At 51.0% G+C, this 133,767-nt stretch overlaps 13 protein-coding genes and 1 long non-coding RNA gene across 24 annotated transcripts in view; 8 read left to right on the forward strand and 6 right to left on the reverse strand.

Annotated features, from left to right (window-relative positions):
- The first annotated feature begins 6,333 nt into the window (after positions 1-6,333).
- Positions 6,334-8,172, forward strand: UPK2 (uroplakin 2). Its single transcript, XM_032427758.1, has 5 exons — positions 6,334-6,409; positions 6,883-7,014; positions 7,202-7,340; positions 7,595-7,665; positions 8,036-8,172. Exons 1-5 carry the CDS (start codon positions 6,334-6,336, stop codon positions 8,170-8,172), a joined length of 555 nt encoding a protein of 184 aa, XP_032283649.1.
- An 8,524-nt stretch (positions 8,173-16,696) lies between these two features.
- On the forward strand, positions 16,697-25,994 carry FOXR1 (forkhead box R1). Its single transcript, XM_032428112.1, has 6 exons — positions 16,697-16,772; positions 23,342-23,416; positions 23,524-23,786; positions 24,002-24,228; positions 25,277-25,515; positions 25,966-25,994. Exons 1-6 carry the CDS (start codon positions 16,712-16,714, stop codon positions 25,992-25,994), a joined length of 894 nt encoding a protein of 297 aa, XP_032284003.1. The 5' UTR covers positions 16,697-16,711.
- LOC116647006 lies at positions 24,371-25,369 on the reverse strand. The gene is made up of 3 exons (XR_004302244.1): positions 25,099-25,369; positions 24,678-25,008; positions 24,371-24,445 (listed from the first exon to the last, which is right to left on the reverse strand). It is a non-coding gene; the product is annotated as an uncharacterized LOC116647006 (long non-coding RNA).
- A 6,680-nt stretch (positions 25,995-32,674) lies between the features above and the next one.
- Positions 32,675-39,358, forward strand: CCDC84 (coiled-coil domain containing 84). 2 transcript variants are annotated; one of them, XM_032428082.1, is made up of 11 exons: positions 32,675-32,856; positions 32,972-33,135; positions 33,540-33,638; positions 35,686-35,752; positions 35,824-35,886; positions 36,212-36,276; positions 36,423-36,528; positions 37,479-37,509; positions 38,880-38,969; positions 39,049-39,181; positions 39,266-39,358. In XM_032428082.1, the coding sequence occupies exons 1-11, from the start codon at positions 32,737-32,739 to the stop codon at positions 39,336-39,338; spliced, it is 1,011 nt and encodes a 336-aa protein (XP_032283973.1). In that variant the 5' UTR covers positions 32,675-32,736; the 3' UTR covers positions 39,339-39,358. The 2 variants fall into 2 exon arrangements, with proteins under 2 accessions (XP_032283973.1, XP_032283972.1); XM_032428081.1 differs by having other exon boundaries at positions 39,049-39,358.
- Positions 39,359-39,399: 41 nt separating this feature from the next.
- RPS25 (ribosomal protein S25) lies at positions 39,400-41,833 on the reverse strand. Its single transcript, XM_032428083.1, has 5 exons — positions 41,723-41,833; positions 41,411-41,506; positions 40,695-40,878; positions 39,581-39,680; positions 39,400-39,485 (listed from the first exon to the last, which is right to left on the reverse strand). The coding sequence occupies exons 1-4, from the start codon at positions 41,723-41,725 to the stop codon at positions 39,586-39,588; spliced, it is 378 nt and encodes a 125-aa protein (XP_032283974.1). The 5' UTR covers positions 41,726-41,833; the 3' UTR covers positions 39,400-39,485; positions 39,581-39,585.
- Positions 41,834-42,166: 333 nt separating this feature from the next.
- Positions 42,167-45,116, forward strand: TRAPPC4 (trafficking protein particle complex 4). Its single transcript, XM_032428076.1, has 5 exons — positions 42,167-42,394; positions 42,570-42,744; positions 43,358-43,461; positions 44,102-44,228; positions 44,713-45,116. Exons 1-5 carry the CDS (start codon positions 42,220-42,222, stop codon positions 44,789-44,791), a joined length of 660 nt encoding a protein of 219 aa, XP_032283967.1. The 5' UTR covers positions 42,167-42,219; the 3' UTR covers positions 44,792-45,116.
- Positions 45,117-45,716: 600 nt separating this feature from the next.
- SLC37A4 (solute carrier family 37 member 4) lies at positions 45,717-52,147 on the reverse strand. Of its 3 annotated transcripts, XM_032428078.1 has the most exons (11): positions 52,070-52,120; positions 51,334-51,440; positions 50,519-50,861; positions 49,453-49,685; positions 48,902-49,145; positions 48,255-48,413; positions 47,920-48,005; positions 47,294-47,407; positions 47,013-47,078; positions 46,535-46,673; positions 45,783-46,404 (listed from the first exon to the last, which is right to left on the reverse strand). In XM_032428078.1, the coding sequence occupies exons 3-11, from the start codon at positions 50,664-50,666 to the stop codon at positions 46,238-46,240; spliced, it is 1,356 nt and encodes a 451-aa protein (XP_032283969.1). In that variant the 5' UTR covers positions 50,667-50,861; positions 51,334-51,440; positions 52,070-52,120; the 3' UTR covers positions 45,783-46,237. The 3 variants fall into 3 exon arrangements, with proteins under 3 accessions (XP_032283971.1, XP_032283969.1, XP_032283968.1); XM_032428077.1 differs by lacking the exon at positions 51,334-51,440 and having other exon boundaries at positions 52,070-52,141; XM_032428080.1 differs by lacking the exons at positions 47,013-47,078; positions 51,334-51,440 and having other exon boundaries at positions 45,717-46,404; positions 52,070-52,147.
- Positions 52,148-58,998: 6,851 nt separating this feature from the next.
- HYOU1 (hypoxia up-regulated 1) lies at positions 58,999-76,256 on the reverse strand. Of its 6 annotated transcripts, none has more exons than XM_032428043.1 (26): positions 76,143-76,256; positions 69,302-69,397; positions 68,979-69,072; positions 68,723-68,801; positions 68,424-68,578; positions 68,251-68,327; positions 67,775-67,956; positions 67,459-67,574; positions 66,186-66,378; positions 65,839-65,973; positions 65,598-65,680; positions 65,343-65,475; positions 64,984-65,171; positions 64,647-64,785; positions 64,049-64,109; positions 63,822-63,901; positions 63,238-63,423; positions 62,920-63,092; positions 62,689-62,776; positions 62,451-62,573; positions 62,141-62,274; positions 61,924-62,008; positions 61,060-61,294; positions 60,920-60,967; positions 60,577-60,627; positions 58,999-60,449 (listed from the first exon to the last, which is right to left on the reverse strand). In XM_032428043.1, the coding sequence occupies exons 1-26, from the start codon at positions 76,180-76,182 to the stop codon at positions 60,385-60,387; spliced, it is 3,039 nt and encodes a 1,012-aa protein (XP_032283934.1). In that variant the 5' UTR covers positions 76,183-76,256; the 3' UTR covers positions 58,999-60,384. The 6 variants fall into 6 exon arrangements, with proteins under 6 accessions (XP_032283934.1, XP_032283937.1, XP_032283935.1 ...); XM_032428046.1 differs by lacking the exon at positions 76,143-76,256 and adding an exon at positions 73,525-73,598; XM_032428044.1 differs by lacking the exon at positions 76,143-76,256 and adding an exon at positions 70,267-70,406.
- Positions 76,257-78,609: 2,353 nt separating this feature from the next.
- VPS11 (VPS11 core subunit of CORVET and HOPS complexes) lies at positions 78,610-88,662 on the forward strand. Its single transcript, XM_032428097.1, has 16 exons — positions 78,610-78,808; positions 79,601-79,749; positions 80,049-80,184; positions 80,510-80,673; positions 81,483-81,730; positions 82,422-82,623; positions 83,022-83,173; positions 84,123-84,309; positions 84,947-85,093; positions 85,206-85,394; positions 85,495-85,656; positions 85,874-86,013; positions 86,099-86,301; positions 86,416-86,587; positions 87,727-87,949; positions 88,063-88,662. Exons 1-16 carry the CDS (start codon positions 78,622-78,624, stop codon positions 88,225-88,227), a joined length of 2,826 nt encoding a protein of 941 aa, XP_032283988.1. The 5' UTR covers positions 78,610-78,621; the 3' UTR covers positions 88,228-88,662.
- A 1,740-nt stretch (positions 88,663-90,402) lies between these two features.
- On the forward strand, positions 90,403-98,395 carry HMBS (hydroxymethylbilane synthase). The gene is made up of 14 exons (XM_032427930.1): positions 90,403-90,570; positions 92,806-92,859; positions 93,208-93,280; positions 93,864-93,913; positions 94,442-94,497; positions 94,851-94,928; positions 95,116-95,193; positions 95,307-95,382; positions 96,429-96,542; positions 96,778-96,816; positions 97,062-97,181; positions 97,421-97,474; positions 97,617-97,703; positions 97,801-98,395. Exons 1-14 carry the CDS (start codon positions 90,538-90,540, stop codon positions 97,972-97,974), a joined length of 1,086 nt encoding a protein of 361 aa, XP_032283821.1. The 5' UTR covers positions 90,403-90,537; the 3' UTR covers positions 97,975-98,395.
- Positions 98,396-99,256: 861 nt separating this feature from the next.
- Positions 99,257-99,920, reverse strand: LOC116646932 (histone H2AX). Its single transcript, XM_032427993.1, has one exon. It carries the CDS (start codon positions 99,830-99,832, stop codon positions 99,401-99,403), a length of 432 nt encoding a protein of 143 aa, XP_032283884.1. The 5' UTR covers positions 99,833-99,920; the 3' UTR covers positions 99,257-99,400.
- A 492-nt stretch (positions 99,921-100,412) lies between these two features.
- Positions 100,413-105,543, reverse strand: DPAGT1 (dolichyl-phosphate N-acetylglucosaminephosphotransferase 1). 2 transcript variants are annotated; one of them, XM_032428145.1, is made up of 9 exons: positions 104,866-105,543; positions 104,416-104,536; positions 104,036-104,249; positions 103,639-103,785; positions 102,518-102,602; positions 101,970-102,158; positions 101,569-101,656; positions 101,254-101,409; positions 100,413-101,171 (listed from the first exon to the last, which is right to left on the reverse strand). In XM_032428145.1, exons 1-9 carry the CDS (start codon positions 105,024-105,026, stop codon positions 101,106-101,108), a joined length of 1,227 nt encoding a protein of 408 aa, XP_032284036.1. In that variant the 5' UTR covers positions 105,027-105,543; the 3' UTR covers positions 100,413-101,105. The 2 variants fall into 2 exon arrangements, with proteins under 2 accessions (XP_032284036.1, XP_032284037.1); XM_032428146.1 differs by lacking the exon at positions 100,413-101,171 and having other exon boundaries at positions 101,334-101,409; positions 101,550-101,656.
- Positions 105,544-111,242: 5,699 nt separating this feature from the next.
- On the forward strand, positions 111,243-120,504 carry C2CD2L (C2CD2 like). 2 transcript variants are annotated; one of them, XM_032428094.1, is made up of 14 exons: positions 111,243-112,005; positions 113,987-114,082; positions 114,450-114,569; positions 114,738-114,848; positions 114,938-115,054; positions 115,149-115,260; positions 115,403-115,511; positions 116,345-116,409; positions 116,500-116,627; positions 116,719-116,893; positions 117,617-117,718; positions 117,842-117,978; positions 118,066-118,351; positions 119,407-120,504. In XM_032428094.1, exons 1-14 carry the CDS (start codon positions 111,652-111,654, stop codon positions 119,616-119,618), a joined length of 2,124 nt encoding a protein of 707 aa, XP_032283985.1. In that variant the 5' UTR covers positions 111,243-111,651; the 3' UTR covers positions 119,619-120,504. The 2 variants fall into 2 exon arrangements, with proteins under 2 accessions (XP_032283985.1, XP_032283986.1); XM_032428095.1 differs by having other exon boundaries at positions 117,845-117,978.
- Positions 120,505-123,921: 3,417 nt separating this feature from the next.
- The window catches only part of HINFP (histone H4 transcription factor), an 11,909-nt gene continuing 2,063 nt past the window's right edge, over positions 123,922-133,767 (forward strand). The window contains exons 1-8 of the mRNA XM_032428109.1: positions 123,922-123,981; positions 129,719-129,903; positions 131,968-132,197; positions 132,453-132,564; positions 132,739-132,891; positions 133,385-133,462; positions 133,550-133,670; positions 133,757-133,767. The exon at positions 133,757-133,767 is cut by the window's right edge and continues 128 nt beyond it. Of these exons, the coding sequence (XP_032284000.1) occupies positions 123,935-123,981; positions 129,719-129,903; positions 131,968-132,197; positions 132,453-132,564; positions 132,739-132,891; positions 133,385-133,462; positions 133,550-133,670; positions 133,757-133,767 (937 nt within the window). The 5' untranslated portion in view covers positions 123,922-123,934. The remainder of the gene's footprint in view (positions 123,982-129,718; positions 129,904-131,967; positions 132,198-132,452; positions 132,565-132,738; positions 132,892-133,384; positions 133,463-133,549; positions 133,671-133,756) is intronic.

The raw sequence follows: 133,767 nt of genomic DNA on the forward strand, positions 1-133,767 counted from the left end.
TCTTTTCTCTCTGCTGAGAGAGAGAGAGAGAATCATTCCTATGGCTAAAGGCTGATGCCTCCACTTCTGATCTGAACCCCATTTTTTCCCCTCCTCCAGAAGCCTCTACATCAGTCACAACCCTCCCTCTCCTGCATCTTTACCTTTAAAAACACAACAGGTGGGGCATCTGGGTGACCCCATCAGTTAAGCATCCCGACTCTTGGTTTCTAGTTTCTGCTCAGGTCATGATCTCAGGATCTCAGGATTGTGGGATCGAGCCCCGTGTCCAGCTCTGTGCTCAGTGCAGTCTGCTTGAGATTCTCTCTCCCTTTCCCTCTGTCCCTCCCACTCATGCTCTCTCTCTCTCAAATAAATAAATAAATCTTAAAAAAAAGAACCACACTGGGGTGCCTGGGTGGCTCAGTCGTTAAGCGTCTGCCTTCAGCTCAGGTCATGATCCCAGGGTCCTGGGATCGAGCCCCCATTGGGCTCCCTGCTCAGCAGGGAGCCTGCTTCTCCCTCTCCCACTTCCCCTGCTTGTGTTCCCTCTCTCGCTGTGTCTCCCTCTGTCAAAGAAATAAATAAAATCTTAAAAAAAAAAAAAACTCAAACCAAACCAAACCAAAACAAAACAAAACACAGCAAGTGAGCCTTTCCCCAGTTCCCCCAAATTCCCCTCCAGTTCCCTGTCTCCTTCCCTTCCCAGCCAAGCTTCTTCAAGGAGCAGACTGCACAGTTCCATCCCCACTTTCTCCCCAGCCAGTCATCTCTGGACTCCCACATCTGCCTTCCTCACCTGCAGGAAGCTGCTCCTAAGGATGTGTGACCCCCAAGATGCCAAGCCCAGTGAACATTTCTCAGTCCTTACCTTCAGTTCTGACCTTCATACATTCGACACCTCCTTTTTGAAATTCCCCGTCTGCTCCCTTGTAGTTTTCCTCCTCGTTCCCATTCCTCCTTCATCAGCTCCCTTCTGTCTGTCTGTCCTTCAGAAGCTGCGTGTCCTAATATCCTGTCCTCTTCTGTCTTCTCCTTCCCTCCTACTCATCTCTCCAAGAACTGTTCCCCACATCACGATTTTAACCATTGCCCACCTTCCCTCTCTTTATCCCACCCCTCTGTTCTGTGCCCCAAACTCATACACCCAACTATGAAAATGTCATTTTCATCTGAATTTCCCAAGATATCTGTATGAGTTGTCTATCAGCAGCTTGTAAAAACAAATATTATTCTGAGAATCGGGAATCTGGAAGAGACTTAGCTGGGCAGTTCTGGCTCTGAGTATCTTGTGAACTTGCAGTAAAAGATGTCGGCCTGGGCCACAGTCATCTGAAGGCTCAACTGGGGCTGGAGGATCTGCTTCCAGGCTTGCTCATTCTCATGGCTATTGTCTGGAAGCCTCAGTTCCGTGCTGGATGTGGGCAGGAGGCCTCAATCCTTTGCCACGTGGACCTCCCCGTAGCGGTGCTCCCACGTCCTCCAGAGTGAGCCATCCAGGAGAGAGCAAGGAGGAAGGTGTAAGTCCTTCTCTGATCTAGCCTCAGAAGTGACCATTGCTTCTGCTGGGTTCTGGTGGCCACACAGACTAACCCTGACCCAAGGTGCCAATCCATTACCCTCTGCCAATCACTTCCCACACTGTTTCCAAAATGTTCTTTCCACAATTAAAACTCTTCAAAGGCTCTCTATTTTCTTCAGGGTAAAAATCAAGCTCCTTAGCATAGGATACAAAACCACTGGTGACCCAGCTGGGGGCTGGAGGTCTTGTCCTGCTCATCTTTGCATGCCTCTTTCTAGAAGATGTATTTGTTCCCAGTTCCCAGAAGGTGTCAGGATAATTCACTTCTCTGAGCCTTTTCATATGCTGTTCCCTTTCTGGAATATCCCCTTCTGCTTATTTCAACCGGTTCATTCTCCAAAACTCAGCAACTTGATAGCGGGAGTGGTTTCTTGCCCCCTTGCACCCACTGCAGAGGAGTTGTTCAACAAATGTCTACTGAATGGAAACACGAGTGGGCAGGCAATTTCTGTGTGCGTGGGGCCCTGGTGGCATGCTTGGCATACAAGTTACAGCTGGCCCACATCTTGTCACTTCCCCCTCAGACTACCTTTCCTGCCCAACCATTGCCCTCTATCAATGACAGAGTTGAGAAACCAAATTCTGATTTGTGGTTTTTGTTTTTTAAGGTTTTATTTATTTATTTGAACGAGAGAGAGAGAGAGAGAGAGCACAAGGGGTGGGACAGAGGGAGAGGAAGAAGCAGACTTCCTGCTCAGCAGGGAGCCCAATGCGGGGCTCAATCCTACAACCCTGAGACCATGACCTGAGCCCAAGGCAGACACCTAACTGACTGAGCCCCTGATTTCTGTTCTTTTTAAATTAATAACTTTAGGGCGCCTGGGTGGCTCAGTTGGTTAAGCGACTGCCTTCGGCTCAGGTCATGATCCTGGAGTCCCTGGATCGAGTCCCGCATCGGGCTCCCTGCTCAGCAGGGAGTCTGCTTCTCCCTCTGACCCTCCCCCCTCTCATGTGCTCTCTCTCGCTCTCTCATTCTCTCTCTCAAATAAATAAATAAAATCTTTAAAATAAATAAATAAATTAATTAATTAATAACTTTATTTATTTTAAGTAGGCTCCACACACAATGTGGGGCTTAAACTCATGACCCTGAGATCAAGAGTTGCATGCTCTACTAACTAAGCCAGCCAGGTCCCCCCAAATTCTAATTTCTATCCCACCTCATTAGCTACTAGCTCTGTAACCTCAGGAAACTCATTTATTTCCTCTGAGCCTCTAGTTTTCATCTGCAGTAAGGGTTAAAGGAGAGGATAAGATGAATTACTTAAATTAATATTTATTGAACCAGATATCGTGCTATGCACTCTTAAATAAATTAGCTTGAGTGATGGTCATAATATCTCAGTGAGACAGATTTTATACCCTTTCTACAGAAGAGGAAACTGCAGCTCAGAATACTCAGGTAGGTAACATGGCCAAGGCCACAAAGCTGGAAGAAGATTTGGGGTAAGTGGTTGCATCATAGGGAGAATTAGAAAAAAATAAAGGAGCATCCAGGTCTCTTCCAACCCTACATGACACAGATTTTTTTCTCTCAGCCTTTTCCTCAGATCTCAAGGATAGAGGCTCTGCCATTTCCCATCAGACCAATATTTGGTGAGCCCTGCATCTTACTTCTTAGTTCAAGTCCCCAGGGTTCTCCCAGTCTGCTCCTGCTAGTTATGACAATGATCTCCAGCATTCCTTCCACCCCTTTATTTTAAAGCATTTTGACACCTGTCACATCTCGCTAGATGACTGAAAAGGAACGAGTCTTCCCATTTTATAGGTGAGAAAACTGAGGTTCAAAATGACTTGCCTAAAGTCAGATGATATCGCTTATCAACAGGAGGACAATAGTCCCCATCAGAGGCTCACGTGCCCGTGGGGTCAAGTGGACATGGTTCTTTTTTTTTTAAAGATTGTATTTATTTATTTTGAGTTAGAGAGAGAGAGAGAGAAAATGAGTGAGGGGGAGGGGTAGAGGGAGAGGAAGAAGCAAATTCCCCACTGAGCAGGGAGCCCAACGAGGGGCTTGATCCCAGGATCCTGGGATCATGACCTGAGCCGAAGGCAGACGCTTAGCTGACTGAGCCACCCAGGTGCCCCAGTGGACATGTTTCTAACTGACTGGCAAGCAGAAGAGCCGCATTATAGAACAAGAACCCCTGGTATACCAGACAGACCTGGGTTCTGATCTGAGAGCCTCTGGCTACAAACCTACCACAGTTCAGGAACTACAAGTACTGTAGTTCAGAAAGAGTAGGTCAGTTTTAGGAGCTAATCTTTCAGTCCAGGCAGAATAGAGAGATTAAGAACTCCCTGGAGGCAGAAACTTACTTTGCCTCTGTAGACCTGATGCTTAGCACAGATCGGGTGCTTCATAAATGTTTGTTGACTTGGGGATGGGACGGGGAAGGAAGGGGGCAGAAGAGGAAACTTGAGTGAGTTTAGAATCAAGACTCCGAGGGGAAGACAGCCTAGAAAGTGTGGGTCCAAGAGAGCGACTCCAGGCATGTGTGGCCCTGGTTCCCTTACTCCAAGCTGGGAGGACATCCTCCAGAGGCACAGGGTGCTGTGGCTTTAAATGACTTCAGCGTGTCAATGAATCTGCTCTGCTAAAAGAGTTATCCTCTTGCTTCTGCGCTTGGCCTCCCCCTCCTCGCAGCTCCCCAAACCCTCCTCGCCGCTGTGATGGGATAATTAGATGCGAGAGCTCAGCACAGATGATGCTCCAGTTGCTTAGCAACTAATGGTTTCCATGGAGACCACAAAGCACAGCCTCCCAAGCAGCCAGTGAGCAGCTCGGCAGGGCAGGGAGAAGACGCAACTCTCAGTTCCTCCAGAAACCTGGGGAGGGCCGGGGTGGGGAAGGGGGGCTGGAGGGAAAAGGGAGGGCTTAAAGGCACAGGGCCCTGTTATCCCTACCCTACTCTGTCCCACTCATAATTTCAGATGGGATGTGGGCTGAGGCGTGGACCCAACACAACCCAGCCCGCAATAAACCCCGCCTCTTCTTTCTGCTTCCTGGTTTGTGACTGAAATGGGAAGAGATACCTCCCAAGCCCAAGCGTACACATCCTGCCAGGTTAGTGGTGGGATTTGACGAGCACCAGGAAGATCTCCTCACCCCCAGGATGCCAGCTCCTAGTGTGTTCCCTCTCTCCAAAGTTCTCCTCAATGTGCAAACGGTCCTCTTTCAGTTTGTAGAATGATGGTAGGATCCCACCAGAAAGGGGACAAAAACCAAGGCATAGGAAAAACAGAATTCAATTCTTCACCTCAAGGCAGCCTGTCCTGGGAACCTGGGGGAAAAACACCTGCCCCTGATCTCCACCAAAGAGGATCCAGAGTGTGTGTGTGGGGGGGGGGGGGGAGCGGGGTGCAGCACAGAGCATGTGGCAACTCAAAGTCTGGGCCTCTCAGACTAGCATCAGTCCTTGTTACCTGAAAGCTTGATAGAAATGTAGACTTTCAGGCTTCACCTCAGACCCACTGAATCAGAAACTGCCTCTCAGCAAGATCCTTAGTGATTCAGAGGCACAGTAAATGTGGACAAGTGCTGGTCTAAGACCCACCAGCCCCTGTTTGGGTCCATGAGTTCTATCCTCACCGTCACCCCATGCTTGCACTCCAGCTTTGAACTCCCCCTCTCACCGTGGGGGTAAGAACATGCCCCCCCCTTCTTTACAGGACCCTGGCCCTTCTCTGGAACTGGGGAAGATAGAAGGGTTCATGGCACGGAGACATCCCTCAGGGCTCCCCGTGTAGCTCTCGGCCTCTCCGAGCAGTCTCCCTCGGAGTCTGCTCCCGCATCTACAAAAGGGAGCCGGTGTTGTGGGCAGCCCATGGTGGCCGTAAGGATAGGTATGTTGGCACATGCCCTGTGCCCAGAGTGGGTACTTTCTCCTCATCGCTCCTCGCTTTCCACAAAAACTCGTCCCTCACTTCTGTCTGATTGAGCACAGGGGTGGGGGATGCAGTCAGAGGGGTTGTGTCTCTTTTTATTTTCTCCTACCAGGTCTCTCTCTCCTTCATTCTCAATCAGTTCAACAATGGTTGCTGACCAAGGCTGGCGGCCCATCCCTGCTGGACTGGGCTGGTGCCCACCTCTCCTGTCTCTCTGAAAGTCTTCCCTAGCATCCCTTTGCCCCTCTCTCCAGAGGAATCGGACTCCCACACGCTCCCTGGCGCCAACACCACTCTGCCTCTCCCAGAGCAGCACTGTCTGGGCCTCACTGGACAAAGTGAACTGGAACCCTTGGCTCTGCTGCCCCCATTCCCTACTACCAGCCTCAGTTTCCCTCCCATCCTTGCCCGGCCAAGGCCCTATCTGGAGCCCCTTGGTGTTCCTCTCCTCTTCGTGCACACCAGGACAATCTCAGAACTTGCTACCCTTCTGGAAGATTCCCACCATCTGTGGGGAGCGGTCCTCAACAGGCCACACTCCAGATGCACGTGCAGGCAGGAATACTCAGGCGCTAACATGTGGGAGTGCCAGGGGAAGGGGTGATTTCCACCCCCACCTTAGTTACCCTGCCCCTCTGCAGCTGACTAAGCCATCAAGATCCAGCCAGGGCATCCCTACTTCTGGCCTGAGAGCCAGTTCCCCGTCTTGAAAAACCTGTCTGGGGGGCCTGCCCTGAGGCTGTAGGGCCCGAAGGGCAGGTTGGACAGGATTCCCCTCCAGCCACTCCCACCCCAAGACAAAATCAGCCACCCCAGGGGCCTGGCCTCACTTGCCTCCGGAGGCCCACAGCCTGCCAGCACCCGTTCTAGCTCCCAGCCCAGCTATGGCATCCCCGCTGCCCGTCCGGACCTTGCCCTTGATCCTGATTCTGCTGACTGTCCTGGCCCTGGGGGCTTCAGGTCTCTGCCATCCCTGCTGGGGTGGGGCTAGGGACTCTGAGGCCCACGGAGGAGGCACTATGCCCTCCAAGGCCCTCAAAGAGGAGCTGGTCTGGCCAGTTGGGGTTGGGGGGCTGGTGACGGCAGTGACCACGCATCAGTCACTGAGCCCAGGGCACACTCCTGGTCCTCTTCCAAACCCGGGAGGCAGAGAGGTGTGGGGAAGGGCCCCCGGCTAGGAACTGGGGTAAGGTTGGTCGCTGCCCCCTGCTTGCACCCAGGGTCTGGCCGCTTGGTGGGCAGCCCAGCTTCTGCAGCCCAAGCCTGCCACCTGGTGGTCAGACCAGCAACGGCCTGTGTCCTGCCAACCCGAGGTAGAGCAGACCTGGAGGGGGCTTCATCCTTAGAAATGGCCCCCAGGGGTCAGGGCCAGATCTGATGGTGGGGAAGGGGATGGTTACCCCACCCGGAACTCCCTCTTGGCCCCCCAGCAGACTTCAACATCTCGAGCGTGTCTGGTCTGCTGTCTCCGGCGTTAACAGAGAGCCTGCTTGTTGCCTTGCCCCCCTGTCACCTCACAGGGGGCAATGCCACACTGATGGTCCGGAGAGCCAATGACAGCCAAGGTTTGCTATTCCCTCCCAAGATGGCCCCCTGGTCCCCAGAGACCCCTACCCAGGACACCACCCGCACCCCTTCCCCTGCTCCTGCCTTCCTATCGACCCTTCTCCTGGGCCACCCGTATTCTGCTGCCCTTTCTCCTTGGGGCCTCCAGAAACACACCCCTGACTTCACCCCCGATTTCCTGCCCAGTGGTGAAATCTAGCTTCGTGGTGCCTCCGTGCCGTGGGCGCAGGGAGCTGGTGAATGTGGTGGACAGTGGGGCCAGCTTCACGGTCACCCGGCTCCGTGCGTACCAGGTGACAGACCTCGTGCCAGGAACCAAATACTAGTAGGTACCAGATCCAGGCCACCTGTTGGAGGGGGTGCAGGGAGAGAAGATGGGTCCTGACATTTGCTGGTGGGGAGGGATCTGGTCAGCTTGGGGTAAGAAAGTGAGGATACAGCCGAAGGGGTCAAGAACGGGCCTCTCCTGGAGGAGGGCACGGCTGTGAAGGGGGAGGCCTGGGCTCCCTCCCTCTTTTCCCAAGTCCCAGATAATCACTGAGGAGTCTCTCCTCTCTCTCCCAAACCCCACCACAAAAGCATTTCCTACCTAGTGACGAAGGGGACATCCACTGAGTCCAGTAGAGAGATCCCAATGTCCACACTTCCTCGTAAGTAAATCAATGCTCCCAGATCTTCCCTGGCCTTTCCACCCCATCCCTCCCAGCTACCCCTCCCTGGGCTCCCTTAGCTTCTTCACGTACCTGTATCCCAGCCCTGAGCCCTTGGCCTTTTAACTGCCTGTTGACTCATCTCATAAACTAAAGCTTCCATGTGGGTAGGGATTGTGTTCAATTAATTTCTGTGTCCTCAGTGACCAACACAGGAGATGCTTCATAAATGTTTAGGCGATGGATGTGTGGATCAGTTGATTGGTTGGATGAATAAATGGATGAAGGACAGCTGGATGAGCCAGAGAGCTCGGGTCAGGACAGGGGCTCCTCCTGCCCACCAAGGCCTCCCCCCTCTCTCTTCCGACAGGAAGGAAGGTGGAATCCATTGGGCTGGGAATGGCCCGGACGGGGGGCATGGTGGTCATCACAGTGCTCCTCTCTGTTGCCATGTTCCTGCTGGTTCTGGGCTTCATCATCGCACTGGCCCTGGGCACCCGGAAGTGAGGAGGCTAGTGCCAGGCAGCAGGCCTCCAGGAGGTCCAGGATGCTGTCCGTTTCCCCAGGCCACGGCTTTGCCCTGTGTGCCTGCCTCCTCTCCTGAAAAGACTGCCTGCTCCCAGGCCTCAAGCATGGCTTCCTCGGGGCCTTCACCTCTCCTCGCCGCCCCCTCTCACCGGAGCCCTTTCCTCCCTCTGCCCTCCCCTAGGTCCCCGGTGCCTCATCTCCCAACACTCCCTATAATCCCCTCAGCCCACTCTTGTCAGCATTGACGCTCCTCCCACTTCACCTCTTTAATCACCCCCCCCCCAACAATTCACTCTTCCCTCAGTGACAGAAATCCCCTCAATAAAGTCTGATGCCCCATCTGCCCTGTTTCCCTTCTATGGGCTCCACCTGGGTGGGAACAGACTCCACGTCAGGCAGCAGGCGCTCCAGTCCCCTCCCTGCCCCACAACCCAGAGCTGCTTCTCTCAGGAGGCAGGAAGGGGCTGGATGAGATCAGAAGTCAGGAGTCAAGAGCTCTCAGACTACCTGGCCTATGGGTTTTGCACCCCTCCGCAGCAGGCCACCCAGCCAGGGCGTGGTGCGCTATGTGGGCAGGGCTGGAGGCCGGAGGGTCTTGGGGTGTTGGCGGAGCAAAGGGAAATGCTGGGGAAAGGAGTACAGCTCTGACTGCGGACAAAGAGGACCACCAGGGTGAGACCCTGGACAGCAGGCTGGGGGGTGGGAGAAGTGGAGAATAGGCTAAGGGGGCCTAGGAGGAGGGAGCAGAAATGGAAGAATGCTGGGTGGAGGAGGACAAGAGTGGTAGAGTCTGGTAACTGAGGGAAAAGAGCAGGAGTGGTCCGCTTTCCGGTACACATCCCTTATAAGGATCAGTGACCTTTGCATTAATCTTAGGGGAAATACCAGGATCTTTAAGGCGACCTTCAAGACTAGCCCTGGTCTTTCTCCTAACGGCCCCTCTGTTCTCACTGTGTTCCCTCCAATATCCTGTGTTCCCTCTTGCCTCGGGGCCTTTGCACAGACTATTCCATATGCCTGGCTTGCTCTTTTGACTGCTCCCATCCCCACCCCACTCCTATTTGCACAGGTAACCCACCTTCTCCAGGGAAGCCTCTGACCGTCATCCCCTCACTAGGTTCCCCTATCCTGTCTTTCATAGTATTACTATGGTTTATAATTATATGTGTATATGATTATTCAGTTGTCTCCCCCAGTAGACTGTATGTTCCCTAAGAGCAGTCATTTCGTTCCCAAGGGCCTACGGTACCTGGGCTCCACAGTGCCTGGGGCATAGTAGGTACCCAGTAAATGCTTGTTGAATAAGTGAACAAATGAACGAACGAATGAATGAATGAATGAACAAGCCCCTGAAGAGAAGGTGGGGACTGGGAAGGCGCCAAAAACTGTGAAAACAATAAAAAACAACAAACATAGAAGATGCTGGAACAATGGTCTTAACGACCCCTTTCTAGAGCAACCCAAGAGCCTGGGAGAGGGAGGCAATGGAAGAGAAGAACAACAGTATTTATTCATTCCACAAACATTAACTGAGCATTTATTACATGCCAGGTGCTACTAGAAGTGCTAGGAATAAAATGTGGAAAGACGTTTTTCCTCCTTCATGGAGTTTATGTGGAACTTAATGCAAGAGACAGATCCCCAAAATGCGAACAAGTAAATAAATTAAATAAAAAATGTGATCAGTGTGGGGCACCTGGGTGGCTCAGTCAGTTAAACGTCTGCCTTCAGCTCAGGTCATGATCTCAAGGTCCTGGGATCGAGCCCCACATCAGTGGGGAATCTGCTTCTTCCTCTTCCCTCTGCCCCTCCTCACACCCCACTTGTGCTTTCTCTCTCTCTCTCAAATAAATAAAATCTTGTAAAAATGTGGTAAGTGCTATGAAAAATGAGGGAGGAGGTGAACACTGGGACCTTCTTTGTTTGGGTCGGCCTAACAGAGCTGAGGCCTGAAGTCAGGAGAGACGGGCAGGGAGGATGTGCCCTGCAGAGAGAATGGTCTGACCTGTGCCCCCCACCCTAACTGCACCAGCCAAGGGAGGTTTGGGGGCCCAACCTTACGCTGGGGGAAGAGCACCGGACTGGGAGCCAAACTCCACTGCACACTGGATTCATCTAAGGGGCTTTAAAAAAGCCCCAACACCTAGGTCATACCCTATACTAGAATCAGAATGACAGGGGTGGCAGCCTGACATTAGTATTTTTTCAAGATCAGGAGGTTCCAATGCTCAACAAAGTTTGGAACTTACGGATACAAACATTTTTTAAATTATGGTGAAATATACATAACCTGAAATTTACTATTTTAACCATTTCTGTTAAGTTCAGTAGCATTAAATACATTGACCTTGCCGGGCAACCGCCACCACTATCCATCTCCAGAACTTTTTCAGTACCCCAAAGAGAAATTCTGTACCCATTCCCTCCTCCCCACAACCCTCATCAACCACCATTCTACTTTCTGTCTCTATGAATTTGGCTCTTCTAGGTATCTCATTAAAGTGGAATCACAATTTGTCCTTTTGTGTCTGGTTTATTTCACTTAGCATAATATTTCCAAGGTTCATCCGTGTTGTAGCCTGTGTCCGAGCTTTGTTCTTTTTTTTTTTTTTTTTAAGATTTTATTTATTTATTTGACAGAGAGAGAGAGTTAGCGAGAGAAGGAACACAAGCAGGGGGAGTGGGAGAGGGAGAAGCAGACTCCCCACTGAGCAGGGAGCCCGATGCGGGGCTCGATCCCAGGACCCCGGGATCATGACCTGAGCCGAAGGCAGACACTTAAAGACCGAGCCACCCAGGCACACCGAGTTTTATTCATTTTTAAGGCTAAATAATATGCCATTATATGTAGAGACCACATTTTGTTTATGCATTCACCTGCTGATGGACATTTGGGTTGTTTCCACATTTTAGTTATTGGGAATAGTGTTGCTCCGTGGGTGCACAAATACGTTTAGGTCTGTGCTCTCAGTTTTTTGGGGTGTATACCTAGACATGGAATGGCTGGATCATATGATAATTCTTTTTTTTTTTTTTTAAGATTTTATTTATTTATTTGACATAGAGAGTGAGTGAGCAAGAGAGAGAAAGAGAGCACAAGCAGGGGCAGAGGGAGGGGGAGAAGCAGACTCCCCGCTGAGCAGGGAGCCTGCCATGGGGCTCGATCCCTGGGCCCTGGGATCAAGACCTGAGCCGAAGGCAGACGTTTAAACGACTGAACCACCCAGGCGCTCCTGGATCATATGGTAATTCTATGTTTAATTTTTTTTTTAAGATTTTATTTATTTACTTGACAGAGAGAGAGAGAACAAGCACACAAGCAGGGGGAGCAGCAGAGGGAGAGGAAGAAGCAGGTTCCCCTCTGAGCAGGGAGCCCGAAGCCAGGTTCAATCCCAGGACCCTGGGATCATGCGAAGGCAGACGCCTAACCCACTGAGCCACCAAGACGCCCTTATGTTTAATTTTTTGAGGAGCCCCTGTACTTTTTTCCATGGGGACTGCACCATTTCACATTCTCACAGGCACTGCACAAGGGTTCTAACTTCTCCATATCCTCATCAACACTTGTTACTTCCTGTGTTTTGTTTGTTTTTATAATAGCCATCCCAATGGATGTGAAGTATTTTTATGGTTTTCATTTGCATTTCCCTAATGATTGGTGATGTTGAGAATCTTTTCGTGTGGCTATTGGACCTTTGTATATCTTCTTTGGAGAAATGTCTATTCAATGTCTTTGCCCATTTTTAAATCGTGTGTGTGTGTGAGTTGTAGTTCTTTATATATTCTCAATAGTAATCCCTTATCAGATATATTACTTGTATGATAGAAACATTCTTAAATGGTAGACTAATTTGAAAAGGCCTATTAAAGAGTAGATGCATTACAATAACTTTTTTTAAACAAAACAAAAATGAAACACCCATATGGAGAAATTTTGGAAGCATATACATCAAAATGTAATCAATTATTATCTCTGAGTCGATACAAAGAATGAGTTTGGCTTTATTGTTTTTCCTTTTGTGTTTTCTATATTTCCACATTTTCTGCACTGAACATGTATTATTTTTTCAATTTAAAAAATTTTTTTAATTTTTTAGAAGATTTTATTCATTTATGAGAGCGACACAGAGCACGTGTGCACGTCTGCCCGCAAGCTGGGGGAGGGGCAGGGGGAGAGGGACAAGCAGACTCCCCGCTGAGGAGGGAGCCCAGCATGGGGCTCAATCCCAGGACCTGAGGTCACGACCTAAGCTGATGGCAGACGCTTAACTGACTGAGCCACCCAGGTGCCCCCCCTTATTTTATTTTTTTAAGTAATCTCCAGGGGCACCTGGGTGGCTCAGTCGTTAAGCGTCTGCCTTCAGCTCAGGTCACCATCCCAGGGTCCTTGGATCGAGCCCTGCATTGGGCTCCCTGCTCAGCAGGGAGCCTGCTTCTCCCTCTCCCACTCCCCCTGCTTGTGTTCCCTCTCTCACTGTCTCTTTCTGTCAAATAAATAAAATCTTTAAAATAAATAAATAAATAAGTAACCTCCACACCCAAGGTGAGGCTCAAACTCACAACCCCAAGATCAAGAGTTTCATGCTCTACCCACTGAGCCAGCCAGGCACCCTGAACATAAATTATTATTATTATTATTATTTTTAAAGATTTTATTTATTTATTTGAGAGAGAGAATGAGATACAGAGAGCATGAGAGGGGGGAGGGTCAGAAGGAGAAGCAGACTCCCCGCTGAGCAGGGAGCCCGATGCGGGACTCGATCCCGGGACTCCAGGATCATGACCTGAGCCGAAGGCAGACGCTTAACCAACCGAGCCACCCAGGCGCCCAAATTCATATATTTTTAATAGGAACCGGTGTCTGACTTCAGGTGGGAGCGGGTGGGTTACTGGATTATTTGGATTACGGGATTATTTCACTGTGCCTTCTAATGTAGTCTTGTCAGAGTATCGTATTGTATGATGAATTATTTTCTCTTATACTACGGGTGGGAGATTTCATTTATCTATATTAAGCATGTGGCAGGGAGCCCGATGCGGGACTCGATCCCGGGACTCCAGGATCATGACCTGAGCCGAAGGCAGTCGCTTAACCAACTGAGCCACCCAGGCGCCCCCATAAATTATTTTTATAATTAGAGAAATAAGCATTAAAATTACTATTATTGGTATTAAAGGTAGGGAAGCTGTTGTTTTCACAGTAGTTAAAACATTTATTGAGGGCCTCCTATTTGCTAGGGACTCTCAAAGTTTCTGGGCTCTTAGACAAGCCACAGGCAGCTCAGTGTAGGCTTTGATAGGGAACCCAGGATGCACAGAGCAACCAAAGGGGGCTAGTTCACCCACTGGCCAAATCTGGGACAATTTTAGAATTATAGAATTTTATAATAATTATAAGTTGTTATAATTAATAATTATAAATAATCCACTCTAAGAATCCTTTGGGTCCATACTGACCATAAACAAACAAATATGAGATAAGGGGTGCCTGGCTGGCTCAGGCGCTGGAGCATTGAACTCTTGACCTCAAGGTTGTAAGTTCGAGCCCCACGTTGGGTATAAAAGTTACTTTAAAATCTCTACCTCTTGGAGTTAAAAAATAAATAGGGGGGCCTGGGTGGCTCAGCCCGTTAAGCGTCTGCCTCCAGCTCAGGTCATGATCTTGGGGTCCTGGGATGGAGCCCCGTGCCAGCTGGCTCCCTGCTCAGCAGGGAGTCTGCTTCTCCTTCTCCCTCTACCCCTCCCCCCAACTCGTGCTCTCCCTCTCTCTCAAATAAATAAAATCTTAAAAATAAATAAATAAATAATAGAATAAAATAAAATCTTTTTTAAAAATAGGGGCACCTGAGTGGTGCAGGCAGTTAAGCCTCCGACTCTTGGTTTCAGCTCAGGTCATGATCTTATGGTCCTAGAATCAGGCTCTACATCAAGCTCCTCGCTCAGCAGGGAGTCTGCTTAGGATCCTCTCTCCTTCTCCTTCTGCCCCTCCCACTTGTGATCGCTCTCTCTCTCTCTCAAAATAAATAAATAAATCTTAAAAAATATATATGAGATACAGAAAAAGCTCTTCTTTACAATAGAATGTCAATTAAATAAATGGAAAAGGAATGATAGATTTAGAGAGATCATCATTTTACACCCATCCTAGTAATGATTGATTCAGGCAAGAATCATAAATGGATACTAGAATTAATGGGCCTAAACTTGATGAAGAATAGGATTTTTTTTTTAATTTAAAATTTTTTTTCAGGAACAGAATTTTATTTTTACTTTTTTAAAAATTTTATTTATTTATTTGACAGAGAGAGTGAGAGAGCACAAGCAGGCGGAGTGGGAGAGGGAGAAGCAGTCTCCTCGCTGAGCAGGGTCCCAGGACCCTGGGACCATGACCTGAGCCGAAGGCAGACGCCCAACCATCTGAGTCACCCAGGTACCCTTATTTATTTTTTTAAATAAAGTTTTATTTATTTAAGTAATCCCTACATCCAAGGTGGGGCTCGATCTCACAACCCTGAGATCAAGAGTCACATACTCCACTGACTGAGCCAGCCAGGTGCCCTGAGGAACGGGATTCTAGATCAAAGTATCTCCTCACAAATTACTTACTAATTACAAAAGAGAAAGAGAGAGGAAAAAAGGTAACTACCCTTGAGAAACCTGGTGGATACCACTAAACCAAGTGATTGAAATTAACATCACTAATAATGAGACACGCTGACATCGTGTGCCTCTTGATGTGAGTTACTGAGAAGGAAGCAACATCACTCATATGATATTCTTGCCCAGAATGCACAGCCTAATTATGAGGAAACATGAGACAAAGCTAAACTAAGGGACATTCTACAAAATAAATGGCCTGTACTCTTCCCAAAATGTCAATGGTATGAAAGATTAAAAAGGCTGAGAAACTGCTTGGGATGAAAGGAGAGCAAAAGACTTGAAGATGAAATGCACTGCGTGAGCCTGACCTGAATCCTAGACCAGAGAGCAAATTTATATAAAGGACGTCATTGGGACAATTAGTGAAATTTTAATAGGATCTGTATGTTAAATATAGTATTGAGTCAATGTTAAATTTTCTGGTTTTGATAATGGTCTCATTTCTGGTTTTCTGGTTATATATGCCAATATCCCTGTTTTTAGGAAATACCCAGTGAAGTATCTATGGGTAAAGGGCATTACGTCTGCAAATTACTCTTAGATAGTTCAGAAAAATACAATAAATGTCTTATATACAGAGAGAAAAATTAAAATGTGATAAAATGTTAATACTTGGTGTCATTGGTGAATTATAGGATTCAGGTATACAGGAATTTTTATACTATTCTTGGGATTTTTCTGTAAATTTGAAATGATTAAAAACTAAATTTTAGGGCACCTGGGTGGCTCAGCTGGTTAAGCGTCTGCCTTCCGCTTAAGTCATGATCCCAGGGCCCTGGGATGGAGTCCTGCGTTGGGCTCCCTGCTCAGCAGGGAGTCCGCTTCTCCCTCTGCCCCTCCCCCCACACCCTGTGTGCACTCTCTCTCTCGCTCTCCTTCTCTCTCTCAAATGAATAAAATCTTTAAAAACCAAATTAAAAAACAAAACACTCTCCTGGGACTCCTGGGTGGCTCAGTAGGTTAAGCGTCTGCCTTTGGCTCAGGTCATGATCCAAGAATCTTAGGATCGAGTCCCATATCCGGCTCCTTGCTCAGCGGGGAGCTTGCTTCTTCCTCCGCCTGCAGCTACCCCTGCTTGTGCTCTCTCTTTCTCTCTCTGACAAATAAATAAATACGATCTTTATTTTTTATTTATTTTTTAAGATCGTATTTATTTATTTGAGAGAGAGAGAGTGCGCGAGCACGAATTGGGGGGAGAAGCAGAGGAAGAAGTAGACTCCTGGCTGACCAAGGAGCCGTGATCCCAGGACCCGGGATCATGCCCGCCGCCGAAGGCAGACGCTTAACCATCTGAGCCACCCAGGCGCCCCTAAAAAAAAATCTTAAAAAAAACCGCCCCCCAATCCTGTCTTCACCAAGTACTATGGGTAAGATCTTGGATAAGCCATGAAATCTATCAGAACCTCTAGAAAGTAGCTATTAATTCTATCATGGGATCATTCATTCATCAGTGGTGTTGGTAGAGAAACTTAACTAAACACAGGCAGAGCTTTGTGCAAATACAGAGGGGGAAGAGGGCCTGGGATCCCTCCCTTCGGGACCCTCAGGTGCCCCAAGCCCCAAAATCAAAGTGTAAGGGGTTGAGGAGAGAGGTCGCAGAGAGTAGCCGGTGGAGGCCAGAGGCGATTAAAGGCGTCAAATTGGGGACTCTTCACACCTGAGCTGGCGCCAACTAACCGGATCCGAGCCCGAGCCCGGGGCTTTGAGGAAGTGGTGCGAGGCCTCAGCCTCAGTGTCTCCGAGTCTCCCACCCCCTGCCGGGCGACCTCTCCTCTCCCTGAAGGTGGACCTGAAACTCCAACACCTCGACCTCTGGGCCAGCCTCCATGGCCAGGTCCCGGGCTTGCTGGACTGGGACATGGGCAACGAGTCCTTTCTGGCCTTCACCACGGCGCACCTGCCCCTGGCCGAGCAGAACCGTGAGTGGCCGGCGCTGTGGGGGAGGGGCGTGGCGGGCGGCGGTGGGGTCCTCGCGGGGCGCTGGGGCGCTCGCCCCCCCCCCCCGGGCCCCCCCCCCCCCCCCGGGGGGGCGCGGCGGGCGGGGGGGGGGCCCCCGGGGGGCGGGGGGGCCCCCCCCCCCCCCCCGGGCCCCAGCCCCCACCCTCGGGTCCCGCCGGCGAGCCTGGAGCCGGCTGCGGTTTCGGGGCCGGCACCCCTCCGCCGGGCCGGCGCCCCCTCCCCGCCCCCTCCCCGCCCCCACCCTGCTCCCACCCAGCCGGGGGCAAGGCAGGCCTCCACCGAGAGCCCCCTGAGGGCAGCGGGTCCGGCCCCAGCATCCGTCCGCCTGCTGCCTGCCACCTCCGCCCCACTGCCCGCTGAGTCCCAGAACCTTCTAGGCCTCGCCGTGGCCCTTTTCCATGGCGCTTACCGCCATTTGGCACAACACACATTTCACTCGTTCAGTTTTTTAAAAAAGTTATCAGTTTTGTTCGAGGCTGTAGCCCCCTCTTAGTACGCTGGCTGACACCTAGAGGTGCTCAATATTTGCTGAAGGGATGGGTGGCCGTCGTGATCTTTAAAAAGAGGACTTTTTCTTGGGACCTCAAGGGCGGAGAGTGGAGGTGATCACCTCCTAGTTCGTGGTACATTATTGCCATCTGTTCCCGCAAGGTGCTTGGATTAACCTATTGTCCCCCTTCAATGCACCCCCCCACACCACCTTCCTTCACCTCCCACACTCCCTTGTATCTACCCTAATTGTTTTAATGTCTTTAGATAGGTGTATCTTTGAGAACTATTTAACGTTATTTTATGTTTATAGGTGACCTTAATTTACTAAATGATCATTGCTTTTTTTTGCCTACTTGCATTGTTTTTTTGTGTGTTTTTTTTAAGATTTTATTTATTTATTTGAGAGAGAGAGAGCATGAGGGGGAGGAGAGTCAGAGGGAGAAGCAGACTCCCCTGCTGAGCAGGGAGCGGGATGTGGGACTTGATCCCTGGACTCCAGGATCATGACCTGAGCTGAAGGCAGTCCCTTAACCAAGCCACCCAGGCGCCCCTGCCTACTCGCATTGTTTTTGAGAGCTACTCTGGTTGCTGAATGAAGATCTGGTTCATTATTTCTGATGGCTGGGTGGTATTCTATCATCTGCATATACTACCTTTTGCATTTTAGTTCTCCTTACTAATGGAGACCTACATTGTCTCCAACTCTCTGCCACCATAAGTAATGCTAACGAATTCCAATATCTTTGTTGATTAAGAAATATTTATTGAGCACCTCCAATTTGCCAGGCGATGTTCTAGACCCTGGTAATACATAATGAACGAAACAGACAAGTCTAAATGGAACTTACATTCCACTGGGGGCAGACAGTCCACATAAAAAATAAATAGTATGTTATAAGGTGACAACTAAGATGGGGAAAAAGGACACAGTAAGAGGGTTCAGGAATGGTGGTGGTTGTGGGTTGAGGTGGTGGCAGCCACAGTTTTAAATAGGGTTATCAGGTTGGGCTTCCTTGGGAACATAATATTGGAGCAAAGAGTTGAAGGGGGTGAGACAGTGAGCCAAGAGGATATTTAGAGGAAAAGTTTCTCAGGCAGAAGAAATAGGGTAAAATTCCTAAGGAGGGAATATGCCTGGGGTGTTTGAGGCACGGGAAAGAGGCCAGCAAAGCTGGATCAGAGTTAAATACAGAGGGAAGTTCACAGGGTGTGGAGCAGAGATCCGGAAAAGCCCATGTGCCACTTTAAGGACCTTGGGGTTGACTTTCAGTAAGATATGGCATGGTTGAAAGGTTTTGAGCAGAGGAGCGACGTGATTCAGGCTTCCCAAGGGTGTGAGCCGTGTGGTTGCATAGGGGGCTGGTACTTGGTTCGATGTTCTGCTATCACTGTCTTGAGATTTTTAATTTTTTTTTAAACATTTTTTTAAAGATTTTATTTATTTGACAGAGAGACGGCGAGAGAGGGAACACAAGCAGGGGGAGTGGGAGAGGGAGAAGCAGGCTTCCCGCCGAGCAGGGAGCCCGATGCGGGGCTCGATCCCAGGACCCTGGGACCATGACTTGAGCCGAAGGCAGACACTTAATGACTGAGCCACCCAGGCGCCCCAGAGATTTTTAATTTTTGAACAAGGAACCCTTCATTTTCATTTTGCACTGGGCCCTGCAAATTATGTAACTAATCCTGCATGATCTATATTCTGAAAAGATCACTGTGGCTGCTGTGTTGAAAGTACGTTGTAAACGTGGAGCTAAGAAGCCGGTAGACTAAGCTACTACTGTAATCCAGACAAGAGATGGTGGTAGGCTAGAGGGTCAGGGTGGTGGCCAAGAAGGCAGAACCATCCGGGTTCGTTGATGGATTTGGATGTATAGTGTAAGAAAGAGAGATTAGAACATGATTCCTCCAAAGTTTTGGCTGATTAAGTAAAAGGATGGAGTGGCCTCATGCTGAGACAGGGGAAGCTTCTGGTAGGACAGATTTAGGGAGGAAGATCAGGAATTCTGTTTGGGACATGCTGAGTTTGGCATACTTTTTAGATCTCCAAGTAAAAATGTTGAGTAAGCAGGTGGATATATAAATCTGGAGTACTGGAGGGAGGTGTATTTTGAGAGTCTTTGGTATGTGGGTAGCATTTAAGGAGTGAGAAGAAAAGAGAGAAGAACCAAGCATGAGCCCTGGGGACATTCCATTGTAAAGATACTGGAGAGAAGAGAGATAACCAGCCAAAATCAAGGAAATGACCACTGAGAATCAAAACCAAGAGATCGTGGTCTCCTAGAAGCAAGTGAAGAAAATGTGTCAAGGAAGGAGTGGTCAGATGAGAGGACTATCCCCTGTGAGGTCAGGTGTGACGTAGACTGACCATTGGATTTAGTACAGCAGACATCATTGGCGACCATGATGATGGTGGTTTGGGTGGGGTGGTAGAGATGAAAGCCTGATTGGCAAGGGTTCAAGGGTGGAAGGAGGGGAAGTGGAGATAGAAAGAATAGGGGGTTCTTTCTAGGAGTTCTGCCTCAAAGGAAAGCAAAAACATGGTGCAGTGGCCTGGCACAGAAAATGGGGACAAAAGAAGGTCTTTTCAATAAGATGAGAGAATTAACATTATACTTGAATGCTGATGAGAATGATCCAACAGAAACACACACAAATAACGGTAAATAGAGGAGTGGTTGGTTGAACCAACATTGTCCTTGAGAAGACATGAGAGCATCAGTGCCAGGGAGGGAGGGAGGGAGACCGACAGCAGCACTATCCTTTGACCCGCCTGAGATCACCAACCTGTTGACCCTGTTACTTTCACTGTTCTCCATCCCTGGATAGTCTCCCCTCTTTAACCTGGAATCCCATGGTCAAACGTATTCTCTCTTGCAAACACTATCAATTCCTTTGACCCTCGCTGGCTTTGGAGCACTTGCTTGGCCAAACCACAACCCTGAATAAATCCAGCTCTACCAAAGCGTACTCCAAAGCCGTGGATCAATGGATTGGTGATATCATGGTATCCAAGGCTAGTTGGGAGGGAGTTAGTTGGAACGATGGGTGAAGTATTGTTTTTAAGTTTGTTTCTTTGTTTGTTGAATCAATCAATCTCTACACCTAACTGATCCTAACAAGGAAGATTAGCATAAAAGTTCCTGTATTGACTTGAATAGACATACCCAGGAGTAGACTGTCAGGTGTAGTGATCAGTCCTTCAGTATGGAAGCACCAGTGGCTGTTCAGATCTGTAATGTGAGGAAGGATTCTATTTCCCTGCATCTTTGCCAACACTTGGTATTATCTGCTTTTATAATTCTTGTCAGTTTGATATAAAGTGTTATCTCATTATTTTATTGTGTTCTTATTACTGGTGAGGCTGAGAGCATCTTGTTAGTAATTCAGATATCCCTTCCTTGTGAATACTGATTCATATCTTTTGCCCATTTATAGGTTTGTTAGCTCCTACAACATCAATAACTGAAAGGTTGTCTATCTACAAGAGAGCTAAGAACTTTATGAGTTGAAAATTTCTTTTTTGGCTTATTTTATTGTCTAGCGATGTTTTTTGTTTTTCGTGGTTTTACTATGCAGAACATTTTAATTTTTAGGTATTATGATATCTGCATAAAAATGTATGGATTAATTTGAGGGCAGTTGGGGTCTTTATAATATGTATCATGTCTTCATTTATTCAGAATTTTTTTTAAATTTAATTAATTAATTTATTTATTTATTAGAGAGTGAGCAGGAGAGAAACAGCATGAGAGGGGAGAGGGTCAGAGGGAGAAGCAGGCTCCCCGCTGAGCCGGGAGCCCGATGTGGGACTCGATCCTGGGACTCCAGGATCATGACCTGAGCTGAAGGCAGTTGCTTAACCAACTGAGCCACCCAGGCGCCCTATTCAGAACTTTTATGTCCTTAAATGGTGATTGCATCTTTTTCCCATGAAGGTCTAGTTCATTCTTTGATGGGTTAACTCCTAGATAATTTATAATTTTGATTGCTACTGTAACCAAATAACATAATTTTTATTGTTTATTATTATTATTAATTATTAGTATATTTTCTTCATGCTACTGTGGAGGAACAGTGTTTATTAGTATGTTGTTCTTATATCTAGCAAACTTGCTGGGCCCTTATTGGTTCTAATAATTTGTATATTGATTTTGTATGGTTTCTATCTTAACATTCTTTTTTTCTATAAATAATGGTAGTTGTGTCTTTTTCTTTCCAACTTTATATCTCTTTCTACTTCTTCCACTTTTCAGGGTGCCTGGGTGGCTCAGTCGGTTAAGTGTCTGCCTTTGGCTCATGTCATGATCCCAGGGTCCTGGGATCAAGTCCCACATCAGGCTCCCTGCTCAGTGGGGGGCCTGCTCCTCCCTCTGCCTGCTGCTCCCCCTGCTTGTGCTCACTCTTTCTCTCTCTCTCTCGCAAATGAATAACTAAAATCTTAAAAAAAAAAAAAAAAATACCTGTACTTTTTCTTCTTTTCAAATACTATGTTGAACATTATTAGTAATGTGATAGGCATCCTTTCTAACTACTGAGTTCTCCAAAAAGTGTATCATCATTTTCCAGATAAAAACCTAGATTCAACTGCCATATGATGACACTCATGGGGCCCATGGAGGGGGTGGAAATAGTTCCCCCTAATCCCAAGGAGCCAGCATAGTGCCGAGCAGATAGCTCTAATACACACTTGAAATACTCTTAGCCCGCTATGAATTCATTCATCCAGTTAAACTGAGCTCCTCCCATGTGCCAGGCATCTTAAAAAAAAAAAAAAAAAGATTTTATTTATTTATTTGACAGAGAGGGACACAGTGAGAGAGGGAGCACAAGCAGGGGAAGTGGGAGAGGGAGAAGCAGGCTTCCCACAGAGCAGAGAGCCCGATATGGGGCTCGATCCCAGGACCCTGGGATCATGACCTGAGCCGAAGGCAGACGCTTAACGACTGAGCCACCCAGGCGCCCCTATAAATAAAACCTTAAAAAAAAAAAAATGAACAGAGACATGATGGGGGCACCTGGGTGGCTCAGTCGGTTGAGCATCCAACTTGTGATTTTGGCTCAGATCATGATCTCATGGGTCGAGGGATTGAGCCCCACATCAGGCTCGGTGCTCAGCGGGGAGTCTGCTTGAGATTCTCTTTCCTTCTCCCTCTGCCCCTCCCCCCACTCACTCACACTCCCTCTCTCTCGAATAAATAAATCTTTAAAAAAACCAGAAATGTGATGGGTGCCTAGCAATTAACTAGGGCAGCAGGAAAAGGGAACAGTGTTTCTGGCAAAGACAACGGCTTGTGGGAAGGCCTGGGATCTAGAGTGTGGTGTGTTGGAGATGTCGAGAGAGCCTGGGAGGAATGACAACACTGATGAGGAGCCAGGGCCTTGTAGACTATCTCAAGGAACTTCAGTGTGGCCCTCATGGAAAGCCATCAAAAAGTTTTTAAGCAGAAGAGTGACAAGATTGGATTGATATTTTGGGAAGATGCTCCCACTGCAACAGGATTAAGTTAGAGAAAAGCAGATAAACGCCGTACGGGTTATGGCTGGACTTGGGGATTGACTGGGTGTAGCTAGACTGGAAAGAGAAGAGTTAAGAAGTCAAGAACATTTGCATGTTTCTGGCCTGAAGGACTGGCTAGGTGGTGGTGCCACTTGCCGAAGCAAGGAATACAGGAGGTAGAGCAGGAAGATGGAGTTTAGTTTTAGAAATGTTGAGTTCGAAGTGCCTACATAGTAGAGACCTCCCATAGGCAGTTCTATTTACGGGCAAGCAGAGAAGTCTGGGCTAGAGGGAAAGATTTGGAAGCCCTGAGTTGATAGATGGTGGCTGAAGTCACAGTCACAGGCATTCATGAGATCGCTCAGGGGACAGTGTGTGTGGAGTGAGGAGAATGAGAAGGTCAGAGAGGTCAAATATGGTGTCCTAACGCCCTGGGGCGGGCCCACAGCCATCTCTCAGAGAAACTTCCAGGCCCAGGATCCTGGGGCCACAGTGGAAATCCTAGGACGTTTGACCCTCTTCTACCTTTCTTTTTGTCAGTTGCCAGATATAGACTCCGAATAGTTGAGCCACCAAAAGTACCCGTGGAGAAAACAGCCAGCCCTGATAATGATGGTGATGGTGAGTAGGGGGGAGTGGGTTCTCCGGCATGGCCGTGCGGCCCAGCCCCCCCCCCCCCCCGCCCCGAGCTATGGCGCACAACCTCCTTTCTCTCCACACAGGCCCAGCCCTTGAGCCCAACCTGTGGATGTGGGTAAACCCCAACATCGTGTTTCCCCCTGGAAAGCTGGAGGTCCCAGAACCTCGTAAGTGGGAGGATCTGCCAAGCACGCTCCCCTCCCCTCAGCTGCCCCCACAAGAGGAAGACTTCGCCAGCTGCTCCTCGGAGGCCGCAGCGCCGGGGTCAGGGTCGCTGCCTTCCTCCAGCGAGCAGTCTCCCCCTCGGAAGCGGAAGCCGTTTGCCTCTTCCCCCAGCCCCTGGGAGGTAGGAATTTCTGGGCCCGTGGACTGGACTTGGGCTGTAGGCAGGGCTGTTTGCTTAGGGCTAACCAAGGGTGAATGGGTTCAGCAATTAGCCGTGTGCCCTTGGGTTGGGGAGAAGCCCAGGCGGTGGCCCAAACCACCCCCCGTCCCTGCCACCGCACCCCATGGAGTAGAGGCGGTGGAGTCAGGACCAGTTCCTACTCTGTGCTCCTCTAGCTCACAGAAGACGAGGAGGCTGAGGACCAGGATGACAGCTCCTCTGTGGCTCTCCCGTCCCCTCACAAAAGGGCCCCCCTCCAGAGTCGGAGGCTCCGGCCAGCCAACAGCCAGGAGGGGAGGCTCTGGTCCCGGCCCCCCCTCAATTACTTCCACCTAATTGCACTGGCATTAAGAAACAGTTCCCCCTGTGGCCTCAACGTGCAACAGATCTACAGTTTCACTCGGTATGTGCCACCGGGGGGCCCTGTGAGGAGGGGGAGGGGAGGGGGCCAGGGCCAGTCTGCCCGTGGCCCTGGGCTGCTGCCTTGGTTTACCATGTGCGTCTGAAAGGATAAGTGTGTTCCAGGCCTCCTTTCCCAGGCGCTGCTTCCGGGGTGTCCCCAAATGTGTGTCCACGTATCCTGTGTGCCGGAAGATATCCGCGTCCACTCCCTTCCACATCTAAAAGAATCCAACCGTTTTAAGATTTTATTTATTTATTTGAGAGAGAAAGAGAGCACAAGCAGGGGGAGCAGCAGAGGGAGAGGGAGAAGCAGGCTTCCCGCCGAGCATGGGACCTGATGCGAGGCTCCATCCCAGGACCCTGGGATCGTGACCTGAGCCGAAGGCAGACGCTTAATGACTGAGCCACCCAGGCGCCCCTGTATCTTAGTTCTTTAAAACATAAATTCACCTGGGTCAGAAATTCTCCCATCGTCCCTGTCAGGATTTTCCAGTAGAAAGTCTGGTTTCCCCAGCAGTTTCTCACATGCTTTCCCTTTGGGCTGGACTGCCGGCCACAGCTCCCGGCACCCCCAGGGGCCAGGGGTGCCCAGTTGAGAAGGGATTTACATTTAGCTCTGAGAGTCATGTGCACATGGGTGTGAGGAGCTTCTCCGACCTTTTCCCTCTAGCAGGAGAGTCTCAGAATGTTGATCCACAAGTGGTGTCCTTCCTTGACCAGGATTCCTCTTGCAGGAGTTGGTTAGCCTGATTCTGCTCTGTTCGCGTCGCAAGTCACAGTCCTGAGCCCTCAGAGGGAAGGAGGAAAATGAGCCTGGGAATGGGAACAATAAACTGGGTTTAAAAGATGAGGGTTTGCACAAGCAACGCACCAGGCGGGGTTTTGCCACGGGTTCCACGAGCAAAGAGCCGTTCTTCTGGGCCAGCTTGCCATTCCCCACCGTGAGAGAGGGGCCGGGGCTCCTGGGCCCTGGGGGAGAACAAGAGCGTCAAGATAGGGCCTCCCCCAAAGAAACTGTGCCTTTCCTGACCATTCCTCCCTGTCCACAGACAACATTTCCCCTTTTTCCGGACGGCCCCGGAAGGCTGGAAGAATACTGTCCGTCACAATCTCTGTTTCCGAGACAGCTTTGAGAAAGTGCCGGTCAGCATGCAGGTTGGGGCCAGCGTGCGGCCCCGCTCCTGCCTCTGGAAGTTGACCGAGGAGGGACACCGCCGCTTTGCAGAGGAGGCCCGCGCGCTGGCCTCCACGCGTCTGCAAAGTATCCAGCAGTGCATGAGCCAGCCAGGTGAGAGGCCCTGTCACGCGAGGGGCCCAGGGGAGGGGACCCGGCCATCCTGACTCGAGGCTGAGTGTGCAGGGAGGGAGGCTGGGTCACGCCGTGGGGGGGGGGGGGGGGGGCGGAGCATGGCAGTGGCCTGAGACCCTGGCGTGGTGCCTGCCTGAGGTGGGACCCCACCCACACAGGCATGGCCTTGAGGTCCAGGGGGTGGATGGAAAAACCACTGAGGTGCAGTTGGCCTCACAGCCCGCAGCCTGGGGAAGTGGTGGCCACGCTGCGAGAGAAGCATGGTATGAGCGGTCATGTGCAAAGGAGGCTTTTCCTTTTTCTGGAGACCTGGTGGCACTTGGGCCTTGAGGGAGAAGAAGTAGATCATCTGCTGTGAGATGGGTCCGGGCTGAGGGAACAGCAGCTGCAGAGGGCAGATAGATTCCGTTGACTCTTTTTTTCTTACAGATGTGATGCCCTTCCTCTTTGACCTTTAAATCCAAGAAGCAGGAGTCAGCCCATCCCTTATTAAAGTTACCTGCAGCAGCCTGGTGTGTGTGTGTGTGTGTGTATGTGTGTGTGTGTGTGGTCTCTGAGGATGGGGATGGGGCGGGGGGCGGGGGTCAGCTCTGAGGCTGGAAATGGACACCATTGGCCTGGTGTGCAGCAAAGGGAGCCCATGCTCTTCTTTCCTCAAAGGAAGAAAATACTCCACTCCCTTCAGGATCCTGGAGCCACTCCCATTTTTCTGGATTATGAGGATAATCTTGGGAGATGCTAGCTCATAGCAGCCCGCCACTCACAGGAGGGGATGTAATCAACTGGTAACAGTGGGAAGCAGCCTAAGGAAAGACATCAATTGTGGGGCAGTTGAAGGAGAGAGAGACCCTCCGAGCAGGCCAAGAAGGAGCAGTGAGAAGGGCAAGAGGAAAGAGCTATTTTGGAAAAGGGGATAGTCAGGTTCGAGCCTCATTCTCCTCTCCATGTAACCATTTTGAGCAAAGGGTGGGAACTTAGAGCCAAGATGCGGACACATCCCCCTTGCTGTTTGTCTCCACCACGCCCTCGGGAGAAGCCAGAGCACCAGCGGATTCAGAGTTCTCAGAGGCTTCAGATCCCAGCCGGATTGCTGGGGCTTTCCTGGTGGCAGGAGCTGGTATCCAGGGCAGGGCCAGGTGCCAGCCTCAAATCCGAGGGGAATATGGAGAAGCCCCGTGGGCTGAGGGAGAAAGAACAAGGTTTAAAGCTGCATCCAGATGCCCCAGGCATTCAGACAGTGCTTGAAGACAATACTGAATTTCCCATTAGCCTCTCATTCCCTCTCCTGCTCTCCCCCTCGCCCACCCCCCCAGCCCAGTCCTGCCTGGAAACACAGCTCCACCCTCAGAACCCAGGGCTTCGGATATCCTCCATGCTGAAGGCAGCCTTTGACCTTGAAGAACTGACCCTTATACCTGGGGCCGTAGACAAGGAGTTCAGCCAGGAACCTAACTTGGTATTACACCTAAGCAGAAAGTATTTGTTGCATCATTTTAAGATATACTGAACTTTTCAGGAATGCAACTGTTCTGTAAAATGAAGAATAATTGTGCTTTTTTTTTTTTTTTTTTTGGTTAGGAAGTTTACCAAGAGTTGTTTGCCACTTCAGAAAATCACTTCACTGACAGCAAAGCTGATCTAATTTTTAAGTCAGCGACACCACACGGCTGTATGAGTCTGTGTTTGTATCTGTTGTTCTCTCGGGGATGCTACACGGACAAATAGTTATATCAGGACAGCCAATATAAAGAAAAAGTATTTTCAATAGTCATTTGAATATCCTCTCTTAAATCTAAGCTCTTCTCACCATAGGTATGTGCAAATTTCCAACCATCTCATATTCTCAAGTCTAGTTTATCCACTGAAATACACTATTTCATAAATTTCTCTCCCTTTATTTTTCTGTTATATTACAGTTAAAGTGTTATATCGACCTTTTTAAAATTACATGTGTTGGTAAATTATTTTATCAGTAAGATTCAAGATGGTAAAGACAGTCTTTTTTAAAGATTTATGTATTTATTTGAGAGACAGAGAGAGTGTGTGTGTGGAGGGGAGGGGTAGAGAGAGAGAGGGAGAGAGAATCTCAAGCAGACTCCATGTTGAGCACAGGGCCTGTCATGGGCTGAATCCCACGAACCCGAGACCACGACCTGAGCTGAAACCGAGTCAGACACTCAACCGACTGCGTCACCCAGGCGCCCCAAGATGGTAAAGACAGTCTTACAAATCGTTTGCTCTATTCCTAGGGCATTAAGGCTGGTGGGGCAGAGAACCACTGAACTAAGCACAGATAAAATATAGCCCCTGCCCAGAGGGGCTCACCCACAGCGACATCAGCAACCAGTGAGGACAATGCACATTTATGTCCAGCCCCACAAAGCCTAGCGTGGGGCTTTTTAGGTAGTAAGAACGCACTGTTTGCTATGATTTGTCACTAGTAACTTCTCTAAGAGGCACATTCCATATTCTCTGGAAGCACAGAGAAGAGAACAATCAGCTCTGTCTGGAGGAGCTAGGGAAGGCTTCTCACAGGAGGAGTTAGCACTGGGTCTTTTTCCCAGGTCTAGAAAAGAACAGCCACTACTTGTCCGGAAGCGCCCAAAGCCAGCCGGGCTCTGTGGGGTGCTGCTGATGCTCCGAGGAGGCGCAGGGGCAGGCTGGGGAGCAGCGAGGGGATGGGAAGAAAAAGGGACCAGTTCCAAGGAAAAGACAGCACAGACACGTGCAGGTGCCCAGTTGGAGCAAGACGAGAGTGGCCTTTCCCTAATCCACTTGCAGGTGCTTTGTGATTCTCTCCTCCCAGACCCTCTGGATGCTAATCTCTATGTGATATGGGGGAGTGGGTAGAGGGACCAGGTCGTTCATGTCCTTCCCTCTGGGCCCACCCAGCACTGTGCAGCCAGAGCCCCCCCCCCCCCCCCCCCCCCCCCGCCTCCACCACCACTCGGGTCTAGCTAGCTCCCAGGAAGAAGGACAGGGTCCCAAGTCCTCAGCTCTAGTTCCATCTGGTCTGGCCTCAATTTGTCCACCTCCTCTGCACATCCTTATCCCTGCCTACATTCCTGTCCATGTCTGGTCTGAGTTGCAAGTGGATCCCAAAGGTAACAGGTCAGAAGTAAAGAACAAAACAATACAGCCTTTGTGGAAAAAGCAGCCCTGAGAGAAACCTGCCTTTGCCTCTTTTGCCCTCTAATAGCATATTCTACTCCTACCCTCGGCTCCTTTTTTTTTCACTTATGCAACCATTATTTGTTTTGTGTTTTTAGATTTTTTAATTTATTTAATTGACAGAGAGAGAGACAGAGAGGGAACACAAGCAGGGGGAGTGGGAGAGGGAGAAGCAGGCTCCCTGCTAAGCAGGGAGTCCGACCTGGGGCTTGATCCCAGGACCCCGGGACCATGACCCGAGCCGAAGGCAGACACTTAACGACTGAGCCACCCAGGCGTCCCAGAGAAGTCCTAAGAGATTTTAGCTGAGACCTGGATAATGAGTATCCAGGCTGCAGAATGGGGAGTAAAAGTGTTTTGTAGAGGGAACAAAGTGGACAAAGCCTGGGAGGGAGGGACCTCCTCACCTGGGCCTATTGAGGGAATGGGGATAAGGCCACAGAGGACAGAATATAGTAAGCTAGGGGAGAAAGACCTAAGGTGAGATTGGGGAGGGAGGTAGGGACCAGGCCATGTGGGCCTTTCTAGGTTATGATAAGGGATTTACATTTTTTTCTCAAGTATAGTGAAAGTAACAGAACCTGATTTTATTTATTTTTAAGTTTTATTTAAGTAATCCCTACACCCAACATGGGGCTCGAACTTACGACCCCGAGATCAAGCTGTCTCATGCTCTTCAGACTGAGCTAGCCAGGTGCCCTTATTTTTTAAATTCTGCTTAGCCACTCATTGGCAGCGGCTGCTAGGAGGGCACACATGGGAGCAACAGGACTTGTTAGGAGGTGATGCAGTAGTCCAGGTGGACTAGGGCAGCAGCCAGAGAACTAGAGAGAAGCAGGCTGATTTGAGATGTAGATTGGAGGCAGCACCAATAAGTCAACAGGACTGATTGGACGCAGGTGAAGTGAGGCTGAGATTTTTTGTTTGTTTGTTTGAGCAATTGGGGAGAATGGTGAGGTGGGGAAGCCTGTGGGAGGAGCATGTTTGAGCAGTTCTGATTAGAATCTGTGAGACGCCTGAGTGGCTCAGTGCGTTCAGCACCTGCCTTTGGCTCAGGTCATGATCCCAGGGTCCTGGGATTGAGTCCCTCATCAGGCTCTTTGCTCAGTGGGGAGCCTGCTTCTCCCTCTGCCTGCCACTTCCCCTGCTTGTGCTCTCTCTCTCTGATAAATAAATAAAATATTTAGAATCTGTGAGACATCAGGGCAGTTATAACAGATAACTGTTATAAGTCTGGGGTTCAGAAGACAAGTCTGAGCTGAAGATGTAAATACATCTGAGAGTCATCGGGATATAGATAGTATTTCTGTTCTATGTGCTAACATAGATACCCACAACACATTCTGAGGAGAAAAAAACCCCCAGCAAAATAATATGTTGGATAGGACTACAAATGTGACAGAAATTATGTTCATATATATAAATGTGATGTCTAAGCATAGAAAACCTTTTAGTTTTTTTTTTTAAAGATTTTATTATTTTAAGTACAATCTACACACATGGTGCTTGAACTCATGACCCCAAGATCAAGAGTCTGGGGCACCTGGGTGGCACAGTCTGTTAAGTGACCCAGTCTTGTTTTCGGCTCAGGTCATGATCTCAGGGTCATGGGATCCAGCCCCCGTGTCAAGCCTCAAGTTAGGCTCTGCTCAGTGAGGAGTCTGGAGGATAAATGGAGCTGACATAGACCACACACTTGGAAACCAGTTAGAAAAATTTTACGTGAATCTAAGCAAAAGACCAAGGGAATTGAGGCAAGGTTTGCTCTAGGAGTATAAAGAGTATAGAACAGACCTTAAACATCTCAGAAATCCAGTAAGACAACTTGAACAGGGTGGATATGGGGACTGAGTAAAAGCAGGTGTCAAAGATAACTCTCCCCAAAACTCCATGCTTTAGCTTGGTGGTATTCCCTGGGAGGATGAAAATAGGGGATATTCTCAAGTGGAAGATGTTGAGTTCCATTTCACACAAGTCAAGTTCAGTTGCAACTGAATGAACGCTCCGTGGTGGAGAACTTTAGGGAAACAGTTTCAAAAGCAAAATTGCAGAGGGCTAAGAAGTTAGTAGAAGTGGAAGCAGTGTAGACTACTCTAAGCAGCTTGGGAACAAATGAGGGAAACAGATGGCTGTGTTGATCTGCATTTGGGGTTTGATAAAATGAGAGGTCTGGGAAGGTCAAGTGAAGTGTAGGTTGCCATGAGAGTGTAGTGGGAACGATGTTGGGATCCAGCGAAGCCAAGAGGACCTAAGACCTAGACCACTAATTTTCAAACTTGATTGAGCATTAGAATCACCTGAAGGGCTCATTAAACCATAGATTGCTGGGCCCCACTCTAGAGTTTCTGATTCAGTAGGTCTGTGGTGGGGCCCAAGAATTTGCATTTCTAACAAGCTTCCAGACGCTGATGCTGCTGACCTGGAGGTCACGCTTTGAGAACCTAGAACAAAGCAGCTGGTAGATGCTGAATAGTTTTCTGAGTGAATGGGTAAGAGTACTCATCTTCAAGACTGGAGGTCTTCCTGCAGTTAAAGGCAAGATGGAAACTAAGGCCACATGGGAGGATGGAAGATGGTGGTCAGAATACAACTTCAGAGTTTGAATTTAGAGAAGGAGCAATTTTGGGCAGACAAGGTCTAGGATTGACCCTGCCAGGGAAATGATGGGAGGTCAAGGAATTGAGTGTTGGGGGATCTTCAAAATGAGTCACATCTGACAGAGGCCTGAGTCTACTGCGAAGCTCCAAGAGGAGGTCAAGATCTGAAGGGAGTCTGGCTACTTTCTGGGCCTGAATTATGTATAGTTGACTGTATGTACACCCACAGACATTGTAGCCCATCCAGGTTAATGCACCAGTACTGGTAACAAATCTAAGCGAAATCTGTGACTCTGTGTGAGTTCTGTCAGGCACATCCTATAAGTAAGGTCTGGGCTGGGCCCCGGGCTTTTTTGGGGTGCTCTAGGGTAGAGATCACAGCCTGGGGATTTCAGCTGTGTAAGGGAGCAATTTACCTTAGGCCCTAAGGCTTAGGGGAGCAGGATAGACAGAAGGCTGTTCATTCTAGCAAAAGTAGCTTGTAAAGAATGAAAATTCCATGGGGCACCTGGGTGGCTCAGTCCTTAAGCGTCTGCCTTCCGCTCAGGTCATGATTGTGGGGATCGAGCCCCACATCGGGCTCCCTGCTCGGCGGGGAGCCCGCTTCTCCATCTCCCTCTGCTTGTGTTCCTGCTCTTGCTCTCTCTCTCTCTGAAATGGATAAATAAAATCTTAAAAAAAAAAAAAAATGAAAATTCCACTGGATGAGCAAGTTTACAGAATAAAAATGTCTATTAACCCCCAGCAATGACTCTGCACCCTTTTTACAGCTTCCCCTTCACAGCTTCGCAGTAACCACTGCTCAGAACATCCCCTGGGAGTATGGCTGTGATTCGGTCTCAGATGAAGGCCGCCTGCAGCATGCGTTCCTTACCGCCAGCCGGAACTGAAGAGCACCAGAGGTGCTGCCTGCGATGCTTCACGCCTGTGCAAACTTCCACACGGTTACTGCCTCCCCGTGCCTCAGTTTCCCCATCTGTAAAATACCGGCAATAATAGTACGCCACGTAGGGCTATTGTGAGGATTAAGTGAGGCAGTCAATGTGAAGCTCTCTCTAGACACACAGTGAGCACCCTACAATACTATTACAATCTGTTCCACTGCCTGATGCGGGTCCATGTCAATGCCCCGACATGCGTGCGGCTTGTGGTCCTGCAGCGGCACCTAACTGTGGCGCGCGCTCTTTCCCGCGCATGCGCACAGCGGTGCTGCCACTTTGGGTAGACAGCATCTGGGAAGAGCGGTGACGGCTGTCTGCGCACGTCTGCAGAGAGCCCGGAGGGACTCGCGCAGCCGCAGATGGGTCTGCAGTGGCTCCTGCCCGCCGCTGGGGGCCGCGGGGACCGCTGGGTTCGCCCCGCCCCCGAGGGGTCAGGGGTCACCGGATGGCGAAAGAGCCGCTGCGCGTCGCGGACACCCAGTCCTGGGCCCATGGCGCCGGCGCAGCGTTGCCCCCTGTGCCGCCAGACCTTCTTCTGTGGTCGCGGACACGTCTACAGTCGCAAGCACCAGCGGCAGCTGAAGGCGGCTTTGGAGCGGCTTCTGCCCCAGGTGCGGCCGGAGGCGGGAAGGGGTCGCGGACGGCCTGGGGTGGGGGATGCCGGCAGTGCAGGGAGGGCGCGAGGGTGGGACGTGGGGGTTCCAGCGGGTACCCTCTCCGCCGCAGGTAGAGGCCGCCCGCAAGGCCACCCGCGCCGCTCAGGTGGAGCGCTACGTGCCCGAGCACGAGCGGCGCTGCTGGTGCCCGTGCTGCGGCTGTGAGGTGCGGAAACACCTGAGCCACGGAGACCTGACCGTGCTGCACGGGGGGCTGCTGGAGCATCTGGCCAGGTGAGATCCGGCCTGGGAGCCTCATCCCCACTTTCGCATACTGGTGCGTGGGAGGGGCGGTGAGTGAGAGGAGGAACGCTTTTGTGGTTTGGGTGGGTGGGTTGAGTCAGCTTACAGGCATGGCATCCTTGAGGGGAGGAGGCCTTAGGGCTGCCATGGTCCGGGTGGTAGTGGTGGGAAAGCCAGCTGGGCAGCTGGCTCACGGTTACCTCCCATCATCTGCTCTCAGATTATCCCGTTTTTATTGGAAGAGGGAGACTGGACATCTGGAAGACTAGTAACAGTATTCGCTCAGCCTTGCCCAGAGGCAGAAACCCAGATGTCAGTGTGCATTACTTACCTAATGCCTAGATTTCTGAGGAATATTCTGTAATCTATCATTGAGATTATCCGTTCATTCTCAGCCCAGAGCACAAGAAAGCAACCAACAGATTCTGGTGGGAGAACAAGGCTGAGTTCCAAATGAAAGAGAAGTTTCTGATCTCCCCCCAGGACTATGCACGGTAAGTCACTGATTATGAGAGATGAAATAACAGAATGGGGCTTCTCTGGGTCTGTGTCAGGTACTGGAGCTTTCGCTACTAATTGGAAAGTTCAGTAGGGCCTTCTTAAGTATCTTGTCTTCATAGCACTCATTATTCTAGGCACTATACTGGACACAAAAGAACTATGACAGAGTCCTTTAAAGGTTTGTATCTAGTTGGGGGATGGGATTTACAATGCATTTAGCAAATAGAGAACTGTATATAATAAAAGTTGTCTATAATCGATTATTTAAATGTGTGGTACAGAGAACATTAAGGTCCTTTAGGAGTAAAAGAGGCTTTTTATAGTGTGTGCAAGCAACTGGTACTCACCCAGTGCCCACTTTGAATAGTTTTAGACTCTATTTTAACTAGCCTCTAGAGGACCCTGAGAAACTGGAGTGCAGTAAGCTGGTCAGCACAGAGTGGGCGTGAGTGCTGACTGCTTCAGGAAAAGGACACAGACAGCCTCACACTACTTTTATTGGGACAATATTGAGATTATGGGGAATGGAACCCAAGGGGATCCCGGAACCAAAATTACAGAAAAACTCATGACATCTATTATTGTTTCCTACTCAGTGTGGAGAATAATGAGGGAATGCTGAGAAATGCCTAAATCCTACTACCTTGTCTTCAAATCTGTGGTTCAGACTGGGTGGGAAATGGGGAACTGAGGCCAAAAAGCACTCACTCCTTACACCCTGGCCCAGCTCCAAATGGTGTGTGGTGGGAATAAAGAATAGTTTAGCAGAAAAAGTCATAATTGAGAATTATGAGGATGGACTCTTTGAGCTTTTTATTAGTTTTTTTTTTTTAAGATTTTATTTATATATATAGAGAGAAAGCTAGCATGAGCAGGGGGAGTGGCAGAGGGAGAGGGAGAAGCAGACTCCCTGCTGAGCAGGGAGCCTGACACCAGGCTCGATCCTAGCATGTGCTGGGATCATGACCTGAGCCGAAGGCACTTAACCAACTGAGCCACCCAGGTGCCCCAGTTTTGACTTTTGAACCTTATAAATTTAAAGCTCACACGCACAAGGCAAAGCCAAGTCTGACTGATTTGGTAAAGATACCACAAGCCACTTTTAGATTTAGACAGGTTATTACATAGCAAAGAAAATAAATCTGAAGTGCCAGCTTCCCAGGTCCTTGTCCCACCCACCAAAAAGGACCCCTCTGAAACAAAAAGGGCTAGCTAACTGCAATGTGACACCCTGCTGCTGGGGAGCCCCTTGTGGCCTGCAGCTCTAATCTGAGAGCGGTGGGCAGAAAGCTGCATACTACATTGGAACCTGGGAGGTGATAAGAAACTCTCATGACAGCCTGGGGGTGTGTGGGAGGAGACAAGGAGGCAAGTGGGAGATGGCCCCACAGCAGCTCCTTTCAGCTTCCTTCAGCTCCTTTCCTCTTGTGTTCCAGGAGCATCACACAGGTGCTCAGCCAAGATTCTGATGCTGGGGTTCTAGGCTTTGGCCAAATAGGTGCAAGGCTGCCAGGGCACTGTGGTAGAGCCATTCCCCTACGTGTGTTTTACCAGGAAAAAAATCCTAAAACTGATTGCAAACAATGACAAATTATCGTAGCTATATATCAAATTGGTAACAATCACAAAAGAATTCAAGTAACTTGAACACAAAATTCTGACTGTATACCCTTAGGATATTTTCCAAGGACTAAAGTACTGCGGAGGAATCCTGAGCTTTGCTTAGTAGTTTTATTGTCGATGGTAGTATTAGTATTTTTCTGATACCTTTCTGTGTGTATTGTAGGATAAAACAAGTGTAAGTCTCATGATGTTCTAAAGCCCATTTTTGATTTGGCAAAAAGGAAATGTGTGCATAGTAGAGAAGTGGAGCCAGTATGGCAGAACGTTAACAGTGAATCTGGGTGAAAGGTACATGGGTGTTTATTGTTCTATTTTGATTTTGAAATTATCCAAAATTTGAAGAAAAAATGATCTTTTGAAGATGCTTTCATAACTGGCAGGGACTGGGGTTCTTGGCTGAGTTGCCCTTCTTTTTAGATTCAAGAAATCCATGGTGAAAGGTTTGGATACTTATGAGGAAAAGGAAGATGAGGTGATCAAAGAGGTGAGTTAAAAGGCCACTGAAGGACCCAGCCCCATGACCTTGTGCATAGCTGAGCAGCCTCTCCCCCACAGATGGCAGCTCAGATCCGTGAGGTGGAGCAAAGCCGGCAGGAGCTGGTTCGGTCCGTCTTAGAGGTTGGTGTCCCTCGGAGGAGCCAGAGCAGTATCCAAATCCACTTGATCCCTGGTTCTCCCAGGTCCAGCATTTCACCTACCAGCTCTTCTAAAAGAACTCATGGACTCCATGCTTCATCTGCTCGGCTTGAATTCCCTTACCTGTCCGCCAGGGGGCAGGCCTTGTCAGTGGCGATGTGGGCAGAGCTGGGAGGGAGGGAAGTTTGCAAGATGGGCAGTACCATAGGCCAGTATACCAATTTGTTTCCTACTGGAGGGTGGGAGCATGGCCTAGGCAGACTCTTAAGCATCCAAGACACATTTATTTTTCCTGAATCAAACTCAGCCTCAGGCAGTGCCAGACCCAGAAGAAGGCTCTTCAGCACTTGGAAGCTGGAAAGGGACTAACAGGTAAAATTGCTAAGGAATCTCTTGAGAGTTTGGCCTGTTAGAGCATTCTGTAACTTTTTGGCTGGAAAATGGGAAAAGTTCATCTCTGCTATCCTCATGGTTCAAGGACCTCATCTGCCAGCCTGGCTCCTGCTTGTCTTTTTCAGTCTAGTGGCTTCCACCTCACAGCAGCCTTCGTACTTGGACCTGCCACCCGCCCCAGCACTTGACTGGATGGAGACAGGACAACCTTTCACATTCATTGGCCATCAGGTACAATGGATAAGCCATTTAGGAAGGGCCAGTGCCCCCTCAATTCCCAGGACACCCATCTCTCCTGGGTTTTGTACCTATTCTGGCCATTGGGCTCTTGTGTCTTGCTGCGCCGCTCCATAGTGTTTTCTCAGACCTCTTTCCTCACCCTCCAGTGATCACATCTGCCCCTGTTGCCCCCACTGCCACTAAGGAGTGCCAACTCCTACAGCTCATCCTCTGCAGAACCCCCAGTTCCTGCTCAATTTAGGACATTTGTAAATATCCCACAGGCACCTGAGGCTAACCCCTACCATCCCTAGATTTCCCCAACTGTGGAGTTACTTCCTCCTCTTTCATCTCCTACATCCTGTCGATGAGTAGGCCTATTTTACCTCCTGGCTAGATGTCCTCCATCACTTTTCTGGAAGTTTCTATCCCCCTGCAATCCTGTCCTGAACACAGAAAGTGACTGCCTCACCTGATGTCCTGTATACTCCAGCCATACTGTCTTGTGTTTTTTGCACGTCATTGCCATTGCCTTAAATAATAGGCCTACCTTTCTTCAGCCTAGCTCAAAGGTCAACTTTTCATGGAAGGCTTATGTGAACAGGTCGCCTGTTGTAAATGTACATGGGACCATGTAAAAAGCTCTAAATGTAATCTGTGTAAATTTATGCTTAAATCTCTTCCCCCACGATACATACTGCCCTGTGAGGAAAGGGTTTTGCTTACGTGGCACCTAGTAGGCACTCTGTTTTTGAACATCTTCATTACTGAGACCATGAGTCTTTTGAGGGACAGGACTCTTTCACTTATCTGTGCTCTTAAAATTTAACACCAGCCAAGGCACAGAACACCACTGTGGTGCTTCCACCCCCTCCTGTGGCTTGTCCTTTTTCTAGCTAGGAACATAGTGTCATCAGTTTCTTATCTGGGATTTCTCCCCCCTCCCCCATTTCCAACTACAGGATACACCAGGAATTGGTAACATCCACTCAGGTAAGGCCCAGGGCAGTGTTTCTCAGATGGTAAGAGGTAATTATTTTAAGTATTGATTTTAGGGGCACCTGGGTGGCACAGTCAGTTCAGTGTTCAACTCTTGGTTTCAGCTCAGGTCTGATCTGGGGGTCGTGAGATTGAGCCCCACGACAGGCTCCATGCTCAGCACGGAGTCTGCTTAAGATTCTCTCTCCCTGGGGCGCCTGGGTGGCTCAGCCGGTTAAGCGGCTGCCTTCGGCTCAGGTCATGATCCCAGGGTCCTGGGATCGAGCCCCGCATCGGGCTCCCTGCTCAGAGGGGAGCCTGCTTCTCCCTCTCCCTGTGCCTCTCTGCCTACTTGTTCTCGGTCTCTCTGTCAGATAAATAAATAAAATCTTTAAAAAAAAAAAAAAGATTCTCTCTCCCTCTTCTTTTGCCCCCCTCCCCCTGCTCTGAAATAAATCTCTTAAAGACGGACATTGAACTGACTATGCCCCTCAGGCGCCCCAATTACTTTTTTTAAAGAATAAAGTTGATTATGATAAAGTGCTATCTGATCAAGGACCTGTATCTTGAATATATAAAGAACTCTCAAAACTCAGTAGAGGCATATAAAAAGATGTTCATCAGAGTGGCTAAAATTAAAGACTGTGTACGTAAAGAAACATTCATAAACTGCTGGTGGGAATGTAAAATGGCAGAACCAATTGGAGAAACAGTTCAGGGATTTAGGAAGCTAAACACACACCCACCATTATGATCCAGACACTGCAGGAGAAAAGCAAACATGTCTGCACAAAGGCTTGCACACCAGATGGTCACAGCTTTAGTTGCAGTACCCTCAAACTGAAACTGAAAACAATCCAAATATGCCTCAGCGAAGGAACAGAGCAGTGCTCAACAAAGAAGGAACTACTGTTAAGTGCAGCATAGATAAATCTCAACTATTAGAAGCCAGACCTAAAAAAGTACATACCAGCAAATGCAAATTAGATTAACAGAAGCATATCCATGGTTGCCTGGGGCTGGGAAAAGGTACAGAGAGGTGCAGGAAGTACTTTAAAGGGGCAGAACGATACATAGTGGTGATGTTTACTATCTTGTGATGGTTTCACTCAAAAGCTTTTCAAGTTATACGCTTTACATGTGTGCAGTTGCAGGTCAGTTATGCGTCAACAAAGCTGTTAAATACCAGTACAGCATATCACACGTAAGATAATGTTGCTTTAAATTAGCCCAGGGCCCTCAACTTCCCATGGTCCAGAATTCCTGGGTTTTGCTTTTGAACATTCCAGTTGTCAATTAGGTCAGAGTTTATAGCTAGGGCATGTTTCACAGTAGCCTGAAACTTGGAAGAGTGCCTTCATTCCTGCTTAATGGGTCTTTTCCAGGTGCTACACCTCCCTGGATGGTCCAGGATGAGGAACACAGCTCTGTAAACCAACAAATAGGACCATCCTATGAAGAATTTATTAAAGAAAGTAAGTAAACAAATTCAAGAATGGATTCTCTAAAATTTTCCTACTCAAAACCGTTTAAAAACAGTTTACTTCTTTGTAGAGGAAAAACAGAAACTGAAGAAACTCCCCCCAGACAGAGTTGGGGCCAACTTTGATCACAGCTCCAGCACCAGTGTAGGCTGGCTGCCCTCTTTTGGCCGGGTCTGGAATAATGGACGCCGCTGGCAATCCAGGTATGCATACAGTGCCAGGACTCCAAACCACTACCCCTTTGGAGATGTCAGCCTTCATCCTGCTAACCCTTCATTTCCTTTCAGGCATCAATTCAAAACGGAAGCTGCAGCAAGGAACAAACAGTCACATAAAGAAAAAAAGCCAACTGTTTCCTGATAACTTTTCCAACCACCATAAGGCATAACGCCAAGTCAACAAACCCATACCTATTATTTTCTGTTAACTACTTTTCCTAGGAAAGAGACATACCCGCTTATTTGATTTAATAAAGTTTTATTTTCCAAAATGTACAGTTGGTGGGATCTGCAAAAAATAAAAATAAAAGAATCAGAATTGCAGAGCCTTATGTAAGTGGGATGTATACTTTCTACTCTGTGGGCCCCTGGGTTCTTGTTTACCTTTTTCATGCATCTTCACCAGCAGCTGGGGCATCTCCACCCTTGGTGTTTCTGGTGTAAATTACTTGAGCTCTGTGCTTTGAAACCAGTTTAATAAGTCCTAGAGAGAAAAAATAAGGTTTTCACACAGTACTATGAAATACTTCATAGACGCTAGAAATACTGAATTTGAGCATGAGAGTTTAATAACAAAGGGAAACATCCCTACATTTCTTTTTCTTTTTTAAGATTTTATTTATTTGACAGAGACAGCGAGAGAGGGAACACAAGCAGGGGGAGTGGGAGAGGGAGAAGCAGGCTTCCCGCTGAGCAGGGAGCCCGATGCGGGTGGGGCTCGATCCCAGGACCCTGGGATCATGACCCGAGCCGAAGGCAGACGCTTAACGACTGAGCCACCCAGGCGCCCCACATCCCTACATTTCTTGGTGATAATCTAATTTTATTTATTCTTTCTAAATGAGGGGCCCACTACCTGCTGTTGGGATGGTTACCCTCATAGCGCTTTAACTTAAAAATCACTATTTCCACATTAGACGCTACAGGAAGCTTAAAATATTTACACTCATGTATACTCATATGAAATTATGGTAACTAGATCCACCACAAAATTTTAAAAATACTTAAGTAAAAAATGCTTTACTATTTTCATAGCCACATTTCAACATCATTGGGTTTCTTCCATAATTCTTTAAAATGAAATTATTTGAAAACAAGGGATCCCGAGGCTTCACTGATGACATAGGGGTCCATGGGACAAAAATGGCCAAGAACCCTGCTTTGGGGTCTACTCTAGGATGTTAGAATATTACAACCAGTGGTCAGCCTGTGGCTATTCTAGGAAATTCCAGTAAAAATATTTAAGATGGGGGCGCCTGGGTGGCTCAGTCAGGTCTTGGGATCTAGGTCCCCCTCACCCCCCCCCCGCTAGGAGGGAGGCCTGCTACTCCCTCCCACTCCCCCTGCTTATGTTCCTTCCCTGTCTCGCTGTCTCTGTCAAATAAATAAGTAAATAATCTTAAAAAAAAAAAAAAGACAAAAAACCATTTAGAATGGCTAATACGGGCAGGCCAATTTAACGTGTAAAAACCACACCAGTACAACACACTCCTCTCACCTTTACTAAGGAGCTCCTGAAGGGCTGCCCTGGCCAGGGAACCTCGAATCTTCAGTCTCTCAGAGACAACAGCTGGAGTTATAAGCTTATAGTTGGGAACTTCCTTACAGAGTTTGTCATATGTCGCTTTGTCAAACAAGACCAGATTATTGAGCTTGTCCCGAACTTTGCCTTTGGACCACTTCTGCTCACCAAAAGGAAAAGGAAAGTCAGTGCTCCTGGAAGAAATCACTCCCTCCCTCCCCAAACACCCTGTGTCAGAGAACTCTCTTCCACAGCCGTGGTGCTACACTGCAAGGGTGGCTGTTCCATGGAATTCATAATTTACAGAAACTCTACAAACTAAGATTCAAGTAATTTGAAACGAGGACACAAAATAGAAGGACGCGTAGTTACCATTAACGGCGTCAAAGATGCGTTAGACGGGGGGAAAAAAGTCTATGCGAATTTCGGATATAGGCTGAACCCCACGACACCAATTAAAATATCATGTGCTAAACATCAGAATATACACTCTTGTTCAACTTCTAAGTAGTGCGTACCACCCTATTCTTCCCAAAAAAAACGCAACAGTGATGAGACCACAAGCTCTAACAATCGGACTCTAGACCGCACAACCTTAAAAGCCATTTGCTCTACAGGTCACTTATTACCACAACCACATGGGTCCCGCGTCCCCAGTACTCCCCACTCCTGGAGGGGCGGCTCACTCCTACCTTCTTTTTGGCCTTGCCCCCAGATTTGTTCACTGGGTCTTTGTCTTTCTTGGCCGACTTTCCGGCATCTTTCTTCTTCTTGTCATCCTTGGGCGGCTATAGAGAAAAAGGCGGAACGCAGCCAGGTCACAGGGCAGCCCCGCACCGCCCCAACCCCACCACCGCAGCACATGGATGAAGCCATCTCCCCGCCCGCCCGCCTGAAGAAGCGGCCCGGCGGGTCGGGGGCCCTCCGTCCGGTGCCGCCTCAACTCCGCCCCAGCACCGCCCGGCTCTCAGGACCGCACCGGCTTCCCCCCCCCGAGAGCTCACCATAGCGAAGCTGGGAGAGCAGCGTCCACCCCTGCAGCCTCGCTAAGATGTCGGACAGAAAGGAAGCACCGCTCCCCGACCGGCCCAGAAACCTCCACCCGCAGCGAGCGCTTCCGGGGCAAGGGGCGGAGCCCGCGGAGGAAGGCCGGAGGCCCGGCCCCCTCGTACCGCGGGGAGGGGGGCGCAGCGACGGGGCAGTCGTTCCCGAGCCGCGCACCCCAGACCCTGCCTGCGACTTATTGGGCTTTGCGGCTAGTTGTGAGGCAGCCACACGTTGTATTCCCTGGCCCTGGAAACGGGAGACAGAAAACAATCAGCCAGGCCCCGCAACGACCCCGGCGACCCCGCTACGCGTGGTGCTTCAAGTGCGCAGGCGCCGCAACCAGCGCGCTCGGGGCTGGGAGGAGGGGGCGGGGGGCGGGTCCCGCGGCTGCGGTTCCGGGGCGGGGCCGTCAGGAACAAGCCCAATCCGCGTCTTCGGAGCCGCGGCGGCCGCAATGGCGATTTTTAGTGTGTATGTGGTGAACAAAGCTGGCGGCCTCATCTACCAGTTGGACAGCTACGCGCCCCGGGCCGAGGCTGAGAAAACTTTCAGTTACCCCCTTGATCTGCTGCTGAAGCTGCACGACGAGCGTGTGCTGGTCGCCTTCGGCCAGCGCGACGGCATCCGGGGTGGGCTAGGCTTGCGTCCGAGGGGCGGGCCCGGTGCTGCGGCGTGGGCTGGTGTCTCTGCGGGGCTGGGGAGGGCGCGGAGGGAGAAGGGAGAGGTGGGTGAGGCCGGGTCGCCAGTCCCTTCGGCGGAATCCCCACGCTGGGGCTTCGTTGACCCTTAGCCTCACCTCTGCAGTGGGACACGCAGTGCTGGCCATCAATGGCGTGGACGTGAACGGCAAGTACACGGCCGATGGGAAAGAGGTGCTGGAGTACTTGGGCAACCCTGCCAATTACCCGGTGTCCATTCGATTCGGCCGACCCCGCCTCACCTCCAATGAGAAGCTCATGCTGGCCTCCATGTTCCACTCGTAAGTCCCCCAGCCCTTCCTAGGGCCTGTGGGCCTGCACTTGGCCCTTGGGCCGGCTGGATTAGTGTGGTTCTGCGGGAAGTCTCCTGAGCGGCCGTGCTTACCTTTCTTCGCCTCCTTTTAAATTGTCAGTTCTTGTAGTTGTGAAAGAAAAAGAACTAACCCAGATGACTAGGTTTTAGGTAATACCGGCAGTGGTGTGGCCTTGCACAAGTCAACTTCTCTTCCCTGTTTGTTTCTAAATAAAGTAAGGTAACTGAATTAAATGATCCTTAAGACCTTTTCTCATTCTCAACGATAGTAGAAGGTGTGCTGGGTAATCACAGCTGTGGGGTAGGTAACCATGGCACGCATTCCCAGTGGTAATTTTACCCAAAGTTTTCAATGTAAAATGTTTTACGGCAAAGTGTGAGTGTAAAATCCATGCAGAGCTCAAATGAATTTTAAAGAAATTTCGGTGCTGTTGCTGCTGGGCAACTGACACGGCCTGTTCTGACCTCTCAGGGTGTAATGTGAACTCAGCAGAGAGGGTCGCTTCAGTGGAAAAGTTAGAGAAGCACTCCTCCCTCAAAACAGCGGGGTGCATTCCCAACCTTACCTCCTTTGCAAATAGGCTGTTCGCAATCGGTTCCCAGCTGTCTCCAGAACAGGGCAGCTCAGGCATTGAGATGCTGGAGACCGACACGTTCAAACTGCACTGCTTCCAGACACTGACAGGTAGGCGTCTCCAGATAGGCCAAAGGGCTGCAGCGGGGCAGGTTGGGGGAAGGGACTGACCAAAGACAACTTTGGTAAGCAAGGGGGTGGTGGTTAACTTTTCCTGGGACAATTGCACAGACACATACGTCTATTTGTTTTGTGAATCCAAAGCCAATATTTAATCTGATGCCAATTTTGTCCACACCACCCAGAATGCTCAGCCCTGGGTATCCTGTGTGCAGATAAAACTCACCGTAATGGTATCTCATGTTGCACACGTTTCGGAAGGTGTGTTTCAGAATGAAACCTGAATGCCAAATGGGAATGACCTTTGGATCGTGTGATTGCCTCACTCCCTTAATGGGGATAATTGAAAACTGCCTGAGTCTGCCCGCTGCCTGGCACTTGCTGCTGAGGGACCACAGACTAGGAATTAAGTGACAGAGCTAGATGTCAAAGCGTGGTCTCAATCAGTTGGGTGATGTGATAAAGTCACTTCTCTGGTCTGGTCTTAGAGATTCACAATCTTGCCTTTCCTGCTTTATGGAGCAATAAGGATAAAAATAAAAATGGGCTTATGAAAATGCCATATGCACACAGGATGATGTTATTGGCTGCATTCTGTACCCTCTTGTAACCATTCTTGGTCCTTCTCCAGGGATCAAGTTTGTGGTGCTGGCAGATCCTAGGCAAGCTGGAATAGATTCTCTTCTACGAAAGATTTATGAGATCTACTCAGACTTTGCCCTCAAGAATCCATTCTATTCCCTGGAAATGCCCATCAGGTAGGCGGTCCCCCTCCCCAGATACTGGTCAAAGCGTCCTTACCCCTCCCTTTGTGCTCTTCCCTGAGTTCATTTTTCAAAAGGATAAGAAGAGTTACTTTTTTTTAAATTTTTTTAAGATTTTATTTATTTGTGAGAGAATGAGAGACAGAGAGCATGAGAGGGAGGAGGGTCAGAGGGAGAAGCAGACTCCCTGCTGAGCAGGGAGCCCGATGTGGGACTCGATCCCGGGACTCCAGGATCATGACCTGAGCCGAAGGCAGTCGCTTAACCAACTGAGCCACCCAGGCGCCCGAAGAGTTACTTTTAAATAAAACAAAAGTGAGCTAGTCTTTTCTTGCTATTTTGAGAAACCAAAGACTTTTCTTGTCATTCATGTCCTTCAAGCAAGTTTCCCCTGGCTCTACCTCGGCACCCAAGGATGGGGAGGAGAGTCTGAGACCTCACACTTTGTCCTCATTTGTGCCTCTTGGGTCTGGCCTAGGTGTGAGCTGTTTGACCAGAACCTGAAGTTAGCCCTGGAGGTGGCAGAGAAGGCTGGAACTTTTGGACCTGGGTCATAGGCTGAGCCCACAATGGATCCCCCAAATTTGAGAGATCCTACAGCAGGGATCCTGCTGTATCCACTCCAATGGAGATCCCCGCAGCCTCGTTAGTGTACTTGAAAATGGGAGGGTGCTGAGCCTGATGACACGTACCGATCCCCGAGCCTTAATGCCATGCTCTCTGCCCTCCTGTATCTACCGTGAGCCTACTTCCCAACTCTGTACAGGTTTATTTATGGAGGGAGTAGGCCCATAAATGCTTAATAAACATTCCTTTGATCTGTGTTCGCTATCCTCATTAATGGTTTGGGGGGAAAAGGCTCTGGTGGGGAGACAGGAATGATAAGGGAATTCTGGGAAGATGAGATACGTTCTAGTAGAAAACAAGTAATTGTTCACTGAGGAATGAGCATGGGGCTTTGAGTCAGGAGCCTTGGGTCTAGTTCCAGAATTGCTGACTTCTAAGGTGGTGGTGGCAGTGGTGATGATGGTGGGGTATTTATCAGGTGTTTACAGCCAGGCTTTACTGCTTTATTTAACTTAACCCTCACCCTAACCTTGGGATGCATTCTGTTACGGACAATAGATTTACCAAAGTACAGACTCTCTGCCTCAGAGTCTCAAAGCTAGTTACTAAGCACCTGAGTTTGAAGCCAGGCTCTCTGACTACACTATCCGGGAGCCACTGTTACACTGCCTTCCTCCATCGAATGGTTTCATCTGCCTGAAACCCAGTGCTTCATCTGTAAAATGATCATTGAATTAATGAAAATGAAGGCAAAGGAGCCATAAACTTGAAGGAGTCCATGTCAGGTTTCCCACCCCAAGGAGATGAAGTTTGCCCCTTTTGGGGTGGAAAAAGCAGGTCTCAAGAGAATATTTTCCAAAGAAAGCAGTCTCTGGCTTGTAGTACCCCTTTGGAAAGAATGACTCACTGATAGTATTTAGTATCAAATCTAGTTTTAATCTGTGTCAAGTCCTCCCCCCTCCCACCCACACCCCACGCCCCCCGCCGTCCCCACAGGGTACTGGTGAGCGTGATGGCCTCCTCTCCCCTTGGAATCGAAGGTATTGGCAATAGCCGCTGCCAGTGCTAAGAGGCCCTGGGGCAGCAGTCATGGGTCACTGGTACCCTGCAGCTGCAAGAGGAGCCTCACTCTACTGGGGATGGCGTGGGAGGGCCTGACTGCAGGGGTTTCCTGTTTGAAGGCAGGAAATAGGAGCTAATGGAGTCCAAGAACAAAAGTTGCCTTTTAAATAGAACACAGGATGGGGAGCTGGGACCTCATTAGCCACTGGTAACTTCCAGCACCACCTGGGCGAGGGGAAAGGCGCACAAGAGGAAATCAAAGGTTCAATGCTAGCCGGAGCAGCCCCCCTTTCTTTCTCTCTGCCCCCCTCTCCCCCCAGCCCCGTGCAGGGGAAGGCCACAGGTGGGAGAGGATGCACTGGAGCCTGTACTCTTCACTCAGCCTTCTTGGGCACTCGGCCCATCTTGGTGCGGATGTTTCGTAGGAGAAAGAAGGCAGCGGTGCTGACCGCACAGATCACTTCAGCCACCCAGAAGGCTGTGCTCCAGGTATAGTGCTTGGCAATGGTGCTGAAGGGCAGCCCAGCCAGAAAGCCGCCCACTGCCAAGGAGGAGGGGAGAGCCCAGGTCACTTGGGAGGCTAGAGTCAGTGGGGCTGGCCCCAGCCTCTAGCTAGCCTATGTGCAAGGCACAGTGGGGGAGAGGTAGACACTCTAGAGGGCACCACTTACCGTTGGCCATGAGTCCCACAATGGCGTGGGAGGTGCCGCACAAGTTGGGAGGGGCACACTCATTGGCTATAACTCCGAACAAGGCAATGGGACCGTAAGAAGAGAAACCAAACACAGCTCCCAACACCAGGATCCAGAGCTGCAAGGACGTGCAGGGTAGCATTTAGAGTCTGAGAAAGCCTACCTACCTACCACTGCCAGAGGGGAGGAAAATGCTTGGCCCTGGGAACAGATGATTGTAGTAAGGAGATAGTAAGTGACCACCCTCATCCCGCTTCCTGATAAAACTGACAAGGCCAAGCTAGAGGAGTGGGGCCACACTGAGCCAGCCAACCTGAGGGCCTGGGTGGGTAGGTGAAGGAGCGACAGAAGCCATCCCTCCCAGTTAGATGCGCTCTCTCAGAATTGATGCTAGGGCAAGGCAGACAGAGTAGGACAAGGGGGAGACAAACCAGGAGGAAAACCACAGATAAGGCACCTCATGCTCCGTAAAGCCTGTGAGCTCAGCGAGTGGGTGAAGAGCTGAAGTCCAGAAAGCAACATCCTAGAGGAGCACAGGGAAGAGAAGAAAACCGGGCCCCAGGTCCAGGAGGAGCACCAAAGTACAGAGGACACGAGGTAAACCAGAACTAGAAAGGGAAATCTGAGAGGCAGAGAAAGGCCTGGGCCAGGGTGGAGCCAGGGACAGGGAGCCTGACAGTCAGTGGCCCTTGCTCTCTCATCCTTGTGCCGGCGGCGGGCCAGGCCCGCCTCATTTACCTTGGGGGAGTCACTGCTCACAGTTACCCGGAAGAGGTACATGGACATGGTCATGCCAGCCATCATGAACAGCAACAGGCCGTGGCGAGGGTTCCCATAGATGGACAGCCTTGCCTGTGGATACAGGCCCAGCAATGTCAGGCCCTAAAAGCAGCAGAGAACCTCCGCCTCTGGACTCTGACACGGCAGGGCTTCTGCTGACAGGTCTTTGGCAATCCCACCACAGTTCTTGGCCCCGGGGCAGCTCTGGGAGGCCCTGGGACCTGCTCATTATATTCTGAGGCCAAACTCCACCACGTCCCCTCCTCCACCGTGGGGACATATGCTGGCAAGCTGCACCTAGCCTCTCCTCAACCCCAGTTGCCCTGGGGCTGTAGAGAAGCCCACTGCCAGGCTGAGAGAAATTCTAGCTCTCCTTGACATCCGTTCAAACTCTCTCCCCAGGAGCCTTACCTTGCCTCCACACCCTCAGCAAGTGAGAGTAGCCTGGAATCATTCCAACCTCCCCCCACCCATATGCCAACCTGCCCGTTGCCCCAGGGCTCCCGCCTCTCTGGTGCCTGTCCCAGTCATGCTGGGGAGGTTTAAAGGGACCCTCCTCCTTCCTGTCCCTTCTGCGCGCTCACCTTTGCCATGGCCCGGTCTGACAGGTAGCCAGCTGCAATGCTGCCTACAAGGCCCCCAACCTCCAGCGCACTCATGTAGGAGCTACCTGGCATAGGGAGTTGTGGTGGGAAGAGGGAAAGGAGGGGTGGAAGGGTGTTAAACACACTAGGGTTGTCCCAGACCAGCTGTAACCCAGAGAGGTACAGGGTCCCCAGGGTGACCGGCCACAGCTGTCTGGGTGGTGCCTGGCCTCAGGGAAGGAAGAAAGGGATAAAGAGAAGCTGGGCCTCAATTTCCCATCCCTTTCATTGATTCCTGCTCCCTAGGCCCCGCCCTGCTCCAACACTCATCTTACCCACGAGGACTGACTGTCCTTTCTCCTGGATGAGGAAGAACTGGCCCCAGTCGGTACAGCAGGTCTTTACTCCAAATACCACGAGGTAGCCAATGGAGAGCACCCACAGGTAGGGGGACAGCAGCAGCTCCCGCAAGGTACTCTCCTCCTTCAAGGAGCCTGGGGGCAGGAGGAGGCCAGGCCTCAGGCTCTGCTCTTGCTGTTCTGCCCCGACTGAGCCCCCACCACTCATTAACCAGCCACAGGGCCAGAGTCCATCCACATAGCCAGGGACCAGCAGGAAGGTACCCCTTCAGCCACCGCTCTGCCCTGTCCGCTCCACCGCAAGTCTCAGCAAATGAGAGAAAAACTAAGCAGCCAAGCCACTTAAGCTTAGGATGCTGTCCAGGAGCGGGAAGTCTGGCTCTGCCGTGAGGAAGGACCAGGATATAACGTGAGTCACAGCATTTGTTGCCTCTGCCACTTGTCTGGTACTTATGTGTCTCTTGGAAGGGAGTTTTATTTACTCCCCGCCAACTCGCCATCACCGCCCCTCCCCCTACAGCCATTGGCTAGCCCAGGGCCAGGCATCCAGCCAGTCCTCAGTGAGTCTGCCTGATGAACGATGAATGAATCAGGCCCCATGATCAGCTTGGGTGGGGGCTCACCCTTCTTGCCCTTGGCGGGGGTGGGGTCCAAGTTTCGGAGTCCGACGTCGGCAGGCTCGTTGTGGATGAGCAGGAGGCAGAGGAAGGAGACAAGCACACCAAGGGCCCCGGACAGGGCCAGCGTGCCGCGCCAGTGGTAGCTCTGGGCCAGGGTGGTCGCCAGGATGGGGCCCAGTGCTCCGGCCAGGTTCATGCTTGTGGACAGAACGGCCCACCAAGTGCCAAACTGAGATGGCTCGAACCACTGTAGGGCAGAGGGGGACAGAGTAGGTCCCCACGTTAAACACGCTGAAGGTGAGGGTCAGGTGGGGCAGCCCTAGGAGCTCACGTTACAGGGGTGAGGAAGAGGGCGCTTCTACTTGGCAGGGCCTATGCCCTCATCTGCCACCTGATCCCACCATGTTTAGCTCCTAAAATATCTTGACAAGCAATAGGAGCCGGACTGGAGCTCCCAAGGAAGCTGCTCTGGGGTGGGGGTGCTGGTACTCCCACATGCTCCTTAGGCATCCTCTGTGCTAGTCTAAAGCAGCTCCCCGGAAGCAGACACTCACCTTCCGCAGGATCTTCCCACACGGAGGCCAGCCCAGCCCCTGTGCCAGGCCATTGAGGAACCACAGAGCAGCAAAGACGGGTACCATTGAGCTCCAGGAAAACGCTATATTGACCACGCCAACCAGGAACAGCCCCAAAGAGAAGAGCCAGCGAGCACTCATCTGGTCGGACAGCACCCCGCTCACAAACTTGCTGATGGCATAGGCTGCCGACTGGCTGCTGGTGATGAGCCCTGCAGGGGTGGGGAGAGAGAGCAGGAAGCAGGACACCTGGGGAGTTAGGGGCCGGGGCAAAGGCACAGGAGGCATGGAGGAAGGCATGGGGTCATGTGTGTAGGGGTGCCCGGCAGGGTGAGATAGGTTCCCTCCCAGACAGCTAGGAAGAGCCTGTGCTGGAATCACGGGGCCCCGCTCCTCCTCACCACCAGCGCTAGCCCCAGGCTGACCCATGACTTTTCAGCCTCCTGGAGAGGTCCATCTGCAGCTGTCAGGAGGCAAGAAGGGAGAACAGGGCAGCCCCCCTCCCTGGGATTTACAAAGGCCTGATGACATTTCCCCCTCACACTGGATGCCAACCCAGGGCTTCTGGAAGTTCTGTTGCCCCACCTCTGAACATGGGGTGAAGAGCTTAGAAGTGGAGTCAAGGGCCTTCTTCCTCCTAAAATGTCACCTGGTGGGCCACATGAAGTTATTTTGCCAACTCCCCAGTTCCCGTGGCTCCCAACGTCAGTGGCCGTCACGCACCCCGCGGGCTTAGCATGCCCCCAAGCAGTGTGGAAACTGTGCTCAGAGTGCCCCTAAGCACACTCAGAATAAGCCATGCCTCTGGGGGCACTCGTGGGTCACAGGCCCACAAAGACACATCAGATGAGCAGCGCTCCTCAGGCACACAGAGCGCACGCCTAGTTCTTCGCCCATCCACAGGTACACGGTCAGTCCCTTCAGGCGGCACCTGCAGGCCGCTCCCTGTCCTCTGCTGTGCACACACCCTCCACACTGCCAGACACCCAACTTGTCCTACTCGTCCTGGGTCCCAGGGCCCACGCCCCTGCCTTCCAGGGCTCACCCAAGTCATCCTTGTCCAGAGGGATCTCCTCCACCAACGACGGCATGACAAAGGAGAAGGTCTTGCGGTTGAAGTAGTACAGGCTGTAGCCTCCAAACATGGCTGCGAAGATCACAGCGCGGTAGAAGCCGTAGCCTTGGGCCGCCATGGTGGAAGGGAGCAGGCCCCACTGGTGGGGACACGGAGCCTCCGGCCACAGCTCCTGCCGGTGGCTCTCTCAGTGCCCCGATCTGCTGAGTTAGGCTTTTTCTGCTCCCTCCTCCACCCAGCCTCCCAGGCTCCCTTTATAGCCACCTTCTGGACAATCATTAAGCCTGGGGCGGCTTGTAGGGAACCCAGTGTCCTGAGGGAGACAAGAAAACAGCCGATTACTGAGGGGGAAGCGGTGGGGGCTGGAGGGGGTCCCGGAGGGAGGCACTGCCCGTGACCCAGCACCGGCCAGCATGCTGTGTCCCCAGAACTTCTGCTTTTCTCCGCTTTTCCTTGTCTGCCCGCCTGTGAAACCAGCTGTGATTAAAGGCTCAACCTAATTACTTTTGTCTGCAGAGCCCAGGGGAGGCAGGGGTGGGATAAGCAGAGATGCCCTCTCTAGCCCTGCTCCCTCAGTCACCTGCCTTCTCATTCATTCAGCCACGAAGTTTAGGGAGGGCTTACTGGGTGCCAAGCATGGCACTAGGTGCTGGGTTAGTTCCCACACACACACTCAATTAGACACATACCCCCAACAACCCGACTCCCAAGTCTTAGGACTGACTCAAGTAACTCCCAATGCTCAGCACACATTGGGGTGTAACTGTTTATGGATAGTTGCAGACCTGTGAGCAGGAGAAACTTCCCCTTTGCAGGCCCTGGGTTGCGCCAAAAGCCCCCCTAAAGGCTGGGGTCGTGGTGGGGCCACTCAGCGGTCTCTGGTCCCTCTACCCTGTAACGACAGGATGGGGTGCCCTCTGGCCGGCTGGGGGCTGCAGGGTCGGTGACAGCACGGCCCGTGGGCGGGAAGGTGCACCCCGCGGACTTCAGGCGGCAGTGTCGAGCCAGCCCTCTTCCCAGGGCCCCGGCAACACGCCCCCGGCTTTTCCGCTCAGTTGGGAAAGCAACTGGAGCAGAAGGCGTACGCGCGAGCGGAGCAGGCGGCCGCACGGAGTCTCCCGCAGGCTCCTCGCTTCGGGCTCCGAGTGGCTCAGCCCGGCACGATGGGGCCAGGCGCAGGCTCTCGGCACCTGCCAAGCCCCGTGTCCTCAAGCTACCCGGGTCACCCGACTCGGGCTGGAAGCCCACGGGCGCGGGTGCGGGAGCTGGAGAGGTGCGGAGACACCGAACCGGTGCGACAAAAAGAAGCAGGTCCGTGCTGGTCACGGGCAGCACCTCGGAGGCCCCCAGACCCAGGAACTGCCCCCCACCCGGGAAGGGGCAGCTGCAGGAACAGCTCTGGTTTGTATCGGAAGTTAGGGCAACCTTTGTTGGGGCTCTAACAAAGGAGCCCAAACACCCGAGACTCCCCCTCCAACCCCGCCTTCAGGCGGCGCCCCTCCCCCGCATTCAGCCGGCTACCTGAACGCCGGCGGGAGCCGGAGTAGGATAGAGCGGGGCGGCGGGGCCCCCTGGCGCATGCGCGTGCGCTGGGGGCGGGGCCTCTGCCTGCGCACTGCTGGCTGAGAGCCAAGTCCACCCCTCGGCGCTTAGTCCTAACCCTGCGGGTGGTACAGGTCCTTGGGCGAGGACAGCGCCCCTTAGGGGCTGCATTCGTATGTTCCCTTCTTAACTGGTGGGGTTCAACAAATCCGTTTTTAGTGAGTGCCTCCCACTACCAATCACTGTTCCCGTGTTATTCACAGTCTGGGAAAGCTCTTGTAGAGAGCACAGTCTTTTCTGTAAGAAATTAAGGCAGTCCCGGAGCGCCTGGGTGGCTCAGTCGTTAAAAGCGGCTGCCTTCCGCTCAGGTCAGGATCCAGGGGTCCTGGGATCGAGCCCCGCATCGGGCTCCCTGCTCGGCAGGAAGCCTGCTTCTCCCTCTCCCACTCCCCCTGCTTGTGTTCCCTCTCTCGCTGTGTCTCTCTGTCAAATAAATAAATAAATCTTAAAAAAAAAAAGAAATTAAGGCAGTCCCCATAAGCACAATATGAACATTTAACTTGAAATCACAATGTTGTGAACCGGGTTAAGATAAAACAAACTGAGGGTTCTAGAGGGGAGGGGGGTGGGGGGAATGGGTTAACCTAACCTGGTGATGGGTATTAAGGAGGGCACGTTCTGCATGGAGCACTGGGTGTTATACGCAAACAATGAATCATGGAACACTACATCAAAAACTAATGATGTAATGTATGGTGATTAACATAACATAATAATAATTAAAAAAAGATATAATAGGCGGAGTGTTTAAAGTAGCTGGCCAGAAATAAACCTTAAATTCTAATCCCAGACCCACTACATTTTAACAATGTCACTTGGGTAATAATCTCTATGAGCCCCAGTTTCTTATAAATCTCATAGGTTTGTTGTGAGGACTCAGTAGGAGATTTTTTTTTTAAATATTGTAATTTTTAAAATAATGTCTACACCCAACATGGGGCTTGAACTCACAACCCAGAGACCAAGAGTCACATGCTGCACCAACTGAATAGGCCAGGCACCCCTCAGTAGAAGATTTATTTTTTTTTTTTTATTTTTTTTTAAAGATTTTATTTATTTATCTGACAGAGAGAGACACAGCGAGAGAGAGAGAACACAAGCAGGGGGAGTGGGAGAGGGAGAAGCAGGCTTTCCACTGAGCAGGGAGCCCGATGCGGGGCTCGATCCCAGGACCCTGGGATCATGACCTGAGCCGAAGGCAGACGCTTAACCGACTGAGCCACCCAGGCGCCCTCATCTAGAAGTTCTATCCATCAATCCAAGTAAGGTATTGAAATCTCAACTACTGTTGTGGAATTGTCTATTTCTTCCTTCAATTCTTTTTTAAAAAAAAATTCATTCATTCATTTGAGAGGGGGGCGGAGCACAGAGGGAGAGTGAGAGGGAGAAGTAGACTCCCCACTGAGCAGAGAGCCTGACATGGGGCTTGATCCCAGGACCCCGAGATCACGACCCCAGCCAAAGGCAGACACTTAACCGACCGAGCCACCCAAGTGCCCCTCTTCCTTCAATTCTTCATTGAATGTCATTGCATGCTTTATATATTTGGGGCCTCTTTTGTTTCGTACATACATTTATAATTGTTATAGCTCCTTAATTAATTGACTCTTTTATTAACATATCATGTCTTTGTCTCTTATAACAAAGAAAAAATACGTATGTAACAAAAAATATATAGAGAATGTCTTTCTTAAGTCTCTTTTGACTTATAATCTACTTTGTCTGAATTAATAGAGCCATTCCAGCTCTTTTTTAGTTACTATTTACATGGAATATAATTTTCCATTTTTTCACTTCAACGTATTGGTGTCTTTGATCTAAAGTTAGTCTTTTGGGGGCACCTGGCTGGCTCATTTGGTGGAGCATGTGACTCTTGATCTCAGGGTCGTGAGTTGGAGCCCCATGTTGGGTGTAGAGATTAAATAATTTTTTTAAAGATTTTATTTATTTATTTGACACAGAGAGAGAGCACGAGTGGGGAAGGGGGGGAGAGGGAGAAGCAGGGTCCCCACTGAGCAGGGAGCCCAATGTAGGGCTGGATCCCAGGACCCCAGGATCACTACCTGAGCCAAAGGCAGACGTGTAACCAAATGAGCCACTCAGGTGCCCCAATAAATAAATATTATTTAAAAAATAAAGTGAGTTGGGGTGCCTGGGTGGTTCAGTTGGTTAAGTGTGCAACTCTTGGTTTTGGCTCAGGTCATGATCTCAAAGTTGTGAGATCAAGCCCTGCAATGGGTTCCACGCTCAGTGGGGAGTCTGCCTGAGATTCCCTCTCTCTCTCTCCCTCTGCCCCTGCTTCTCGTTCTGTCTCAAAATAAATAAACCTTAAAAAATAAAATAAAGTGAGTCTTTTGGAGGCAGCATACCCTTAATTATTAAGACCCACACTTACATTTACTTTTTTCTCTATTCCTTAAGCTTTCCAAAATTGATATCATCCCCTTAATAAAATAAATTCCTTGGTCTCAATTCCTCTACTTACCATCTCCAGTGCCATAATCTGTAATTTTGTTTCAGGATTCTTGAACTGATTAATAACAATAGCAAACATTTAGACAGTGCTCATTAGGTGCTTGGCACTGCTCTGAGACCTTTTCTATATTATTTCTGTTAACTCTCCCAACAACCCTATGAGGTAGGAACAATTTTTATGGGAAAACTGAGGTAAGAATCGAAGAAACTTGCCCACATCATAGGGCTAAAAAGTGGCAGTCAGGATTTAAGTCCACTCTTTCTTGCTACCTCTCAGATCAGCCAATTCTGAAGCTGTTGGGAAAAAAATAAGCAAGATCACCCAAGAAAAAATTTTTAAGTGTAATGAGATTATTAAAAAGTATAAAACTATAATAATTAAACCTGTACATTATTTTTTTAAGTTTATTTATTTAAGTAATCTCTACACTCAACATGGGGCTCAAACTCATGACCCCGAGATCAAGAGTTGCATGCTCTTCGGACTGAAACAGCCAGGTGCCCCAAACCTGTACAGTATTAAAAAGCATCACTGAAACATAATTAAAAATTCCAATATAAGCTCAAATCCATCTGAGAACTTGTTATATAATAAAGGTGGCTCTCCATAACAGCCTAGGAAAAACAGATTTCAGTAAGTGGTACTGGAATACTGGCTGATTGGATCACTACTTCATACCTTACAATAAAATAAACTCTAGGTGGATCAAGTCTAAACACAAAAAAATAGGGGCGCCTGGGTGGCTCAGTTGGTTAGGCAACTGCCTTCGGCTCAGGTCATGATCCTGGAGTCCCGGGATCGAGTCCCGCATCAGGCTCCCTGCTAGGCAGGGAGTCTGCTTCTCCCTCTGACCCTCCCCCCTCTCATGCTCTCTATCTCATTCTCTCTCAAATAAATAAATAAAAATTAAAAAAAAAAAAGAAGACCTTACCAATTCTAAAAAATAAATAAATAAATAAACACAAAAAATTAGAACCATGAGTACTAGACGAAAGCATGGAAACATTCTTATAATCTTGGAATGGGGATTGCCTCAGCACAACAAATACCTAAAAGCCATACAAAAATATGGTACCTAAAATAAATTTATGCTGAAGACCATATACAAAGTCAAAACCTAAACTGGGTAAGACATATTTACAAGTCATGGACCAAGGACTGATTTCCTTAATAGAGCGAGAGTCCTGAAAGATCATTAAGACCAACAGAGTCTAACAGAAAAAGGGACAAGGGGTAGGGAGCAATAGCTCACAGAGAAAGAAAATACAAGCAGCATTTAAGTAAGATGTTCAACCTCAATCCTAAAATAAAATTGAGGCCATTTTTTACTTTATCAGATTGGCAAATTTAAAGTACTAATACTGTATTGGTTTTAGAAACCATGTGAGGTTGGGTCTCATCTTGCTTTAAAAAGAAAAATCAGGGTGCCTGGATGGCTCAGTTGGTTGGGCATCTGCCTTCAGCTCAGGTCATGATCCCAGGGTCTTGTGATCGAGTCCCACATCAGGGTCCCTGCTCAGTGGGAGTCTGCTTCTCCCTCTCCGCTTGTTCCTCCTCCCTGCTCGCGCTCTCTCTCTCTCTCTCTCTCTCTTTTTCTCTGTCAAATAAATAAATAAAATCTTCAGGGAAAAAAAAAGAAAAATCAAAGCCAAGTGATTTGTCTCAGGAGTAGGTTACTACCTAGTTCCTAATTTGTTGGACACCAAAACCCATGTCTTTAATCCATGAACGATGCTGCTTCCCATACATAATAGCAAAGAATTCAAAGAAGATAATACTTGAGAATTTAGATTAGAGTTTCTCCATATCAACACTATTGACATTTTGGACGAGGTAATTCTTTGTGGTGGGGAGGGCTGTTCTGTGCACGGTAGGATGCTTAGCAGCATCCTTGACATCTATCCACTAGATACCAGGAACACCTCTCCTCCTCTCTTCCCAATTTTGACAGCCCAGAATGTCTCCACACATTGCCAAACGTCCTCTGGCAAAGTTGCCCCAATTGAGAACTGCTGCCTTAAATATTCCTAGTTTCTAATGTAACCTACGAGATCATGAAAATAACATTATGCCCAAAGGTAGTCACTGTTGTTTGTAATACTGAAAAGCAGAAGCACCCTGCGGGTTGCAATAATAGATGAAAGATTAAGAAAACCATGGAATGTCTATTCAGTGTATTACAGAGTTGTTAATAATGCCCATCTGATGATGGAAACTAGAGAACTCAAAATTGATCCTTCAGAAAGAATGGCTATTAAAAGCTCACTACTTTTATATTTAAGAATTACTAATGACATGCTTATGATGTTAATTTAAAAATATATGTAAAATTACATACCACTATGAGTTGAAAACGTAAAACCTGGACACCAGAGATTTATAGCAGCTTTGTTCATGATTGGCAGAACCTGGAAAAGCAAACAAGAGTCTTTCAGTAGGTGAATGGCTACACTGTGGTACCTCCAGAAAACGGGGTATTATTCAGAGCGACAAAGAAATGAGCTGTCGAGCCATGAAGACATGGAGGAAATGTAAACGCATGTTGCTAAGCAAAAGTAGCCAGTCCGAAAGGCTACATGCTGTCTGACTCCCAACTATCTGACATTCTGGAAAAGGCAGAACTATGGAGACAGCAAAAAGATCTGTGGTTGCCGGGAGTTAGAGGGGGCAGGGAGGGATGGACGAAGAGACAGAGCATGGAAGATATTTTGGGCACTGGAACTACTCTGTATGACCCGTAATGGTGGGCACATGTATCTTAAATTTGTCCAAAGAAAAAGAATGTATAATGTCGAGACTGAAACCTAACGTCAACTATACTTTGAGTGATGACAATAATCACTATAGGGTCATAGATTATTATAACTGTACTACTCTGGTGTGGGACGTGGACAGTCGGGGAGGCTGTGCACGCATGAAACCAGAGGGTATATGGGAAGTCTCTGTACTTTCTGTTCAATTTTGCTGTGAACCTAAAACTGCTCTAAAAAAGTCTATTAAAAAAAAAAAAAAGACTTCCAGGCTTAAAACTTGTCGGACCTGCTCAGCCTTTATTTATTTATTTTTAAAGATTTTATGTATTTATTTGACAGAGACACAGTGAGAGAGAGAACACAAGCAGGGGGAGTGGGAGAGGGAGAAGCAGGCTTTCTGCCGAGCAGGGAGCCCGATGCGGGGCTTGATCCCAGGACCCTAGGATCATGACCTGAGCCAAAGGCACATGCCCAACGACTGAGCCACCCAGGCGCCCCATGACCTGTTCAGCCTTTAGAGAAAAACATAATCATCATGGTCATTACTTATTTAATTTCTTAGACATATGATTAATGACTGGAGTGATCTTCCTTTTGTCAAATACGGTTCCATCAAGACTGATGAACAACCCAAATTTAATAGTGCTGGTGAATTGAGTGGTGAATCTCTAGCAACACATTCTCATATCAGAGCAGTTAACAGCGAGGGCTAACAGATCAGAATTAAGTTCAAACCTAGCCGAGGGACTTAACACCTGTGATTCCTTGGATCCATTACTGAAACCCTTATGAACTGTCAACTGTCAATTTCTTTAGTTAGTAAGTAGGCTCCACACCCAATGTGGGGCTTGAACTCATAACCGTGAGATCAAGAGTCACATGCTCTACTGACTGAGGCAGCCACACACCCCATGAACTGTCAATTTCTTATTTGCAAAACGGGGTTGTCATCTTAAAAAGTGATTGTCGGGACGCCTGCGTGGCTCAGTCGGTTGAGCATCTGCCTTCTGCTCAGGTCATGATCCTGGAGTCCTGGGATCGAGTTCTGCATCTGGCTCCTTGCTCGGTGGGGAGCCCACTTCTCCCTCTGCCCCTCCTCTGCTCATGCTCTCTCTCTCTGACAAATAATAAAATTAAAAAAGTGATTATCACCTAAAAAAGTCTGGGACATAGAGGTCCAAAAATGTCAGCGGAAAAATAAAACCACAATTTTATTTTCATGAAAAAAACAAAACTTACACATATGAATCTCAACTAAGTCCAAAATGTTAATACTGTGGTGGTAATTTTTAAGTACCACCACAGCATTTTAAGTGGTAATTTTAAGATTCAAACTCCTGTCTTACCAATTTTCTATAATAAACATGGACTGTCTATATTCAGGAAACATTTTTAAAAATCACAGCACAAGGGGCGCCTGGGTGGCTCAGTCATTAAGCGTCTGCCTTCGGCTCAGGTCATGATCCCAGGGTCCCGAGATGGAGGCCAGCATCGGGCTCTCTGCTCGGCGGGAAGCCTGCTTCTCCCTCTGCCGCTCCCCCTGCTTGTGTTCCTTCTCTCGCTGTTAATCAATCAATCAATCAATCAATCAAACTTAAAAAAAATCACGGCACAAAAACTGTAGAAAAGAATATTTTATTGAAACAGTTTCTCAATTAACAATGGACCAAAGTACAATTTGACTCAAACCTGTCCAACCAGCCTCAACCACTAGTGAAAGAACTCAAACATACAGGACGGGGTGGGACCCTGCGGTCTCATTTCTGCCAATGTGGCAAAAAAAAAAAAAAGAGGCAAAAAGACAACAGACAGACACAGCCAGGTTCCCCCTTGCCCTGGGAGCTGGGTGGCAGCTGCAGCTCCCACTCCAGACGCGATACTGGAGGACAGGCTCCCCAACATGGGCACGGTGGGTCAAGAGCCCCCATCTTAGAGCAATGCAAGAAAGGCAGGCCAGCCCCCACCCCCTTCCGTCCCCCACAAGGCCTGCCCTAAGAGGGAGAGGTGGCCTTTTTACATTCACACCCCGGCCTCGCCTTCCCCCAGGGTCTTGGGATAGGGGCTCACAGTAGAAAGCACATTTTGGTCAGCCCAGGGGGCCAGAGGGCCAGGGGGCCAGGGAAAGCCTACGTCTGGGCGGGCAGACGAGACGAGAGGGCCAGGAGTCACAGGCTGCCGGGCAGATGCACACTGACGACGCCTGCAGGAAGCTGGCATCCCACGCCGGCCACTCCACACGCTCTCCTGCGCCCGGGAGTCCGCAAGTGGGAGCTCTGGGGTTTTCACACGTCTCTCCCAGAGGGGGCTGGATTCCCTTCTTCGCTTTCTCCCTGCCTACTCTGGCCACCGGGGGGTGCACAAGCAGGCGGGGATTGATCTAGCTTTACTGCAGCCCGTCCGGATGGAAGGGCTTGGGCAAGAGGCAGACGGCCGCCTAACTTGCCACAGGAAGGCCAGGAAACCATGGGAAGAGGAGTCACTGGGGATGGGGCCTTTCAGGGAAAGACAAGACCTCGGAGGAGAAAAGGGCAGAGATATGCACTCGGAAACCAGACCTGGTAACCAAGGCTCTGTAGACACGGCCCCTGTAGGGCGGACTTCATGGTGGAAGAGGAAGGCAGGAAGGAGGAAGACTGGAGACTCTCTAATATCCCAAGGCATCCCTCCCCCTGCCAGGTCCATCGAACCCTCACGGCCGATCTCTCACCTACCCACAGGCAAAGAATTAAGACATAATAGTGATTTTTCCCAAATTAGGGCCTGGATAGGTAGGGAACCAGGGCTGGGATTAGGAAATCGAACAATTTCGGTTTTTACCACAGAACCACTGCAGAAGGAACTGGTGAGCTGTCCCTTCCTTCCCCCTCTCCACACCTCCGATCAAGGTGAGAGAAAAGGAACTGAAGCCTCTGAGGGCAGGAGCAACCCCTCCCCCGACCCTCGATGTTTAATAAATAGAGGAGGTAGGAGAAGGGGGTGGGATGAATGGGGAACCGGGGCGGGGGTTATAGTTCATCATTCTTCAAAGTCGGCTTCTGTCCTGTTGGTTGCTCCTTCTGTTCTGGTTCCGCTGGGGGTGGGGAAGAGCAAAGGGATGGAGTCGGTGAAATGGAGGTGACGGGCCCCCATTCTGTGCAGATCCTCCCCCCGGGACCCTACCAACCAGGCTTCCCAGGTACCCCGAGCTCCACGCTCACCTGCTCCAGGACCTCCCAGCTCCAGAGGCTCGGCATCTGCTGCTTCAGATCCTGCTTTTGGGAAGGAAGAGGTTAGCCTCTGCAGAAGGAAGGGAGGGGCTAACGGAGGGGCTGGCAAACTGTTTCTGCAAAAAGCCAGGGAGTCAATGTTTTAGGAGTGAGGGGCCACACTCGGCCTGTGTGTGTGTCTGTGTGTGCGTGCGTGCGCATGCATGTACAATAACCTAAAAACATTAAGGGCCATTCGTAGCTTGTGGACCTTCCAGAAACAGGCCCTGCCTGCCAGGGTGCCAACCTCTAGGTTAAGCAATAACCATATTACCAACCACTTTCCCCAACTCACGAGTCTCTTTCTCAGGTTCTGAAATGGGCTTTGCATCTTCAGTCTGGCCTGCAAGGAAACCAGGGGTAAAATGCAGTGAGCCGGAAGGAGAGGCCTTCTTCCTGCCCAGTAGCACCCGGAGCCGGGCACCCTGCCCTCACCTGGTGGGGGGATGACCTTCTCCGCTTGGTCGCTGGCATTGACGGGAGGCTCTGCCCGGGTCCCATTCTTGTCTTTGGGCCGGGGCCGGGGCTTGGTAAACTTGGCCTTATTGAGCAGATACTGCACCTCACGGTCCAGGGCCATCATCTTGGCCTCGATGTCTTTTGAGAGCAACACAGGCTTCTCTGTGGCGGGAAGCTTGGCCTGCTCGGCCACGGTCGCATTCTTCCAGGCCTGTGGGCGAGGCCAGGCCAGGCTCAGAGCTAGCCCTGGAGGACGCAGGTATCTCTGCCCCAGATGAAATACACCCCAACCAGCCCAGCCCCCAAACCACTCCACTGTCAGCCCCACAAGGGGAGGCAGGCTCCTCAGAATGGCATTTGAGGCTTTGCACAAAGGAGTCCCAAACTACACGCCTGGGGCTTACACCCCATTACCTGGGACCAACTACAGCTGCAGCTCTTGATCACTCCCTTGTCTCTGCACTTCTTGAGCTCCGATTCAAAGACGTTCCCCACACATCCCAAAGGGAAGTTTCTGCTTCCTATGACCAGTCATTCTCACCTCCCCGAACCGGGCCCACTTTCTCAGTGCAGCTCAAGCCCCAGCCCCCCGGAGCAGCCGCCCTAACATCATGGGAATGGGCTCCACTGCTGCCCCAGTCTGACAACTCATGGATGGCCACGACCCGTCTGGGGCTCATCAGACATGGCCGCAAACGTAAACAGTCTTCTGCCTTCCCAATGAGCTGCGAGGCCAGGAGGCAGCGGTGGCTGAGTCTCCGTCTCTCCGCATCTCCCACGCTGCCTCACGTGGACACCTTGCCAGCTAAGTATCCCCGTGAGTATTTACACAGGGATTACCCAGGTCTCGTTGATGACTTTCTCTAATGTCGCCATCTCCACCTCAGTGAAGATCTGGTCCATCTCTGGGATGAGCCGGGCACCCCTGGAAGCCAGAAAGGAGACAGTGAGCCCAGGAGGAAGAGGGGTCTGGGGTGTGCACGTGGGGCCCGGGAAACTGATGGACCCTGAGGCTTGGTGGGACTGAATTAGGAAGAAGAGCAAAGGGGCTGCTCACTTGAGGAACATGCTGGAGTGGTTGAGGAGATTATCAAGGGCAGACAGCCGTTCAGGCCACTTCTTGCGCTCTTCCACCCGAAAAAACAACCCGTGGCACAGCTTCCTCAGCTCAGTCAGCTTCTCCTTCAGCATCTGACGGATGCGGGGTGGGAGGGGGCAGAGGGGTTGAAGGGAGGAGAGGCCGGCCCTGGAGCCAGCCCTGCATCCCGCTCACAGCCTCACACCCCAGCTCTCCTCGCCTTCTCTGACCCTGGGAGAGGAGAGCGAGGGCTCCCATCCCACCCGCCATGTCCTGGGAGGCCGCTTACCACCGTGGTGGCCCCAAAGCCCTCGTCCTCCAGCCAGGTGGAGGCCGCACTGAGCCTCCCAGAGATCTCCTCACGCTGCTCCTCAGTGGATACTTCCTGGTACTCGGGCTGGTACAGTTTGTCCTAGGGAGATGCACACAGGCCCAAGCATGCACCAAGCCCCTGAGGGCAAGGCTCACAGAGCCAGACCCTCCTCAGACACAGGTCCCAGGGCAGGGGTGCCTCCCAGCCTACCAACCTGGGTCTCAAAGATAAAAGCTTCCAAGCTGTTGGCAGCCTTCTCCCGTTCCTGCTTCTCTAAGTCTCGGAGTGTCAAGTCTTGAAGTCTGTGGGACAAAAGAGAATCAAGCACGAAGGAGAGAATATGTTGACCTTGGACCTTGGGTCAGACAGTTCTCCCTCCCAGGGGTGCCGTTCCATACCCTGCCCACCCTACACACACACATGCACACGCAGAGTCCCCACTCACTTTTGCGCCGAGCGGGCCAGCTCGTCCTCAGGTAGGTCAGGCAGGTCCAGAACCACCAACTCCACCCCAATCTCCTCTACCATTCTCTGCTTCCGGGCAGGCTTCTGCTTCTTTTCTTCCTCTGGGGCTGGAGGAACACCCTCAGACCCTGCTTCCTTTTTCTCACTTGGCTTCTAGTGGGGAAAGAGACGAGCATGTCAGGAAAAGCTTAGACCCTTCTATTCTCCACAGGCGGGGCTCTAGGGGACAAGAAACAAGGCAGGCATCTATTCCCTTAGCCCCCGGGGCCACCCTGGCCTTATTCTGCCTGCAGCTCACCTGGGCCTCAGACTTTTCCTCGTTTTCTTTTTCTGCAGCCTTTTCTTCCTCAGGGGCTGCATCCTCCTTCGGCTCGGTGGGTGGGGGCTGAGAAGTGTCCTCCACTGGGGCCTCGGCCTCCTCCTTGAGCTCCGCTTGCTCCCCAGGCTCATCCTTGCTCCCCTCAGCAGGGCTTTCCTCTTCCTCCTGGGAAACAATCACAGACACCCCCCAGAGAAAACAGTCACTAGCTGAGCCTAAGGCTAACCCGGCTCAGCAAGGCTGAGGCCCCCAGGCGCTGCCGTGAATGGGCTTGCCGCATGGCGTGCGGGCAGACTGCACGGCAACGGGCGGTGGGCTGCACGGCCTTCGGCAGTCTCGTCGGACGAAGGACAAGTGCTTGGAGAGGAGGGGAACGTGCCCCGGAGCTTGAGCACAGGGGCAGCCTGGAGTCCAGAGGGGGCTATGGTTCACTGGGGGGCTCGGGAAGGGGCGATCTAGCCAATCCCAGGCAGCTGGAATGCCCACCCCAATCCCTGCGTCCGCTGCCACTCCCCGGGCCCGTACCCCACCCTCCGAGTGCCCCTGGCTCCGTGTGGCCTCACCTGGACGGTGTCCGTACCGTTCTCTTTCGTGTCTGCTGTCGCACCACCTCCAAACAGGCTAGAGATGGTGTTGCCGAGTTCTGGGAGGAAAAAAGCCCCAAAACTCACAAGGGCCACAGCAGTGACACCATCTTCTAACCCAAAGGCAAGGCCTGCCCGCCTCCCCAGAACGCATCCAAGTAGCTCCTCCCTCACACACATGCACGCAGCGCGCCCACTCAGCTTACTGGTCAGGGTAGATTCCTCTTCTGGGCTGTCCTCCACCAGGGTCTCAAACACAGACTCCACCTGAAAACGGACTCAAGCTGAAGGAACACACGTGCTAACCCACCTTCCCCGCACAAACCTCCTGTCATCGCGGGCATCTTCTTATGTGCTTCCACGTGACTCGAGGCGGTGCTGGCCTATTCCCTCACCTGCCGCCTTCTACGGGCTCCTGAGGCAAGTCACCTCCACCCCTTTTAATTATGAGCCCTCTGAGGACAAAGTCCTAGCTCCTTTCCCCCGAGCCCTGCACTTCTCTACTCGACAACAGAACGGGCCATTGTTTCCCACAGTGTGTTTTAAAAGATATTAACCCCCAGAACTATTCTTTGAGAATGACTTACTTAGCCATCCTATAAGTCCTAAATTTTACGATACCCATAAGCACTTCAAGGAACTAAGACCACAGCAGATCCGTGGTTAGTTGTGTTTAGACCCAAGGCTTTTCCATCTCCCAAACCCTTCTCGTTTCTCGTGTTCTAATACCGTGTGGAGGAACCACTCTGGAAAGGCTGGTGGGGCCTAGGCCCTCGCCCTGTGCCCAGGGCCGCCTCCTCTCACCCTGATGAGGCTGAGCACGCCGCTCTCATCCAGGTTGAAGTGAGCCTTGATGCCCTTGGACTCGTGGTCAGGATACTTCTTGAAGCTCTCACCCACACCTTTTAGCTTCACCGTAGTCAAATTCTGGGAGCCAAAGACCCTGGTTGGGGAGGAGAGAGCCATTCCAGGGAGCTCACCCAGCCTGCATCCAGCTCTAGACTACATAACCTCCTGTCATGAAATATCACCCCCCCCCCCCCCCACCGCAAGATGCTCACCCCAACCCTGAGCACACAGCCTGCTGCCTGTCCGCCCTGTGGCCCCAGATCCTCCCTCCCATCCTGATCCCCCTTCTCACCTAAGATCCTCAGGCCCCAGGAAGCCCAGGTCACCATAGTTGATGTGGAAGTTGAAGTCATGGTTGTAGCGGTTAAAGGTGATGACTTTGCGTTGAGGGTAGGGCCCCATTCGGGAGAAGAGAACCCGCTTATTGTGCTTCAGGCTGTGAACCCCGGGCTCCTCCTCCACCTCCCTCGTGAACTCCACCTACACAGTGGGCAGAGAGGAGGCACGCTGGAGAGCCACAGCAGGTTCTGGGGTAAGGGTACGTGGAGAACATCAGCTGCCAGAAGACAAGGGGGCAGGCTAGAGCAGACAGAGGGAGCATGCTCAGTGAGGTAAAGGGAGCGTGGCGCCTGATCAGACAGGCCTACTCACCAGGATGGGGTAGATGACCGCATCTCGGACTACAAACGGCTTCACCTTGAAGGCTTTGCTGAGAGCGGCTGCCTGGTACACGGCCCCCATGGCGGCTGCTTCGTCGGCGTTGATGTTCTTCCCTAGTTCCTCCCTGTGGGAGTCCCGCGCTTTAGCACGTTGACTCTGGAGCAGCCAGCCTGGCCGCCCTCTCCTCAGCCCTGCAGCTGCCCAGCGCCAGAGCCCCGGCCCCAGTGCCTCAACACCCACACTCACTTGCCCACAGCCTTCAGCAGCACGTCCTGAACTTTAGGGACCCGGGTGGCCCCACCGACCAGGATCACCTGCTCAATCTCATCCTGCAGAGAAAGAATGGGACACGGAACAGCTTGGAGTTAGCCCTCCTCCTCAGCGCTGACTCATCCCTTAACACTCCTGCCCGCTCCTGCCCGCCACCCAGTCCCTCTCTCTCCCACCCGCCTCCCCACCCCAGGCCCACGCCTGACTCGCCCCTCACCAAATTCATCTCGGCACTCTGGAGGGCCTGCTGTACAGGCCCAGGGACGCGCTCAAATAAATCCGCACACAGCTCTTCAAACTCCACTCGGGTCACTTTTGCCTTGAAGTCCACATCGTCCATCAGGCCCTCGATCTGGGGGAGGATGAGGCATGTCAGAGTTCCCACCCAGATCCTCCTCTGGCTGCGCAGGCCAGAAACCAAGGGACCGGGACTTTGGGAGAAGGGCAGGAGGCCGAGGAAGAAGGGATGGGCCACACCACACGCCAGCGGCCTAGCTCGGGAGGCTGGGGTCCTCTCCCCTCCGGGTGGGGAATATTTTCCCTCAAGCAGCCACGAGCGGGCACCTGTGCCATGTGATCAGCGTTGGCACTCAGGACGGTTTTGAGTCGATTTGCCTCCCGCAGCAGCTTGGCCATGGCACGGGGGTTCTCCCGCACATCCTTTGCTCTCTGGCCCTTGCGCTGTTCATTGAAAAGCTTTGCCAGGTGCTCACGCAGCCGGAGCTCCATCTCCAGGCCCCCCAGGGTGCGGTCAAATCTATTCAGGAAAAGGTGACAAAGAAAAGTGTGAGGAACACACAGGGTCCCTTCATCGACCCAGGAACCTGACTCTTGTCCCACGTACGTGGCTGACACCTCAGTGACAGTTCACCTACCCCTCCAATCCACCGTATTTACTGGGCGTCAACTTCGTGCTTGTCTCGGGATGTAATTAAGAGAAAAAAGATGGGGTCCCTGCTATCAAGGAGTTTACAATCTAGCATTGAACCAACGCACGAACGTGAAACATGTACCACCCTGTGAGTTATGAGGAACAGACAAACAATCGCATCAGTAGACGTAAAAGGGAAGTGTTGCCTATTTGCCGACGTCAGGGAAGGTTCTGTGGAGACATGATAATTGAGCTGAAATCTGAAGGATGAGTGGAGGTAACGAGGCGAAGAGCAGGGAAAACAAATCCAGAGAGGAGAAACAGTATACGTAAGCACCCGAGGTGGGAGCCAGCAGAGTAAGTTCCCAAGGAGGGCAGGTGAGGCTGGAGCTCAAAGAGCAAGGGACTCTGGGTAGAGACAAGTGGGAGGGGTCAGGGCTCTCACAGGCTAATGTAAAAGGTTTGGAGCCACTGAAAGTTTTTAAAGAAACAGATAATCAGATTAGCACTTTGAAAAGAACCCTCTGGCTGCAATGTGGAGAAAGAACCGGAGGGAGGCCACACCGGAGGCAGGGAGACCTTCTTTCGTAACCCTGCAGGTTAGAGTTGATGGTAGCCTGGACTCGAGTGCTGGTGGGAAAGCAGGCCAGAAATGAACAGGTATGAGAAAAAAGACAACGTCATCGATAAGCACACCGAAAACGACAAGAACAACAAAATGACTGCACGTGGGCTACGGCCTCATGGGTTTCCTTAGCAGCAGCTCAGGAAGTTCCCTGCCTTTCAATCTTCCCAAACTGTCATCCTCCCTCTCCATCTTCCCCTGAGTCTTGCAACAGGTACCCCATGATGACCGATGCTTCAGAAGAGCACTCGTGCAGAAAAATGAGGCAGCTGCCCGTCCGAGAAGAAAGCCCCGACCCGAGGGTGTCTCAGCAAGCGGCCCTCCTTCCGGCCCTGACTCACCCCACGCCCCGGACCTGCAGCTGCGGCTGCGTCCCCGCCTCCTTGGTCTTCACCGTCTGGTAGGTCACGATGGTGCACACAGTGCTGCCGGAGCCCATGTCGTAGAACATGACGTTCTGTAGAGACACCGAGACAACGGTCACGGGAGACTCATCTAACTCCAGGTGCTGTACCAACTCTCCACTTAAGGCTGAAAAGCTCCAACAGCGGCCGAGAGGGGCATTCTCTTGCTGCATTTAGTCGAGGGCTAGCCATGCAAACCAGACGCCCCACAAGCCACCCTGCCCGTCTGCTCGGAAGTTCCTCCCCGGCTCACCTGGGCAGTGCTGTTGATGTCTTTCCGGCGGAAGACACCATAGCTGAGGGCCGTGGCAGTGTTGTCGTTGATGAGCTGTAGCACTTTGAGGCCGGCCATGCGAGCGGCCTGCAGCACAGCGCGGCGCTCAGCCTGATTGAAGAAAGCTGGCACCGTGATCACTGCGTCCTTGATGGGCTGCTCTACAGAGGACAACAGAACAGGGCTTCCACCAGCTCCGTGCCTCCGGTGATACTTTCCTAGTCTTGGTACTATTGACGTTTTGGGACAAATAACCTTTTGCTGTGTGGGGCTGTCCTGCCCATTGTGGGATGTGCGGCAGCATCCCCGGCTCAGTAGATGTCAGGAGCAGCTCCCCATATAACCAAAGCAAAGATATCTTCAAATATCGCCGAAGGTTCCCTGGGAGGCAAAACTGCACCCCCTATGAGACCCTAGGGAACCTGGCCACCACTAACCCCACCTTAGCTACTCACCTGCAAAATCCTCAGCCAGGGAACGGGAGTAATTGAGAACCATGCCAAGTACCTCCTCAGGTGAGAACTGTAGCTGCCTGGGGGGAGGGGGGTAGTGAGAGGCAAGGACAGACGTGAGCACGAGAGGAGCCCATCGGGCCTGCTGAGCCCGCCGTCCCCAGCACAGCACTCACGGGCTAATCTGGAAGTGCACAGTCTGCCTCTGTGGGTCGGAGCCGAGCTCATGCTCTGGAAAACGAGCTCTGTAAAGGGCCACGTGGGGGTTTCCCTCCTGCTTCCCCAGGAGGTGCTGGAAGTAACGCAGCGTCGCCTTCGGATTCTTGATGGCCTGAGAGGAGGTAAATAAGGAGTAGAGTGTTAGGCTCCCAAGTCCACCATCACCTACCTCTCACATCAGAAGTTCAGGCCCTGCGCTCTGTCATCTCCTCCCCTCTGCCCACCGCTCTAGGAAGGGGGTGGGCTGCTAGCTCACCATGCTTGCTGCACTGTCTCCAAAGAACCTTTCATTTTCTTTCAGAGTCACAGTCACTGGGGTTTTCCTCCGGGATTCCCTGAAGAGAAGAGATGTAGGGCCCAGGTACCTATAGCAGGGTGTGGACTCAGGAGCCTCAACACCCCAAATACAATCCCTCAGACACCAGACTGTTGTGGGCCCTAGGAAGAATCCACACTGGCTTGGAGCACAGACTTCCCTCTTTCCCCACCCCTGACACTGGGGTCACCCTCACTTGTTCAAGACAATTTCCATGGGCACTCCGGGTTTGACAATGGCCACCTTCATGGACTCGCTGCCCAGGTCCACAGACATCACAGCCAGTGTGTCTGAAAAGGAAATAGATTTGTCAATTAGCCCCTCTTCCCCCACATTCTTGAGTCCCCTCTAACCAAAGCACAGCACTCCCCACAGAGAAGGTAAGAAAGTGGAAAGATAAAGGCCTGGGTTCAGCAACTCGAGTCCAGAGGCTTCCAACCAAAAGCCTCCCCTCCCACCATGGATCATTCATCATTCACTCATTTATTCTTCTGCTGATCCTGCTTCTGGGGTACACACCACTCAGTGCCAACAGGTCTGCCAAGAGCACAGCCATCACGACCCAACAGGCTAGCCTCCTTGGCCTCTGCCTCCTGATGGTGGCTGCCATTGTGCCTGAGGGAGGAGAAAAACAACACTTGTAACCGGATGCCTGAGTGAAGAAGACAGAATCTCATCCCAGAACAGAGAAGCTTTAAGATTTATACTCCACTGTCACTGAGGGCAGAGAAGCCTACATCCCCAGCTCTCCCTCCTGATTAAGGACCCGGCACTCGAATCACACAAAGGCTCCTGGGCTCCATCCAACACATCCCTAAACAGGGAAGGTACCAGGACAGGAGAAAGAAGACCAGAGCCTTCCGTCCACTACATAGGCTATAACCGGCGCACCCGAGCACGGCCCCTGCTGTCAGACACCTGGGGTGAAGCCAGGAGTCCCCGCCCAGGGCTCAACTACCTCCCTACACCTGGAGCTCCCCCGCTGGCGGGGGAAAGGCAGGCCGGGCCTGGACGGGAACTGAGAGGTGGTGACGTTGGACGAGGCTGGGATGTTAGAAGGGCCCGTCTCCTCCTCTGTATCCCTTCGGGGTGTCCCGCCCGCCCTCCGTTCTCCATCCCAACCCCCGGCCCGCCCCGCTGCCTACACAGACGCCGTGCCAGGAGCGCTAAGATTCTTCGCCGGGCGGGCACCGAGTCCCCCGCGAGTTCACCTAAGCCTCACCTGGCGAAGGCGGCTGCTCCCACTCCCGGAAACGCGGCCCGGCCCACCCCTAAGACGTGGGGGCGCCCCAGGGACTGAGCTGCGGGGCCAAGCTCACCGGCGTCCGTGCGGCCCTCGCTCCCGCTCCCGACCCGCCCCCGGAGCTAGCACGTTGCCTCCTCCAGGAGGGGTGGCCGGCTCCCATCGCCATCCCCACCCCCTGCTACCGCTTGCCTGCGCTCCTGCGACCCCAGCTCTGGGACAAACGCGGCGGCGGACGTACCCACGAGGCCAGCAGCGCGCCCCCAAGCCCGCGCCCTTCACAACTCCCCTCGGTTTGCAAACTGTTACATTAGCCACCAATCTCTCGGCGGCGTCTCGCGCACCAGCCGGCCCCGGACGCGGCGTGCGCTCATTGGAGCCTCCGCCGCCCGGCCCTGCGCCGCGCGCCCGGCCCCGCCCCCGCCTCCCCGGCGCGCGCTCCCATTGGGCCACGTCCTAGGCCCGCCCCCTCCTCCGTCGCCGGCTCGGGCTCCCGAAGCCGCCCAGGGGCCAGTCTGCCAGTTGGGGGAAAACGGCCGACGCCGGCCGGGGATTGGACCACGTCACCGGGCCCGGCGCCCGCCCTGCTGCAGTCCCGGACCTTTCCGGCCTCGGCGCTGGATGCCCGACTGTCGGGGTCGGAAGTGATTCGAGCCCGGTGCGAGTGGGCGCACGGACAGTCCCGCACTCGGCCCCCTGCCTCCGGTCACCTGGGGAGCCCCGGCCGAGGAGTGGGAGTGACCCGCATCCCCTCCGCAGCCACGCGGAAGAGGCGCTCGCTTGCTGGTTGGTACTGAACTGCCCTGGGCTTTGGATAGAAATCAGAATGGCTGCGTTCCAGGCTTAGTCCGCCCCGCCCCGTTTCACCGATGACACTAAAGCCACCAAAAGAGATGTTCGCTAGTGGGACGGAGATAACACTTGTTTCAGTGGCAGAATTTGGCCTGGACTCCTTACTCTAAGCTCCATTTTTATGAGACGGAATATTCCAAAATGCAAAGCGCTGTACACAAAAGATTAATTTTGTGAGGCTGTAATTGAGCATAAATGCACCACCTCGTGTTTTCATTCCATCAAATCTTGTGTATCTTCCCTTCTCTTTTCCTGCTTCTATCCGAATTAAAGTACCTCCGACGGATATTTGGCGCTCCTCCCTCCCTTTTTGTATTTTTACAGCCGCGTAAAGCGTGCGCAGTCCTTGGAAAGCGCCCCCCCCCCCGTTTTATTGACATGAGCTCACATTTCTTAAATACGGAAAATGGATCTCCTGTTTCCTCCCGAAATCATCTCCAGGCCTCCCTTCACAGAAGTCTCCCTTGAAGGCCCCGGCGGTAACTGCCAGAGCTTGTTTAAGGAACTCTTTTATCTGTACTTTCCCTACATTTTTCATGATGCTTAGGGAGACAAGAGTAGTCAGGTGTCTATGCTTAGAAGATAAACAAACCTACTGGCAATACCAGGGGAAGCTGATTTTTCTTCAATTTGTGGATTGCTCAGTCTTCATAGGGAGACCTTAGTAGAAACAAGGAGAAATAAATCCCTTTGATACCATCCTCAGCCTCATCTCTGGAGCTATCTGCTGTTACCAGTGTGGTGTGTAACCTTCCAGGCCCCTTCGGTGCATTTATTTACGTATGTATCTTGAAACATGTAGCTTTTGCTTTTTTGTAAATGATAAAATATTATATAATTAGGTTGTAACTTGCTTTTCTTTCCCTTTTTTTGTAACTAAGAACAAATCATGGAGCATTTTCCATATCCGTGTGTAAAGATTCACCTCAGTGTTTACTGCTATAGAACATTCCATAGCGTGGGGGTTGGTTAGCTGCAGTGATGGACATATATGTTGTCATTTCAGTTCCACTGAGATTTTCTGTATGACTGACTCTACTTTTGGGTAGCTATCTGGAAAGGTAGATTCTTTCCATCCATTTCTTTTTTTCTTTTTAAAAATTTTATTTATTTTTAAAGATTTTACTTATTTGAGAGGACGTTTAACCAACTGAGCCACCCAGGTGCCCCTCTTTCCATGCATTTCAGATTATGCATCTTTGACATTTATGGGGCCTCTGTCGTATATAAGCACTGCACTAGGTCTGTCCTTGCTTTTGGAAAAGTCACAGTCTGTTGGGAAACAAATAGTTTATGGTTTCAATGCACTTACTAAAAACCTATTGAGTGGCTGCAAGTTGGGACAGTAAGAAGGTCAGTGTGCCCTGCTCCTGAGCTCCCACCCCCAGAATATCCTTGGTGGGAGCAGTATCTGTGCCCTTGGGAGGTGCAGCAGGTGCGAGTGCTCTGGGGAGTCACCTGTTTTGTTCTCCGACCAGAGAGGAGAATAGTGTTTCACAAGAACATGTTGTAAAACAATGGAAACATTTTAAGGTAAGTCACCTGTTTTAGATTGACCAAGGCAGCTGAATTCACTAGTTCTTGTTCAGAATAACTTGTTAGTAACATTTAAGGACTACATCCCCTCCCCCCCACTGAGCAGAAACCCACAAGTTGCCATCTTGCAGGACCTGTGCCAAACTGACTTCTAAAAGAGTAAAATGAACACATTAGCGAAGGCATATGCATACATTATAAACCATGCAAGTATGTCATGTGCTGAGGGCAATGTGGATCAGGGCAAATATCCTGGTTTGGGAGAATTTTAAAAATCAGTTGTCACCCAGCAACCCCCATCTTAGGTTTACAAGTAACAAATGTTTGAACGTATATTCACCGAGAGACTGTTTGTAGCAGCTTCATTCATAACGGCCCCAAATTGAATATCATCCAAATACCCATCAATAGTTGGATGAGTGAATAAATTGTGGTGGATTCACACAATATAATTCCATACGGCAATGAAAAGAAATAGTCTTACTATTACATTCTGCAGCTTAAATGAATCCCACAAAGATAATACTGAGTGAAAGAAGTCAGAAGCCGAAGAGTACATACTTTATGATTTCACTTTAGATATAAAGTTTAAAGCCAGGCAAAACTAAGCTATGGTGATAGAGGTAGAGATGGTGCTTACTTTGTGGGGTGGTAGTGTTTAGAAGAGGGCATAACAGGTTTCTTGGGGTGCTGGCAGTGCTCTGTTTGCAATGCTGGTTGCAATGGCTTTGTGAACATTTAATAGGCTGCAGTATGTACGCTTTTCTATATATATGTTATACTTCAATAAAAATTTTAAAAATATTTTGTATGTGTTGCACAAAAGACTAGAGGGTTTGGGGTGCCTGGGTGGCACAGTCGGTTAAGCGTCCGATTCTTAATTTCGGTTCAGGTCATGATCTCAGGGTCGTGAGATCAAGCCCTGCATTAGGCTCCGCACTGAACATGTAGCCTGTTTAAGATTCTCTCTCTCCCTCTGTGCCCCTCTCCTACCCCTACCCCCTACCACCCCCCGACCCCCGCGCACTGGTGCTCTCTCTTTCTCTCTCTCTCAAAAAAGAAAAAGAAAAGACTAGATTTTGCTGGAAACCTTAAGCAGGGGAAAACTCACTTTTAGCAGGAGAAGCTGCACCAGATGAGTTTTTTTCTACTTCTTCACCAGTGGTTTTAGAATTACAAAAATATGGTTACTGAAGAAAACTGGAGGAACATAGGACAAACAAAGAATAAAATAAAAACCACCCATGATTGAATTTTCTAAATTAAACACTTTAGCATTATGTTGTATATCCACACACACTATAAACTTTAATGGGGATAATATTTTGTGACTTTCATTTATTGAGAACATTTTGCTATGTCATTTTTTCTCTACAGAATTTTCAATGGCTATCTTTATAGAATTGCAGCATGAAGAACTACAATAATGTATTTACCAAGATTACTATTTGACAATTAGGTTGTTCCTTTTTTTTCTGCTATTATAAAATTGCAATAGACACTTTTATTGACAAATCTTTATGCAGATCGCCCCCCTTATAATCTACTTAAGATAAATTCCTAGAAGTGGTTCTGCAGGCTTAAATTCCTTAGGCATTTGATACATTCTGCCAAGTTGCCCTCCAGAAAGATTTATCATATGTGCTCCCAACAGCAGTGAATGATAGTCTCCGTATCTTTAGACACTAATAAGAATACTGATGCGTTTCTACAGTCCTGGCATTATGAATTTGAATAGGATGGGGGGGTGATGAGGAGGCAAAGGATTGGGAACATTTCACAGTTTGCACTGCGATGGGGATGATTATGTGTCAAGAGAAAGCAAGACTTTTAGTGTTCTTGAATTCTGTGATTTCATGACCGCATAGAATATTGCTCAGAATGATGAACAAATTTATGGAATTGACTTCTAAAAAAAAATTAAATCGAGCACCCAGAATATGGGGCTTTAGAGATGGACAGACCTAGATTTGCCTGTAAACACCACTTCCTACCTGTGTGACTCTAGGCAAGTTGTTTAGCTTTCCTGAGCCTCCGTTTCTACAGCATTAAAAGCGACATGCTGGTACATGCCTTACAGAGTTAATGTAGAGGAGGGTAAGTGTTTAGCACAATGCTTGGGACGTCCTAAGCACCAAATAGACATTAGTTAACTACTTGTTTTTGTTCTTAGTGGGGAGAAATACAACTTAAAAATGGGCACTACTGCAGTGTTAAAACCTTGGTTAAGTGCTTTGCCAAGTTCACGGGGAATTTCCTTTCTCTTGTGGGCCAGATTTTCACAATCAATAATCAGCTAATTGCTTCCTCCTGTTTCACCGTAGCTTTGGAAGCTGGGCTCTCCTGTAGGGGAGACCTCTGACCTTATTTTCTTTTAAGATTTTATTTATTCATTTGTTAGAGAGGGGGCGGGAGAAAGAGCACAAGCAGGGGGAGTGGCAGGCAGAGGGAGAAGCAGGCCCCTCAATGAGCGGAGAGCCCTGTGTGGGACTCGATCCCAGGACCCCAGGATCATGACCCAAGCCGAAGGCAGACACCCAACCAACTGAGCCACCCAGGGTCCTTCTGAATTTATTTAATTGACCTTCCTGTTGCTAAAGTGGAAACTTCTGCTAGCCCTTTTAGGGGCTAAGAGAAAAAACCCAGACCTTTCAGTAGTCTGGAAATTGGCTTCTACCTCAAGAGCCAGATGAGAAAAAAACAGAACAAACTGATAGAAAATAAAAGCTTGCAGCCAGAATAAGAAGTGTTCCTCTTTTGCTCCAGTGGATATGACTGTTCTGTACGTCATGGACAGCAGTTTGCTGAAAGGGAAAAGAGGCCATGGCTAGGCCATCCTTGATTCTGAATTGTGATCTTTTTAATTTCAAGCTAAAGAACTTAAATTGCTTCTTTATCTTTAGGCCCTTCAGAACTCCAGTTCTCCATATGCAGAACCATAACTAAATTAGCACATCGTTTTCTGTGCCGTTTGCCTGCTTATCTTTCTCACTATACTGAAGTTCCTGGATTCAGACAAGTATAACAAAAAGACAAATCCTGGTGTATGTTCTGACAATTATAGCCTAGCTTCACACTTCAGAAAAGCATCTAATTAAAGATTAGGGAACTGAAGAACTTTGATGTGCTTGCCCAGGGAGAGTCACTTGAACCTCTTGGAGACTCCGTTTCTCACCAGAGATAATGATACTTCTGCAAATGGTTGCTATGAAAAGTCCATAAAAAGTGAAAGCACTCTTTTAGGTATAATTCATTATATAAAATTAAGGACTGGTTACTGACAGTCCTTTTTTTTTTTAAGATTTTATTTATTTGACAGAGAGCGTGTGAGCTAGCATGAGCAGAAGGAGCAGCAGGTGGAGGGAGGGGGGAAGCAGGCTCCCCGCCGAGCAGGGAGCCCAACTCAACTCAGGGCTCGATCCCAGGACCCCAGGATCACGACCTGAGCCGAAGGCAGACGCTTAACCAACTGAGCCACCCAGGCGCCCCTGTCCTTTCTATGTCTGTCCCCCATGGTGGTGGTTGAGCTCCCTAAAGGGCAAGAATCATGTCTTGTTCATATTTATATTTTGGGCATTTAGTACAATTGCAGGAATAGTGAGTACTCCATACATGTTTGTCAAAAGGAGGAAAGGAAGGAAGGCAGTAAGTCTGAAGAGGTGCAGTGGGTCGCTAATCCCTGCCTTTGTACCCTCATCAATAAGAAGACCAAATGGACACAGGCCTTACCAGGTTCAGATATCACAGGAAGATTCTGGGCCTCTGCCATTGGACAGTAGGGGGAGCACCCAAGTCAACAACAAAGATGCCACTCTGCTGTTCACATCTCTGCTTTCACATTACTTCTTTATTTTACTGAAAAATGATTGATATACAACATTGTGTTAGTTTCAAGTGTACAACCTATCACTTTGATATTTATATACGTTACAAAATGGTCACCATGTAAATCTAGGTAACCATCTGTTGCCATACAAAGTTTTTACAATATTATTGACTATATTCCCTATGTTGTACATTACATCCCTGTCTTATTGTATAAATACCTTTTAATCCCCTTTACCTGGGGCACTTGGGTGGCTCAGTCCGTTGAGTGTCCGGCTCTTAATTTTGGCTCAGGTCACGATCTCGGGATGGAGCCCCACGTGGGGATCCATGCTCAGCCCAGAGTCTTCTTGGGACTCACTCTCCCTCTCCCTCTGCTTCTCCCCCTGCTTGCATGCTCTCTCTAAATAAAAATAAAATCCTAAAAAAAAGACAATCCCCTTTACCTGTTTCACCCATCCTTCACCCCCTCTCCTCACATTGCTGCCTTTTTTTTTTTTTAAATGTAAGCTCTGTGCCCAATGTTGGGCTTGAACTGATGACCCCAAGATCAAGAGTCGCATGCTCTACCGACTGAGCCAGCCGGGAACCCCCCACATTGCTTCTTTTAATGTATTTTATTCATAGTATTAACAAATGACATACACACACTATCCAAAAATTTTAATGAATGGTACAAAATATACTCAGCAGATGAAAGAGGGTCCAGTCTACTCCCCATTTGTGCTTCTGTCCATGGTTCAGATCCTGAAACTGTGACAGAGGAAAGAGGACTTCAGCTGGAAGTCAGAAAATCTATGTGCCTGGTGGTGAGTAGACAGTTTCTTCCTTTCACTTATCTCTTTAGCAAATGGGCACTACCTTTTCTGTCAACCGGATTGAGGAGAGGAGGGGGTAAGAGGAAAATCATCCACATTCATTCCTTCAACCAAACATGGAATATCTACCAACTCTGTTAGGCCTGGTTCCTGGTCAACAAAGCACAGCCCCCGCTCTCTGGGAACTCCAGCTGGTGGGAATAAAGAGTAAAATATTCTGGAAATAAAAAGCTGTGGGGGAGAGGGGTGCAAAACAAACCCCACAAATGCGAACCACATGGTCACTTTTTCACATGTCCATATTCTCTCAAAATGACTGTCACTTCTGTACACAGCTCCTTGTGACACCAAACTGTACACCTACAGTTTTCCATGTGAACAGTTGGTTTAGCCAGAGATGGAAATGGTGGGTGGCCATGGACTATCTTAGACGTTTGCCACTTGTTAAATCACTTAGCTCTCAGAGCTGCCCCTTCCAGGCATTTTCCCTGTGTTCGGCTTATGTCCCATAGGCTCCCACTATGGAAAGGGAAAGAAAGCCCACGTTCTTGAGAGTTCCCGCACCATGAGTATTTCCTAGCTTCCTTAAGAAACATATTCTACGTGTCTACTTCATGCCACACGCTCTGAAGAGGGACACAAAAACGAATGTAAGACACTGACTGTGGTTCGCAATCTGTATCCCGTGGCAAACACAAACTTCTAATTTTATTTCTCCGCTCCTACAGCTGAAAAGCCAGTTTCATATACCTTCATTCATTTATGCCTCAAAACAGCCCTGGGAGCTCAGGACGTAATATTCTTAAGCACAGTGGGGTACAATTCAGAAGGCGCAGGACATTCCTCATCTTTTTTTTTTTTTTCTGTTGTTAGATTTTATTTATTTGAAAGAGCATGCAGGGGGAGGGGCAGAAGAGGAAGAGAGAATCTCAAGCAGACTGCGCTGAGCCCAGAGCCCCAGGCGGGGTCTATTCCACGACCCTGGCAGACCTGGGTAGAAATCAACAGTCGGGGGGCACCTGGGTGGCTCAGTCGTTAAGCATCTGCCTTCAGCTCAGGTCATGATCCCAGGGTCCTGGGTTCGAGCCCCACATCGGGCTCCCTGCTCTGCGGGGAGCCTGCTTCTCCCTCTCCCATTCCCCCTGCTTGTGTTCCCTCTCTCACTGTCTCTCTCTGTCAAATAAATAAATAAAATCTTTAAAAAAAAAAAAAGAAATCAACAGTCGGACGCTTAACCCACTGAGCCACCCAGGCGCCCTGATATTCCTCATCTTGATCCCTCATTGCCCATGCATTTAATAAGGGAGGAAACTGATGCTCAAAGAGGTGAAGGGTCCAGCACTCAGGAGCATTTTAGCCAGTTCCCGGACAGAGCCAGCAAATTGGCAACCCGAGTTGACGGGCTGGGAATCCTACCTCACGCGGCCACGCCCACCGGCCTGAGGAAGCTGTCACCCGGACTTCAGGGCGCATGTGCAGTCAGGCTCCAGGAAGCTGTCCTGTCACGTGATCCGTGCGCTCCTCTCACATGACCTCTCTCCCAGAGGCGGGGACCTTCGGCCAAAATGGCGGCCTACCTGCAGTGGCGGCGCTTCGTTTTCTTCGACAAGGAGCTGGTGAAGGAGCCGCTAGGCAATGATGGGGCTGCTCCCACGGCTGCACCTGCCTCAGGACCCGCTGTTTCCAAGTTCCTTTGCCTCCCTCCCGGCATCACTGTTTGCGACTCGGGCCGAGGGAGCCTAGTCTTTGGAGATATCCTTCCTCTGGAGCTGTCTGTTCCCTCCCCGGATCCCTGAAGAGATCCAGCTGGGATGGCATCTGTCGGGCAGAGGGGTTCGTGTTGCGTGCCACTTCCCTTTAGATGGGCGCCCAGTGCTCCTTCTGTGGCTTGAGGGGAGAAAGAAGGAAGTCCATTCTCTAACTTGTTGCCAACTGAGCAATCCTGGGCAAGTCATTTAACCTCTCTGGGCTTCAATTTACTTACCTGTGAAAGGGGTATGAAATATCAACTTGGCAAGGTTATTTTTAAGATCAATCAAAACAATGGAGACAAGTACGCTTTACAAGATGAATATGTAAGGTGTCATTATCTCCCCTGCCCAAATTGTGGGCAAGGAGATAAACGAGACCAGGAGTTTGCTGCTTTGTTCTTCATAGTGTTGCTACTAAACCCTGGCCTTCTTTTTCACTCTTTTAAAGATGGGGACTTTCCGGAGATGATATATGGGAAAATCCTCGAAAGTTTTTTTTTTTTTTTGAAGATTTTATTTGACAGAGAGAGAGGGAGAACACAAGTAGGCAGAGAGGCAAGCAGAGGGTGAGGGAGAGGCAGGCTCCCCGCAGAGCAGGGAGCCCGATACGGGGCTTGATCCCAGGATCCTGGGATCATGACCTGAGCCGAAGGCAGACGCTTAACGACTGAGCCACCCAGGCGCCCCATCCTCGAAAGTTTTAAAGAGCTGAATGTATGTGAGTAGTTATCTGGGTTCTGATCTAAATATAAGTATCTCTCCTTGCAAGGGAGGCTCCTTGACTATTCTGCACATATGGAAGGCCAAATCTGGTTCTTGCCTCGCTCCCTACAGCTGACAGGCTTCCAGGCCTACAAACTGCGGGTGACACACCTGTACCAGCTGAAGCAGCACAATATTTTGGCATCTGTTGGTGAAGATGAAGAAGGCATCAATCCCCTGGTGAGTCCTGGAAAGGAAGTGGGAAAGGACCAGAAGACTAGGAACGGTTGTTGGAGGGGACTAGCATTCACACATTTTTTTTTTTTAAGATTTTATTTATTTATTTGACAGAGAGAGACACAGCGAGAGAGGGAACACAAGCAGGGGGAGTGGGGGAGGGAGAAGCAGGCTCCCCACTGAGCAGGGAGCCCGATGCAGGGCTCGATCCCAGGACCCTGAGATCATGACCTGAGCCGAAGGCAGACGCTTAACGACTGAGCCACCCAGGCGCCCCTCACACATCTGAGGTCTGTTCACAGGTAAAGATCTGGAACCTGGAGAAGAGAGATGGTGGCAATCCACTCTGCACCCGAATCTTCCCTGCCATCCCAGGAACAGAGCCAACTGTTGTGTCTTGTTTGACTGTCCATGAAAATCTCAACTTTATGGCCATTGGTAAGCAGAAGGCAAAGCTAACACTCCGTGATTCTTTATAGATTTTCTTCAGAGTTGCTTTTGCAGCTTGTCTTTATTGTTTTAACGAGATCACTTTGTACTGAACTCAGGCCTTTGAGATGTTAAAGCTTGGAGTGGGAAAGCATTCAGTTTTGTTCTTTGAAAAAGAGTCCGTGAGTACCCATTTTTATGTTAACCATTGGAAAAGTTGAGTATGAGAAGAAAGCTTGTCACTTCCAACAAGTACCTCAAATGGTCTTTTTCCCCTTCTGTGCTTCCTGATCTTTTCAGCCTCAATGAAGTGCTGTTTCCTGCTCTCCTACAGGTTTCACAGATGGTAGTGTTACATTGAACAAAGGAGACATCACCCGGGACCGGCATAGCAAGACCCAGATTCTGCACAAGGGAAACTACCCTGTAACTGGGCTGGCCTTTCGCCAAGCGGGAAAGACCACTCATTTGTTTGTTGTAACAACTGAGAACGTTCAGGTATGAGTTAAGGGCAGGCAGGAAAGGGTTCTCCATTGCTCAGGGGCCTAGGGTAAGGAACTGACAAGTGAGGTAGGATTCTTAAGTTTTTCATCATGTAGCCTTGAGTCATTTGCCCTGAAATATTTTATTTCTTCACTTGAGAGATGAGGAAGAGTCAGAATTAGGAAAATAACTAGGGCTTATAGTTAAAAGACCTGAATTTTCTTCCTAGCTTGTTAAGTGACACTGGACAAGTTGCTTTACTTTGCTGGTTCCCGGTGCTCTTCTTATTTCTAACAGTCTTCTCTCAGGAATAGTCTTTTGGTAAAATAGTTCAAGCTTATTTTATTTGTCATGGTGTCAGGATTCCATTAGTAGGTAGTGAGAGTACACACAGAGGAAGAAAATGTGGTGTCTGCTTGTATATATATGTATATATTTTTAAAGGTTTTATTTATTTATTTGAGAGAGGGAGAGTACGCGTGTGCACGCATGGAGCATGAGTGGGGTGGAAGGGGCCGAGGGAGAGGGAGAAGCAGGGTCCCCACAGAGCAGGAAGCCCAACATGGGGCTCGATCCCAGGACCCCAGAATCATGACCTGAGCTGAAGGCAGATGCTCACCTGACTGAGCCACCCCGGGGCCACACCCCCTAGTTTATATATTTAATAGATGGGTGATGGTTAATGGACAAAGCAAGCAGCCAGGGAAAGTCTGAGGTGCTACAAGTTAAAAAGCGAGAGAGCTAGTGTGGAGATGGGAATACCTTTGGGAAGGCTTAGATGCCCTCTCCTGAAAGGGAGCCTGTTAACCCCTTTCTTCTCGCAGTCCTATATCGTTTCTGGAAAGGACTACCCTCGTGTGGAGTTGGACACCCATGGTTGTGGCCTGCACTGCTCAGCCCTAAGCGACCCTTCACAGGACCTGCAGTTCATAGTGGCCGGAGATGAATGTGTCTATTTGTACCAGCCTGATGAACGTGGGCCCTGCTTTGCCTTTGAGGGCCATAAACTCATCGCTCACTGGTTTAGAGGCTACCTTGTCATTGTGTCCCGTGACCGGAAGGTTTCTCCCAAGTAAGGACTCCAGGGAGAAGGGAAAGGGAGTAGGGCTGTCCTTGTTCCCCAGAATTCACATGATTTTAAAATCCTAATACCTGGATCCTGTCAATCTCTTCCTTTGGTTTTATGTAGATATGCGCACACCTAGATTCACTTGTAACGTTTTTACTGAAAAATGTATTTTTGCTACAGACATTCGCTAAGCAGACCTGGTGCACTGCTTTTGGGGACCACTTTTTGGTTTTTTTATTCCTCTGTCAAAATAAATTGGGTGGAGGAAAAAGGAAATGAGTACTAGGGAAGTTGGAAAGGGCTGAGAGGGCAGGACACAGTACTTTTATTCTGAGCCACCTAAAAGGGGCGGCAGGGTCTTCTGCACGAGGGAAGTGATCCCTGTCAATGTTAGTTTGTTTTCACTCAGCACTAAGCACAGCGTCTCATTTTTACCAGGTGCTAATTACGTTAAATGAATGAGTGTTTGGACGTTCTTAATGTTTTAATCTATTGCTTACGTAAATCATAGGATCCTGAAGGGTAAGATCTCTTCCTACAACTGCCAGCGCAATGTTGCACTTACGGAATATGCTGCTAGAGGGGCCAAAGGGTGGTTTGTTCGGGGCGGAGTGTGCAGCACCAAAGCTGGGATATAAGGGGTTGCTGAGACAGACCTGGTACAAATATCTGGTGCTTTTTCTTTTCCACACAGGTCAGAGTTTACCAGTAGGGACTCCCAGAGCTCCGACAAGCAGATTCTCAACATCTATGACCTGTGCAACAAGTTCATAGCCTATAGCGCCGTCTTTGAGGATGTAGTGGATGTGCTCGCTGAGTGGGGCTCCCTGTACGTGCTGACGCGGGATGGGCGGGTCCACGCACTGCAGGAGAAGGACACACAGACCAAACTGGAGGCAAGGCCACCAGGTTCCCAGAGCTGGCCACAGGCACCCAGACACAGCTGTAGGAATAGGCTCCCCAAGTCACCTTGGCCAGGGTGTTTCCTTCCCTTTGGGGCACAGCCTTACCCAGATCCCTTCGGGTAGAATTACAAGGTAAATGGTCTGGGATGAGGTCTCAGAGAACGATAATGGCTAGGAGCCTGAGTCCACTCTCAGGGTCCGCTCTGTCTGCCAAGGGCCTTGCGAGGTAAGGCGATGTTGGTCTTGGGGGTATCTGAGAGGTCTTGCCCAGTCTGGAATCTAGGCAGATCAGAACTCCAGGACTGTGTGGCTTGTGTGTTGTACGTGCATTCTGGGAAGGTGTCTTCTCTGAATGGCTTCTACCAATTTTCTGATTTTTCCCCTTCCAGATGCTGTTTAAGAAGAACCTATTTGAGATGGCCATTAACCTGGCCAAGAGCCAGCACCTGGACAGTGATGGGTTGGCCCAGATCTTCATGCAGTATGGGGACCATCTCTACAGCAAGGGCAACCACGATGGGGCTGTTCAGCAGTATATCCGGTCAGTCTTGGGGCGCTTTCGGATGTAGCTCTGCATGCAGCCAGATAGGCTAACCCCTGGGCTTTGGTGAGGGGAGCAGACTCCACCAGGAACCACCCTTTCTTTCTGCAGGAGCTGTAATGGCCTGCGTGAGAAGACAGTATACTTAATTGCAAAGGGTTAAATATTACATGACTAAGATACAGTTGAGCCGATGAGTACCTCTTGTTTTAAACTTCAGCCTGGCCTTTGTTAATATTCATTTTGGGGGCATCCGGCTGGCTCAGTTGGTAGAGCATTTGACTTTTGATCTCAGGGTCATGAGTTCAAGCCCCATGTTGGGCATATAGCTTAGTTTAAAAAAAAAATTAGTTTTGATCTGATTCTTTTAAAAGAAAAGGGTATTCATCTCTTGGCTTCCACAGTTTCTTCCTTTGGTACTAATTCTTGGAATTTCCTGCCCTAATAAGGGGTCGTGGGAACCTGTCTAGCTCCTTTCCCTACCTCTTTAGAATTCCTGTTTTCAGTCAAGTTTAAGAATCAGTGCTCTCGGGGCGCCTGGGTGGCTCAGTCGTTAAGCATCTGCCTTTGGCTCAGTTCATGATCCCGGGGTCCTGGGATCGAGCCCCGCATCAGGCTCCCTGCTCAGCGGGAAGCCTGCTTCTCCCTCCCTCACTACCCCTGCTTGTGTTCCCTCTCTTGCTGTGTCTCTCTCTGTCAAATAAATAAAAAATCTTTAAAAAAAAAAAAAAAAAAGAATCAGTGCTCTGGAGCCTTGCTTCTCACAAGGTCTGCAGTCCAGTAGCATTGATACCGTCTGGGTCTTTGTTAGAAATACAGACTCAGGCCTCACCCCAGGCCTACCGACACAGAATTTACATTTTAAGAAGATCTGCAAGTGATTCCTATGCACATGAAAGTTTGAGAAGTACGCTGACCCAGATACTATTTGATGCACGTGTCTCTCCAGAACCATTGGAAAGTTGGAGCCGTCCTATGTGATCCGCAAGTTTCTGGATGCCCAGCGCATCCACAACCTGACCGCCTACCTGCAGACCCTGCACCGGCAGTCCCTGGCCAATGCCGACCACACCACCCTGCTGCTCAACTGCTATACCAAGCTCAAGGACAGCTCGAAGCTAGAGGAGTTCATCAAGGTGCAGGGTGGTGTTAGTGGGAGATTCCCCAAAGGTCCCACTGAGTATGAGGTGGCTCCACCAGGGCTTGCCCCTTAGCAGATGCAGGGAGAGGAAAGAGCTGATCTTATCTGGGGACCAGGACCCTCTGGTCTATAAACTGGGAAGAGGAACAGCCTTTTCTCCTAGTTCTCTCCCATCTCCCCTCTTGTCTTATGATGCTTGAACTTCCCATAGTGTCTAAGCTCAGGGAATTAACATTGGGAGGCCCCTGGGTCCCCGAGGAGTCCCTGAAATAGTAGGGGCAGAGGAAGACTTTAGCTCTTAGAGACTTTCTGAGAAGCAGGAGAACATCATGTTCTAAAACCATGAAGTTTATTTACTTTATTTTATTTATTTATTTATTTTTAGTCTCCACCATCCTAGCGTCGACTTTATTGTTATCTTAAGAATCTGGGGGCGCCTGGCTGGCTCAGTCAGTAGAGCATGTGACTCTTGATCTCCGGGTCAGGAGCTCAAGCCCCACATTAGGCCTAGAGCTTACTTTAAAAAAAAAACAAAAAAGAAGAAGAATCTGGTCTTAGAATCAGATGCATGTCTTCTCTCCCTTCCCCAGCCCTATTTCTGTGAATGATTTTGTCTAACGTCTCCCTGGCAGACAAAGAGTGAGAGTGAAGTCCACTTCGATGTGGAGACGGCCATCAAGGTCCTCCGGCAGGCTGGCTACTACTCCCATGCCATCTACTTGGCTGAGAACCATGCACATCACGAGTGGTACTTAAAGATCCAGCTAGAGGACATCAAGGTAAGTGAGACAGAGACCTGTTCTTTTTCTAGGACATTCTCGGAATGATGAGAGTGCTTCCTGGTGGGTGAGGCTGGAGCACACGCTTCTTCTGCCCTTTACTTCTGCACAGAATTATCAGGAAGCCCTACGGTATATCGGCAAGCTGCCTTTCGAGCAGGCCGAGAGCAACATGAAACGCTATGGCAAGATCCTCATGCACCATATACCAGAGCAGACGACCCAGTTGCTGAAGGGACTCTGTACGGACTATCGGCCTAGCCTCGAAGGCCGAGGCGATCGGGAGACTCCAGGCTGCAGGGTGAGACCTCAGGGAGAATGGCTTTTGGACAGTGGGGATCACCTCAGGGGCCTCAAGGGTACCACGCCCATTCCTCCTCCCTCCTCCCTCACCATCCCAGGCCAACTCGGAGGAGTTCATCCCCATCTTCGCCAACAACCCTCGAGAGCTGAAAGCTTTCCTGGAACACATGAGTGAAGTCCAGCCGGACTCACCGCAGGGCATCTACGACACGCTTCTGGAGCTGCGGCTGCAGAACTGGGCCCACGAGAAGGATCCACAGGTGAGGCCTGGCAAACCTGGGGGAGATGCTGGGGAAAAGACCATTCTTTCACCTTCTGTGGTTGCTTTTTGCCGCCGCCTTTAGGTCGGTAACACCTCACCCCTGGGAGCTAAGTGGTCCCCCGTGAAGAGGCGGTTGAAGAGGCAGTTGATTTGCCTTGTCCCGGAGACCCTGTGATTTTGCTCTTCTGGCCAGCAGCTCTTTCCTCCTTTCCTAGGTCAAAGAGAAGCTCCACGCAGAGGCCATCTCCCTACTGAAGAGCGGCCGCTTTTGCGACGTCTTTGACAAGGCCCTGGTCCTGTGCCAGATGCATGACTTCCAGGATGGGGTCCTTTACCTCTACGAACAGGGGAAGCTGTAAGATGGGGGGGATCTTCCGGGAAGGGGGAAGGATGCGGATTTCTGGGGGCGGCCGCTGAGCTGTGCCGTGGCCCGGCCCCAGGTTCCAGCAGATCATGCACTACCACATGCAGCACGAGCAGTACCGGCAGGTGGTGGCCGTGTGCGAGCGCCACGGGGAGCAGGAGCCCTCCCTGTGGGAGCAGGCGCTCAGCTACTTCGCCCGGAAGGAGGAGGACTGCAAGGAGTACGTGGCAGCTGTGCTCAAGCACATTGAGAACAAGAACCTCATGCCACCCCTACTAGGTACTTGAGAGGCTGGGGTGGCGGGCGGCTGACCCCTCTGGGGCAGGGGCTCTGCCATTCCATCCAGGGGATGCCCCTTGCTTCATTGTCTCGTTTCCTTCTCGACCCAATCAGTGGTGCAGACGCTGGCCCACAACTCCACAGCCACCCTGTCTGTCATCCGGGATTACCTGGTCCAAAAACTGCAGAAACAGAGCCAGCAGATCGCACAGGACGAGCTCCGGGTGCGGCGGTACCGAGAGGAGACCACCCGCATCCGCCAGGAGATCCAGGAGCTCAAGGCGAGGTACGTGGCAACTGGATACGTACAGAGGTCCAGGGGATGACCTTGTTCTTCACCGGGTGTCACTAAATACTTTTCGTAGAGGGTTAGATGGAGCATGTTCAGACATTTCATTCTTAAAGATCAGAGAACGGTACATTCCGTAGATCATGGTTTATTGGGCTTTGGAGAATGTTACTTTGTGGCAGGTACTTTTCTTTCTGTAGGAATCTGTGTTTTACTTTTCTTAAACACACATCTAAGTTGTGGTTGGAAGCCATTCAGAAGTAAAAAAACTTTGCTTTAGAAGATACAGAAAGTGGATAATTTAGAAGTATTTATACTATATATTAATCTACTTTTAAGTTTTAATCTGCCCTTAACTTTATAAAATATTTATTAGAGAAGGACAGTTTCTTCATCCCACAAATACTTACTGAGCCCCTTTTATGTCTCAAGCACTGTTCTTAACAACACAGACAAAAAGCCCTGCTGTATGGAGCTTACGATGTAGAGATAAAAACACATTGAGTAAGCAAAATATTATGTTAGATGGTGATAGGGTCTAAGGAGAACATGAGTTCAGGAAGGGGAGTAGGGTGCAGAGCGTGTGTATGTTCTCGTGTATAAGGTGGCCAGGAAAGGCCTCACTGGAAGGGTCACATCTGCGTAAAGACCTGAAAGACCGGTATAAGCTCCCAGTTCTGGAACGACTGAGTCTCGGGGGTGGAAGGCACAGCACAGGGAGCAGGGTCAGTGGTTGGTAACAGCACTGTGTGACGACAGGCGGTAGCCACACTCGTGGTGGGCACAGCAGAACACGGACTCGTCAGTCAGGTGTTGTACACCTGAAACTAACATGACCTACGTCAGCTATACTGCAAGTAAAAAAAAAAAAAAAAAAAAAGATATGAAGGACAATTTAGTGGTAGTTGTGAAAACTGGAAGCATTAGTTGGCCTTGCAGGGAGTGTGCGCTGAGACTCACTGCAGGCCCAAGGCGGGTGTCCTCGTTTGACTCCCTGTTGGTGACAAGGGCAGGGCCTTGCAGTCCCTTCCAGGGACCTCTCTCTCCTCCTTGACTCCAGCTGCCTTCTCTCTGCACCCGGCTCTCGGCTCTGCCCACACTCTTTGCCCCTCCTTTCTGGTCTCCCTTGCCTGCAGTCCGAAGATCTTCCAGAAGACCAAGTGCAGCATCTGTAACAGTGCCTTGGAGTTGCCCTCAGTCCACTTCCTCTGCGGCCACTCCTTCCACCAACACTGCTTTGAGAGTTACTCAGAAAGTGATGCCGACTGCCCCACCTGCCTCCCTGAAAACCGGAAGGTCATGGATATGATCCGGGCCCAGGAACAGAAACGCGATCTGCACGATCAGTTCCAGCACCAGGTGGGTAACTGTTCCACTCACCGAGCCTCACGGCACTATTAGCTGGTTTTCTTCCCTCCTCACTGAGGACAGGAGACCTGCAGTTCTGATTCTTCTCTCCTCTTTCCCTGCAGCTCAAGTGCTCCAGCGATAGCTTCTCTGTGATTGCGGACTACTTTGGCCGAGGTGTTTTCAACAAATTGACTCTGCTGACCGACCCTCCCGCGGCCCGGCTGACTGCAAGCCTGGAGGCCGGGCTGCAGCGGGACCTGCTCATGCACTCCAGGAGGGGCACTTAAGCAGCTTGGGGGGAGGGGTGTGAGTGGCGGTGCGGCAGTGGGGACCCGGGGGACGCAGGCAGAGCAGACGTGCCCAGGACTCCACCCTGATCTGATGCCATAGCCCCCAGGCGTAAAGGGGACTTTCTTTTTCTCCCTCCTCCTTTGGCCAGGCCGCCATTCCTCCTGTTGACTTTTTGAGCAGTGTGGATCATTCCAGACCAGCGGGGGAGGGCACCTCAGCAACCTCTGAGTATGAACAATAGCTGCTTTATTCTCTATCCAAGAGCACCAGGCTGTGCTTGGGTCCTTGCTCCCAGAGTCTATAAATAAAAGAATATAATAGTTTGGGAGTTGAAGGGTTTATTCTGGGGACTTCATGGTGATTCTTAGCTGTGCAAAATGTACTTTTCCTCTGCCCTGGAAGAACTCCACTTCCTTTCCTACACAGTTCCTTGAAGACCATGTTGACAGGACCTCATTCCAGTAAGGGATGGGGCCTGTGGGCACCTAGTAGATTTTGATTTACTGAAGAACCTCAGTACCTTTCTGCTCCAAGAGCAGCCTGGATCAAGGCCCCCAAAACAGCACCTGCTCTGCAATCTGGCTGGTCTCTATGGCTCTTGTTTGCACAATGTATTCAAGCAGAAGGCAGACGCTGGTGGGGATCCTGGGGTTTAGGCCTGCCTTCACGATGGTAGATTGGTGTCTTGCTGGATTTAGTACCAGATGATAAACAGGATAAAGGGGCCTTTACTAAAACATTTTTTTTACCTCTTCTTCAAAGTTGCAAGCTGAAGTTTGTGTTGCTAGGTGTCTGCCTATTATTTGGGTTACACTGCCTGTCAGAAAATTGCTCTGGGGCACCTGAGTGGCTCAGTTGGTTAAGCATCCGACTCTTGGTTTCAGCTCAGATCTTGATCTCAGGGTTATGAGTTCAAACCCTGCATTGTGCTCCAAGCCCAGCATGGAGCCTACCTAAAAAAATTTTAAAAAGGAAAATTGCTCCTGTGGGGTTGCTTAGCCCAAGAAAGTAACTTGGACATTGTGCTTTAGGTAGTATTTAGGAGAGAGAGAGTAGACTATATTTATCGTGGCTAAAAATACAGACTTTGGGTCAGCTGACCCAAGTTTGAATCCTAGTTTGGGGCATCTCTTACCTCCTCTGAGCCTGTTTCTTCATCTGTACGTCAGGAATGAGAACACCTTCCTTGTACAGCAGTTACAAAGGCTGAAGGAGCAAACGGGTGTCTAGTTTGTTTGTTTTTTTTTAAGATTTTATTTATTTGACAGACACAGCGAGAGAGGGAACACAAGCAGGGGGAGTGGGAGAGGGAGAAGCAGGCTTTCCGCCGAGCAGGGAGCCCGATGCGGGGCTCGATCCCAGGACCCTGGGATCATGACCTGAGCCGAAGGCAGATGCTTAACGACTGAGCCACCCAGGCGCCCCGGGTGTCTAGTTCTTTTGATAGTGGTTAGCACGTGGGTGCTCAGTACATGGTTATTAATACTGTTAGTGGATAAAGCACTTTTCCTAACACACTTGTTCCCACTAACATAATAATGTGTTGGCATTCGCACTTCAGTTATTTGTCTTTAGGCATGACCTTTGATCTCTGAACCAGTTTCCTCAATTAAAAAGTAGGAATGTTGCCTACTTCAGGGTTGTAGCAGAGCTAAGTTTTAACGGAGCCAGGGAAGCTCCACATAAGTTGCAGTAATTGCTTGTGCCACAGCTAAGGGGATAAAGCTGTAGAATTCCGGGTTGCCAACTTTCTGGAGCATCCTATGTGGAGGTGTCAAATCCAGCCGAAGGAGCGTGGACGTGGCTCAAGGACGCTTTACTTCCAACGCAGCATTTTAGGGTTAATACTCTTCCTCTTGGGCAGGGCTAACTTTGGCTTGACTATCCCTTTGGGTGGTGGTCGGGGGACTGCAGAATTCGCTCTGTGGGTGAATCTGGGGAGCAAATCTTAGTCACTGACCATCGTTATTCTTGATTCAAAACGAGGTGTATGTAAAAAAAAAAAAACAGTAAGGCCCGGGTCTCAAGCCAGGAAGACTGGGGCGGACGGGAGCCCATCGTCCCCACCAGCCCGGGGGAGTAGGGGCGGTAACAGAAGGGTAAGGTCGTCTCTGTCGCAACGTTCCAATTCCCGCCCCGAGGGTGGTCCTCCCCGAGGGCGGGTGCCGGAAGTGACGCAGAGCGCTGAGTCTGCGGCAGCAGGAGGAGCTCGGACCCGCGTGCACCCGCTGGCCGGGCCCTCCGGCTCCCCCGGCTCCCGGGGGGACTTCGGCGGCAGCCCCCTGACCTACCTCCCGAGCACAGCCATGTCTGGCAACGGCAACGGGGCCGCAACGGCGGTGAGTACTGAGCCGGGGACTCTCGCAACTTCGGCGTTCTGGACTGGCGGTGCAACGATTGGCTCCAGGTTGCCACCCTCCGTCGTCTATTGGTCGGAGCGACTATCCGTCTTTCTTTTTTTTTTTTGGTCAAAACAGTTTTTAAAGGGCCAGTAGCTGGTTGCCCTTAGGAAGGACAGGGGAACTGAGTGAGCGGTGGGGGCGGGGTTAAGAGTGGAGGGATTGTCTGGAACGAAACCCCCATCCCTGCGGGGATCTGGGTGGGGTTCCAACGTGCCTGGCATCCACGGCCCTAGATTTAATGACCCAGCCCAGGAAAGTTCGTCTCCACCAGACAAGGTGCTATTCCCGGGATCCTTTCACACGAGACAGGGCCGAGGCGGGATTCGGCCACCTTGGGAATATGTCCCACTTTGGATCCCAAATCCTCCAACTGCACACAAACATCTTGAAAGTGCGCCTTCTCCCTTTTTTTCCTTTTAGCGGTCACCCAGCCCCAGCCTACTCTCAAGGTCCCCAACTGAGACACACCTTTGCTTTTTCCCTTTTAGCCGTCACCCAGCCCCAGTCTACTGTCAAGGTCCCCAACTGAGACACACGCCTTTGGATTACTATGGTGGGTGGGGCGCCACCCTTGAGTCTTGTCCCTAGCTCGCCGCCCGAGCTCTGGGCTTGTGTAGATGCAAACTACAGCCAGTGGGGGCCTCTGCCAGCGCGAGATAAGAAAGAGATGGGGCAGCTGCTTATTTCCCGACGTCCAGCCTGCTGGCGAGGAGAGGGATTTTTTGCCATTACAGACACTCTTGAGCACTGGACTAGGAGTAGGAAAATCTGGATTCTGGCTCCAGCTCTTTTCCCATTATTAGCTGTGTGACTCTGGGCAAGTCATTTCACTTCTCAGTTGCTTCTGTAACATGGTTCCAGAGATACCTGCCCTGTCTACCTGATAGGGTTTTCATGAAGATTAAAAGCAATAGTTCCAGCATGTACATGTTCAATAAATATTTTTTTAATGGAATAAAATATGCTGTGCAGAATCGATGCAATTAAGGGATTGTGTGAACCTAGCAGTTTCTGGGACCTTAGATTCCTTTCTGTGGGCTCCCAGTGGCTCAGAATTTTAGTGGCCATGTTTAGCATTTTAGGCCTGGCCTAATTTGCTCAGGGTCCCTAGGGTTTATTTATGGGAGAACTGATAGCAGTGCAGTAGACTAGGGTCCAGGAGCAGCCAGCTGTCATATCCTCCCAACAACAGAGGACCCAGAGACTTGCCTGCAAAACAACTCCATGGGATGAAGATCTCAGAATAGGGAAAGGTGACATTATGTACAGTGGCTACTGATCTAGAAAGAGATAGGACCTCAGACTGAGGAACGCAGTTCTCCCTGCGTGGCACTGAACACTTTTGTCCAGCGTGCCCTGGCAGGAGGAAGAGGTTTGTCCCTTTGAGTTCCTAGCTTGGTCAACGACGTTCCGCTATTTCTGGTTGGTGAGGCCAGAGGCGGCACTCTAGGGGAATGGGCGTTAGGCAGCTTAGCCTTTTAAGTCTCGTAGAACATCTGAGGCAGAAAATACTGGAGTCGCAACCTCTTCATTTTATAGATGAACAGATCGTGATGAGAGGCTGTGCTAAAGGTCAGCCTGCCAAGAGGCTGAGCAGGACTCTCCGTAGGATCTGTTGACCGCAGTCCTTTATATGTGCAGTCCCGCCGGGTTAGGGGGTCCCTGCTGTGGCAGCTGTGGGGTTGCATTGGCATCCAGGTGACAGCACAGCAGTGCCTGCCGTATTGTGGATACTGAACTTGTCCTCGGTGACTCAGCGCACGTTCTCTTGTGGCCCCAGCTGCCCTGCCCCTGTCTGCTGCGGGACCCACCCTCCCTGTAGCCAGGCTGATGGGCCTTATCTCTTTACACACCCGGCTCTGTGCAGCACTCCCCCAGCCTTAGCCAGGATGGGCCTCCGGGCGCAGTGTCCAGTTATTAAAGCAAGAGCAACGGCGGGTCCTGCTAGCGCTTCCCTCAGGTCTCTGTTTCTCTGGATCTGCGAGGAGGGCAGAAGGTACTGAGGAAGGTAAAGGGACCAGTCCTGGAGGATTTCCCCACATCAAGGCTCAGCAGGCCGCAGGCCAGGGGCTGAGGTTCTTTTCTTCCAAGCCACTGATTCTGGTTCTTGGACTAGGTGTTGAGGAACACGAGGAACAGAGGGGACTGTGACTTGGGGATTTTTTTCTGCAGGAAGAAAACGGCCCAAAGATGAGAGTGATTCGTGTGGGTACCCGAAAGAGCCAGGTGAGTACAGTTACCGGGCAGAGGAAGTTTGTGGGAAGAGTTCTGTGCTCACGGTATCACAAGTTGGGGGGCCCAGAGGGTTAGTTCCCAGGACCTCGGAAATGGAAGATAAATGGGGTGGCTGGGTGTTAAATCCCATGAAGAATGGCATGTTGCATTCTGTGGAGAGAGAGTCTGGGCAAGCTGTTGGGGTGCAGAGGGCTCCCAGACCAGACCCCTCTCCTTCCTAGGTGGACATTCAAACCCTCTCTGAATTCCAGTTTCTTCAGTATGTCCCTAACCCTGTGAGGGTGTGAGCTCAGGGCAGTGCCAGGGGAGGATAGGACTAATCGGAATGTTTGTCCCCAGCTGGCTCGCATACAGACAGACAGTGTGGTGGCAATGCTGAAAGCCTTCTACCCAGGTCTGCAGTTCGAAATTGGTGAGTTTTCTGGACAGGACGGAAAGCTAATGGGAAGAAGCTCTTCCCCACCCGGGGTGGGGGGGCGCAAACACAGCATTTCTGGCTTTCCCTAGGCTCAAAGCTTCATCCCATTGCCTCCGATTTTTTTTTTTTTTAAGATTTTATTTATTTATTTGACGTGAGAGAGAGAGCACAAGCAGGGGAAGTGGCAGGCAGAGGGAGAGGGAGAAGCAGGCCCACCTGCAGAGCAGGGGATCATGACCCCAGGATCATGACCTGAGCTGAAGGCAGACGCTTAACCAACTGAGCCATGCAGGCGCCCCTCCTCTGAGAATTCTTGGCTGTCCCCAGTTTGGAGGGCCATTTCCTCCTCTGAATACTTCCAGCTCTTGACTCGCTGGGCCAGCCTGGCATTTAACATCTTCTGCTTTGGGTCTTTTTATCGGTGTGTCTAGTCTTCCTGCTAGCTCATTACATTCCCAGAGAGCAGGGATTGGGGTGTATGTGCCTCTGTATCCACTAGAAGTCTTAGCACAGTGCTGGGCTCAGGAGGGACTCAGGAAATGCTGATCAGTGAGCACCTGATTGGTTCTCTCCTCAGTCGCTATGTCCACCACAGGGGACAAGATTCTTGATACTGCGCTTTCTAAGGTAACATATTCCCCCCCAATCCTTTTCCCTCCCTCCTCTTTCCTCCCCCCAAGAGATTCACTGTGGGGCTCTTTCTTTTTTATTTTTATTTTTCTATTGTTATTATTTTTAAAGATTTTATTTATTTGAGAGAGAGAGACAGAGAGTGCGAGAGAGCACACAAGGGAAAGGCAGAGGCAGAGGGAGAAGCAGGTTCCCCGCTCAGCACGGAGCCCGATGCAGGGCTTGATCCCAGGACCCGGGGATCATGACCTGAGTGGAAGGCAGACACTTAACGAAGTGAGCCACCCAAGCGCCCCTTATTTTTTATTTTTAAAGATTTTATTTATTTATTTGAAGTGGGGGGAGGGAGGGAGCACAGTGGGTGGGAATGGCAGAGGGAGAGGGAGAAGCAGACTTCCTCCCTGAGCAGAGAGCCCAACATGGGCCTCGATCCCAGGACCCTGGGATCATTACCCAAGCTGCAGGCAGCCGCTTAACCGACTGAGCCACCCAGGCGCCCCTCTGAGGCTCTTTCTTGACTGGCAGATTGGAGAGAAGAGCCTGTTTACCAAGGAGCTGGAACATGCACTGGAGAAGAATGAGTAAGTGAAACACAGTTCTTACTCATCTCTTGCTAGGACCCCTGTGCACATCAGACCTGGTTATCAGCTAGACCATGGGGCTTCAACCTTTGGGTAGGCTAGAGGGAGGCTCATATGTGGGTTTCTCAGGCCTCAGAAAAGGAGAGTGTCCTGGTATTGAGCCATCTGGCTGCCTGGAAGGCAGGATTGACTGGGGGAGGGGGACAGAAGGGAGGGTGCAGGGCTCAGGGTCCTGAGGTCCTGGCAGGCCCGCTTCCTAGCAGACCACTGACGTACAGATGGGCATAGGTGGAGGAGGGGTGGGGGCCTGCTGCTGGGATTCCTCTCCTTGCCTCCCTCTTCCATCTCTCTAGAGTGGACCTGGTTGTTCACTCCCTGAAGGACCTGCCCACCGTGCTTCCCCCTGGCTTCACCATTGGAGCTGTCTGCAAGTAAGAACCATGCAAGTCGGGCATGGGCAGGGGGAGGCATCCTGTTAACCTCTACTTTTCCCTCTGGGACTCTGCCCTCTGCCTCTAGGGAACCGAGAACATGCCAGTTAGTTGGTTATGGAGAGAGCCTGGACGTGACCTGCACTGAGATCTCTTCCTCATTCTTTGACTTTCCCTCTGTCTCCAGGCGGGAGAACCCCTATGATGCTGTTGTCTTTCACCCAAAATTTGTTGGGAAAACCTTAGAAACCTTGCCAGAGAAGAGGTGAGTGGGGCCTGGATAGGCATCCTGGTGGGACATGCACAGAAGGTGGAGGGCTGGGAGGAAGAGGAGGAAATCTCAGGTTAAATCTCACTTTAAACCCTCTCTCTGAGCAGTGTGGTGGGAACCAGCTCCCTGCGGAGAGCGGCCCAGCTGCAGAGAAAGTTCCCACACCTGGAGTTCAAGAGCATTGTATCCTTTCCGAGGAGGGAGGGGGCAGTAGCCAAGGAGGAAGGCGGGGTCCAGAGGGTTCAGGGAGTCATGAGAGCGAAAGGAGCTTCCAGAGGAAGTGGACACGGGCCAACGGAATGTCTGTCCTCCAGTGTCTGCCCTATTCATCCATCCACCCATCCATCCATCCATTCATAATCCTTTCATATTTTCTTAGCCCCAGGCCAGTGCCTGGCACTAGGGATAATGGTGAGCAAGACCAACGTTGTCCTTGCTTATAGAGTTTTACATTTTTGTTCTGGAGACAAATGAGCATTGATAATACAGAGTGATAGTAAACAGTGATTACTTGGGAAGGGGGGTGGTGGAGGGTGCTTCCATTTTTATTTCATATTCTATTATATTTTGATATTCTAAACATATCGAATGTTTTATAAAGCTAATTTTCAAAATAGTATGTGTTAAGCACTCCCGTGCACAAAGTAGGGAATTCTCTGGAAGCTTCTAGCTGGAACATCTATAAGCACAGACTTGGGGGTCAGGGAATGCTTCTCAGAGGTCTTGTAACCTTGGGCGAGTTAGTTAACTTCTCTGTATCATTTTCCTCATCTGTAAAATGGAAATAATTAGACCTACCTCACTGGGTTGTGAAAATTAAATAGTATGTAAAGCGCTTTCTTTTATTTTATATTTTTAAGGATTTTATTTATTTGCCAGAGAGAGAGAAAGAAACAAAAAGCACAGCAGGGGGAGCAGCAGGCAGAGAGAGAAGCAGGCTTCCCACCGAGCAGGGATCCCGTCACGGGGCTCCATCCCAGGGCCCTGGGATCATGACCTGAGCCGAAGGCAGACGCTTAGCCGACTGAGCCACCTGGGCGTCCCTGTAAAGCACTTTCAATTAGTGTCTGGTGTGTAGCCATCAAGTGTGAGTAATTAAGTTAATGTTAGCTGTAATCGGTAAGCAGAAGACCAGAGGGGAGCTGTTAGATACAGAAAGACTCAGGCAGGGGGAGCAGTGTGAGGTTCCAGACTGCCCAGTGCTTGTGGTCCTTAGCATCCCTGCACAGCGGGGAAACCTCAACACGCGGCTGCGGAAGCTGGATGAACTGCAGGAGTTCAGTGCCATCATCCTGGCCACCGCTGGCCTGCAGCGCATGGGTTGGCAGCACCGGGTGGGGCAGGTAGGGGCTGTCCCTGTTCCGTCCCCAGTTAACCTTCCTCCTTTTCCTGCCTGTATTCTCTTTCCGAACATCCTGCTTCTAAAGGTATAGGCTGGACATGGGCCCCAGGCTGGGAAGATGGGGGGTCAAAGGCCAGACTCCCACTAGGCTTTCTGTGTGATAGGGAAGCCCCCTCTCACTACTGTCTGCTTTCAGGCACCCCCATCTTTACCCTTCTGTCTGTCTGCCCCTGCAGATCCTACACCCAGAGGAATGCATGTATGCTGTGGGTCAGGTATGTTTGACTAGGGAAGCCATGTGTTGATGTGCCCTTTCTTTTGTTCTCAACCAAAAAGCCGGTCTCATAACCTTCTGCATCTCCTTCTCCCGGCATAAACATTTCTAAGGAGGGGCAGGCCTTGGGAGGCTTCTGGGCTAAAAGGGATCCTGGGGAGCAGGTGGAGGTGGGCTGGTTCCCGTCCTTACCTCCATTGGTTGGGGAAAGATTAGGCCTGATGTCTTAGGCTGTTTTTCCATCAGGGGGCCCTGGGCGTGGAAGTCCGAGCCAGTGACCAGGACATGCTGGATCTGGTGGGTGTGTTGCATGATCCGGAGACTCTGCTTCGCTGCATTGCTGAGCGAGCCTTCCTGAGGCACCTGGTAGGGTCCATGTTCCACCTGTGGAGGGGTGGGGACTTGAGTTGGGAATAGTCGACGGGAGATTTCTCATATTAATGCTCTCATTTAGAGGTAACTCATTCTTGAATGTATGGACAGGCCCCAGGTCTGGGCCCCTGCCTCTGTTTCCGTTATGTCTTCAGGGGTGTCTCTATCTCTGCGGGCTCTGGCCACACGGTGGTGGGGAGTCCCTGGTTCACAGGGAGAACTTCTCATTGCAGGAAGGAGGCTGCAGTGTGCCCGTGGCAGTCCATACAGCTATGAAGGATGGGCAAGTAAGCAGGGGAGGCTGGGTGGGAAGGCACGTAAGGGAGCACCGTGACGTGTTCCTGTGCCTCTCGAGTTGCCCGCAAAAAGAGCCCGGGTTACTAAGCAGTTCTCTCCGAATATGCTGAGGTGACCCGTTTCCTTTGCCAGCTGTACCTGACTGGAGGAGTCTGGAGTCTAGACGGCTCAGATAGCATGCAAGAGACCATGCAGGCCACCATCCGTGTCACTGCCCAGGTGCCAAAGCTGGAGAGTGAGGGAGAGGGTGAGAAACAAACCTGCCTTTTACCTCCTTTTTCGTGCTCACCAGATCCCACCTCCCTCCCTCACCTAGCATGAAGATGGTCCCGAGGATGATCCACAGCTGGTGGGGATCACTGCGCGGAATATTCCACGAGAAGCCCAGCTGGCTGCTGAGAACCTGGGCATCAGCTTGGCCAGTTTGTTGCTGAACAAAGGAGCCAAGAACATACTGGATGTTGCCCGGCAGCTTAACGATGCCCACTAACTGGTCTGTGGGGCGCAGGTGCCTGGGTCCTATTGTCCAGTGCCTACCTCCCAGCCCTCAGTGCCCCATCCTCACTGCTACCTGGTGAGTGATTCCCCCAGGGATTGAACTGCAAGGGCAGAGACTTACCTCACTTTGGGGCTGTGGGGAGTGCCTTGCCTCTGCGGTAGGTGGGGGTTTCATCTCTTTAGAGAAAAAGTTCAAACCACGGCCTTTGAATGTAACCACCTCAACTAATAAACCAGCTCTGAAGGTGACTTTGTTTTTGGTGAGGTTGCAGGAAAGATAAGGACAGACATAAAGCCTGTACTCTACTTCAGAGGCTGGGACCTCTGTGCAAAGTTCTCCTGGAATGTTCTTTGTTCCTGCCACAGCAGTTCTCATTTCAAACAACAAACGGTCTCCCAGGAAAGAGCGGTGATCGGAGAAACCTAGGACTTGCCCCTCTCCAGCTAACCCGTATGGATATTAGATAGGTGGGCCATGTATCAGAGTCCCCCCCCCCCACCCCCGACCCCCACCCCCTCAGGATAGGAGTCTACAAAGTCAGTGCTACAACTGTTACAGAATGACCACAGACACTGCGTTTTTTTAAAAAAACAATCCTTTAATAAACAAAATTAGTCCATCTGAAACTCCCCAATACGTAAGGTACTAGTCTTGGATGGGTTGTAGCTGCAAAATTCCAGTTCCGAAGCAATCGGAGGCTCAGTGCAGACAGGGACGAACGGGCCGGTGCTGGTACGGAGGGAGGTGCGTGGCCCGCGGAGGAGTCGCCCGAAGGGAAGTGGGGCGAGCGGCGGGGCCCGAGGGCCCGGCTGCGGTCACCGCGGGCGCGCGCGCACACCTCCTGCGGTCCCCACGGCCCGCAAGCCCGGGTCCCCGCCCCTCCCCCGCCGCGGCCGGGGCGGCGGTCCCCGCAGAAGCGTCCGGCCCGCGGGTGCAGACGGCGGGACCCGGGGGGAAGGGGGGGCGGCGGCGCCAGGGCGAACAGTGATCGGTTCTTCCCGCACCGCGTCTGGAGAGTCTCGGCCCGAGCACCAAGCCGGAGCTCCCCGGCCCCGGCGCGCACCTCAGCCCTGCGTCAGAGCGGCGAGCGGGTCTTCCAGGATGCGCCGCGGCCTTCCCGCCGCCCATCGGCGGCTCCGGGGCCCGGGCGGCTGAGTCACGGGCGCCCTGGCGCCCGGGCCTCTGCGCCAGGCGAGCGGGGCCGCCCCCCGGCCGGGCGGCAGCGGGAGCGAGGGCCGGCGAGCCCGCGCGGGGGAGGGGCGGCGGCGGCGGCGGCGACGACGCGGGAGGGGGGAGCCGAGCGCCGCGGCCGCCCGCCCCGAGCCCGACGTGGCTCAGCTCTTTCCGTGAGGGCGGTGGTGGCCCTTAAAAGGGCCTTTGTGGTGGCATGGTGGGCCGGCTGCGGCGCGGGCGCCCCTCAGTACTCCTGAGAGGCCTGGGTGGCCTTCTTGCCGCCCGCGGGCGCCTTCGGCCCCACGGTGGCGCTGGTCTTCTTGGGCAGCAGCACGGCCTGGATGTTGGGCAGGACGCCTCCCTGGGCGATCGTCACGCCGCCCAGCAGCTTGTTGAGCTCCTCGTCGTTGCGGATGGCCAGCTGCAGGTGGCGGGGGATGATCCGCGTCTTCTTGTTGTCGCGGGCCGCGTTGCCCGCCAGCTCCAGGATCTCCGCGGTGAGGTACTCGAGCACCGCCGCCAGGTACACGGGCGCGCCGGCGCCGACCCGCTCGGCGTAGTGGCCCTTCCGCAGCAGCCGGTGCACGCGGCCCACTGGGAACTGGAGGCCGGCGCGCGACGAGCGTGATTTGGCCTTGGCGCGGGCCTTGCCGCCGGTCTTGCCGCGGCCCGACATGCTGCGCGAGGTAGCAGAGCGGTGAAGAGGGACGCCTCGAAGGGGGCCAACGGAGAGCTGCCCGCCGCAGTCCAACTGCTGCCGCGCGCGCCCAGGGGCCGCCCTTATAAGCCCCCAGGGCACACCTCCGCGCCCTCCTGATTGGCTCTTTTCTCGAATACCCGCCTCCGGTTGGTTGCAGTTAACCCTTCCGTGACGCGCCACGGCTGAGGGAGCGCGCCCGCCGATTGGTCCGATTTGAAAACCTTTTGCCCGGGGAAAAAGGCGAGGAGGAGCGGTAGCACGCAGCCAGCCCACCACTCCCTGAGGTAGCCAATCCAGGTGAAGGGCGCCAGATTTAAATGCTACAGCTGGAGACCAGAACCGGAAGACAAAGAGGGTGGAGTCTGAGCCACCTCTGGAGCCTCTGGGAAATCTGTGAGGGCCTAGGATTTTTAAAGGAAAGGGGTCAACGCCACTGCCTCCCCTTCCAGGTCTGGTCCCTCTCTTCGCCTTTCTCCCTCCTCCCATCCTGCAAAGGGAAAGTGAAAAGGGGAAGAAATGGGATCCCCTCCCTCTGTTCCCCCCCCCAAATTCTGTCCCACACCAAAGGTAACTCCAATCTTATGGCCCTCCCTGCCACCGAAGCATGAGGATTTCAGTATTTATTCAACACGTTCTGTCTGGTCGCAGTTCTGTTCCCTTCTTGCTACAAGGAGCCTGCTGTACCAAAAGAAAAAGGACCTCTTGGAGGAGGTGCCTCCACCAACCCTCCCAAATCTACCCTAAGATGCCCATATAGGAGATGTACCTACAGGAACAACAATAAGAAAAAGACAACACTTTATTGTCACCACTGGGAGCACCTGGCCCCCCAGTCTGCTCTTACTAATCAGAATACTTAATTTATAGTCAAATATCAAGTGATTTTCGAGCCTGTGTCCCTATCCCCAGCAAGGGCTCTATCCCCAGGCCCAACACATTCCTCCAGAGTCCGAGTCGTGGATAACTGCATAAAAGTGGCAGTATCCCACTTCAGGAGGCTGCAAAGACGAGATGGGACGGAGAGGGAGAGTGGCAAGTTGAAGTGGCAAAGTCCAATCAACAGTCAGTAGAGGGCAAGACAGGCCCAGGGTGTCGATAATCACAGCGGAATGGAATCACTAAGTACAAAATCTGGGGGAGAATAAGAGGTGGGAGAGGCCTGGGCCAGGAGGCATTCCTGGTCAGGAAAGAGGTCGGCCTGAGTCAGGAACCCTGCAGACTGTGCGGTAAAGGGCAAGGACCGGGGGACTCAGACATCGTAGAAGAGCCGGACAAGCTGGTACCGAATGGAGAAGGTGACCGCACTGCCAAGGATCTGTGAGGAGAAACACACTAGGGTCAGAATCATGGAGAAAGGCAGACAGGGAGCTGTATGTAGAGCCCTTCCCCGACCACACCTGGAGCAGCAGCAGGAGCAGAGTCAGGTTTCTCTCATGCATGGGCCCGACGACCTTAAGGAGCAAGTTGATGAGGGTCATGTTGTTACACTCCGTGAAGGCACCATCCTCATGCTCGCTCTGGCGCACCGTCACTAGCTGGAGACTGTCTGCTACCTGGAGGGGCCAGAGGTGGAGAGAACTTCAACTCTGCTTCAGCAATGGGGATCTGCTTCGTGCTTCCAAACTCCCCTTGGATCTGATACAGGCCCAGGATCCCCGGTCCCTGAATTCCCGATGACGGCCTAGAGCCTTACCTCCTTGTTACCCTGTTACCTTTAGAATAAAGGTGCCCAAGAAAGAGAGGTTCTTGGTCTTGAACTTGGAATAGCTCATCTCCAGTTTGCCTGTCTTGGTATTGAGTCTGCAGGGGGAAGAGAGCTTTATGTGACGGGGCCACTATTCCAAGAACTCTCCTCACTGCGGTCAATTAATAGAAAGAGCACTGAACATGGCATCAAACAACCTAAGATCTATTTCTGGCTCTGCTTACTACTGTGTGATCAGAGCTGATTAGATTATGTAGGTGAATGTGCTCTGTAATTTCTAAGGGCTAACCACGTGGAAAGAGCCCTTCTTTGGGCCCACTCCCTTTGCACAGCAGATGTGTAAGGCTGGCTTTACGGATCCCAAGTGAAAAAGCTACGATGTCCCTTTCAAGCCCCAAAAGTGGCTACCTGGGAATACGGTGGCGAGGGCAGGGTATGATATGCAGGAGCTGAGGCAGTGAGTAGAGGAAGTTGAACACCTGGGGCATGAAGAAGAGTAGCATGGTCTTGCTGAAGTGTCCCAAGATGCCCACCACGGCAAAGGTCATGCCAGCAAAGTAACAGAAGGTATCTCCCACAAACACCCGTGACGGGTACCTGTGTGGGGGAGAGGATCTGAGCCAGTGGCAGGAGGCACTATCCATCTTTTCTCTCACGTTACACTTCCTGGGCCCTGGGCTAGCCCTGACTCTAGTTCTGGCCCAGAGGAGACTCTGGCTCTTCCAGCAACTGTCCAGGACCCAAGGCCCTGCATTCATCTCTTCCTGGGGGCTCCACAGCACTTGTCCCTAACTGCGACTGGGCTGAAAGCAATTGAAGAATATTACCAACTAGAGACCCAGAAAATACTCAACATAGGTGTGCGTAGGTTTAGCCTCTCCAGGAGTTGGGTCATGACCAGGACCATACTCATTCTATGATCACATAGTTATCCCCCTAGCCACAGGCCCACTTACCAGTTATGGTAGAGCAATCCCAAGGTGGTGAAAAAAAAGGGTATCATGAAGTAGAGGGAAAAGACATGATCATCCCGATAATCACCTTTGGAAGCAAGGGAAAAAGAAAGAAGGAAAAGTTGATAGGTGCTTCCCCTGCATACCTGGGTCCTATTTTTGTCTCTAAGTTCTGTCCCAAGCTGTACTCTCCACCTCTTCCAAGTCACATTCAAGAACTCACCACCCTTTTTGTGTCACCCAGGCAATTCCTAATATTCCACCTTATTCACGAAGCCTTCCTAAATGAGTTACTGTCTTCAATTTGGTTTAGATCAGTCAGACCTAGGTTTGAATACCAGATTTACGTCCTGTGTGACCTCAATCATGACACATTTAAATTCTCTAGCCCTCAGTTTCCTCAACTACAAAATACGGTTCACGAGAACCCCTGCCACATGTTACAAAGTTCAAATGAGATAATGCTCACTAAAGTGGTTAGTTTTAATAAACACTGATATCAGTGCTTATCAGCCAAAGACCACCAGAAACACACAAGCAGTCAAAGCTGGGTTTACTGACTTGTAACAAGGGAGACACTAGAGACCACACATTATAGGCAACCATGGGATGCCTTAGTAAGGGGCTATTAGGAGGATGTGTTATAGGATTCGTTTTAAGTAATTTTGGGGAGAAAGCAAGGAGGTGGAGTTTTGCCCTAGACTGGGTGCAGTCAGTCAAAGTAATTCTATGACTGAGCATCTTAGTTTTGTCTAAAAAGTAGGAGGAACTGAGTTATCAGAAGGAAGCAGCAATTGCTCACGTTAGCCAGAAGAGGGAGACCTTAGTCATTTTTGAGGGATGCACAAAATGCGGTTCTACCTGAGTTGGTTTTACTATCGTGGTCATAGAGTGACCCTGTCTGACTTGGAAGTTCTGTGAAATTGTTTACGTTCCATAGAAGACCATGGCCTACCTATTAGTGCCAATCCAGGTAAAAATGACAGGGCTGCTATTTTTCTTTCTTACATTTAACAAATCTTAATATATCGCTTTTTTTCCCCCCAAACTCCCCAAAGCCAGGTATCAGGCAACTTCCTTAACACTCAGACTTCTCTTCTCTCCCTCCTCCTAATCCCACCTACCTTCCAGCTCCACCAGATTGAAGACGATGATGGAAGCAGCAATGACTAGTGACTGGCCAGCCTCTAGGCCATTAATTCCTGCTAGGATATTGATAGCATTGGTACAGAACACTGCCAGCAGCCCCATGTAGACATAGTACAGGATCCCTGGGGGAAGAAGACGGTAAAAAGGGTGTACCATTGAAATGAGGACTTAAGGATATTCTGCTGAGAAAAGTGGTGGGGACAGAGGATCAGACGAAGGACCAACAGAAAGGATCTGAGAAGACATAGGGACAAGTCAGGGACACTTGGAGGAGAATCTGGAGCACCAGGAATGATGCTCTGCTAGATATCTCCCAGGGTAAGGGTGCCCTGAAGTAGGGGCCACAGGGGCAGCAGTGGCAGGGCTACTCACCCAAGTCCAGATGGAGGCCAAGAATCGGCCGGAAAGGCTTGGGCACCACAATGGTCGTGTTGCCAAAGTTGGTGAAATAGACCATGAGAAGAGGTAATGAGGCAGCTGTAGGCAGCAGCAGCTTATGGCGCCAGCGCAGATTCAGTACATCGTCCGCAAAGCCCAGGAAAATCATGCAGCAGATGGCAAGGAGCGCACCTATCAGGGCCACAAACTGGGGGAGGCTCGGGCAGGTCACAGCTCAAGCCTACGCCCACTTCACCTTTCAAAAATACCTGTCTTTTCCCTGGATCCTCAGCCCCTCCACCCAAACAACCCCAACTTTCTCAGGTAGCTCCCAGACCCCGGCCACAAGCAACCTCCCCCACTCACCCACTTACTTCATGGTGCGGGAAGGCTTTACACCGCTCCTCCATAAAGCAGTTCAGGAAAGGGAAAGGGATGAAGCAGAAGAGGATGATAAGGAAAACAGCACCGCTGATCACTCCCTGGGACTCTGGGCTGTGGCCCAGCAGCAAAGGGAGGGGGCGGAGGGAGAGGAAAGGGGGCGTGGTCACTCACTAGAGCAGGCACTACAGCCATCTAATGGGGAAAGGGGGGGTGGGGAAGGGCACCAGTGCTGGAGTCCCCGATGCACCTGAGGGTCCCCTCAACCACAACATCCCTTCCCAATGTTGGCCAGTGCTGCCCTTCATCTCCCAGAGCCCGGAGCTGTCTGCGGAGTTAGGGCTCCTTCTCCGCGGGGTCAGGCACCCCAGTTCCCGCCCTTGCCCTGCCGGCCCCTTCCTCTGCCCTTGCCTCCCGCCCGGGACCCGGGTGCCACCGCTCACATTTGCTGCCGGCCGGTTTTGTTGAGGTCCTGGCCACAGAGGTGCGCGGCGATGAAGTGGCCACGGAAGGCGGGGATGAGGGTGACCGTGGCCACAAATCCCAGCAGCGAGCCGATCAAATTCACCAGCAGCGGCATTGGCAACGCCGGGAAGGCCCACATGATGACCAGCCGGGGGCCCCGCTCGGCCACCTCCTCAGCTAATGGACAAGCTGGGCAGAAGCCCTGAGCCCCCAGCAGGGAGGAGGGGCCGCTCCCCACAGGCTGGGTCTTCCCCCAACAGCCCGAGCGAAGCCCAACAACTCCGACTTGAGCCGCCCTCAGGACTCCCGCGAGCCTCTATAGCGCAACCTCGGCGGTGCCCCCACGGCACTTGCATACCCACTGTTTCCTCCCGGATCTTGTTCGCAGAGCAACCAGCGTCGTGGAAGGCGGCGGCGGCCATTTTTAATACAGGCACGTAGCGCGGGGGACACAAATGTTCCTTTAAACTGCGTCCTTTATTTGAGAGTTTTCACCACGACGGTAGTGGCAAAACAATTAAAGACACACAAACAAAAGCGGATACTTTCCTAACGCCGTATTAAAGATGCAAAGCCCAAAGCGGAAAAACGCCTTGCCCGGTTCCAAGATGAACACCTCCTTGTCCCACGTGTCTGACGCCGCTTACTCTGGGTTCCACGTCAGTGTTAGGGCCGCGGGCCGCAGCAGGTCACGTTTAAAGGGCCAGGACCCCGCGTTTCCTCGGGGGAGCCTCTGGAGCCGGGAAGATGGCTCCTGGAGGCAACGGGGAGGGCAGGAGGGACGAGGATGAGGAGCCGCTCCCGCGGCGGGAAGAAAACCTGTTGCCAACGTAGTCGGAAGTCAAGATAAACGCAGCTTAGTTCCCGGGAACGCAGCTCCAGTTCGGAAGCTGCCGTAAATTCTAAAGCCTGGGCACTTGAGAAGTCCCTCCCACTCCTCCCACTCCATGTTTTTCTTGTCCTTGATTCAGGTACTTGGCCTTCATCATCCCACCGCCTTCTGCCCCCGCAGTAGCAGTAGTTGCCGGGCAACCCAGCGGGGCACTTCACCACTGAAGGGGCCGGGAGTGCCCTCCGGTCTTGGATTTAACGCGGGACTTGACTTTCCTTGGTCCTCCATTGTGCCAAGCTCCCAAACCGCTGGAAAGAGCTAAGGAAGCAGGAGACTCAGCCCCACACGTGGCTTCCTGTGGGCCTGAGAAACTCGCAGTCAGCCTTCTTCCTCTAGGTTATCGTGCCTTTGGCTTGGCACCTGTGTCCTTGCAAGTAACAGTTCACCAGCTTCATTCCCTTTCATTCACCAGCCGGCTCTCCGTGGAAAATGATTTACGTTCCACAGAGAGGAAACCACCACCAGGGACTACGGAGACAGCTCAAGTATCTCCTCACTTTGTCCACTCTCGAAAATGGCGTGCTCCAGGAGTCAGGGTCAGGTTGACTCTTTTTAGGCCAAAGATGGTCTCTCCTGTCTCTCAAAACCAGGTGTGAAATGTCCCTTCTACTTGGAGGCACCTCTAATTAGCAACAAAAACCGCCTATGTATGAAATATACTTAATATATATAAAGTAATCCCAGTAACATACTTGATAGTATTCCACCAGATTTTCAGTACTTACTATCCCACTGGTATTGTTTTTCTGTGGCGGGCGGGGGGGGGGGGGTGCGCGCACGCATGCGTACATGCATTTGTGCCTCTTAGACTGGAAACTCTCTAGAGGCAAGTGTTTTCTACTCCACAGGGTATGCCCACGGGGCTGCCACAGAGATATCTGTATACAAGGTATCATCCCACACAGTAAGTCTGGGTCTTAAAGAGGGACAAATGGCAATAGGAGCACATGGAAAGAGCAATTAGTTGTGATCAGGGGAGGTGAGTAGCATCTCCAAAGATTTCAGTAGGTGGCAAGAGTGGAAGGGCCTCCCAAGTAGGGGAAGTGAGACTCCAGGAGCAGGTGGAAAGGAGGAGCTTGTGGGAGCCTCAGAGGAGGCAACATTCAATTATCTTGTTGATCAGGAGCAGGCTGAGACTCCCTGGAGGTTGGAGGGACAGTGTATCTATTTCCTTCTTTATTTTCCTTCCCAACCTGTCATTGGGAACCTCTGACTCTTCTCCAGAGATCATTAGCCACCCCCCACCCCCCAATACAACCCCCACTGGAACAGGGTTGGGAGGGGACTTGTTCAAAGACAAGACACTAGGGATTCCTCATCCAATATACACGTTACCATCAGAACATGATTACTGGGGTACTGGCATTACAATATTTTTGTTCCCATGATGGTAAATGCCCAGGTGATGATCAGACTAATTAGGAGAAACAAACACAGGACTTGGCCACACTTGAAATTTTGTGCTTTTCCTGGTAAAAATTCAAAGCATTTGCCTGAGTGCTGAAGCTGGTCCTAGAACTCACAGATCAGGCGAGTTGTCAGTGGTTTCTTGGGCTGAGTAGACAACATCTGAGATGCGTGTCTCCTACTAGGAGGCCCTGAGTGCCTCCCAGTGAGCAAAGCCGATCTATTGTTAAGTTGGATTGCCTGTCAAAACCTGTCCTCAAAATGTTTTACAGTGCCTAAGAAGTCCATGAGACAGCTTTGGATAGTCTGGGGCAATGACACTTGCAGGACCCTATCTGTGTCTCTTTCCAGGCAGTTGAGTTACTTTTTCTTTTTCTTCCTGCCTCTCCCCTATCAGTGTATCAAAAGTTATGGGGTGCCTGAGTGGCTCAGTCGGTTAAGCGTCTGCCTTCAGCTCAGGTCATGATCCCAGGGCCCTGGGATCGAGCCCCGCATCGGGCTTACTGCTCAGCGGAGAGCCTGCTTCTCCCTCTCCCTCTGCCTGCCACTCTGACTATCTGTGCTCTCTATCTCTCTGTCAAATAAATAAATGAAATCTTAAAAAAAAAAAAGTTGTTAGCTGAGGGGTACATGGGTGGCTCAGTCGTTAAGAGTCTGCCTTTGGCTGGGGTCATGGTCCCGGGGTCCTGGGATCAAGCCCCACATCAAGCTCCCTGCTCAGCGGGGGGGCCTGCTTCCCCCCTCCCCCACTTGTGTTCCCTCTCTCTCTGTCAAATAAATAAAATCTTTTTTTTTTTTTAAAGATTCTATTTATTTATTTGAGAGAGAGGGAGAGAGAGCACAAGCAGGGGAAGGGACAGAGGGAGAGGGAGAAGCAAGGCCCGCCTGCCGCGAGGCTCCATTCCAGGACCCTGGGATCATGATCTGAATCAAAGGCAGATGCTTCACTGACTGAGCCACCCAGGTGCCCCAAATAAATAAGTAAAATCTTAAAAAAAAAAAAAAGTTGTTAGCTGAAAGCATGCCCCAAGATCTCCCATTCCATTGAGATAACATGAGCTTTCAAAAGATGCAAACAATATAGAAATTCTTGGTGTTGGCATGCATAATGGAATATCTTGTTAGACTTCTTGAAATTACAAGAATTTACTAATCCCTACTATGTGTGTGGGAAATTCTTAAGTACTGTGGGGACAACGTGATATAAATGCACTTTTCCCCCTCAGAGAGTCTGCTTTAGCATATTAAAGCACCTTGGTTGAATATGAGGAAAGACAGATGAGTGTGACAGGGTCCCCACTCTTTTATTAAAATATTTTATTTATTTATTTTATTCTGGGGGGAGGGGCAGAGGGAGAGAGAGAGAATCCCAAGCAGACTCCACGCTGAGCATAGAGCCTGACAGGGGGTTCAATCCCCCAACCCTGAGATCATTACGTGAGCCAAAACCAAGCCTTAGACTGAGCCACCCAGGCGCCCCCGAGAGGGTCCCCACTCTTTTTTAAAGATTTTATATATTTTTTTAAAAGATTTTATTTATTTATTTAAGAGAGAGAGCACACGTGAGCACAAGCAGGGGGAGCGGCAGGCAGAGGGAGAGGGAGAAGCAGGCTCCCCACTGAGCAGGGAGCCCAATGTGGGCTAGATCCCAGGGTCTTGGGACCATGACCTGAGCCAAAGGCAGACACCCAACGAACTGAGCCACCCAGGTGCCCGAGAGAGAGAGAGAGAGAGAGAGAGAGAGAGAGCACGCGCAGAGTGTGGAGAAGGGGGAAGGGGCAGGGAGGGCGCCCGCTGAGTAGGGAGCCCAACATGGGGCTTGATCCTAGGACCCCAAGATCATGACCTGAGCGGAAGTCAGACGTTTAACTGACCGAGCCACCCAGGCGCCCTGATAGGGTTCCCACTCTTAAGCAGCTTCCTGGTGAGTGGGAAAAGCAAACATAAACAACCAGCTAGACTGTAAGACAGAATGACATAAGTGCTAGAGATCTAAGGAACAAGTGGAAGGAAGAGTAGTAGGACTAACATGGGAGACTCGTGTGAGACTAAACTGTGAAGCTCAAACTCATAACCCTGAGATCAAGAGTTGTATGCTCTTCCGACTGAGCCAGCCAGGCGGCCCTAGAATGTGGGTTTTTAATCATAAGGGGAGGAAAAGACATGCAATGAAGGGATGAAAGAACTCAGGGCCAGACCCCAGGAGGAAACTGTCATTGGGCAAAGCGGCTGGAGCTACAGAAGCAGATTATGTAAGAAGTTGCCTGGGTGCAAAGTTACACTATGCAGACTCTCCTCCCCAGGAACCCTTCTTCAGGAACCCTCCAACCTCCCAGGGATCTCAGCTCTCTGAGTTCTCGGATTTATTTCCTCAACTCCTCCACTAAGCACTCGGTCCTGGGCAGCCAGACACTGCTTCACAGTTCAGTCTCACACGAGTCTCCCATGTTAGTCCTACTACTCTTCCTTCCACTTGTTCCTTAGATCTCTAGCACTTATGTCATTCTGTCTTACAGTCTAGCTGGTTGTTTATGTTTGCTTTTCCCACTCACCAGGAAGCTGCTTAAGAGTGGGAACCCTATCAGGGCGCCTGGGTGGCTCGGTCAGTTAAACGTCTGACTTCCGCTCAGGTCATGATCTTGGGGTCCTAGGATCAAGCCCCATGTTGGGCTCCCTACTCAGCGGGCTCCCTCCCTGTCCCCCTCCCCCTTCTCCACCCCCTGCTCATGCTCGTTGAGCGTACAGATTACTAAAAAAAAAAAAAATTAATTAACTAAAAAAAAATGCTAGGAATCTTCCATGATTTTTGGCGTCCAGTGATGATGCTTGGGCAGGGCTATAGCAAGGCTAGTCCATCACCAACCATCTCCTCATCATTCCTTACAGTGAATTCTTAGCATCCCAGGCTACCCCACCGCCTCCTCTGGTTCAGGCACTCTGTTGCTGACCTGCCAGATCCTGCCTAGCTCTGCAGCCCCACACTTTAGAAGACATTGTTTATTCCCAGGTACTCATTCCTTGGACTACTGACTGGATTGGGAGAGAGATTAATACCTTCCCTGTTACCTATCTGGGTGCTGAACACTTTCCATATGTAGCTGGAGAAGAAGGGTCTCTTGGGGAATGGGGGTTCCTTTGAATCCTGATGCAAGAGTTCCCTCCGCCTCCGTTCAGAAGAAAATGACAAGCCCCTGTCCTATAGAGATGGAATCTACTCCCTCAAATCTAGGAAAAGGGATGGATCCTGAGGCCAGAGTGTACCTATAGCATCATTTTGTGTGTGCTTGTTGGGATATCACATATTTGGATGGCATCACATAATTTGGCTGAATCTATTGATAGCCCACTGCTACACTGCCAGCTCCCTTCTCATTACCGCCTCTTCTACACGTGCTCCATAGGCAGGAGCTGTTACTATGGAAATACATTATTTTTAAAAACAGAAGCAGCCCCAGGCTTGGGAAATATCTCCAGAACAAACCCACAGGAGCAAGAAGGTTAATAGGGTGTTCCTGAATCCTAGCTCCTAGTGGAAGGGGGATGGTGGTGGTGGACGGGGCTTAATATTCCATGTTCTATTCTCAGACTATACCAGGTTCAGGTTCTTTCTGGTCGGTGTCTCCTGGACCTCTGTCAGGCACTTCTGTCTAGGAGGGATGCTCTGCACCTACTCACCCAGGGCCTAGCTTAGGCCAAGAAATGGGAACCAAAGAAGGTGCTGAGCCTGGAGGTGTTGGGAGAAGGGGGCGACGCTATCCACGGGGTTCGGGTCCTTCTTAACCCCACATGCGTCCAAACTATAGAAATCTAAGCTGCGCAGGGGAAATCAGAGGCGGTATTTCAAGTGATTGAAGTTACTCTTGCTGTGAGCTCAGGGGAAGGGGTGTATCCCATTTTCAGTTTGGGGCGGGGTGGTCAAAGATCCCGCCTATTTTCAACCCCGGAACCTCCTCCCCTCTGCGTCGTCCTCCCGCCCTGCTCTAAGCTCCTCGAGCCCCCGGCTCGCCAAGCTCCGCCCAGCGCGGGTGCGGCTCCTTTAAGGGCGGGTGGGGGCGGGGCGCCGGCCGTGTTGTCAGTGTCAGCTTTGCGCACGCAGCCCTTCCGGAGCCGGTGCCGGTCCGCGAGCCCCCACGTCTCTGCAGACGAGTCCCCGCCCGGGTCCGGCAGGGCCCGCGCCGTGGGAGGAGTCGGGCGCTGGCCGGAGACTAACCCAGGTCAGACTGCCGGACTAACCAAGGAGGGAACCAGACCGCGCAGAGAGGGACCCCGGCGTCGCGACCCCCGAGGACTCCTCTCATCGATCTGTGGCACCCGCTAGTTCCGGACACCCAGCCCCGCAGAGCCCCCAAGCCCGCGCGCCCAGCCCCGGGGGAGCCCGCCCCCGCCCCGCGGCCCGCCCGGGCCATGCTCCCCCGGGGCAGCGGCTGAGCCCGAGCCGGGGCCCGGACCGGAGCCCGCGCGGAGCATGGATCCGGGCTGGGGGCAGCAGGACGTGGGCTGGGCGGCCCTGCTGATCCTCTTCGCCGCCTCGCTGCTCACGGTGTTTGGCTGGCTGCTACAGTATGCCCGGGGCTTGTGGCAGGCGCGGGCCCGCGGGGGCCGGGGGCCAGGACCCGCCTTAGCTGCCGAGCCCGCGGGCTCCCCGCGGGAGCTGGGCGTGTGGCGCTCGCTGCTGCGGCTGCGGCCGACTCGGGCCGGTGCCCCCGAGGAGCCAGGCGTCCGGGGCCTCCTGGCGTCGCTCTTCGCCTTCAAGTCTTTCCGAGAGAACTGGCAACGGGCTTGGGTGCGAGCGCTGAACGAGCAGGCCTGCAGGGACGGGGTGAGTTGGACAGAAGCACCTAAGTGGTCCCCTCACTCAACCTTTCCTTATGCCTGGAGGGCCGGGTGGGGGTGGGGATCAACTGGAGAACCCTATAGCTATGGCTTCTCTTCTCCTCCGGGATTAGAGAAAAGGGTGCAGGTGGGGCTGGAGGTTGTAGAAATCTAGCTGTGTCCCAAATTCTCTATTCTGTGGTGGAGGTATTCTCTGGCTCCAAACCCAAGCACAAGTTGCTGTTCTCATAGCAACGCTAATCCCTGGGCCTGAGGGCACTTCCGTGTGGCCTGGGTGCTGGTTGTGTTGGAGGAACGGGGATAGAAGGGAAACAGGTGCACCTGCAGAAGGAATTTGCCTGGTCCTCATGCCACCACACCCAGTTAACATTTCATGCCCCATATACCTGGTTTGACCAGGCAGATAGATCCCCAAGGAGCCTGAATTACCACCACCACCCCCAAGCCCTTAGTAATTTCACTGATACAGACTGACACATCCTTCTTTTTGCTGACCTGCAGCATATATATTGTGGAAAAGTTGTTAAGGTGGAGAGCAGATTAATAGTCCATGCCCTTCTCAGTAGGTGAGCCTGGAGCTGCCCCTTGAGGGTCAGTCACAAACCAGCCCAGCCTACTTCCTCCCATTGCACCATGGGCATCTGGTCTCCCAGGAAGTAGGGCAGGAAGCGTGGTCATAAGACTGAGGTGGGGTGGGAGGTAGAGGCCTCCTTGTCATGGGGCCCTCTACCATCCTGGCCCAGTGATCTCTCTTCGCCCTCACTGCCTATCAGCCCCCTGCCCAGAGGGTTCTCCAGCTCTAGCTCCCACTAGGACTTTATTAGCTCCCCAGATGCCTGGAAGCAGAAGTGGCCCCACAAGAAGTTGCTCAGTCTCCTCTGTCCAGCTAGCCAGCAGAAAGCCAGATGGCATCTGTTAGTCTACACCTTGAACTCATCCCTCCACCCAGTTCTTCCTGTACCTTGTCCCTAGGTCAGGAGCAACTCCTTGGGACAGCTGACTCAGCTGGACATTGGCCTCCCTTGCAAGGGGTGGGGAGAGTCGGGTTCCAAGCATCCATCTCCCCATCTCCCTGGGCCTGGCCTTCAAATAAGCCAATGACAGGAGCAGAGAAGTTGGTATTCCCTGGTTTGCCAGGCACACGAGCCCTGTGAATTTATTTCCTCCCATCCCAAGACCCAAGGAAGGGCTGCCAGCTCAATTTGTGCCCCCTCCCCAATTCTTCTTCCCATCCTGCTCTCTGGATGGGGCTTCAGTAGGCTGTTTTCACTGCTGTGTAAGAATTAGGAAGCTCTTTCAAGACCTAAGCTAAGCAGCTTTCTGCTGCCTAATACCACCCTGCTATCTGCCTTGAGGAATTAGCGAGGCCCCTGGACCCTTGAACCCTCTGAGCTTGCTTTTCTTCCCAGTCCCTCTGGGAAGGTTCCCCAAGGCCATGCTGAGCTAGTCTTCAACCCCAACAATATGAATAGGGTCATACCCTTGATTCTCCGCATCCTATTTATCTGGAAGAAGCCTTAGCCTCATTTCTTCAGCTCTTGTCTTGAATAAGTGGCCCTGCTGCTTTTACCCTTAGCTCAGCCATGTCGCTCTCTCCCCAGTTATATGTATGTACCAAGCAACACCTTTATGATCTTTTTTCTATGCACTCCTTTCTTTGGGGGTAGGTTGGGGGATGAAGAGGAAGGTGAGGGGAGAAGAGGGAGGCTCCTGGTAATTCCAGGAGAAATCTAGGGTCTTCCGCTCAAGGTGATCTGATCTTTGAGGTGATCTAGCAACTGCAGGCCCCAGAGGGGTGTGGTTCTAGGGGAACACTTCCTGTCCTAAAGCCCTGAGCCAAGGAGGGGCCAGAGGCCAGCCCGCAGCTGAGGCCTCCGCAGTGCCAGGGCCCAGCCAGCAACTGAGCAGGCCAGCCCTGCGGGGGGCAGCTCCAGAGACCTGATCCTGTGTCCACATTACTCCCTCAGAGTTCCATCCAAATCACCTTTGAGGAGGTGCCCCAAGTCCCACCCAGAGCCAGCATTAGTCATGTGACCTGCATAGACCAATCGGAGCGCACCATGGTAAGGGTTTGATGGGCACTGCCTTCTACGGGGCCTGAGGCGGGCTGATCCCAAGAGTTCCTTTTAGTCTGAGGGCTCTTGACCTGGAGTCTCTGAATGCCTTCAGGGTCCAAGGACTGGCTTCGGGAGGTCTGAGGGTCGCATTCAAGTTACATGCGAAATGTAGCACATGTGTGTATATCTCCATTTTTCTGGAAAGAGGAGTCTTTGGCTTTTACTTAATTCTTCTATGGGCTTGTGACCCCAAAGAAGTGAAGTCTCAAGGAAAAGAGAGTGGGGAGGGGTCTTTATACGGCAGAGCGAAGCAGGGTTGAGCCCCCGTCCTCCGCGCCTGACCCTCCTTGCCTCCGTGCCTCGCCGGTCTCAGGTGCTGCGTTGCCAGCTCTCTGCTGAGGAGGTGATGTTCCCAGTCTCTGTGACCCAGCAGTCCCCCGCTGCCGTCTCCATGGAGACCTACTACGTCACTCTTACACTGCCACCAACACAGGTGGAGGGGGATGTGGGAAACCGAGGTGGGCAGGGGGCGGTTCAAGGCCTCAGCCTTGCAGCTGGGTTCCTCTCTGGGACAGAACTGGGGAAGGGAGGGTCCTGGGGAATAGGGAGTCGTTGGAGGCATGAGGCAAGTCCCCCTAGCCCCTTTGTCCATCCCCCGCAGTTGGAAGTCAGCCTGGAGGAAATCCCTGACGAGGGCCTGCTCGTGTCCTGGGCCTTTACTGATCGCCCAGACCTCAGCCTGACGGTGCTTCCCAAGCTGCAGGCCAGGGAGGTAAGGGGGCAGGGCGGGGAGGAAGAGGCAGAGCAGGGAGGCAATGCAGAGCTGGGGGCCCCACCTCTTCGTTCTCCTCTGCTGTGCAGAGAGGCGAGGAGCAAGTGGAGCTCTCCACCATTGAAGAATTGATTGAGGACACCATTGTCAGCACCCAGCCGGCCATGATGGTCAACCTCAGGGCTTGCTCTGCGCCTGGAGGCCCGGTAAGTAGGCCCTCAAAGCAAACAGTTTGTAAGCGGAACGTCCCCAGTGGGCTAGGTTGGGATTCCTGTTCTTTTTACCTCCTTCTGCTCTTAGGTACCCAGTGAGAAGCCACCCATAGTGCCCCAGGCACAGCCAGCCATCTCCAGGCCTACCCGGTTATTCCTCCGGCAGCTTCGAGCGTCTCACCTGGGAAGTGAGTTGGAAGGTGAGAGCCAGAAGCAGCTGGGGGACTGCCGAGGCTATGGGTGCAGGCGCTCCCTGCCCTTCTGCCACGGGTGTGGCTTCATTATTCCTCAGTGGCTTCCCATCTTTGATCTGGGCATCGCCTAATTTCTGGTTCCCCCCAGGTACTGGGGGACTGTGCTGTGTAGCTGAGCTCGACAACCCGCTGCAACAGAAGTGGACCAAGCCCATGAGCGCTGGTCCCGAGGTGGAGTGGACTGAGGACCTGGCCCTGTAAGGAGTGACTCCTCCATCCCCACCCCTGCTCTCGTGGGCAGACTGAGGATCAAACCCTTCCAGCATAGCCCTGGCATGAATCAGCTCTACTCTGAGTAAACTCTTATGTGAGCCCTGATTGTATGCCAGGCCCTGGCCCAGGTCCTGAGGATACAAACATGACCAAGATACACCCCCACCCCTGAGTTGATTGCAGGCTCCAGGCAGAGACAGAGGTACATAAAGAAGATGGGATAAGGGCTCCAGTCAAGATTTACACAAGGTGCCGTGGGCATGCTTAGGTGGGGGAGATGAATTCCCATGGGGAAATAAAGATCAGAGTAGGCTTCATAGAGGAGGTGGTGTTTAAACCACCCCTTACAGCAAGAATAGGATTTCAACAGAGTGTGACAGAAAAGTGTTTTTGGCAGAGGAAACAGCTTGAGCAAAGGAAAAGGGGTGGTTTGACAGAGAGAGAGAGACAGGGAGGGCAAGACTGGGGAGGATCCGTGCCCAGCATCCCGAGCAAAGCCCTATCCCATTCTCTTGGGAAGAGAGAGTATTTGTTTGTTTGTTTAATTTTTTAAAGTCTTATTTATTTAAATAATCTCTACACCCAACGCGGGGCTCCAACTCACGACCCTGACGTCAGGAGTCACGTGCTCTTCCAGCTGGGCTGGCCAGGTGCCCCAGGAAGAGAGAGTATTTGGGGGGCAGGAGTTAATCTGATTGGAGCCCTCGTTCCATTTTATTTATGTACATCTCTCTTTGCCTCTGGCCTATGGTCAGTTCGAGGGTGGGTATGGTTTGCTAATCTTCCCCCTCCCTGCCCCACCTCCTCCTGGCCACAGGGATCTGGGCCCCCAGAGCCGGGAGCTGAGCCTCAAAGTACTGAGGAGCAACAACTGTGGAGACAGTGAGTATGGGGCAGGAAGGAGCACCTCTGGGTGGGTGCTAAGTGGGGCCTGGTCATGGGCCCAGCTCACAACTCTGTCCCTTTCCCCAGCTGAACTCTTGGGCCAGATCACACTGTCTGTGGGGCCCCATTCCAGACCTCTCTCCCGAAGACAGGTATGCCCACTCGCCCCTGGGCCAGGGAAAGCCCTGGGACCGGCGGCCACCATGGCAGTAGAGGTGAGAAGCTGAGCCTAGGGGGAAGATGGGAGGACACCGGGGAAGGGCAGTCTTTGAGGCCCGCCTCTTTGCTCTTCCTCCCCCTCGGCAGCTTCAGTATGAGGAGGGCTCCCCCCGGAACCTGGGCACTCCCACTCCCTCCACTCCACGCCCCAGCATCACACCCACCAAGAAGATCGAGTTAGACCGGACCATCATGCCTGATGGCACCATTGTGACCACAGTCACCACCGTCCAGTCCCGGCCCCGTGTAGAAGGGAAATTAGGTAAAGAGAAGGGAGCCCAGTCCGAGCCAGGGGCCCCTGGCTGCAGACCCGTGTGGGACAGGGAAGGGCAAGGGAAGCCCTAATTCTAGCTCCTCCTGTTTTCCAGCCACAACTTGCTCATCATCTCTGTCTCTCAGGCCTCCCCTTACATCCCTCCTCTTCCCCACTGTTCCTCTCCCGCTGCGATCCTGGGGATCCTGGGTCTTCCGGGCCCTCCTGCCGGACTCTCGCCCTTCCACCTCCCGCGTTCCCTGGTGACTTTTCACAGGTCTCCTGCCAGCCCTTTCCGCGGCCCCAACTGCCTACTTGTCCCTCCCTCTACCCTCAACCTTCTAGCACCTTTGGGATCCACCAACAAACCCAGTGGCCTCTGTGATACTTCTCTCACTCCTGGGGGCCCTCCATGACATTCCTCCCATCTCTGGGGGGTCCCACAGGGTTCCCCCTGACCCCAGGGGACCCTTGTGCCATCTCTGGGCACTCTCAGCATCTTCATGGCTTCTCCCCACACCCTGGGTGGGCCCCATGGCACTTCCCCGCACTCCCATTGGTGTCCTGTGGTGTCGTTTTGCCCCCCTGGCATCTTATTAATCACCTGTGTGATTGTCTCTTAGTCACCTCTGCCCTCTGAGTCAGCCAAAGCCTGCATCTCAGTAAAGACAATAGGGGGTGGGGGCCACTTTAAGGCATCTCCCAGCTCACTGACCCTCCCCCACCCACCAGACTCCCCCTCCCGCTCCCCGTCCAAGGTGGAGGTGACCGAGAAGACGACAACTGTGCTGAGTGAGAGCAGTGGCCCCAGCAGTGCTTCCCACAGCAGCAGCCGTGAGTGGGGGACCGGGAAGTGTGAGTGTCGGTGGGCACGGGGGCCCCAGAGTCAAAACAGCATTTTGCGTGGGACCCGGGAGCCAGGGAGGAGTCAGGTTATCTGTCGTCTGTACCCCCCAGCAGGGGAGAGCCACCTGTCCAACGGCTTGGACCCTGTAGCAGAGACAGCGATTCGGCAGCTCACTGAGCCCAGCGGGCGGGCAGCCAAAAAGACACCCACCAAGCGTAGCACTCTTATCATCTCTGGCGTTTCCAAGGTAACATGGCTCTGAGGAGAGGAGCTGGGATAGGGAGAAAGCCCTGATGGGTCACTCCTGCCCGTTAAAACGTGTTCCTCCTGCCAGGTGCCCATTGCTCAGGACGAGTTGGCACTGTCTCTGGGCTATGCGGCATCCCTGGACGCCTCAATGCAGGATGATGCAGGAACCAGTGGAGGTCCCTCCTCACCGCCCTCAGACCCACCAGCCATGTCCCCAGGACCCCTCGATGCCCTCTCCAGCCCCACCAGCGTCCAGGAAGCAGATGAGACAACACGTTCGGACATTTCTGAGAGACCATCTGTGGATGACGTCGAGTCAGAAACAGGGTCTACGGGTGCGCTGGAGACCCGCAGCCTCAAGGATCACAAAGGTGGGGAGATATTGGCAGCACCCCCTCCCCTTCTTTTATGCCCAGTATCAGGACCTGGGTCTTACTGGACACTTCAGGGAATGGGATTCTCAACCCGGTTTGCCTTCTCCTTCCTCCGCTGAGGGATCCCCAGAGCTCCCAGCCTGTTTCAGCCAAGACAAAGTGGAGAAGGGGAACTTACTGCCTAGGGTCCTGGCCTGGATCTGACAGACACCAGTGACAGGGAGGGATGCCAGAGTATTTCCCTTAACTTCCACTTTTCTTCCTTCCTAGGTCTAAGCATATATCTTCTTTCCTATTGTCTTTTTTTTTTTTTTTCTTTATCCCCCTTCCATCTGTGCTCTCTTCCTTATGAGTATAAGAAATCCTACCCTGGGTCAACTCTAGGAGTGTCCTTCTAGCAGCGACATGGCTGGCCCATGGATAGTCATGGTGCTTTTCTAACTTTTAAAGATGAGGGGCTTGCCCCCACACATCTTTATCTCTCTGCCAATGAGTCTATCAACCACAAATGTATTTAACTGTGACTTAAGCCTGCATCACTTCTTGGGATAATGAGATTCCTAAGTCCAAAGCCTGCTGTGTAAGCACTTTTCTCATTATGTTGGTTCTGAATTTACCTCCTTGAGGTTTTCTAGCTGCCCTGCTTCCGGCTCACATCCTGGAATTTGGTCAACGAGTCAGTGCCCACCCACCTTGTCCTTCCATGATTTTAGGTGCCCTTAGGAATCCCCTCTGCTCAGCCTTTGTCTTTCTGTAGTAAAGAGGCCCAGTTGTCAGTCTGGCCTCGCAGAGCAGCAACCCCGTGACGTTGCTGCTCAGCGGCGGTCAGGAGTGCACACAATCCCATGAGCACCGCCATTTTTTCCTCAGGAAAGATAAAAGGCATGTTTTTTCTCTACTTTCTTTCCTAAGGAAGCCTGGCTTTTAGACAAAGGAACTGGTTCTGTTCTGTATCTTCGACCCCTCCTCGCTTGGTCCTTTCTCTGCTCCCCACCTCACCCCATGCCTGCCGTGCCCCTCTCTCTGCCTCAGCCTCCCCTCTCCCCCCACAGTGAGTTTCCTGCGCAGTGGCACAAAGCTTATCTTCCGCCGGAGGCCTCGACAGAAGGAAGCTGGTCTGAGCCAATCACACGATGACCTCTCCAACACGGCGGCCACACCCAGTGTCCGAAAGAAGGCTGGCAGCTTTTCTCGCCGCCTTATCAAGCGCTTTTCCTTCAAATCCAAACCCAAGGCCAATGGCAATCCCAGCCCCCAGCTCTGAGGGCCCTTCCCACCTCCTGAGCTAGGAGAGGGCAGGAGTCCTCTCAGCCCACCCCCCACATCCTCTTCCATTCCCCTTCCTGGATTCCCAACAGCCTGGGCCAGAGAAGCCCTCTGGGTTCCAGGAAGCCCTGTCCACCCTGGGCTGTGGGGCCAGTTGGAAGGGTACTTGCAACGGGAAGCATGACAGAGGCGGGCACCCGTTGCTGAGGACACAGAAGAGGGAGTGGGTGGCTGGGAGTAAGAGGAGGGCTCTGTCCTGGCACGTGTGGGCATTTCTCAGAACCGGTTGCCTGCTGTTGACATTGGCCCCTCAGAGGAGCCCAGGGTGCTCAGCTCCTCAGCTGGTCCTTCCTCCCCTATTTATTCTCTTTTCTATTTATATGTGTGGTCCAGGACCCTCAGTGAACAGATGAGAGAGGGCATCTCTCCCAGGTGACCCTTCTTTCCTGTCCCAGGAGGGTAGGCAGTTAATTCCCTTTGGGACAGGACTCCCATGTCTCCCTCAGGTCCCCACTCCGACCAGCACCAGTGTCTGCCTCTGGGGACATTGGCAGCTCACAGAAAGCCCGGGCCGGTGCCCTGGATGGGGGGCAGGTACTCCCCACCTCCCTGCCTCCCCTCCTGCTCCTCATCCCTCCCTCCCCTTTATTACTGTTTTTGTACTTGATGCCTTCTCCGTGAGCAGTGGCTCTGTCAGAAGGAGGGAGCCAGGAGCTGGATGGAAGCCTTCCCCAGAGGAATGGCTTTCAGGGGCTTTATTAAAGACTGTGATGGTGATGGAGCACGAGCAGGGCTACACCTCTGTGTGTTGGGAGATGATGATGTCCATTGCTGTGTGATGGCTTGGAATTTAATTTATTAAATTAAAGTCAAATTGGAGTTTATAAACTGGACAACTGGTTATCCTTTGAAAGGTGAGTGAGCAGCAAGGCTGGGGCGTTGGTGGGGTGGGAGGATCAGAGACAGGGGCCCAGATAGTGAGATGGGGTAAACGACACACATATTGGGTCTGCTGAGAAGTCCCTGCAGGGAAGAAGGGACAAGTAGAGAGAGAATGGGAGAACGAGGCTTTGAAGGGTGAAGTCATAGCAAAACACGTCCATCAGAGAAAAAAGCCATCTTCATTCCCCTTTCTTGAATAGGCTGCTCCTTCCAGGATACAACAGAGTCCTAAGCATGGATCCTGGATCTAGATGGCCTAGATTTGAGTCTCAGCTCCTCTAATTACCTGTGTGACCTCGGGCAAGTTACGTTACCACAGAGTGCCTCAGTTTTTTCATCTGTAAAATGGGAACCGTGATAGTAGCTATGACTTGGTTGTGGCTGAGAAGTAAATGCATAAAGTGCTTCCAGTTCTGCTGGCATATGGTCAGTGCTGAATAAGTGCTAACTGTTGCCTCAGAATTCTGAGACAGATTGGGAGGGGGATGTTTTAAAAGGGTTTCAACATACTGAAAAGTCTTTCATTCCTAAATGTGGGCAAGTTTCAGGGAGTTATGGATACTAGCAAAATCTACACCCTGGTTCCTGTTCTGTGGGACCTGACCCAGGATTTGAACCAGGTAAGCTGCAGCAGGATGTCAGATAGCCCTGGACCAGGGACAGAAAGCCTGAGTGTGCCACAGACACACCAAGTGACCTTGGGACAGACCACTTCTCCTTTCTGGACCTCCACTTCCTCATCCCTAAAATGGAGAGTGGCCTAGATAATCATTCAGGTCACGTCCAGCCTCGCCATTCTGACTAACTTACATCACAGGGGGTTTAGGGCACATGCCTTTGGGTAGGCAGCATGGAACTGTCGATATTTTGCATGTCCTGTCCATACTAGTCACAGAATATAGGATTTTTATTTATATTTATTTATTTATTTGAGAGAGAGAGCACACCAGTAGGGTGAGGGGCAGAGGGAGAAGCAGACTCCCCGCTGAGCAGGGAGCCCAATGTGGGGCTCAAGATAGCCAAACACACTAAGCTCGAAATTTTACAAGAAACTTTTGTTGATGGGAGGGCAAGTGTTCAGATTCCCACTGGATCTGTGGATTGAGTGGATGGTAACTGGAAGTTGTACTCAGCTTCTAGTGCTGAGCTGCCCAGAGCTCAATGGAATCACACGGTTTATGGTAAAGAACCGGATCACATTTCAAACACAGGTTGTCTTTTTTTTTTTTTAATGAATGTATAAGAAATACAAAAGATTATTTGATCAACTTTATCCATTTTACACTTTGAGAAGAGAGCCACAGCTTTTGATGAGTGTGAATTATGCTCTAAGTCTTTGTGGCAGCTTTTTAAAAATCTCAGGATGTGTCTGAATTATCCAACCAAAATTGCAGCTTGTTTTCAAGAGAAGCAGATTGAGATGGAAGTAGATAAGCTAGACAGCAAGATGTGGTCTCAAGTTTTGGAGACGTGTGGATCCCAGAGCTATCCTGAAATTCTTGCCCTGTAAAAATTGTTTTGAGTCTACATAGCTCTGTGAAAGAAATTTTTCCTCATGAAATTGCTAAATTAAGGCTAAGAACCATCTTCAGTGGTGTAAATCTGAATTAAAAGGTTGGCATTTTGTGTATTAACTATCTGTGCTTTTGAAGGAATGAAGTTGATAAAATATATTTTTGTTACTTCTGAATTATATTTTAAAAACCCGATTTTAAAGGGGCGCCTGGGTGGCTCAGTCGTTAAGCGGCTTGCCTTCGGCTCAGGTCATGATCCCAGAGTCCTGGGATCGAGCCCTGCATCGGGCTCCCTGCTCCGCGGGAAGCCTGCTTCTCCCTCCCCACTCCCCCTGCTTGTGTTCCCTCTCTCTCTGTCAAATAAATAAATAAAATCTTAAAAACAAAACGATTTTAATATAGGGACAACGCTATAATCCACTGTTAGTAACAGACTTCATGCACAAATTTCTTTTTTTATGCACAAATTTCCGCATTTACTCTGACTTTATTTTTAAGTGTCTTTTATTTATATTGAACATTTAATGTGTTTTCTGATTATATGAATCATATAGGCTTATTTTAGGTTAGAAAATATAGAAAAATGTAACAAAATAAATCTCAAGCCCAATGAACTTTACTAAGGTACATTATTTAACAATGTAAGACAAATACGTCTTGAACCCTTAATGTTTCAACCGCTAGGTTAAGTGATGGAGTCATGAAGGTGAAGAGCACATACAATCCCTGCCCTCCCTTACTAGAAGACTTCTTGGGAAAAGAAGCATCTTCACTGAGACCAGAAGAATAAGTAGGAGTCAATCAAATACATGTCAGAGGGGGAGAAGGGGTAAGACGGCACCAGGCAGAGGAAACAGCAAGTACAAGGCAGGAAAGGTTAAAAGGTGGCTAGGTGTGGTGGAGAAACTGCAAGAAACTCTGGGCTGGAGAGCAGAAAGTGAGGGCCAGAAGGACTAAAGACACGGTTGAAGTATACAGGACTCAGATATTGAAGGGTCTAGAAAGCCTCAGTATGGTTTGGGGTTTTTGCCTCGAGGCCACAGAAGGCGTTGACGCGTTGAAACCGGGGTGGTGGTTTAATCAGATCTCCGTGGGCAATGTCTTGGAGGGAAGCAATAGTGCATACAAGGGAACCAGATAGTGTAGACATTGGGCTGGGCGTCGTTAATAGACTAGCGAGGGGGCGGCGAAGGATGGGGGGTGAATTTGAGAGCTCCTATGTTTAAGGAGGTAAAATTCACAGGACTTGGCGGAGGATCGTAGGTAACGGATGAGGGAGGAATCAAGAAGGACTACCGGGCTTCCGACTTAAAGGAGGGGATGGATAACATGGCTGGGTTCACTGAGCCTCGGAAGAGGAGAGGTGGTGGGGGAACGAGAAGATGGCACAGGAATACCGATATTTAAGAAATCAGAGTAAGAGGGTGAAGGATACAGGTAGGACTCGAGTTTGGGTCGGGAGGGGCTGACAGCTCCGCGCACGCATCCTTGCGCGCAGCTGCCACTGCCTCCCGCTCCTCCTCCCTGCGCTCGCCGACAGCTAACGCAGTAAGCCGCGCGAGGAAGGAGAGACCCCACTCGGCACTCAGCTCGAGCCCCGCGCAGGCCCAGTGGGTGCCGAGCGCGGAGCCTGCGCAGTTGAGGGAATTCGGGGCCTTGGGATCCCAGTCAGCGCCTCGCCTAGAACCCCGCGGCGCCAGCAACGCTACCTTCCCCGTAGCCCGCCGGTCCTCACTCCCGCCCCTTCCGTATTTTGGTCGCGCGCGGGTTCCGTCAGTCGCAGCGGCCATTGGCTGTTAGAGGGATCCCAGAGCGGCGATTGGCTCTCGCTGGCCGTCGCTCAAGCGCCCTTCCGGAGATGGTCCGAGGTGGGAAGAGTTGGAGAGAGCCGGCAGCCGAGGGACGGTAAGCTGGGTTCCGGGCTTGGTAGGGGCAGCGTCGGGGTGCGCTCTGAGCAGGCTGCCGGGGCTAGGCTCTTCTCTAGTCACCTCGGCGAGGCTTCCTCTGGCAGCTCGGCCACGTCGGTCTGCCTGGCGCCTGCAGTGCACCCGGCCCCTGACCCCGACTCGAACCTCCCTGCTTTCTCGTCTGGGGCTTCGCGGCTGCTGAGACATGGTCACCGCCATGCCTTAGTGGGAGAAGGACTCCGGGAAGCCTGCGGGGCTGTGAGGGAGAGGTTTTACCTGCCGGGACGGTCTCCTTCTCTTCGAATTCTACCCGTGTTTCAGGGGCCCGGGCCCCGCCGCTTAGGGCAGGTCTTCCCCGCTTCGCCTATGCACTGGGATTTCTTTCTGTCCTGACTTCCCTCATTGGCGCTTTGTTTTGGCGGTTGTCGTCACACGTCAGTGTCATCTGTTCGGTCAAATTGTGAGTCCTTAGGAGGTTCAGGACATAGGTTCCTCCTTTTCTTGAATATCGTTCTGGTTAATTCGGTGCCTTGCGTTAAAATATATACTCTTAAGTATTTGCTGATTGCTTCTTACTATGATTCCAGATGAAAAGAAGTATTAGGAATTCCTCTGGTTGTCCTTTTGTTGACCTTTTTGTAGAATTGTGCTTAGAGCGTCTCACCCTCAGAAGCAAGGATCGAAATAGCTAACACTTGTTGAATTGTGGCGGGGTGTTATGCTAAACGTTTCAATATCCATTATTTAGCTTAGTCCATAAATCAATTCAGTGAGACAGGCTTAATGATTCCCCTGCTCCATGGGAAACTGAGGCGGAAGTAACTTGCGGGAGGGCACACAGCTAGTAAATGGGGGCGCTTTTTAACCAGGTTTGTTGAATCCATCACTAGTTGTGATATTAGTATCCCATTTTACATTCAAAAAAACAGGTTCAAAGAAGCTAGGTTATTTATCCGAAAAGTAAAGTAATAAGTTATAGGTTCACTTAAACATTAAAAGAGCCTATATGAGGATGTGCTGGCCCTGAAGTTAGAACTGAACAGGACACAGGCCAGGCTTCTAGGAGCTCACAGTTTATTGGAGGAAGCTGACAGAATAACTACTTATTGAAACATATTTGGGGTATTGTGTATACAGATAGGAGGTCTATAGGGAGGAAGGAATCAGACAAGGAGAGATAAGATGGCAGGTGTAGGAGGAAAATGGAGCCAAACTCCCTGGCTTTGAATTCTGTCTCCATCACTCCCTAGCTTTGTGGCCTTGGGTAAATTACTTAACTTATCAGAGCCCATTACTTCATTTGTGAAGTGGGATAATAATACCTCAATAGGTGGGTTGTTGTATTAATGAGTTTTTATACATAGAGGACACTTAGAACAGTGATTTGCCTACTGTAGATACTTAATGAATGTTATATTATTCTAGGCAGAGTAAAATAATTGAGACAGGAAACTTGAACCCAGGTTTTCTGACAGCTGGTCCAATGCCCTCTCTAGTATATAAGGTGCCTCACTGTATTCCTTGCCTGCAGAAAGAGGAGTGGTGACCAGATAGTCACTATCCCACAGCTCCCCAGGGTAGAGACAAGCAGGGCGCAGGGAGAGACAGTAAGGAATGCTGGGGGACAATGAAAGAGGGATTCAGGGAGCTTTACCTAAGTTCAAGTCATTCTAGATATCTAGATACCTAGGTAGCCCACCTCCTGGGCCTTATCCAGTCCAACAACAGGTATATGTTTATAGAGTATTTGTGCTCAGCACTGTGCTGCACACAGTATAGGGACACAGATGGGTGTGGTATGGTTCCTGCTCAGAAGCAGCTAATATTGTCCAGTTGGGTGAATGAAAATAGAACACATCAAATGACCGTGGGCAGCATACAAATAGGATTGAGATTTTCTGGTATTAGCTAGGCCAGCCATAGAACCGAGAGGCAAGAGTAATCTGAGGGGCAGGTAATTTAGGAAGGCTTCCTGGAGTGTGATCAGATCCTGACATTGATTGTCTGAAGAGTACAGAGCTCTGTGCTAATGCTGGGAATGGGAAGGGCAGGGGCAACGGTCCCTGCCCTGAGAAGCTCCTAGTCTGAGGGAGACAGATGTTCCATTCCATTGTAACAGCACTAACAAAGCTGTACACAGTGCTGCGGGGACAGCAGGTGGATTTTCCAGCTGTACCTGGATGAATTGGGAAAGGACTCACCAAGGAAGGGACACTGGGCTTGAGGGTAGGTAGAAGTTTCTCAGGCAGAGAGTTTCAGGAGAATGTGATGTGTTTAGGGACAAAGATCACTGAATCAGAGAGGAAGAGGAATGAACGGACGGGAGAGGAAGCCAGAGCAGCAGCGTGGTGTCGACGAGGAAGAGCATGATCTTTGGCTTAGAGTAAGAATGCTCTTACATCAAATGAAATGAAGTTTGGGAGAGGGCTCGCCACAGGGCTGACACATGGTAGGCCCTCAGTTGTGGTAGTTTCCTTACTCAGTTTCTGGAGAAGTACGTTGAGGTTGGTTGGAGAAGAGCCTTGCGTGTGGTTCTATTTGGACTTGATCCTGTAGGCAGGAGAGAGAGGAGGTTTTGGATGTTATGTCTGACTTAGGAAGGCTTTCTCTACTTTTCCTACCCCAACATCATAAAAATAGTCAACATTTTTTTCCCAATAGGGTTCACTGTGAGTCTAGAGCAGCCCAGCAGCCCATGTACACCTCAGAGTGTCAAAGGTCACTGGCTTCTTCTCAGAGGGGAGGCAGAAGCTGTGGATTAAAAAAGGGTTTCTCTGATAAGCAGGTACAGTAGGTTCTTGTACTTGTAGGCATGAAGGATTTCATATATTTTGTATTTTCTCTGTTTTTTTCCCGTCTTGGTATGTGGTATTTTTCAGAGCTCCCACCTCTTTCAGGTAGACCAGTGCCCTGCTCCCTCCCAGGGCCCACCACGGTAGGGGCACCAACCGGGGGGCATCATCCAGGACACTCAAGGGGCAGAGTCAAGGCCCCTGTTAGTGTTCTCTCTTGTCCCTGAACTTTTGCTTTCAGTGTTGTCCTCTGTCACTCTAATTTGATGAGGGAAACTGTTCTTTGATTGTTCCACAAACTGCTCTTGGAACTGCCTGCGTCAGAACTGGGGTGCTGAGGTGAAAGGACAGATTTCTAGGCTTAACCCCGGGCGTCCTGAATCAGAACCTCTAGACAAGGGGCTGGAGAACTTTGCATTTGTATGCATATTAAAGATGGAGAACCTGCAGTTTCTTACTCAGCTTTCTTCAACAGATATTTATTATAGGCCTAAGCATGCCCAGCACCGTAAATACCCAAGGTACAATATCAACTGGATAGATACAGCTTCTTTTTTTTTTTTTTAAAGATTTTATTTATTTATTTGAGAGAGAGAGAATGAGAGACAGAGAGCATGAGAGGGAGGAGGGTCAGAGGGAGAAGCAGACTCCCTGCAGAGCAGGGAGCCCGATGCGGGACTCGATCCCAAGACTCCAGGATCATGACCTGAGCCGAAGGCAGTCGCTTAACCAACTGAGCCACCCAGGCGCCCGGATAGATACAGCTTCTTATGTTCAAATGGAATCTGTATTTGACCCTGGAACAAGATGGGGGTTGGGGGTGCCAACCCTCGTGCAGTCAAAAATCCACGTGTAACTTTTTTTTTGTTTTTGTTTTGTTTTGTTTTAAAGATTTTACTTATTTGACAGAGAGCAAGAGTGCACAAGCAGGGGGAGCGGCAGGCAGAGGGAGAAGCAGGCTCCCCACTGAGCAGATAGCCCAACGTGGGGCTCCATCCCAGGACCCTGGGATCATGACCTGAGCCGAACTGAGCCACCCAAGTGCCCCGTTTTTGTTTTTTTGTTTGTTTGCTTTTTTAAAGATTTTATTTTTAAGTAATCTCTACACCCAACATGGGGGCTAGAATCTACAACCTTGAGATCAAGATTACATGCTCCAGGGGCGCCTGGGTGGCTCAGATGGTTAAGCATCTGCCTTCGGCTCAGGTCATGATCTCAGGATCCTGGGATCGAGTCCCACATGGGGCTCCTTGCTTAGCAAGGAGCCTGCTTCTCTCTCTGCCTGCCACTCCCCCTGCTTGTACTCTCCCTCTCTCTCTCTCTGGCAAATAAATAAATAAAATCTTTAAAAAAAAAAAAAAAAAGATTGCATGCTCCACCAACTGAACCTGCCAGGAGGCCCCAATGTGTAACTTTTGACTCCCTGAAAACTCAACTATTAATAGCCCTACTGTTGACCGGAAGCCTTACCATTAACATAAACAGTTGATCAACATGTTTTGTATGTTATATGTACTGTGTACTATATTCTTACAATAAAGTGAGCTAGAGAAAAGAAAATGATATTAGGGAAATCATAAGGAAGAGAAAATACGTTTATAGTACTGGACTGTATTTATTGATGCTGTAAATTTATGTGAACTCTTTATAAGGTGAATCATCTGTCAGTACCTACACCAATATTGTTTTATATGAAACAAAACACTGCAGATGTTACACATACTACACCCAGTGTGGGGCTTGAACTCATGACCCTGAGATCAAGAGTTACATGTGCCACCGACTAAGCCAGCCAGGTGCCCCGATAAATTTTAACTTTTTATAATAGATTTGTGTATATTTTTTATGATAGTAAATAATAAATAATGGATAACAAATAGTAAATAATAAAATAGACTAGTGTTCTAAAATAACTAGTATTTATGTATTCATGACATACCTGACTTTTTCTTAATTCTTTATATATGTCTAGACTGCACAGTTCGTCTGCAAATTTTTTCAAATTGTTGCAAACCTCCAAAAAGTTTTCCAATGTATTCAAAAAGTATTGCAAAACTCTGCATATGAGTGGATCTGCCCACTTCAAATGTCTGTTGTTCAAGGTCACCTGGACATTTTAGTCTAGAGGATGTTAGGGGAGTGGTGAGTAACCACTGGGTAGGTTAGACAAAGGCAGATTGTATGGTGGTTTAAAATTCTGGCGGGGACTTAGGATGGGATGCAGTAAGAGGTAAATCGCTTCTGAGTTCGTCCGCAAGCCGTGTGGGTTAGAAAGAATATGGACTTTGGAGTCAGCCTGACCTAACCCTGCCACACCACTAGTGTCTGGCCTTGAGCAAACCAGTTGACCTCTCCGAACCTGAAGTTCTTATCTGTAAATGAAGTTAAAAATAGTACTTCCCTCATTGGGTGGTGTTGGTAATTCAGTGACATCATGTAATGTGCTTAATATGGTGCTTGACCTATAGTAGGTGTGAAATTAAAAACAAAGTGTTTTGTTATCCCCATTTCGAAGATGAGGATGTTCAGGATTAGAAGGGTGAAGTTACTTGGCTATGGTCACACAGCTGGTAGGTGGTAGACACAGGAGTCTGGATTTGAAGTCTGTTCCTTGTCCAGGCCATCTCTTTGAACCTGTGCACACTGTTCTGCATCCTACCAGAATAATTAATTCCTTCTCGGCCCGTTGCTCTGAAGCTTCGTGAGAAATCGGCTGTTCAAGTTCTTAGCTCAGTGCCTGGCATGCTCTCAATGATGTTAGTGTGTGTTTTCCCTTCGCAAGAAGCCCAGACAGCTTCCAGGGGTTTGAGGAACTGAGCTGGAGTAGCTGTTTCTCATGGGTCACTGGAGAAAGGCCTACTGGTTCTTGGCAGGCTGGGCAGCTGTTCACCCCCAGTGGCACTTGGTAGAATCCTTGCAGCTGTGGATTTCTTCCTCCTCTAGGGTGAAGGCCATGCCGCCCCCGGGGAAAGTTCCCCGGAAGGAGAACCTGGGGCTCCAGTGTGAGTGGGGGTCCTGCTCCTTTGTGTGCTCGGCCATGGAGGAGTTCTGCGAGCACGTCACTCGGCACCTGCAGCAGCACGTGCGCGGCTCCGGGGAGGACGAGGAGGAGGAGGAGGACCCGCTCGGTAAGGGAGCAGGACACGAAGGGGAAAGAGCTCAAGGAACATGCAAAATCTGACTTTCCTACTTAGGCTGGTTTTGCTTCTAAAAACATGGTAGACAGACGCCTTATAGAAAACGGATTCAACAGGGTAAGCGGAATGAATCTGCCAGCCTGCCGTCAAAGGGCAATTACTGACAGTGCTTTAGTGAGCATTCCTTTGATGTCTTTCTGCATATATACATACATTAGATAAGGATGGTTTTATTTTTTTAAAAAGGATCATATTGTACAAGCTGTCAACAGCCTGCTCTTCTGATTCTCTGGTAATGCTTCTCGATGTTTTCTTTACTGCAACTACCAGTTAGGAATACATTTTATATCCCAACCCCATACACAAAAGTTAAAAAATACTTGAAACAACCCTTGCCTTTATTAGATGCTCTCTGAAGTGTTCTATCTTGTTCTTCTTTACTAAAAAAAAAAAATGGGGAGGGACACCTGGCTGGCTCAGTCGGTAGAGTGACTCTTGATCTCAGGGTCATGAGTTCAAGCCCCACGTTGGGCATGGAGCCTCCTTTAAAAAAAAAATTGGTTTGTAGGGCGCCTGGGTGGCTCAGTCGGTTAAGCGTCTGCCTTCGGCTCAGGTCATGATCCCAGGGTCCTGGGATCGAGCCCCGCATCGGGCTCCCTGCTCAGCGGGGATCCTGCTTCTCCCTCTCCCTCTGCCTGCCACTCCCCTTGCTTGTGCTCTCTCTCTTTCTCTCTGTCAAATAAATAAATAAAATCCTAAAAAAAAAAAGAAAGAAATTGGTTTGCAATCCCCTAAATTGATTTCTCCAGTTACTAATAGGTCACAATACAGTTTAAAGAATTCTGTTCTATAGAAAATACAGAGGCAGCCCTCCTTCCCCTACCTCAAATTCTGTTTTAAGTCTAGTGACTATGAACTATAAGTAATAGTTTCAGAAGTCAAATAATATATGTATGAAAGAAATTAGGGTGTGTGTGTGTGTGTGTGTGTGTGTGTGTGTGTGTGTGTGTTTTAAAGTAGGCTCTGTGCCCAGCATGGGGCTTGAACTCACTACTGTGAGATCAAGACTTGAGCCAAGATCAAGAGTTGGGTGCTCAACCAGCTGAGCCACTCAGGCGCCCCATTTTTTTTTTTTTTTTAAGATTTTATTTATTTGTTTTTGAGAGAGAGAGCTCGGACACTCACGCGCGCTAGCAGGGGAGAGGGGCAAAGGGAGAAGCAGATTCCCCGCTGAGCAGGGAGCCCAATGCAGGACTTGATCCCAGGACCCTGGGATCATGACCTGAGCTGAAGGCAGACGCTTAACCAACTGAGCCACCCAGATGCCCATTTCTTATGTTTTAAAGTACCTACTTTCTAAAACAAGTAAACCCCTATAAAGAATTGGAAAATGTGTTTGGAGAGAGCTGCTCGAGAGCTAGGCAGTGGACTGCAGCAGTCGATGGCTTTCCCAGAGTGGACAGGTCTCGGGAAGAATATGGGGAAAGAAAGGACTGGTCTGAAGGAAGGAGTGGGAGGTGTCCTGGCCTGGGAGGCAGCGGCAGAAACCCGGAGCGACTAGCGCCTGCCAGCTACACCTGCCTTCTGGGAGATTTTGGCACTGGGCCTTGCACACACCCTTCCTTCTACCTCGACCACACTTCTCCCTCTAGTTTACAGATATTTGCCCATCACCTCTCAACACAGGGACATTTCCAAGTCATCCCTGTCCATGCCAAATGACCTCTCTTTGACGATGTTATAGTACCCCAGACCCCTGCCCTCCTCATGGACCTCGTGACTGGCTGCAGTTTTATATTTATACATGTGGTTATTTGATTAATGTTTTTTCTCCATGACTGAAAGCTGCTGTGAGGGTAAGGACTGCGACTCTTTTTACTTGTTATATCCCCAGTGCCTGGCACGACTGGTGGTGGTTAAATTGCTGGTATTTGCCAAATGCACTGCTGCTGATTGGGTCAGAGTCCAGCCTCCTCTCCCACTGCCAAGTGCTATAGGTAGGAGAGCTGAGCTTTGCAAAGTGTCAGACTCTTACCTCTAAACCCCTTTATGCAGAGGAAGAATTCTCCTGCTTGTGGCAGGAGTGTGGCTTTTGTTCTATGGACAGTTCGGCTGACCTCATCCGCCACGTCTACTTCCACTGCTACCACACCAAGCTGAAGCAGTGGGGGCTGCAGGCTCTGCAGAGCCAGGCCGACCTCAGCCCCTGCATCCTGGACTTCCAGAGCCGCAACATCATCCCTGACATCCCCGATCACTTCCTGTGTCTGTGGGAGCACTGTGAGGTCAGCGGGCAGTACTGGGAATAGGGGCGGAAGGAAGTTGGGGCTCTTAGCTCATGATGCCGTGACCCTTTCAGGGATGCCCTTATGTATGCCAGGTTCCTACTAGCATCTTATTTCTGGGTAGCTCCCTTGCTCAAACTTTCATGTCCCCGCCAACTTAATTTGGGAGACAGCCAAGGAGCCCCCCTTGGACACGTAGGGGTCAAAGGCCCTCTACCCATCCTCAGTCCTTACCGCAAGTTGCTCCTGGCACAGAGTTCCTTCGACAATCCCGAGTGGTTCTATCGGCACGTGGAAGCGCACAGCCTGTGCTGTGAGTACCAGGCAGTCGGCAAGGACAACCATGTGGTGCTGTGTGGCTGGAAAGGTAGGGCTGCTCCTTAACTTCTGGCCTTTAAAAACGCCTGGGGTTGCTGAGGGCCTAAGGCAGCTAGGTATGGACCCAGTCCCATGGGGTAAGGGTGGCTGCCAGCTGGAGACTTGGCACCAGAGCCTGCTCTGGGGGTCCGTGGCTGCAGCGTGACTGGGCCTTCCTTCCTAGGCTGTACCTGCACCTTCAAGGACTGCCGGAAGCTTCGAGAGCACCTCCGCAGCCACACCCAGGAGAAGGTGGTGGCCTGCCCCACCTGTGGGGGCATGTTTGCCAACAACACCAAGTTCTTAGATCACATCCGTCGCCAGACCTCGTTGGATCGTAAGCAATCAGAGAGGAAGGGGAGTGGGTGCAGGGCTATCCTGCGTGGGGTGGGGGTTAGGGGCATGTTCCCAGGAGAGGGGGCCAGTGAAGGCCTCTGCAACTTGGCTACATCTGTCCTTAGGGCTCAGTCATCTGCCACAGCCTTGGCTGCCTGAGAATCATTAGATATTGTTATTCGGTGCTTACTGTGTGCCCTATCTCTTTGTCCAGTGAATCCTCACAGCCCCATGAAGTGTGCTTCTTATCCCCTTTTTGCAGAGGACGAAACTGAGTCTCAGGTTAAATCACTAGTTAGGTGCACAGCTAGTTTGGGGTCCAGCAGGGATTCTAATTCAGGTTCTCGACTCCCAAGTCCCAGGCTCGTCCAGTGGTACTGTGTCCATCCCTAGTTCTTAAGCTCCCCCTTTCTTGGTGGTTCCCCTCTCCCGGGCTTGCTCTCCTCTCTGCGCCTCCCCCCAGCCCACCCTGTCTTCTGCCTGCCCCACCCCAGAGCAGCGCTTCCAGTGCTCTCACTGTTCCAAGAGATTTGCCACGGAGCGGCTCCTGCGGGACCATATGCGTAACCATGGTGAGTAGCCGGAGCCCCCAAGCTCCTGGCTCTCCCTCCGGGTTTCCGCCCGGCTTCAGATCACAGCCCCCTCTCTGCTTCTCTCAGTGAACCACTATAAGTGTCCTCTGTGTGATATGACCTGCCCGCTGCCGTCTTCCCTCCGCAACCACATGCGCTTTCGCCACAGCGAGGACCGGCCCTTCAAATGTGACTGTTGTGACTACAGGTAGGGGGAACCAGGGGATGGAAGGCCGAGAACTCACGGTCCCGTGTCCCCCATGCCCTCCAGCCCCTCCTGACCTCTCCCTGCAGCTGCAAGAATC

This window comes from Phoca vitulina, unplaced genomic scaffold (genome assembly GCF_004348235.1).
Source record: "Phoca vitulina isolate PV1807 unplaced genomic scaffold, GSC_HSeal_1.0 scaffold38, whole genome shotgun sequence".
Classification (NCBI taxonomy): Eukaryota; Metazoa; Chordata; class Mammalia; order Carnivora; family Phocidae; genus Phoca; species Phoca vitulina.

Excerpts from the sequence above, each read along its gene's own strand:
- LOC116646932 (XM_032427993.1), bottom strand. The coding sequence starts at position 99,832 with ATGTCGGGCCGCGGCAAGACCGGCGGCAAGGCCCGCGCCAAGGCCAAA.
- HYOU1 (XM_032428043.1), bottom strand. The coding sequence starts at position 76,182 with ATGGCAGAGGCCCAGAATCTTCCTGTGATATCTGAACCTG. Across the intron at positions 67,957-68,250 it reads CCTGGCTGAGGATTTTGCAG|AGCAGCCCATCAAGGACGCA; the intron begins GTGAGTAGCTAA and ends TGTCCTCTGTAG. Across the intron at positions 64,786-64,983 it reads CTGGGGCCTGAGGATCTTAG|GGTCTTTGGCTCCCAGAATT; the intron begins GTGAGAAGGGGG and ends CTCCCCAACCAG.
- DPAGT1 (XM_032428145.1), bottom strand. The coding sequence starts at position 105,026 with ATGTGGGCCTTCCCGGCGTTGCCAATGCCGCTGCTGGTGAATTTGATC. Across the intron at positions 102,603-103,638 it reads CAATCTGGTGGAGCTGGAAG|GTGATTATCGGGATGATCAT; the intron begins GTAGGTGGGATT and ends TTGCTTCCAAAG. Across the intron at positions 102,159-102,517 it reads GGATTGCTCTACCATAACTG|GTACCCGTCACGGGTGTTTG; the intron begins GTAAGTGGGCCT and ends TCCCCCACACAG.
- UPK2 (XM_032427758.1), top strand. The coding sequence starts at position 6,334 with ATGGCATCCCCGCTGCCCGTCCGGACCTTGCCCTTGATCCTGATTCTG. Across the intron at positions 7,015-7,201 it reads GAGAGCCAATGACAGCCAAG|TGGTGAAATCTAGCTTCGTG; the intron begins GTTTGCTATTCC and ends TTTCCTGCCCAG. Across the intron at positions 7,666-8,035 it reads CCCAATGTCCACACTTCCTC|GAAGGAAGGTGGAATCCATT; the intron begins GTAAGTAAATCA and ends CTCTTCCGACAG.
- FOXR1 (XM_032428112.1), top strand. The coding sequence starts at position 16,712 with ATGGGCAACGAGTCCTTTCTGGCCTTCACCACGGCGCACCTGCCCCTG. Across the intron at positions 23,787-24,001 it reads CTTCCCCCAGCCCCTGGGAG|CTCACAGAAGACGAGGAGGC; the intron begins GTAGGAATTTCT and ends GTGCTCCTCTAG. Across the intron at positions 24,229-25,276 it reads CAGATCTACAGTTTCACTCG|ACAACATTTCCCCTTTTTCC; the intron begins GTATGTGCCACC and ends CCCTGTCCACAG.
- C2CD2L (XM_032428094.1), top strand. The coding sequence starts at position 111,652 with ATGGATCCGGGCTGGGGGCAGCAGGACGTGGGCTGGGCGGCCCTGCTG. Across the intron at positions 114,083-114,449 it reads ACCAATCGGAGCGCACCATG|GTGCTGCGTTGCCAGCTCTC; the intron begins GTAAGGGTTTGA and ends CGCCGGTCTCAG. Across the intron at positions 116,894-117,616 it reads CCGTGTAGAAGGGAAATTAG|ACTCCCCCTCCCGCTCCCCG; the intron begins GTAAAGAGAAGG and ends CCCACCCACCAG.
- CCDC84 (XM_032428081.1), top strand. The coding sequence starts at position 32,737 with ATGGCGCCGGCGCAGCGTTGCCCCCTGTGCCGCCAGACCTTCTTCTGT. Across the intron at positions 33,639-35,685 it reads TCCCCCCAGGACTATGCACG|ATTCAAGAAATCCATGGTGA; the intron begins GTAAGTCACTGA and ends CCTTCTTTTTAG. Across the intron at positions 36,529-37,478 it reads TCACATTCATTGGCCATCAG|GATACACCAGGAATTGGTAA; the intron begins GTACAATGGATA and ends TTCCAACTACAG.
- TRAPPC4 (XM_032428076.1), top strand. The coding sequence starts at position 42,220 with ATGGCGATTTTTAGTGTGTATGTGGTGAACAAAGCTGGCGGCCTCATC. Across the intron at positions 42,745-43,357 it reads CTGGCCTCCATGTTCCACTC|GCTGTTCGCAATCGGTTCCC; the intron begins GTAAGTCCCCCA and ends CTTTGCAAATAG. Across the intron at positions 43,462-44,101 it reads CTGCTTCCAGACACTGACAG|GGATCAAGTTTGTGGTGCTG; the intron begins GTAGGCGTCTCC and ends GTCCTTCTCCAG.
- HMBS (XM_032427930.1), top strand. The coding sequence starts at position 90,538 with ATGTCTGGCAACGGCAACGGGGCCGCAACGGCG. Across the intron at positions 90,571-92,805 it reads GCAACGGGGCCGCAACGGCG|GAAGAAAACGGCCCAAAGAT; the intron begins GTGAGTACTGAG and ends TTTTTTCTGCAG. Across the intron at positions 93,914-94,441 it reads TTGATACTGCGCTTTCTAAG|ATTGGAGAGAAGAGCCTGTT; the intron begins GTAACATATTCC and ends CTTGACTGGCAG.
- SLC37A4 (XM_032428077.1), bottom strand. The coding sequence starts at position 50,666 with ATGGCGGCCCAAGGCTACGGCTTCTACCGCGCTGTGATCTTCGCAGCC. Across the intron at positions 48,006-48,254 it reads AGGACAGTCAGTCCTCGTGG|GTAGCTCCTACATGAGTGCG; the intron begins GTAAGATGAGTG and ends TCCCTATGCCAG. Across the intron at positions 47,408-47,919 it reads CAGACCGGGCCATGGCAAAG|GCAAGGCTGTCCATCTATGG; the intron begins GTGAGCGCGCAG and ends CTGTATCCACAG.
- RPS25 (XM_032428083.1), bottom strand. Across the intron at positions 40,879-41,410 it reads GGGGCAAGGCCAAAAAGAAG|AAGTGGTCCAAAGGCAAAGT; the intron begins GTAGGAGTGAGC and ends TTTGGTGAGCAG. Across the intron at positions 39,681-40,694 it reads TCAGGAGCTCCTTAGTAAAG|GACTTATTAAACTGGTTTCA; the intron begins GTGAGAGGAGTG and ends TTTTCTCTCTAG.
- VPS11 (XM_032428097.1), top strand. The coding sequence starts at position 78,622 with ATGGCGGCCTACCTGCAGTGGCGGCGCTTCGTTTTCTTCGACAAGGAG. Across the intron at positions 78,809-79,600 it reads AGGGAGCCTAGTCTTTGGAG|ATATGGAAGGCCAAATCTGG; the intron begins ATATCCTTCCTC and ends ACTATTCTGCAC. Across the intron at positions 85,094-85,205 it reads TCCAGCTAGAGGACATCAAG|AATTATCAGGAAGCCCTACG; the intron begins GTAAGTGAGACA and ends ACTTCTGCACAG.